This window comes from Dermacentor andersoni, chromosome 6 (assembly GCF_023375885.2).
Source record: "Dermacentor andersoni chromosome 6, qqDerAnde1_hic_scaffold, whole genome shotgun sequence".
Lineage (NCBI taxonomy): Eukaryota > Metazoa > Arthropoda > Arachnida > Ixodida > Ixodidae > Dermacentor > Dermacentor andersoni.
The window spans coordinates 107181443-107312323 of record NC_092819.1 but is presented as its reverse complement, the minus strand read 5'-3'; the positions used below and the strand labels follow the sequence as shown (position 1 = coordinate 107312323).

General features: G+C 47.3%; 2 protein-coding genes across 2 annotated transcripts; both read left to right on the top strand.

Moving 5' to 3' along the window:
* The first annotated feature begins 56374 nt into the window (after positions 1 to 56374).
* Positions 56375 to 87489, top strand: LOC129380080 (glutathione S-transferase Mu 2-like). The gene is made up of 4 exons (XM_050171053.3): positions 56375 to 56738; positions 79042 to 79255; positions 82607 to 82798; positions 87177 to 87489. The coding sequence occupies exons 1-4, from the start codon at positions 56641 to 56643 to the stop codon at positions 87363 to 87365; spliced, it is 693 nt and encodes a 230-aa protein (XP_050027010.1). The 5' UTR covers positions 56375 to 56640; the 3' UTR covers positions 87366 to 87489.
* A 4041-nt stretch (positions 87490 to 91530) lies between these two features.
* On the top strand, positions 91531 to 114758 carry LOC126522324 (glutathione S-transferase B-like). The gene is made up of 4 exons (XM_050171051.3): positions 91531 to 91737; positions 105239 to 105452; positions 109469 to 109660; positions 114417 to 114758. The coding sequence occupies exons 1-4, from the start codon at positions 91640 to 91642 to the stop codon at positions 114606 to 114608; spliced, it is 696 nt and encodes a 231-aa protein (XP_050027008.1). The 5' UTR covers positions 91531 to 91639; the 3' UTR covers positions 114609 to 114758.
* Positions 114759 to 130881: the final 16123 nt, after the last annotated feature.

Genomic DNA, 130881 nt, shown 5'->3' with positions numbered 1-130881 from the left:
AAACAAAATCGGAAATGCGAGCTTTTTTTCGGTATTTCGGTGGAAGTCTTGCACTCGGTAACACTTCTTTGGTTACATCTTACGCATGTACATCAATATGCGAATGTGCGTGGGAACTGCCGTCGCCGTCGCCCAATTGGTAGGGCAAAGCACGCGTAATGCGAAGGTTGTGGATTCGGCTCCCACCCTCAGCAAGTAGTTTATTTCCTCCATTTCCCTTCATCTTATAATTTTTACATTTCAGTCAAGAACTACACGTAATTTCTTCCAATCATTGATTTTCTTCATTATCTGTTGGCTTAATATAGTTGGTCCTAGCAATAAATCCATTCCCCTTCTCTTTCGTTGCACGACAACCTGTTATATTGGCTTCTGTTTTGTCTATTAGCCATCCTTGCAATGTAGTCATGTCGAATTTTTTTTTTACGCTATAACTAGTCATGATTTCCTTGAAACAGCACGCAAATACACCATTTGCTGTTTCTTTTCCATAACTTCTGATATTTATTCTACAACTGTTTAATTCACGTTTTTGGAAATCTCGACATACAGAAGCCTGTCATTCCGGGAAAGCTTGACGGAGACCAGGTTCTAAAGGTGTGAAGCGGCTATTCACGCAGTTCTTTTAATGACACTTGTAGGGAGCTTGAGCAAATAATAATCCTAATTATCCGTGATAATTGACTGTGTATTCGTTACATAGAAACATGTCACCTAATTATTCCGACATAAGTATACCGATTAAAAGAAATGTGCGTCTGCGTTTGCCTAATCGGTATTTGATTCCATATTCGATGCTTACTATTCATAGTTGATTCGTAATCGAAAAAGTTCACATTCACCCACGTCTAATATTTATTACGTAACAAATGATGACAGATTAAATTTTCCGTTATAATCACGTAGGAAGGTTACAAATACGGCGCGATTCAAGACAACAGAAGTTACTTAGTTGTCCTTGCATCAAAATGCACTCACAGTCCACATTATGCTTATATTGTTTGTGGTTCTCTGCGTACGGGGTAAATCAGCGAACGGACAAATGAGCGAACTAAATTCTGCGGAGCGCTTTTGGTCGCGCATTGCGAACACGGCGATGACAATATCCCGAGCTTTAATACAGATCACATACTGGATTATCGCACTTTATCTACTTCAAGTCCGCCATGAAGTACTTATTAGTACTAAATACATGAAAAACGAAAGCGATTGGATCAGACGCGCGTGTACAAGCTAAACCGTTCCGATATATACGCCTTTCTTATGCAGCTGAAATGTATTAGTCACCTGCTGTCTTTTAAATCTCAACATACAATTCATTCCATTTGGTTTTCCTAAGCTAGCTTTCTGACGCGCTTGAGCGCGTCCACCAATCAAATGCGTTCAGTGACACCACTAAATCCGAAGCGTTTAAACGCATTCAGACAGGATTTGTAAATAATAATGAAACATCGATTTTGTGAACACAGTGTGAATGCTATGACGACCACCCTGTTATAAAGCCGTCACAACGTGAACGCTACCAATTTGGAGGCACAGGTTGCAATATATAGGCAACCGTTTGTATAGGCAACGGTATGTATAGGCAACGAGACATAGGCAACCGTCGCCTATGCGTCGTTGAGCGAGTTTCGGTCACTTACATGTTTCTCTTAAATAACTAATTACGTTCTAGAAGGCTCTTTTTGAAGCAACTTTTTTTTCTTGTAAGTCGGTAAAATATTGCCAATTGTTCATTCAATTCACTGAAACTGTCACTGATTACTAAACAGCAAATTTTGTCATAAACAGGCGACAATGTCACTAAATCTAACGACGCAATCACTGTAATGGCAACACTGATTAAATAGAAGAAATTTATTAAAGGGCCCCTAACTATGTCCTACATCTAATCTCGGTTATAGACTGGAAGTTATGTGTCCTCTAGGGAGCGTTCTGTCGCAAATTTTCTTCAAATAATGTCATTAATAGTCGCGATATAAATATTTCAGTGCCGCGAAACCATGATTTCGGAAGGCGAACTCCACTGCAAAGCGATACACTCTGTCCACTTGGCCCGTCTAGCCACCACAAGCGAAATTCCTTCCCTGCATTCTCCCATACAGGACCTCGACGAACCGCATAGTGCATACGTCACGCGCCCCGCCTTCATTTTCTTTCTCCTCGCTTTTCTTTTTTTTCTTTTTTGGCGCTGCGCACTTCCGTTGATGGGTCGTGCACGATCTGTTGAGAACTACAACAGATCGCGCGCGATTCGCGCAGCCCACGATTTCGCGCGCTCTGCACAAGGACTGACTACCGGTATAATTCAGCGCTACATAAATGCTGAGGCAGACACAAGCGGATCACAGAGCATGATCACGCCCGCTGGAACACGGTATGAAATGGCGTAGTTTCGGTACCTGCGCACGCGACTGCACGACCGTGGGAACAAGCAGATGAAGCGTAAGTATATCTCTGTAGCTTTGGTGCGAAGTAAAACAAAAACCATGCAGACATTCCGTTTGTGTGTTTTAGTAATTCTCTAAACTTCAATTCGTCAATTCAAGCAACAGATCACACGAATACCAGATGTTGCCTTGAATAATTCTAGAAGTCGCGCGTCTCAATGAACGACGTCACACTGCGGGCACGAGTATGTAGGCGCAGGGACACGAGTACGTCACCATCCGGCTTGGAGCGTGGTCGCCGCGAGGGAAAGGGAAAGTGGCGTTCAGATTGAAATTTCAGTCCTTTCCACGGCGCGTAGCGATGTAATACTTTGCAAGCACGATTGCTAGCGCGCATTGTATGCTCCTCGCTTGTAAGCTCAAAGTAGGCAGACCTGGTGAGGGGCCCTTTAAAGGAAATCTGATTTTGTTTTTTAAAGATGGTTAAGTTAGACGGCGCCAACAAACACAGGGTTGGTAAACTTGTTTTGGACTGCCCATTCGCAAGATGCGTCCCGCAGGTGTCTCGCATCGCAAAGTACCCTGCTTGTAGCGAAAGTGCGTCACTACATTGTCCACGTTCGAAGAAATCCAACTTCGCTCGCCTTGGCTCGCCGTGGGCGTCATTGCCCACTCCTCTTTCTTCGTGCCGAGGTGGCTGCCTGACTGGGCAAACCTACTTTTACTTTTGAATAAAGCCAGTCGACTCTGCGTTCTCAACCTGTCAAAATGTGTATTCCTTGCCTGCGCTAAACTGAGCTCCCAACATACTCTTACCGGCTTAGTGCGCCACGCTGGGCGTCATCTGCTACAGCACGTAGTGGCGAGGCTCAAAAGACAATCCTGGCTTCCCAAGCAAGGGATACGTAATAAAGAAAGCGTACTTAGGTGGTCGCAGCTCTGAGACAAAGCCTAGCATCAGAAGTTGTTTTGTTGAATTTGCCACTGTGCAGCCAACAGAGCTCGTTTTCATAAGTGGGTGTGTGTGTCGGGGGGGGGGGGGGGGGGGGTGCAGGCAAATAGCCTATTTTGCGCTTCTTGTCAATAACGGAGGGGTGGGAGGCATGCACCCCAACGCTCCAGTAGATTTGCCAAAGCATGGTGTCACGGGCGGACAGGCTAATGAAAACATTTCACTCGATGACGACGGGCACTCGATATCACAACGCTGGCGTGGCGAAGAGCGCCGGCAGGAAACAGTGAACGCTTCATGTAGCCTCCTGTTTCATCGCGAGAGAGGCTTTTAAGGCCAAATCAAAGCAAGCAGTCTTGAAAGTACTGGGGACCTCAATTGTTCTATTGAGCTTAGAACGACAGAAAGCTCAGCTAGTTGGTAAGGATTCTTAATGCAAAGAAGCAACAGCGTTCGTATTGTCCACTTCTCTTGTGTCTGTGTCTGCACGTCTTACGCCTTCTTTGCATTATGCGCTATTTACGTTCCCAATATGACAAACCAACTAGCCTGAATCAATTCCTTGAACAAGTCTTGAAAGACAACTGCCAATATCTAGAGGTGGGGAAATTTACCAGCTTAAATCGCCCCTGTGTGCTACACACATACCCGTGATAGTGACGTGAAGAACCAATGTTGCCGAGGCTATGCGTGCAGGTGGCGGAGACGCCAGACCCCCTTTTTTAAGGGCTTCTAGCGGCTTTCTGTAGACTCGAGTGATCTTGGTTCGGACTCCAGGCGTTGTATTTCCGGTTTTGAAATGTGGGGGGAGGGCAAATGGCTTACTAATCATCCCCCCCCCCCCCCGTGTTCTCAAAGTAGAAGGGCAAGTGTCCCCGTTTCTCTCCCCCTCCCCCCGCGGTAGATGCGTCTATAGCAGTAAGGATGGCCTACCCATGACAGCTTCCTCAAGTTTGCGTTCGCTCGCTGGGCGTACCGGAATCCTAAAAATGGCATAATATTTCAGCACGTTGACATCTCGGAAGAGACTATCTTGGCAAGTTTCGAGCTATGAGAGCAAGGCTCGGCACGCAAACATTGATCAAGCGTGGCAGTCGCCAAGCTCGCCAAGAACATGGGGGCGTTTTACAGTGGGAAAATTAGAAGAGTGGTCGCCTACGCCGAGGGGAGGGGCTGCGCGCGCCGGGTAAGGGGAAAGTTAAAAGTGGCAACTCCATGGACAGGCAGATAGGAACGCACAACGGGCTGTGTGTTGAACTGACAATGTGATGTAGTCGTAGTAAAACAAGACGTGCGACCACCACAGTATCAATTGCGTTTCATAGCCTGCATTGCACCTGTGTTTATGTATCATTCACCTACGCGAATTCGTCGATAACGCTGATAATTGTTTACACTCGTCAGTTTTAAAGAAACAACATTGATATTGCTACGCTGTTCTGAATGTTTTTGGTATGACTTCCAGCTAACATAGATCTAAATAAAATGTACTTAAACTGGCAACTGAGGCGCCTGGTAGTAGGATAGGCGCAACCCGATCCCTAGATCCATACTTGTCTGTGAAGTGCAAACGCAATATTACGAATGTATTGTGAGATGGTCGTTATCGACACGCTCATTCTGTGTGTTATTAAAGTGAAAGCCTTAGGTGTCGATGTTGGCGGGGTCCTAGGCGGTGAGCTTGGCCAAACTGCGCCGTGGGGAAAAATAACCGACGCCGCAAAGAGTAAAATCGTGTCAACAAATGCTCGGATAGAGGTCACATTTCTCAGGAATGTTCCTGTAAACTAAATAAATTAGTGGCTTTGAAAAGATAATTTGATATATTTCTGTCTAGGGGGTAATCGAGCGCAGGCCTTCGGGGTGCCAGACGAGCATGCTTCTCTGAAACCACGGCTACTCCATGGTTCTGGCTTACTAAGGGTGTGCCCAGTGCGTGCCTGATTGCACACGTCACGTGCTCACAGAGACGCGCTCGTGGCACTGCTCGCGCGTTCGTCGTCACCTTTTTCCGCAGCTGGCTCCGACGCCGCTCACCATGCCAGCATTCTTATACTGCCCCTCCGTCTGCGATGGCGCTGTCGGCCCCGGGTCGCAGTAATCCGGTGTCGGCGTCCGGTGCCGGAGTCCCCATGAGCGAAAATTCCCCCATATATGTAGATATATGTGTATGCCGCGCCTTGCTATATGACATGCGGTATATGCATGTTATATTGGCAAACCACTTTGTCACTAAGCTTGCCCATACCTTGTCTTACATTCTTTACAAAGTTATTCCTCGTAATTTTGTGACTCACAGCCCCCGAACAAATGCCATGAAACAAAACACCGACAGCGCATGCCTTTTATGTTAAATCTTCTCAGACTGAACTATTGAAAGTGCGAAGCAATAACTGAAACCAGCAAATTATGCCACTTTTTTGGCGCGGCTGTGCACTACCTCCGGGATCGGTCCACGCAAGAGGCCGCGTTTCTACCAGAGCGCTCGCTTCCGTGCATAGCGTTCGCCGCCAGCGTTTCCCGGTACGCATTAAGTGGAAGCTTTAGCTCGGGTGCTTCTACTTAAATACACGAGAATGGAAAGACCGTTTTTCTCGGCAACTACTGCACGAAATTGGGTGGGGCTTGTCGCATATAAAACAAAAGGTTAAAGTGTAGTCAGTGTTTGTAGCGAACTTTTTATTTAACCGTCAATATTTTTGAATAAGGATTGTTCAAAATCACAAATTTTTTGAAAACGAAACTATGAAGTTAAAAACTCTAACTCAGGATGATATCACATTTCTGTAATTTGTTTTTAATAGTACATCTTAAGCAAACAAAATTAATGCAATATATATGGCTCTCAGACCACTAAGATGTGAGTGTGGCTTCTGAAATATCCTTGCAAACAGTGTAACAAATGCCTGTAACATATAATTTTATTCACCGAATATGTTCGCTTTGAATGCTCTGACGGATACATTCTACGGAACTGCGATATTTGTTCTTAGTGAAGAGCTACGAATTTTTAAACTTCTTGCTCCGATTTTTTCTCTAACTTACAAATTTTTTAAACTCCCACAACAAACTTTGGTCACGAAATGAAAATTTCACTTCCAGAAATCACTAGAATTTCAAATTTCCTCTAAAACGCAATAAATTTCACTAAAATCGGCCGAGCGGTTATCTCAGAAAAGCGCTTCCGAACTTTACATGCCTCAAAATAGGCGGTACCGGCGTTTGGCTCGAGTTAAGGCTTCTTCTTAAGGTTACATAAGCTGCAGTTGCCGGAAAGCGTGAGAAGCAGTTAGGGATCTTTGAAAGCTATCACGTTCCACCTTTAAAGGCGAAGCTTAAGCGTCTTCCAAATTTTTTCCTGTATGTCCCGCTCGAGCGAATGTATGCGCTGCGCTGTGGTTTCCACACAGCTGCTCAGCGGAAACGTAAATGGGCGTGCGAACAGCAAGTAAGGATCATACCAGGGATAGAGTTTCATGCAATAATTATTAGGACAACTCTGGTGGTAGTGTCTACGGGAGCTGCAATCGGCGCTGTTGAAACAGCAAGGGAATTGGAGGGAGGCAAAATTCACGCAGAAACTCCTCTGGGAGTTAGGCTAAGCATGCGCAAGCATTGTACCACTTGCTCATTTCCACGCAGCCCATTGTCATCAATGTTATGAAACTTGATCCGGCAAATGTAGAGCTTAACAGCCATTATCAGTTGTTATCAACCTTAGCGCACACGATCCGAAGCTTATCAGTCGGTATCAAACTTAAGGCAATCGATTCGATCCTTCCCAGCCGTTACCTGTCCTTGTCAACTTTAATGGAAATGATCCGACCCTTATCAGCTCTTATCGTGCCTTACCAAACTTATCTGGCTTGATCCGATCGTTATCAACCATTATCAGTGCCTATTAACATTGTAAGAATTGAACCAACCATTATAAGCTCTTATCGCACCTTATCCATACGCGTCAATCCACTATCAACCGCGATAACACCCATATAACCCCTCATCATTTATTTTATCCTTATGAAGTCATTGACTCCTTATCTGTCCGCGTTGCGTGACGTGAAGGACGTGAGGCCTCATGAATCGGTCGCATTCTAGTCAATGAACAAGTGCCCCAAGGTAAGGCGCATTCTAGGACCACCAAATCGCAGCAGGGATGCGGCGTGTCTGGCATTATATTTTCGCAAAACCCAAATTTTCCTGATGTTTGCAATGCACCAACTCTGCTCTACATGTGGTTTTATACGTAGCTTTTATTCCACCATCAGCAAATAATGCAACAAAGGCCTGATAGAAACAATATTTCATACATTCTTTATAGTGCTTCGTCTTACGTGACGGACAGGTTTCCTCGTTGGGCAGGCATAGCAATGCTTACGCATTTAAACGTTAGAGCAGAGAATTACGTCAAGCAGCCAGCCTTGGCAAGCGAACGCTCCGTTAAACCGGTCTTTTTGCTCCGTGGCGGCCCAACACGTGACCTCTTGCGTCGAGATGACGGACCCAGAAGCCACATTTGCTGAGAAGTTTGGTTCCCAGCAGCTGTGCCAGCAGCTTTTACAGCGATGCTCTTTCTGGCCAGGATCTGGCGGATCGCGTCCGCGCGGAGACCAACAATTTTCATACGTTCGCCGATCCCGAAGATAGTGCAATACCGGGCCGACCCGCGGCGGAGGTGAAGCAGGCATTAGGCACTCCCGGTACGCGCGCCGATCCAGAAGATAGTGAAATGTTGTGCCTACCCGCGGCGGAGGTGCAGTTCGCCATTATGGGGCTCACATACACAGCTTCGCTGGTAATCCTTCTTCACAGAGTGGAGGGGCAGTGAGTTTTATTCCGTGCAGGCTTCCTTGCCTGCCCTGCCGTGGCTCTGCCTGCAGAGCGGGAACACTAAAACGAACCGTGCACTTTCGCGTGCGATAACGCATTGCGCCGATAGGTTTTGCTTCAATCTCGTTGCGCGAAGTTCCCTCCTGACATTTGCAGCGAAAGCTGTATATGACTAACCTTCCGTTGTTTTGTCGGCGTCCAGCAACAGAAACGGACATAGCGATTTCTAAGAAACTCATACGGGTACAGTGCGGCGGCGCAGATATCAAAATACGGAACAGATTAGAACGCTCGTCGTGAACAATAGCGTGACATCAAGGTTATCGCATTGTATAAGCAGGAGAGGTATCGGCGCTAAAGACAGTTGCGTTATCGATGGGGCCGACACGTATAGTTCGTACACCCGAAGAACAACATGCGTACGAGGAGCGCTGGAGGGAACAGCAACGAGAATGTAAACGGCGCCCGCACGAAACGACCACCGACGAAGAACGTTCCCTCGATGCTGAACGAAAACGACAATCACGAGGCCGGGACCCTCCGAACGAGCAACGACGCCAGACTCGCAAGCAATAAAAATGACAACCATTCCACTCCATGAAAATGAAAGGACAGCGAAAGCACTTTGCTTTTGGTTTGAGAGCTTTGACTGACGTCAGCTTTCACTGCCGTTACATCTTCACAGAGTAGAATGGTTGTCATTTTTTTCGTTCCTGCAGGAAATAATGGGAAGTACATGGATTTGACAAAACTTCATCCTACGGGCTCCAAACGGCCTCGTGACTTTGTAAATTCATCACTTTCAATAATGGACGGTGTAGTAAACAATTAAATAAACTTTATTAGCATAGGCCTACGGCAGGATTCGAACACAGGACCTCAGCAGAGAAGCAGGATATTTAAACCGTTACACTACGGATGCACGGATCGACAAGCTACGTAAGGCGCCCTTACCAACTTATCGCGGGCGAACCAGTGTCTTGAGAAGCTTGGCGCGTTTCGATTTGCCAACCTTGACAAGCCGGACGGTTGCAAATAGTAGCGATTGTGCGTGTTCGCAGCGTCCTCTGCACTTCAAACAGCATAGATTGCTCTGAAGTTTACGAGAGTAAACGCATATAAAGCGTATTAAACAAAGCCACAAGAACGTCTGAATCCACAAGCACGAAGATCCGACAAATCCATGCATTACACCCACGGTGGCTGAGCAAATGCAGCCCCAGTGTTTCTTCCAGTAATTATTGCAGGAAACTGTACGATGCCAGCAGCGGCAAAAGTCAAAACGCTGAGCCTTGGCTCCGGAAGAGCCGATTCATTTGCATAATGAATCCTTACCAACTAGCTCGGCTTTCTGTCGTTCTAACCGGTTGAGAAGTCGGCGAAACACGAAACGGCGCCGCCAAGCCACCAGCCGGAGCATGACGCTGCGTCCACTTGACCTGGTCGCTTTTGGAGCTCGACGCAATGCGCGTCTCTTGACGGCCTTCTAACCGTCCGCGTTCATGCGCCGCGGATTGCACGGCACATAGCACGAAGGCGCGAATGCACCTCAAGTGCCCGTGTAAGCTCACTCGAAATAAAAAAAGTTAACGCCACTCCGGCTTGGAAGCACCGGGCAGCGCCGCAGCCAATCTTTAAAGCTGCCGAGTACTTCCTTGTCAAAAAATATATAGCTACGCATCGGTAGCTCACCGAAAACAAACGACTACGGTGCCTCGAGCGAGTGACCGCTAGAGGCACTTTGGGGCATTTGCGGGTTTCATTCACGCTTGGAAAAACAGTTTCATGTAGCACGTCTTTAGCAACAGAAAGCTGTAACGGGAGTTTTATTGCAATAGCAAATATTTGGACACTTCAGGCGCATTCCTGCGGTCGCCGTCGCCGTGAAGTTCCGTATGAGTGAAAGCTTGTAAGGGTCAGCCTGCGAACGCGGTTCAATCTAAGAGGGCGCTGTTCAATCTCGCGTGCGCGAACGAGCAACGAGGCCAGGATGTGTGCCCTGTCCTATGGCGCGCGAGGCAATGGAGGTGAAGAGACGGAGGATATCGTTCTTCCCCGGTAGCTGCTAGGGTGTCTCGATATCCTCCTCGCCTGCCGTTCCGTACAGAGTGTATACATTGCGGCGTCTACTACGGCATCGGCCACGCGAATCACCGACAACGTAGTAGACCCCCATTGGCCGACGACGTAAGGACGCGTTGCCGGCGCTCGTCTGTCTTGAAAGCAATCTGTGACGTGGCCAAAGTGCGCGCCCACGCGGCCCTAATCTTCGAAACGATCTGCGACGTTTGCAGAGTGCGCGTAGTGCCGGTAGCTTCGTGTGCGTTTTGCTTTCGGAGTTTCGTTCACGTTGAAGGAGAGATGCACAGAGGTCAATTGGTCCGCGGCTGCTGCCGTGATTGCTAACTCCACCGTTTTCGCAGACATTTTCCGCGCTCATCGGGCGAGATGTGTTCATGTTTACCTGTGCGCGGGTTACACCGTGCTTGTTAATTTAGTTAAAACACGTGGACGGCCTAATTGGTTTCAATCCAAGATAGAATGGGTAAACGCGACTCAACAAGGACGTAGAAAGAAGCAGAAACGCAAAGACAGCGCTCTCTCTGTCTATGTGTTTCGTTCTACGTCCTTATTGAGTCCCGCTTACCCATACTATCATTGTTAATTTAGTTAGTAAGCGAATGTTTACAAGTTTATACGGCCGATAAATCTACTATCCTTACTTCGCACAGCTATCTACCAATTTTCTTTCGCAATGAATGCTTCGCCTTTCAGGCGGAACTGCGAATTTTTTCATGTCGCTCCGAAATTTTCTCTTTGACACTTTTCATCTAAGTATTTTTGAGAAGGTGATTGATTTTTTAATACTAATTAAATGCGCATATACTCATAAAATATTTGTAAATTGCCTATATATATATATATATATATATATATATATATATATATATATATATATATATATATATATATATATATATATCGCCTCGCTACCGATCACCTTGCTGCCTATGTCCCGCGACCTGCTTCCCCCACTTCTCACATATTAATTTCTTTCCACTTCGACACTCGCAATAAATATGCATTACACACACGGGCATTGATATACGGCTAGTGACATTCATCGATGGACCCTATAATTAGTAGAAACCACTCTCGGAATGAAGACATTGTCGTCAATCCTGCATCTACTCCAGCAGCGCAGCGCCATGACCCGCTTTTACCACGGTTATTTACGCGTCTTTACTCTCCACACCAAGGACTCCAGGGAAGCTGGTCAGGGCTACAGCAGTCGCAACCGGGTCAGTGGAGAAACTACGGCACAATGGTAGCTTGACTTCAGGGTGCGCGGTCAACCTTACCTGCCATAACGGGTGCGGAGGAGAGATCGTGCCGAATGCCGACGCGTTCGGCTGGTGGCTCATCTCTGACTCGGTGCGAACGTTGCTGCTGATGTCATTGACTAGTCCTGGGCAAAGGGCGAAAATTGATAACGGTGCACAACGCCAGGGATGGACAGGATAGCCCTCTATGATGGCGCGTACCCACTGCGGCCGAGATTTGGATGGAATTAGGAAGATTCCGTTAATACAAAAATTGGTAAAAGTGTCAGGTGGAAATGGATAAAAAATCTTTTAAGAATTTAAGAGAATCGCCTTGAAGTAACTGAGAATTTCTCTACGGCTGAGCAAACATCCCTGCGGTAGTTTCCAAGAGAGGAGGCTCCTAGAGAAAAGATATTTAAAATGAAAAACTTTAAAACCAAGTTGCCTGAACGTTAGATGTAAAATGTTCTTGCTTAAAGAATGAAAAAAAAATTATATCCCCACCCCTTCCAATCAGTAAAGATGGTCGAACAGCGAAGCTGTGTTAGTTACACCGAGTGTTAAACCGCGCAAGTCAAACTTCGCAAGAAGTCTCTATTGTAAATCTTTTATTTCGACATTCTTTCATCTTATTGTCGTTTTGGCGTGCCTTGTCGCTCTTGCGGGCTTCGCGTGCGGAGCATGCTTTAGGGGTCCTTTTTCTTTCTGTTCTCCCAGTGTCTCTTTCTTTTGTTTTTGCTCGGCAGGTGGATATCTGCGTTTTCACATGCTCTTTTTCGCGTGCAAGCTGCTCCACCCTTTTATTGCGCGTCAGTAATGAGGGCAAGGTATTGCGTGAAATAAAAACCATCTGATTGTTTTTTTTTTTTATTTTCGGCGTACTGTTCTATTTGCTTCGAACATTACTCGGTGGCGTGGTTAGTAGCATCCGCAAGGCATTGCCCCTTGCGATTCTTCAAAATTTTTTTGCTCGGGTAGGTGCCTCGCGAGCGCCACGGTGACCACGCGACACACGGAGGCGGCCGAAGAAGCCGCGATAGCCCTAGCACTCGTCGCGGTGCCGAACGCTGCGATCGTGATCAGCGACTCGCAGGCGGCAATCCGCGGCTTCGCGCGTGGTCGTGTCTCGCGGGAAGCGGCCCGCATACTCCAAATTTCTGATAACGGCGACTCGTCATCGCCCTCGCAACCCCCAAATTCTACGGTCTTCCTCCTCTGGACCCCGCCACACACCGATGTTCCGCTCGCGGGAAACGAGGCGGCCCACGCCACGGCTCGAGGTCTCACACGCCGAGCCGCCGCTGATTATGTGGCCGCCTCCGCCCCCGAGAGCGGGGCATCGGATCTGCCGGATCGGGACACTACAACAGAAACACAGCAACAAGAAACACACTGGGCGTGGGGCGATCGCCTAACCACGTTCAGAGACCTCACCCAACACTACAGACTTGAAAAACGCACATTCCCGCCACCGCACGATAAATTGAACAGGAACGAGGCCGTAACTTTACGCTTGCTCCAGACACACACCTACCCTAGCCCCGCTATCTTACACCACTGCTATCCGAGTTTGTACCCAACAGACGCGTGTAAAACATGCGGACACAGAGCAACGCTGCGACACATGCTCTGGGAGTGTGCCGGCAATAACGGCAATCAAAGCAGCTCCGTTGGCGACGCGTCCAGAATCGCGGCTGTTGCCAGAATAGGACAAGGCTCGAGCTCCGTTCTTCCCGACGCCGCCCCGGATGCGGGAGCCGCCGGGGACCTTCTCCGTAGGCGTCGCCGCCGCTGGGAGGCGGCTATCAGAAGTTCAGAGCTGGCAGACCAGCTCTGGGCAGTTCGGCAAGCCGAAGATGCTGCTCGAGTCCAAGAACTTCGAGCCGTCACCTGAGGCCACCACATCAAGAACTGCCGGACTATTCTTTACTAAAGTTTCTTCTTCTTCTTCTTCTTCTTCAAACTGAAAGCTGTCCGTCACACAAGGCAATAAATGGCTCATACCCACGTAAATGCGGCCATCAGAAGTTCAGAGCTGGCAGACCAGCTCTGGGCAGTCCGGCAAGCCGAAGATGCTGCTCGAGTCCAAGAACTTCGAGCCGTCACCTGAGGCCACCACATCAAGAACTGCCGGACTATTCTTTACTAAAGTTTCTTCTTCTTCTTCTTCAAACTGAAAGCTGTCCGTCACATAAGGTAATAAATGGCTCATACCCACGTAAACGCGGCCTCCCCATTATGACGACAAAGTGAAATTCTACGCCCGGATGACGAGCGGCAACGTAGCCAGCTGTGGTAGAAGACGACGACGACGACCAACGCGGGAGCAGTGGCACGAGCGCGTTCGCGCAGTAACGCCGGAGGGCGCCAACGAGCGACTGAAGCTGTGCTGTGGAAGAAGACGACGATGCTCGAGCCATTGCTCATGATGATAATTGTAGCGAATTTCGACAACGACGGCTCAGCGTCCGCATAAACAGCTTCGCTGTTACACGGCAGCAGAATAAGAAAAAAAATTGGAGGACGCTTAAGCTTCGCCTTCAAGAGTGGAACGCGACAGCGTTATCGCACTCCGTTCGCACCGCCTACTCAAACCCGCTACGCCAGCCAAACGTCGCGATCGGCACAGATAGCCGGGCCCCGACGGGCCATGAAGGCGGACGCGATCATGGGGCGAGTGGCGCGCCACGTGTCGGGGCAGCGCCGTACATTGCGAGGAGGGGGTCTTCTGTGTTTGCCGCAAGATGGCTCTGCGTGTGCGCAGAGCGCAGAAGAAATGTAGCGGAAACGTACTTCGCTACTCGTGAAACTGCGACTTCTGCAAGTTACATGGTCATAATTACCGATATACACCGCAGTATAACTTTCTACGGCACGTTTCTAAGGCAACGCCGCATTCACTAGAGGCGATTTCGTCCCGTTTTGAAGGAACGAACTCGTGGCTGAGTGTAAAGTGCAGACCCCAGCCCTTTACACTCAGCCACGAGTTCGTTCCTTCAAAACGGGACGAAATCGCCTCTAGTGAGTGGTAGCGTCTCCGTCTCACACTCCGGAGACCCTGGTTCGATTCTCACCTGCCCATCTTGCAAGATGTTTTTATTTATGAAGTTCCTTCTGGGATTTATCGCTCACGGCCAACGCCGCTGACGCCGACACCGATGTCGACGAAACCGGCTTTTCTGCGACACGAGCTCCTTAAAGCTGTCGCGTTAATAATGATCTATGGTCTCATGTTCTCCATAGATTGAGCACAAAGCGCAGGGTGCCAGACCAGCCCTGTGACGGCAAGTTTAATACTAGTGTTCGACAGCGTAATACAGCAAAAATTACTTCAGTTTTTCTGGTTTGAAAGAAAGTTTCATGCCAAAAAAATAGGAGCTGTCGATATTCAGAAACATTTGCTTCGCTGGCTTCATAAAGTCTTGAGCAATTGCATATCTTCTGCATCTGGCAGTAGTTAGATAGGGCTGCTCTCGCGAGTCTGTCAGCCATATCGTTTATAGGTAATCCCTTATGGCCTCGCATCCAAAGTAACCTAATCAAATGTATGTAGGCAGGAACAATAAAATGAGGTATACGTAAATGGTTAATACCACTATTTGTTGTGAGTGATGTACATAAAGACAAAGAATCCGTTATTATGACTACCGTCGATATTGATGAATTTAGTTTGCGTAAGGCTAACGCTACAGCTAAAGGTTCATCCAGAAATACGGATAAGTAGTCCAGAAACCTGATGGAGAAGGATCAGACTAGATCAGGAGCGAAAATGCCAATTCTAGATTTTTCTGAATTTTCAATGACACACTGTGAGGCGTATGTTGCAATGACCCTATAGCTAAACTGAATAAATGGTCTTGTCGTAGTCCAGTTATTATACTGTGAGAGAGAAGTCTTGCATTGCTTCGGTAGATGTCATCATAGACGATTTGTAGACCCTTCCGCACATCACAAACAGGTGGAACCTCCCAAATACGTACATTTAAAGGATTGATCAATTTTTGGACAAAGGCTACCTGTGCTATATGAAACCGGGGCCAGTGTACTCAGAGAAATAATGCAGGCTGAAAAATGAATATGTTTTCCAATCTTCTTGTAGGGGTTTTCTGCATATTTAAGAATGTATGCACAGTCAGCAGCAAATTGGCAGAGCTTCCCGCTGAAGCAGAACAAGAAGGCGTAATTTGTAAGCTGCCGCGCCAGAAAATAGTGCACATCCGAATTAAAAGAGGAGCCGCACATACATTTTATTTATGATAAGTAGTGGGTCTGTCCGCATCCCCGACCGACAGTTAATTGCATAGCTGACGTAGCATGCTAACTGCCCTGAGTCCTTTTTTAACTATATGGTCAATACATCCAAGCCAACTGAGGGAACCGTCATAGACTACACTTAAGTATTTCACCGACTCTGCTTGAGGTATAGCGATATGGTAACGGGATTATTAAGAGGAAAAACCAATATCGAGCACTTTCCAACGTTAAGTTAAACATGAATGTTGTTTAACACGGTTTCTATGGCGCCGAGGTAGTTCTGTAGTCGACAATATAAAGAATGAATATCGTTGTCCGATGCAAAGAAAGCAGTATCGTATGCGTATACATTTGTTAGTACATCTTAATACCGAGAAATGGAACTCATCAGAACTTTAAATAACAATGGCGAAGTGACAGCTCCTTGAGGAACAGTTCGTGATTGACTATGTATGCACGAAGAAAACCCTCTTAGAGAGCTGTAGCACTGTATCCCATTTAAAAATTCACATATCCAGTTTACCCGTTCTTTTGGAAACTCCACATTTGGTAATATATCCAATAAAATTACGTATTCTAAACTATCGCAGGCTTTGGGGATGTCTAGTGTCACAAGAGTACCATTCTACCTTTGGCGCCGTGCTAAGTTTATTCTACTTTCTAGTCCACATGAGCATGCCAGATTGAACATGATGGTCGGAATCCGATTCAGCCTGGATTAAGCAAGTCTTTGTTCCCCTCAAACTTAAGCATACTGACATATACGATTATTTTAATTAACAATATCTCAGGTCAGCGCGATTGGCCTATTTTTGTCTATCGTATATCCTTCCCCGTGGCGTTTAAGAAATGGAGTTAGTTTAGTAGTTTTCCATGGAGCCGGAATCAACAAAAATCTAATTGAGTGATTTATAATAGCTAAAAGGTCATCACGACCTTCTTTAAATAAAGTTATGATCATGGCAAAGGTTGCCTCATCTGCGCCGGGAGCTGAATCTGGCAGTCACTTCATGATTTCAGCCCCCAATTCTAACAGGATAAATTCTACAAAATTATCTGATCCACTTCGTAAGCTAGAAGAATTTGGTAAAACTGAAGAAAATCTAATTTCTAATCTCTTGGCAATTTCTTCGAGTGATTGGTTCGTTTCATTATTACTTAAGGCTGCCGAGTCAATATTAACAGTATGAGGCAGAGATGTTGTTGTTGATGCCTGTCACGTGTGTGTCTACTACACACAAGCGGGAATTGGCCAAGAAATTGGTGGATGTTTCCTACTGTTTCCCTTATAATTCTAACAGACTCCAAGGAAGCATGCCGAAACTACATTGACGGCAGAATCGGTCTAAAAGCGCTCCAAATCTTCCTCCGCGCTGGCCAACAGAATAAACGCATTAGACACACCATCTTTTGGGTACCGGGGCACACTGAGATTGAGGGCAACCAAAGGGTAGATAGGATCGCTCGCGAGCATACAAACCGAGCGGACCTAAACAGAGATCCTGAGGACTTCATGACAGTGATCCCAACGTACTCCGACATACTAAATTACCATAGAGGGACGAGGATCAGATATCCCCCGCCTCACAATACACTCACTCAAGAACAGGCAGTTTACTGGCGAAAGCTGCAGACAGGAACTTTCCCAAATTTACATAAACTATACAAAATGTTCCCAGGTCAATACAGGGACACATGCCCATGGTGTGGCGCAATACCCACACTTTATCACATCACATGGGAGTGCAATACGAATAAGGCATTCCACAAAATAGAAAATCCGAGTGCGGAGCAGTGGGAGAGCGTGCTCTCCAGCGGCGACCCTAGCCTCCAACGGAGGCTGGTGGATCATGCCCGACGAGCAGCCACGCTCAGTGGTGCCCTGGAATAGGGGCGCCGACCATGCAGGCCGGAGATCGGCATCAACCAATAGAAGATGAAGACATCCGGCCCGACCGCTGAATTACTCTTTCTAGGGCAATAAAGTTTACTTCCTCCTCCTCCTCCTCCTACTGAGGGCGGACGACTGACTTTTTCTTCCTCATGTGGCCATCACATTAATATGAGCCGGTGCGTTCGAATAATTCACAGCCACAGAAAATAAGAAATATTGTCCATCCTAATAATTAAACCTGCACTTAACAACGAAGAAACTGAGCAGTTCAATAAAACCTGCACTGAAAAAACAATGCTAGCCGAGTTGATTTATTAAAAATTTATTTCAGCATGCGAGTGCAAAAATCTGGCCACAGCGAAATTGACGCTATGAAAATTCAGCTACGGATTTCTGAGTCTATACTCTCCCGTTAGTCGGCATGGCTTCAGTGACTAACATTTGTTTCTTTTACTTTCACTCTAACGATAACGAGACAACTAATAATTGTCTGCTTCCTTTGCACTTCGTCTCCTTCGACAAAATGTCCCTCAACTTTCCGTCGAGAGAACTGTGTTCAATCTTACTGACGTCAGATCCATGCTCTGAGGCAGCAACAAGAACATCTTGTTGTTTCTTCCACGTTTAAATTCAAGTGCAGTTGTATGTCAGCTATGGGGCATTGCAACTACGGAGGATTGGCCAAGACTCAGGAGCATGGTGTAATGGCACAATGCATGCCTCCAATGCATACAACAGGCGCCCCCCCCCCCCCTCCACCCTCCCTCCTCGTTCTTCTGAAGTGGTTGCCCTTGTGCTGGGCTTCAAACATTCACTGAAGACCTTCAAAGTGCCCAAGCAGCTGCCGACCGTTTTTCATCGGCGTGGGGTCAAAGAGCACCACGAGGAATCCATTGACAGCCTTCAGAATTCCACAGAACTGCTGACCCCTTGCCGTGGAGCCCGGCGGTATGCAGCTTGAACTTTCTCACAACGAAAGAGGAAGGTGACGTTCATGACGTCATCGCCCGCCTCGCCTTGTTCCTGGCAAAGGTGTTTAAGGCAGAACCATCCCATAGTTAGACTCGCCTCCAGCCGCCCCCTCGGTCTGGTTCGCTCTTCCGCACCGCTACTTGTATGCCATTACCTGCTATATGTACATGTTGTATAAAGCTTTTCGTCTCCCATTCGTCTTCTCAAAGAGCCCGTCTCTCACCCTCGACCCCGAGTCACAAGAATGGCTTGGGGCCTCGATCTTGAGGCGGTTTTTCCTCTTCCTGTCCCCTTGCGAAGTCAGATTCTGCGGTTACTGTATGGCCGGAAGTTTGCTTTTGTTTCGTGCGTGTGTGTATTAGATTCTGTGCGAGGGCCCGATAGCCTTCTGTTTGGCCTGTATCACTGAGGCCCCGAAAAGCACTGCGAAAATGAGTATGTGGTGCCGACCTTTCTTAAAACTAGTGACCGCAAGCACTGCTGACTGCCACTTGGCCGCTTAAAAGGCCCTTCAGGTGTTTTTTGAACCATATTAGGGTATTATCACTTTCACATGGCATTGGCAGTCCTGTCACCGGTAGGGGGGTTCAATTTCCTTAGAAATTTATCATTAATTGTAAATAAGCAATAAACGAGAATAAACGTCACGATCAGTCAATGACGTCAGATCCTACACTACTATAATGTAAACACGACGAACGCGTGCTAAACACACAGTACAGGCGGCGCTAACGCCAAAAAAGAGAAGCTGATGACTTCTCCTGGCGACACGCGAGCCTTTACAGATTTCCCGAACTAGACAGCGGAGATTTCAGCAATTTCAGTTTCAGACGTCACAAACACAACGTGGCCATTAAAAAGGCATGAGTCGAGAACAGAACCAATCTTTAAAATTCATTTTCAGGATAATTGAATGTCTTACAGCCACAGACACAGACATTAAGAGTTCAAAAGAGAAAGTATATTCAAAATTTTGTAATAATCAGTGGACATTTAAAAATCGTCGGAGTTGCCCTTTAAAGCATTGGTCCCGTGCCATTGTTTAATTCCGCTGGAACCAGCTGTATTGTTCCAAAAATTTCAAGTCGGAACTAGCGTGGCTGTTACCTTTATGACGGCTGGTACGATATCGATGAGGCATGTTGCAGTAGGACAAGAGTAACACTCTAAAAGGGGAAGTACAGGCGCTTCTTAACTCAGTCAGAAATCTGATTTGGTGGCCCAATTCATGTTGCGTCCTTTTATCGATGCGTCACTACGTATAAATGAAGACTTATAATGCGTATATATCAACGTAGATGGTTCCGCATCTCCACAATTTATGAACCGTCAATCTGTGGATGTTTCGTAAAATGCTTCCTACATTTCTTCTAAAAAGCGGAAAGGGCACGATTAAGCAATTTACTTGGGACACTTGTCTCAGTGACATACGCCACAAAGCAATTCTGGAGTGGGCTTGGATAGTTCCCACAGACAGGGCTGGGCAAACATACTTTGCAACTGTATCATGAGACGATACAAGATACTCGGGCAGCAAGTATTCGAAATTCAGATACAAGATACTATAACAGTATAATAGTTTCATTCCGAAACAACTTATTGTCGCTGCTTTATCTGCTTAGCATGAAATCTCTTTATACGCAGCGTTGTCAGCCGTTCTTGCTTCTCGCTTTTGTAATTGGTGGGAGTCGCTGCTCTGCTTGACGACCAGCTAGCGGATCGTGATCTAAGTACAAGAACGTCTATAAGAAGCATCTACACGATGGCGCAAGCACCGCGTAAGCGTATTACCTTTTACGCATTACCTGAACACTGGATAGGTGCAAAGCAGCAACAACGCTGGGAGCGACATCTTTTTTGACACATCGTGTACACACAGTGCACATAAAGTGGCAGTGACATTTTATATTCTACTTATATGTTGGCGTAAAGCGCTCGTTTGCGAAATACTCATCAACGTGCAATACGTGTACGATTTTTGTTCTACGACAAAACTTGTGCAGCCCAAAAACATTCAATTCGTATTGCAGTGGCACAAAGCAGCCGCCAAGGAAACCTCGATAACAACACTATAGCGGCATCAGAATGTGCGCGAAAAGCGCAGCAAGCATTGGCGTATGCCGCAAGTGCCGTGGCACTGACGGAATTAACAAAAAAAAAAGATCAAGATTAAAAAGGGGGGCTGCGCGAGGAAGTTCGCGCACTTGTTTTTGTCGGGACAGCGCCACCACGTGATTCTGCTCATTCAATAGGGCGGGCAGACTTAATCGTTTGCCCTTGCTTGAGGGCTCTGACGGAACGATAAGAGAACGTCGCTGTATTAGCTTTATTCAAATGGCTTAGTGGCCGCACTATAAGCTCGGGAACCTTAGTGGGGTCCCAAGTTTTCGGCCGAGGCACAGGATCCCCGTGTAAGGTTGTGTTAGGATGATGTAGTCATCTTCAAGCAGTGGCGGTACGCTGAGGCTCCAGACGGTATAGTAAACCGCACGCCATTCCACAACTGCGGTATGAAGACAAACGCATTAGGGGAGCCCGTCCTCGAAATGCCGCCATGCCCAGTGGACGCGCAGGGCCTAAGAGGGTCCTTTATAGGCGGGTGGTGTCGGGGCGCCGTTCCACAGACATGCGTGGTGCCATCGGTGCGCGTTGTCGTTGATGTCGCAATCATGGGAACGCTAGTGCTCGGCAGAAGTACAGGATCCACTTGTAAGGTGGTTCTAGTCAGGACGATGTAGTCATCTTCAAGCAGCGCTGTTCCGGTGAGGCTGCAGACGGTAGTAAACAGCACGTCGATCCACAACGGCGGTATTAAAGGAGACGGATTAGGTGAGCCCGTCCTCGTAACACCACCATGTCCAGAATAAATCTTGAGTAAATTTTAGAATAAATCGAAAGCAAGCTGTATGAAAAGGTTTAAATTATGCAACAGGTGAAGAGATAGAAGCGGAATAAGCGAGCAAGAAATAATTCATATTGAAATTATCTGTACATACATACATACATGCATACATGCATACATACATACATACATACATACATACATACATACATACATACATACATACATACATACATACATACATACGTACACACACACACACACACATACATACATACATACATACATACATACATACATACATACATACATACATACATACATACATACATACATACATAGCAAGCTAGTCCCGGAAAATATGAGAAGTGCCCTAAGAATGCTGACACATTAAAATTAATATTCACGCTGACGGTATGAAGGAAACTGATTAAATTCGGCTTTTTAAGTCCATGATCTTTAAGGCCCGGCTTATCACGTATAGTGCCTGAAAAAGTTATTATTGAAAGGAATTTCAGTATGCAGAAAACTAAACAAATGTAACATTGCGGCCAGTGGCGCGGCAATGTTGTGTGCATCTACGGGCTTCTTTCACGAGCGCAAAAACACTTTTATGTAGCCTGATTGAGCAACAGAAAACTGTAGCGGGAGTTTTTCACGTCATGCTCCAATTTTCTCGTTGGCACTTTTAATCTAAATACAATATTTAAAAAATTGATCAATTAATTAAGACTAATTATCTAATTCAACAAGAGGCTTTTCGCGAAGGCACTCGCCCTAAAGAAGGATAACAACTGGCAGTTCTTGTGGACAGATTATTGCCCCATTAAAGCTCCTAAGACCAGTGACAGCGAAGTATTCTGCATTTCATTTGAGGCTGACCTGCGCATCTTCACCGAACCGTCTTTGATTCATCTTTTCCGTGCGCCTGCGCACCATAATCTGTCATGTCTTTCATGTCCCCGTAAAGATATGGGTATCAACTTTCGAGTAATAATCATTCACTGATCCATTTTAACGCTCGAAGCCTGAGGAGGAATCATGCTGACATTAGTAACTTTTTCATCAATCTTGATCACTCTTTCTCGATTATTTGTATTTCTGAGACCTGGCTTTCTAAAAGCGATTTTAATTTATACAGTTTTCCCTCTTATAATTGTGAATACTGTCATCGTTCGTCTGATAGTCATGGAGGTGCTGCCATTTTAGTTGCTCCGGATGTCACTTACTCCCTTCATTAAATGTTAGTTCCTGTGAAGCTATTTGGATCAAGGCAGATCAACCTTTATTTGCATGTAATCGTAAAAATCTAATTCTTCGTTCCATCTATCGTTCCCCATCATCTTCTGTCACTGATTTGCTACTTTCTCTTGACGTCATACGTAACAAATTATCGTTCGAAAACAAGAACGTTTTAATCGTTGGCGACATCAACATTAACTAACTGGATACAAATACCAACCCCTATTTAGCCTACTCAGACTGCTTTTTTTTGGATATGTCGACGAGTCGCTTATTAACTACCATACCCGATGCAGCCATAATGGAACGCAACTCTTGTTGATCATGCGTTATCTAACATAATACCGTCCCCTGTGTCGGGAGTAGTGCGTACTGATAGAGCCGATAATTTTCCCATTTTCGTTACATTTGACAGTCTAGTGCCAATCACCAACATTTCTTTCAGTACATAAGTATTTATCAAGATACCTTTATTAATACCATTACCAATAGTAATTCGACTCAGGTCAATCTGTTGGAAGATCCGGCAGTAGCAGTTGATAAATTCTCTACGTTGGTTTTACATGCCGTTTCAATAAGCAACCCCACTGTTAGGGGTAAGAATGAATGTAAGTATGCCTGCAACCCGTGAATCACGTCCTCATGGCTGACCAGCTTAAGGAAAAAAAGATAACCTATACAGAAAAACAAAACAGTAACCTTTTAGCTATAATTTGGCCCTGCGTTATAAAAGATATTGTTATATTCTTAACGCGCTATTAAACAGGCTAAAAGGCGTTATTAAGATAATGACTTTAATAAACACAGTAATAATAAAGAAATCAATAGAAGCTTCTGAACGAATTCATTAATAAATCTTCTGCGCCTGAACAATGCTCTAAAATTAACCTGAATGGTACAACATACCAAGAGCCCATTCATGTTGCCAATGCCTTTAGCGATGATTTTGCTCTGTCACAAATAAATAACAACACAGTCACTCAGCCAACCTTGTGTAGATCACCTCACACATTTTTTCTTTGCCCTGTTACTGCTCGAGAGGTGTCTTTAACAATCTCTAGCCTGAGAAACACAAGCCCGGGTTTAGATAAAATTTGCGTACGCCATTTAAAGTTAGTTGATAATATTATTTCTGAACCAATATGGATCATAACTAATCGCATTTTTGAATCCGACACTTTTCGTCTATCTGTAAAGAAGGCTAAGCTTATTCGTGTATTTAAGAAGGGTGCAAAAGACTGAATTTCTAACTACAGACCAATATCTATTCTTTCCTCATTGTGTAAAATTATTGAGCATTTATTAATTAAACGTCTAAATAACTACCTTGAAAAATTTAATATAATTATTCCCGGTCCGGTTTCCGTTCCAGAAGTTCTACCTGCTTAGCATTGCTCTCTTTAACCGATTTTATTAAGCAATCTATAGATTGGGGTGAATTCGTTGGCTCTGTATTTTTAGATTTCACCAAAGCTTTAGACACGATTAATCACAGCATTTTGTTCACCAAACTTGAATCATCCGGTATTACTGGTCCCGCCTTACCTCTATTAAAAGATTTTTGTCGGATAGGCAGTACCTGGTTTCTGTAGCTGGTGCCCTTTCTCAAAATAAAATAATTAACCATGGTGTACCCCAAGGGTTTAGTCTCGGTCCATTACTATTTATTATTTACATGAATGACCTACCCGACCTTTTACATTCATCTCACTGCATTTTATGCGTCGACGACACCACCTTATTATTATCAGACACGTCGTTAATCTCATTAACATCAAACTTAAATGCTGCGCTAACTGAGGTTATAGAATGGTGTCGCTGTAATTACCTAATTATTAATCCCGAGAAAACTAAATATATAATATTCAATAGTGGTCAGAGGGTCCTAACTTTTCCACTAGCGTTAACACTTGGTGCTCATCAAATTCCAGCCGGTGACGGTTCTATTCCTCGGTGTTCTCCAGGACGCTAACCTCAAATTCGATTCCCACATCAACAATATTAAGAAAAAAAGGGCATTTGGCTTTGGCGCTCTAAAAAAAAGCACGCGCCTTCTTTTCACACAAGGCTATTTTATCACTTTATTTTATTTATAGTCATATTAATTATGGAATCGTTGCTTGGGGTAACATGTTGAATTGACACCTGTCATGAGTTCAGCATCTATAAACTCAAGCCATTGGTATCATTACTAGCAGTCCTCGACCGTCAAATGCATCTATTTTGCTACGTCAAAACCTCATTTTACAGACCGTGAACTTGCTTCAATATAACTTTACAATCTTATTTCTCAAGAGCGTTACGTTTTGGGCGAGTTGGTTGTACACGGTTTGTATTATAAAGACCTACATCATTCGTTGCCACACGATGAACTACTTTCCTGTGTTGAGGAGTGTATAGACCGTTTAGGTTTAATAGCCTTCCACAATGCCTCGGGTATTAGCTCTGGCGCATTTTTTAGAATTATTGACTGCGTATTTAACGTCCACGTTTGTAACCTTTGACAATGATATAAATCTGCAAAAACAAGGCATTTGTATCGGCTCCTGTATAGCTCCTTTACTAAGTGACTTATTTTTAGCCCAGCGTGACAAGCCCACCCGCATTATTCACCACGGTGTTGTAAACGTGTTTCGTTTCGTGGATGATCTTTTAGCTATTTTAGACATAACTTTTAAGAACACTGACGCACAAATTGGAAATATTTTAACATGCTTCGAAAGGCGTCTAGAGCCTGTGAGTATAACTCATGAAATGCCTGAGCGCAATAGCATCAAGTTTCTCGACACAAGGTTTGTCTCAACCAAATCACCCGTGTTGGATGTATGAGCCCAGAACGAAAAAGCCTCTGCTTCCAGTTTCATCTGCGCACTCAAAATTGGTTAAAAGAAATATAGCGCAATTATGTTTGTCGAAAGCGCTTGAAAAGTCATGTCATCACCTTATGAAGCAAAGTTTTCACTCGCAGGTATTGCGCTTGAAAGAGGCAGGTTTCCTGAAACAGGTTGTTGTAGCAGTCGCTGAAAGCATGTACTGCAAAAAGAAAAATGAGGCAAGGTTGAAAACAGAACGCGCCGCAGCAATAGCAAAGAAGACAGAAGCCATAAGAAAATAAAAAATGGTTGTCATTCCATACTTCCATAAAATTTCATATCACCTAAAGAAGATAGGCTCTCGCTCTGACGTCAAACTCGTGTTCTCGGCTCCCCAAAAACTTGAAATACATTGCAGTAAACGCTGCCTAATTACGAATGAGAAAACAAAATGCATGATAAAGCATCAAAACAAGTTCGTTGCATGCAAAGAAGGCTTAGTATATCGGGTTCCCTTGTCGTGCGGCAAGTGTTATATCGATCAAACCAGCCGATGCGTAAATGAGAGGCTAGCAGAGCATCGCCGCAAGGTAAACCAAGGCATCGAAGGCCGCATGGCTAAACACTGCAAGTCATGCAATAGTTGCTATCCTATCTTTAACATATGCACGATAATATTTTCCAACATAAATCGCTTAACCAGGGAGATAGTTGAGACCAGAGAAATTCTTCGGCATGATCAGAGTTGTGTTAGTTCCCCGTCTCTAGCATTAAGTGATAAGGAAGTGAGGTTTCTGGGCGCTCAAAAGGTATGACAACGTTTGGTTTCGCCGGCACATCTGGCTATGCAGTTTTGCACGTGGTTTTGTTTATTTTCTTGCCGTCCTGTTTCTTTTCTGATTGTGGCAGCGCATATATATATATGTCGCTGTCGCAATAAAAGCCAGTTGAAGTTCGCGCATGTTGTGTGTCCCTTCTTCGTTCGACGTCCTGTCTTTGTGCGCGCAAAAGTCTAATAAGAACCATTATTTGTGAAGTTACTTAACAACCAATTGCTTTACGAATTCATTGACTTAAATGATTTACATAACAACAATAGAACTAGGTTGGCCTTTAACAGAAATTTTTTACTGCCTCGTGTTCGTACCAATTATGGTGAACTAACATCATCTTTTGCTGGCATATCTTTATGGAATTGCTTACCATCAAACATAAGATCACTCACTTCGTTCTATGCCTTCGAAAAATCCCTTAAAGATTTCCTTTTGACCCATTGATGCAATTATGGTTTTAAATGATTTATTTATATATTCTTATCACTGTTTTCCCTATGTTTTGCTATTCACATGCTTGCCATTGCGTTTAGTAGTTTTGTTTACAAATGCTTCTTTTTATGTAGTCTCTTGCTTTTTGTGTCTGCTGAAATTTTTTACATGTATAGTTTTAGCCCATTGATATTTCTACTTTATGCTCATTTGGGTCTGCCGATGACATTCTTGTCTATTCGTTATGTTCCTTCTTTACATAACTTAAATATACTGTTGTACACCAAAATTTGTTTGTGTTTGTTGGTAGTAAAACTGTACATTGTAGTCCTAATCACGTTTCTGTTGTTGCACTTTACCTCTTTGTTTTTCTGAGTGTACATATTGTAAATTTTATTTCTGTCCTGCCACCTATGTCATTTTTTTTCTTATAATTACCCACCGAGGGTCCCGGTTACAGTTTTCGACTTTGGTACCCTCGTCCGTAAAACAAAAATGGAACCGTTTCCTTTTTTGTAATGAATAAACTTGATTTAGTTTGATTTGAATTAGGCGGAATGAAAAATATTGTTTGGGTATGTCCAAGCGACGGCAAACAACATTACCTTGGTTATGTCCAGCTACGCGATATTCGCACATTTTTTAACTCCAGCTAATATTACCTGGGACACCCTGTATATACCCTTCGTCCAAACTGATACTAAAGCATCATGCTTGCAAATAATGAGCACTGTGGTTTGTTTTCGCATTGGGTTCTCGGTCGCTCCTAGTGGTCGAAATTGTGCAAAGCAGACCGCAAGTGTACGCACTGTAAAGGCGGAGGACGAATGTGATTTGCAAGTTTAACAAAGCTTGTTGTTGGATTGGTTGCTTCATAGGAAAAAAATACCGCGCAAGAAACAAGCACGGCGGGTATGAGAGGAGAGAGACACTAATAAGCAAACATTTTCAACCAAGACTGTTTTAGTCTGAGTAATCACATTACCACACATGCGCAATGAGTCAGCACACATTCACTGTACAGAAAAAAAAGGGCGAAATATGGGCAAAGTGATTGCGCCACCGCGCAAGGCGTCATGTTGCGATGACGCATTCATTTTGCGCAAAACTCCTAGTGTTTGTTTTTGTCTGTCTGTCTGTCTGTCTGTCTGTCTGTCTGTCTGTCTGTCTGTCTGTCTGTCTGTCTGTCTGTCTGTCTGTCGGTCGGTCGGTCGGTCGGTCGGTCGGTCGGTCGGTCGGTCGGTCGGTCGGTCGGTCGGTCGGTCTGTCTGTCTGTCTGTCTGTCTGTCTGTCTGTCTGTCTGTCTGTCTGTCTGTCGGTCGGTCGGTCGGTCGGTCGGTCGGTCGGTCGGTCGGTCGGTCGGTCGGTCGGTCGGTCGGTCGGTCGGTCGGTCGGTCGGTCGGTCGGTCGGTCGGTCGGTCGGTCGGTCGGTCGGTCGGTCGGTCGGTCGGTCGGTCGGTCGGTCGGTCGGTCGGTCGGTCGGTCGGTCGGTCGGTCGGTCGGTCGGTCGGTCGGTCGGTCGGTCGGTCGGTCGGTCGGTCGGTCGGTCGGTCGGTCGGTCGGTCGGTCGGTCGGTCGGTCGGTCGGTCGGTCGGTCGGTCGGTCGGTCGGTCGGTCGGTCGGTCGGTCGGTCGGTCGGTCGGTCGGTCGGTCGGTCGGTCGGTCGGTCGGTCGGTCGGTCGGTCGGTCGGTCGGTCGGTCGGTCGGTCGGTCGGTCGGTCGGTCGGTCGGTCGGTCGGTCGGTCGGTCGGTCGGTCGGTCGGTCGGTCGGTCGGTCGGTCGGTCGGTCGGTCGGTCGGTCGGTCGGTCGGTCGGTCGGTCGGTCGGTCGGTCGGTCGGTCGGTCGGTCGGTCGGTCGGTCGGTCGGTCGGTCGGTCGGTCGGTCGGTCGGTCGGTCGGTCGGTCGGTCGGTCGGTCGGTCGGTCGGTCGGTCGGTCGGTCGGTCGGTCGGTCGGTCGGTCGGTCGGTCGGTCGGTCGGTCGGTCGGTCGGTCGGTCGGTCGGTCGGTCGGTCGGTCGGTCGGTCGGTCGGTCGGTCGGTCGGTCGGTCGGTCGGTCGGTCGGTCGGTCGGTCGGTCGGTCGGTCGGTCGGTCGGTCGGTCGGTCGGTCGGTCGGTCGGTCGGTCGGTCGGTCGGTCGGTCGGTCGGTCGGTCGGTCGGTCGGTCGGTCGGTCGGTCGGTCGGTCGGTCGGTCGGTCGGTCGGTCGGTCGGTCGGTCGTCATCATTCACTTTTCATAGTGAATGTGTGCGGTTTCATTGGTAACGTACTTAAATTACATGGACCACGCTGGCTGAAACAAAATTAGTTGAAAGTTTGTACTTTTTCATATCTTCTTTGCCCTTTTGTCCTTGACTGTTCTTGCTGTCTTTCTTTCTTTTTGCGCCGCATGTTTTTTTCTAGGCAATTCGAATGTCTGGACTTTGGCATTTGTGCTGCTTTCATCCGTTCGCTGCAGCCTATATCAAGTATCCACATGGTGGGATACCTGGGCACCTGTATCTCAACAACAAAGCGCGCTTACGCATTGGAGGATGTTTTCTGTCTCACTCGTGTTTTTATAGACACGGCTTTTGTGATTACGCGGCGTGTGAAAGTTGAGTACGTCACCGTTTGCAGACGTTGCGGCTAGATAACCGCACAACAATAGTATCGAACCAGCTAATGCGTGGAGCCCCCCTAGCACGACGGGTCTGTTCTAGAGAGGAATGTCGAGAACCATAAGATAAATTTCCGAAGAAGCTACGGAGAACGAGGGCGCAAGCGATCACACACCATATATTGCGCTGAAACACCGACAGTTTTCGGCGTCCGTCGACTTTTCCCTTCTTTTTTTAACATTTTGCTCATATTGTCACGTGGTAGTGACGTTCAAGAACACAGTAGCAATACTGTGAAGAACAAACCTAACTTTTATTGGGCGAACCTGTGCCCACAAAAACAGGCTACACTTATAGCACAACGATAGCGGCGAACACTGTCGGCGATCGTCGAAAATCTGATCAGCGGGTCAAGAGCGTCGGCTTTTATAGAGCAGTCGTCGAATGTTCCAGACTAATCGTTCGGACCCGCGTGCCTTCCACAAAGTTCTACAACATTCGAGTCACGCGATGAAATCAGATAACACAAGGTTCGGCGACAACAGACAGCCGGGTAGAAGCATCGATAACTTTCCAGAAACGTCGGATACATGCAGGCGCGTCCCTCGCTGTGCGATTACAGTTGTTAAGCGGCGAAACGTGGTCGGCCGATAAAGATAAGCACACGTGTCAATATATTTCTTGCGCGTAGTATTAAAAAAAAACTTAGGTGTTACGCGTGTCGGATTGCCGCTGTATTGTTCTGAGCCATATGGAGCACGTCATGTTAGCTTTTTCAATCTTCAAATCTAGGTAATGAAGAAAGATTGCTTAACTAACTTTTAAGATATTAACTCTAGCGAAAGATCTTCAATTCAAAAGTTGTTGCACTTCTTCAGAAATATGGGATTATTTTAACTATGCTAAGATGACTGTCCTGCTTAATTGTTTGTCAGCCTTCCTTTAAAGTGCACGAAATAAAAGAATATACTACGTGACTGCAGACTAACGCGCCGGGCGTTTAGTACCCTCAGGTGTAAATTGCACGAATTTGTTAGCAAGCACTGCTCCGCGAACTGAGATCCATTGAACAGGCCAACATGGGCCATCGGTCGCGAAATCCGCCTCTTGCACATTCGTCTGCATCAATACGTCAAACTTTCACTCACATCAGGGACAGGAGGTGACATAGCCCACGCCGGGGAAACTAAAGGCGGCGACCTCGGGGGGTAAGGTTGCAAGCCGTCACCATGATAAAAAGCCCCCGTTGCTTCCACCGCAGGACGCTATGAAGCTTACAAGCCGTGACAGGGACGAAGATGTAAGCGCAGACCTTATGAGCGTAGACCTTATTGTTTTTGTTCACGGGTAGCAAGTGACAGCTTTGGTCGACAGTGGAGCTGACATCACCATAATAAGTCAAGACCTCGCAATCCGCCTCAAGAAAGTAAAGACGACGTGGACAGGGCCCTATATAAGTACTGCAGGAGGCCAGTTACTGATGCCTGCCGGAAAATCTACGCCGAGAGTCAACATAGGAGGTGCATCTTTCGTAATTCTCATCATGTGCTGTAAATACTTGATTATCTGAATGGGCTTTCTGAGGGAGTATGGTACGGTCATCAGCATCCCAGACCATTAGGTAAACTTTTATCATAGCCGTGATCCAGCTGATTACTTAAAACCACCCCGCAACTCATTACGCCTCAGTGATGACGACATTTTCAATCAAGGTAACATATTGGGACCACTTCTGTTTATCATTCATATAAATGACATTGGGAATATTGATGATTCGATTACCTATATTATTTACGCAGATGATACTAGTTTATTCTTCTCAGGAACTAAGGAGGATGAACTCTTGAATTTTGCAAATGAGATACTTGACAAAATATATAACTGGTCAGTAAAAAATTCTCTGCAGTTAAACTGCTCCAAGACAAAAGCGGTCCTCTTTAGAGCGAAGTCCACGCCTTGTAATCTCACCCAGTGCCTCACACTCAATGACACAAAAATAGAACTTTCCGCTACATCAAAAACATTGGGTGTTATCTTTCATGAATTGATGCTATGGGACCACCACACCGTTTACCTACGAAATAAACTTAGTATTGCGTTAGGTACGTTGCGCAGATGCCAGAGGCAACTACCAATACCACAGAAACTTATAGTTTATAACGCACTACTTGCTTCTCACATGCGCTATTGTAGCCTTGTCTGGTCCAATAGTACTAAGAAATCATTAGGTAATTTAGTTTCACTCCAAAAGAATGCCTTACGTGCCATTTCAGACTTGCCTTACAACGCACATACGGGTGATATATTCCGGAAGTTTAAAATCAACTTATGTGTTCTTTTAAACGGGACATTATTAAGGGTACTAACCATATCATAAACATCGCGAACTTGCAGCGGAATCCTTCTTTTTGCCTAAATCGATACTATGAACACTGAAAAGTCCCGCACCCTCGGACTAACTATGGCCTTCAAGCACTCTCCTACTGTCTTCCCTCAACACTTAACAAATATAATCTAAGTGATGTAAACATACGTCATATATCTAAGAGCACATTACTGCAAAAATTTCTGCGAATGTAAAAGTTTTTGTTTTGTCGCTTGAAAAGTATTTCTATGCCATTTCAAAGTGTTTATTTCTGGTTTTCTTGCATATATGTATGCGCATATGCATGTGTATATATATATAAATATATATATAAGTGTGTATATATATATGTGTCGGTGAATACGTGTATATTAACCTTGCCACAAATATGTACAACGAATATCTTGCCATGTTGCTGCCTGTTGTTCACCGGGAGGTGGGACTAGTCAAACTGCCGTTATGCAGCTTTTATCCTGCCATCCCTACCACTTTGTATACGTCAGTGTACTTATGTCGTAAACAAACTTCTTTTTAGTGTCATCCCGCCTTGCTCTTGCACCCTTGTTTCTGTAGCATGCGACGCGCCGTTCGACGGTGAAGGAGTTGCAGACCAAGTTGCAGACCCTGCTTTTATTTACTCTAAGTATTGCAGTCGCACGAGGTACTGTCAATGTCGTAATGGGCGCACATATTTGTTGCTGACAAAGTTCAGCGTGGAGAGTCGGCACCTACCAATAGGCATGGCTGTGGCCTTTTTCGACGCTGTTGCAGATGTTCAGGGCTGCTTTTCAATGCTTCAAGAAGCATCTGCACAAGATCTGGGCCCTATTTTTGACGTCAGCACTACCTTGCTGCAAGAAGAACTGCAAGAACCCTCCGCATTACTGGCCGAGTTCCAGTACTGCTTTGCGTCGACATCTGGAATCGGTCGCACGCCCTTAAATAAGCTCCGTATAATAAGTGAAGACACGGCCAGACCAATTCACGAGAAGCCTTATCGTTTGGCTCGAAAAGAACGTGAAGAGACGCAGGAATAAGCAACAAATATGCTCGAAGACGACGTAATTAAACCGTCAAAGAAACCCTGGGCATCATCTGTAGTTTTGCTCAAAAAGAAGGGCGGTAGCCTGCATTTTTGTGTGGACTATCGCAAGATAACTCAGGTTACAAAGCAAGATTTCTGTCCACTCCCACGTATGTGGGCGGGCCGGGGCCAGACAATGAACAACTTTATTGGAGGAATGAACGGGACATTATATATATTGAAGGCCCCTCGCCTTCGCTCAGGGGGTCCGTGAGCCGTGACCAGCACGACAAAGGACCAGTGGCGCAAAGAACAAGAACCGCTTTAATTTACGATATAATGAAACACTCAAACAATTACCGCAGCCTCGCGGCCAACAGCAGAAAAGAACAAGGCAAAGAAGCAAGCAGCAGAACAGCGAGGCAACAAAATATACAAGCCAAAGAGAGCGACAAAAGAACGGCGGTTACAAATGATCAACCAACACAATATTTCGGTCAATAACAGAATGCATAAAGCGCAGAAAGCAAGCAAGCGCCGAACCAGGTGCGCAGACACATTCCCCAAAAGCGAACAAGAGCACTCTTTCCGCGGATCCAATGCAAAAACGCTTTTCCCCCCGCTCTGCAGCACGCTCGGAAAGAAACCTAGACGGGCCGCGCCCCACCAGCGCCTCCCCAGGCCCGCGCCCTGAAAAAAAGCCCCGAGTGCTATCTCCGCTGCCTTCTCATTTGGCAGCCGGCTTCCCGGCAGTCCCCGCGCGAGTTCTTACGATAACGCGATCGGTGCGCATGCTTGCGCATGCATGCATACATACAGATATATATATATATATATATATATATATATATATATATATATATATATGTATACACACAACGCAGTGCCGCAGTGGGTCATGCGCAGTTGATACATATAAGCGTGACGTTGCACTTATTCAGTCTTGCTCCATCTTCCCTTTTACAGGGGAACTAAGACATGGTTACCGTGTCTTGTTGAGGGTGCCGACAGGGCTCGCGTCGAAGTCTTGTGCTTCTCCGTAGTTCTTGAGGGGGCTCTGTCGAAGATACGTCTTCGGGCACGAGGCTCGCTTCCGGTTGTGGGTCTACCAGGCGGAGGTGCTTCCCGTGTGCGCCGAAGTTCCCGGTCGTCTTCAGTCTTGACGATCGTCGAGTGGTGTTCATCAGCTGGTCCAAGAAATACGGCGGGAGACCAGGTCCGCTGGTTTGTATCGTACACTGTGACCTGCTGACCTGGCATCACAGGCGGCAAGTTCCTGCTGCCACGATTGTAGTAGGTCCTCTGTCGTTGGCATATTTCTTGAAGGCGGCCCTGGACCACGTCAGGTGGTCCAGGGCCAAGAAGAAGGAGTCGAACTCAACAACGTGGGCGAACTCGTTGCCTTCAAAGGCGAACAAGTCCATGCGAACAGCTTCCCATGGTAGTGAGGGTAGATCATGACTCAGGAGTGGCATTTTAGTGTTTCGAGGCTGATGCTTTTGGCACACTTTACAGGCTTTACAGAACTGCTCGAAATATTGGGCCAGAAGATCACGTTCCTTGCTCTTGCCATCATCGTATCCACTCCCACGTGCCCCGCCTGAAGAAGACTCATCGTTTCCCATATCTTTGATTGCGGTATAATTTCCGTGTTGCTTCGAAACACGAGGCCGTCCTGTGCATGTATCTCGTCCCGGTACGCCCAGTACGTCCTAAGTGGCCCCGGAACTTCTTGCTTGTGAAGCGGTGACGTTGTATTCGCGTACTCCCGCAGCTTTACGAAGGTGTCGTCATTATTGGTTGATGCTAGTGAATCTTGCAGGGAGCGTTGAGAGGCTGAAACACATTCAAGAACATTGACTTGAGACTGCTCGTTTTCTTCCATGAATCTTTTACTAAGAAACATTGATAAGGCATCAGCGAGGAACAGCTCTTTGCCAGGCTTGTACGTCACATTGATAGGATAACGTTGTAGAGTTAGGCGCATGTGTTGCAGACGTAGCGGGCACTGGTATAGCGGGTTACTGAATATCGCCACTAAGGGGTAGTGGTCAGTTTCAACTGTTACTGCATGCTGTCCAAATATGTAGCCATGAAATTTGGTGCATCCATGAATAGCTAAAGTTTCTTTTTCGATTTGAGCGTATATTGTCTGCCTCTGTGAGTGTCCGTGAGGAAAAGACAACGGGCTGCGCATCCTGTATAAGCACAGCACCTACCCCGACAGCTGGCTTGGACCAACTGATAGAGTTACGAGTTTGCGTGGGTCAAAGTAGCAGAACACGTGTGCTTGAATCAGAGCCTCAAGCAATCTAAGAAAGCTTTCTTGCTGTTTTGCGTCCAAACCCATGCAATGTCTTTTCGCAACAAAATTCGTAGTGCTGCTGCTACTAAAGACATGTTTGGGATAAAGCGCTGTACAAAATTCATAGTGCCCAAATCACGTGAAGTTGCTTTCAGCTTTTTTGGTGTCGGCATTTCCAGAATGTCTTGGACACGTTGGGCGCCACACGCAGGCATTCGGCGCTGAGCACGTGTCCCAAGTAACGCACCTCTCGCTGCAAAAAGAAGCATTTCTTCAAGCTTATCGAAGATTCTGTTCACGAAAAAGAAGTTGTAGATTGTGGTCGTGCTCTTGCTTAGTCTTGCCCCAGAGAAGAATGTCATCCATTACTACTTCGACATTTGGCAGACCTTCTGGGACGTGGTGCATCGCTGCCTGAAATATCTCCGGAGCAGAGGCACTGCCAGAAGACATGTGCAAGAAGCGGTAGCGTCCGTACGGTGTACTCATTGTGCAAAGTGTGGAACTTGAGTCGTCTAGCTTTATCTGTCTAAACCCCGATGCTGCGTCTAAGGTTGAAAAAAAGTTGGTGCCCACAAGCTTTGGCACAACGTCTTCTAGAGTAGTGTTGCATCTGGGTCGCAAGTCCCAAGGGTAGCGTTGACCTGGCGGCCTGGGGCACAACTGGAAGCATCCGAAGGTCCTGGCAAAGGATGAGTCGACTGCTAAAAGAACAACGTGTTTATTATAGCATCGCAAAAGAGCGGCCGGTCAGGTCGACCGAAGTGGAGAGACGGGAGAGCACGATACTCAACGGAAGAAATCGGAGCCTCTCTCGGCGTCCGTGGGCTGCTGCTTTTATACTCTCGGAGTCGAGGGCAAGAAGGAACGGCTCGCGATGAGGCGCACGTGACGGCGCCGCGCGGACACGTTGAGACTAGAAGGTGACGCATCCGCCGGGCCGGCGCCGGTCAGACCTCCTCGCTTCAAGGGCCCCTGAAACGGTTCGGACAAATTTTGTAGACGCGTAGAGTACAGCTTAAGTAGGACATTCGCACCACAATTTAAGTGAAGCGTTACGTATTAATGGAGCTACAAGCAATTAGAAGTTACCCTCCTCCCTAGCCATGGTTTTCCTCCTCAACTCGTTGGCAGAGCGAGCGGGGCTAAGCTCCGCCTTCACTGGTTCGGCGTCACGATGCGACGTCACATCGCCCACTTCCGGTTGTTTTGGAGCCCGCCCCCGCCCGCGCGGGACCTCTCCGCTAGCCGCTTGGCCGTCGACCCCAAACGGAGCTATCGAAGCAGCGTGCGTTGCGAGCATTCTATCGTAGCGGCGAACGTGTCTGGTATTCCGGTAACCACAGGCAAATGACTGGAGGCATAAACTCAAGCTGATGAAGGAACTTTAGCGTAGACGTACGTGAGCGGCCTGATCGGTCTGCACGGTCCAGACACTTGATGGCGCAGCGCTTAACCAGCCAAACAAAGCGCTAATATTGCTCTAACCAAGTGTAAACCATTTTAAACATTTATAAAAACAACGTGTTGATGACTACACTCCTGCGAAAAATACGCACCAGCAGCAAGGAAGAATACACTTCGTTGCTTCTGCTGTGTATGGTTGAGCTCTATGCCACCAGGCGGCTGCACCGTGCAGACCATTCACATTTGCCCTTCTGCTCATCTCATTGCTCATCCCGTTACGGTACAGTCAAGCGGCCAGACCCTGTGCCCTTGCGCTTGCGTTTGCCCTAATACCGGACTCGCGAAACGCTATTGCATTAGTTATCTTCCGGTGTAAAGTGACGGCCAGAAACGCGCAAATCCTGGCGCCGATCGGATAGCGGCAGTCCGATGCGCAGCAGCCAGTTCGCTCGTACGCTGCCTTGCAGAGGGACACGATGTCACAGCTTGACATATTGCCAGTCACTACTTGTGCAATCCACAACGCAACAAAGTCGAATCATAGTGCTCGCGAAAAGACTGAGACCGACTCTGACCGCGGAGCTCTCGCCAAAATGGGGTACGTTGTATACAAGCAGACGACCATTGCTCTTTGCCGGAAGTGCTTAAGTGCGCTTAAAAATTGTTCTTGTGCATTCTCTTCATGTTACTTCCTTTTTATGAAAACAAATTAACTAACATTCCAACTATTAAGAAGATCATTTGTTTACAATAAGGTTGGAAAAATTATCGATCACGCGCCCTGGTCAGCCAATCGGATAGCTCGCCCCACTGACGTCATATGGGTGATTTCGGTCATATGGGTAGGGACGGCTTAAAATTCCGCCGAGCAGTGCGCTGCGATCGGCAGCGATGTGCATTTTTAAAACCTTATAATAAATTACACGCTTTACGCGGAGCACTTAGATGTGTCAATTAATGATAAGAAGGACCTACCCTAACGACTCAGTACGTTTGTAGAAAATCGTCAAAAGCGTTTCAGGGTCCCTTTCACAGTTGGGGAGCTCCTCTCCCCAGCGTCCGCGCTTTGACAAGCGTGGGCACCAACATGTACACACGCACACACGAAGACACGTGGCATTGAAACATGCCTGGACGCGCTTAGGAGGAAGCGTTGCGGCAGCGCTGAACGGGCCAAAATGTCCGCCGCTTTGAACGAAGCCCCGGCGTCCCTTGCATCCACGCCGGCTATACCGCGCTTCGTAGGCGAAACGTAACAGACCGCCCCGCAGGGAGAAGGAGATCCCGATGGTCAGGGGACTGCATCCGCTGTCCGGAGGGATGTCGCTCGATGATGCTCGTAACCGAAGTCGGTCGTCCCTCGGCGTTTCTTGAGCGCAGCGCACAGAGAAGGCCTCGTTCTCACGTTCAGGTTCACACAGGACACTGCAAACTGACTTCGGGAGAGTTGCTATTTTTGTTCTCGTTCCCAGCAAGCGTTAGAACTACGCCGAAACTCAACCGCTCAGTCAGCAAGCACGACACAACCCTCACTAAGCCATGCCAGGCTCTTTCCCCTTTTATACTACTGCCTAGTTCCTTACAGTAGTCTAGCAGCACTCAGAACGCGTCCACATATTGGAAGATTGCACTAGAAAGCACGTCATGACTTTGAAACACTAAACAAAAGCAATATGTTAAAAATCCTGCCTGAGGAAGAAAAACATCAGTAACAAACAACTTTGAGGCTGATTCCTACGTTAGGGGCCTCGACTTAAGCCATCGGCATTACCGTTGAGACTCCCCTTTTTGTAACGCACCTCAGAGGAATATTGTTGCAAAGCGAGGCTCCAGCGCAGGAGGCGGCCATTTTTGGAAGAGATGGTCTGCAGCCATTGGAGAGGGCAGTGATCCGTCTCAATGATAAACCTCGAGCCGGTTAGGTAGCATGACAATTTCTGAACGGCCCACACGAGACACGCACACTCTTTCTCGGTGGCGCTGTACGCCTGCTCACGACTGGTCAGCGTACGACTAGCATACAGGACGGGGTGTTCCACTTCTCCATTTACCCGTTGGCACAGTACAACGCCCATGCCTCGCTCACTAGCATCGCATTGAACAACAAACCCTTTTGTGTAGTCTGGCGATCGTAGTACAGGCTGGCTTGTTAGGGCGCTCTTTAGGGCGCTAAAAGCTCTTTCCTTTGTCTCGTCCCAGACGACTGTTTGGGGCTCCGTTTTTCGTAGAGCATCCGTCAGGGGAGCCGCGATATCAGAGTACCTGGGGATGTACCTCTGATAGTAGCCGGTGACACCTAAGAACGACCGAATATCGGTCTTTGTGCGCGGTTGCGGGAAGTCTCGCACAGCGGCCACCTTTATTTCAGAGGGGCGGCGACGACCCCGTCCAATCACGTGACCGAGGTAGACAACCTCGGCCTGTGCTAACTGGCACTTGGGAGCCTTGACTGTCAAGCCCGCTTCGCGCAGACGGGTTAGCACTGCCCGCAAGTGTGCCATATGCTCAGACCAGGATGCGGAGAATATCGCTACGTCGTCTAAATACGGTAAAGCGAATTCTTGCTCTCCCCGCAACACTTTATCCATGAGGCTTGAAAAGCAGTATGGCGCGTTCTTCAAACCAAAACTCAACACTTTAGGACGGAATGTTCCCATTGGTGAAATGAACGCCGCATACCTACTAGCCTCTTCTGTAAGTGGAACCTGCCAATAACCCCTGACAAGATCTAGCGTGGAAATAAACTGAGCGCTACTAACTTTCTCAAGGCGCTCCTCGATGTTAGGGATCGGGAACAAGGGAGGGCTTCTCAGCGTGGTGTTGCTGAAAGATTACTGACCGGCGAGCTGCCGTGCTCGTCGGTGTTTATTGTGGTGCGGGTGACCACTGTTGCCTGCCGAGCTATAGCAGGCCGCCGAGCTTGGCGGGTGAACCAAGATTATGTCCGAGGGGGCGTCACCTACTTGCTACAACCCCTCACCCCCAGTTTGTTTGTTAAATAAAAAAAAACGTCCAAGCTCAAACAAATGTCCAAGTTCAACAAACGTCCAAGTTCACACTATGAGGCTCTGCCTCCACCCTAGCTGGGTCGACGGTGCCTGCTACCCAGGCGAGTAACGGTCTGGTGGCCTCCGCCGTCGAGTACTCCCCCTAGGCACCGGTGTTGACGGGTCGGGTGTGGCAACGCCGGGTGCTGCCTGGGCCAGCCTTGCTCCATCCGGGGGGTCCGTAGTGGTCGGCCTCGTGAGTGGTGCCGAGCTCGACACCGGTCCAACGGGTGCCGCACCACTGGCTACGGTTGCCGCCTCCGAGGTAGGTGGTACTCCGCTAGAAGCGACTGGTGCTGCCGCTAGTCCTCCTGCGGGCTGGAACTCAGTGGCAGTCGAGGGTGCTGGCCAGGTCCCGAGGCGAGGTCTGACATGGTCGGCGTGTCTATGCCACATGGTCCCATCTGGCATGCGGACGAGCAGCGATGAGGCGCTGGCAGGAGACACCACCTGTCCGGCAGACCAGGGTGAGCCAGTACGGAAGTTCCTGGCGAAAACTGGAGCTCCCGACTCTGGCAAAGGCCCGGGACGGCATCCTTGATCAGCAGCCAGCTTGTGCTTCAGCTGCTTCAAAAGCACTGTGGATCGGAGGTCCGGATGCAAGACGTGCAAGGGTGTCTTGACCATCCGACCCAGCAGGAGCTCACAGGAGGCACGGCCAGTGACATCGTGAGGTGTGGTCCGGTACTGGAATAGTATCCGAGCAATCTGCGTCCGGAAATCCCCAGTCTGGCTCTTCTTGAGCTTGTCTTTGATGGTTTGCACCACCCGCTCGGCTGCACCATTTGAAGCAGGGTGGTACGGTGGAACCATCATCCGGCGGATTCCGTTTTTCGTCAGCCAGGCCAGGTACTCTGCGCTGGCGAAAGCAGGACCATTGTCGGACACGATGACATCTGGCAACCCCTGGGCGGCGAAGACCTGTCGTAGCGCTGCAATGGTCGCGCCTGCTGATGGGGTGGTGACGGGTATAACCTCTACCCACTTTGTAAAGGCGTCCACCACCACCAGGAAGTAATGGCCCTTGAAGGGTGCCCCAAAATCCACATGTAAGCGGGACCAGGGTCTCTGTGGGAACGGCCAAGGGGTGATTTCCACACGACGCGAGGCTCGCTGATTCTCCTGGCAGATTTGGCAGCTCTGCACCAAATGCACGATGTCTTGGTCCAGGCCAGGCCACCAAACATGGGACCGGGCCACCATCTTAGTCTTTTCTATTCCTGGATGACCCGCGTGCAGCAACTGCAGAACCCTGGACCGGAGACTTTGTGGGATCACCACCCTCGAACCCCACAGTAGGCAGCCCTGCTGCAAGCTCAGCTCAGCGGCCTTGTGGCTATAGGCCTGCTGCACCAATTTCTCTCCACGGGACACCGCCTTGACCACCTGAGACAGGACTGGGTCCCGGCTGGTCGCTTGAGATACCGCAGATCTGGAGAGCACCTCCGGGTACGCGTGTTCCAGCATGAACACTTCAGCAGGTTCTGGAACAGCATCAGGCACCTCTGGCAGGGGCAGGCGGCTCAGGGCATCAGCAGGTCCCAGGTCCTTTCCCGGACGGTAAACCAGCTGGTAGCTGTAAGCTGCCAGCCTCAAGGCCCAGCGTACCACTCGAGGCGATGCCTGCACAGGAACTGCCTTGTCAGGCCCCAGCAGCCCCAACAGCGGCTTGTGGTCTGTGACCGCCTCGAACTTCCGGCCCCAAAGGTACTGGTGGAAGCGTTCGACACCGAACATGAGGGCCAAACCTTCCTTGTCCAGCTGGCTGTAACGTTGTTCTGCAGCATGAAGCCGTCGGGAAGCAAACGACACAGGGTGTTCCTGGCCATCTTTGTCCCGGTGTGCCAGGACGGCTCCCACACCGTACGGCGACGCATCTACGGTAAGGACTACAGGCTTAGCAGGATCGAAATGCACCAGCACTGGAGCCTTGGTGATTAGCTCCTTGCTGCGCTGGAAGGCCTGGTCCTGCTCCTTCTTCCAGACCCATTGCTGACCATCTCGAAGCAGAAGATGGAGCGGCTGTAGATGCTGCGACAGGTTCGGCAGAAAACTCCTGTAGAAGTTGATGAGGCCCAGGTAGCTCTGAAGCTCCTTCTTGTTCTGGGGCTTAGGTGCCTTGAGCACCGCATCAACTTTGCGGGGAGCCGGGGCTAGGCCTGCCTGGGAAATGATATGTCCCAAGTACTCAACGCTGGGGGCTAGGAAAACACACTTTTCCAGCTTGAGCTTGAGGCCGGCGTCCTGTAGTCGTGCCAAGACGTTGTGCAGGTTCTGCAGGTGGTCCCCGTCGTCGCTGCCAGTAACCAGGATGCCGTCCAAGTACACCGCCACGTGCCTCATGCCCCTGAAAAGGTTGTCCATCTCCCTCTGGAATATGACTGGGGCTGAGGCCACGCCAAACGGTAAGCGCGTGTACTGAAAGAGTCCCAATGTTGTCGATATAGTGACATACTTCCGGGAGGCATCCTGGAGCACCAGCTGCTGGTAAGCATCTCTGAGGTCGAGCTTGGTAAACTTCTGTCCACCGGACAATGCTGACCAGAGATCTTCAATCCGGGGCAGCGGGTACTTCTTGACGGTAGCGACGGGGTTGATGGTAACTTTGAAATCCCCGCAGATTCTGACACTGCCATCTCGCTTGAGGACTGGCACGATGGGAGCGGCCCATTCAGATGTCTTTACGGGCACCAGGATGCCCTCTCGCTGCAACCGTTGCAGCTCCTGGGTAACCCCGTCCTTCAGGGCGAACGGCAGTGGGCGAGGCTTGAAAAAGCGTGGCCGGGCTCCCTCAGGTACATAGATGCCAGCCGTCGTGCCGGCAAATGTGCCCACCCCTGGCTGGAACAGGGACTTGAACTGGGCCAGGAGGCTGGGGACGTCTTGCACCACATGCAGGCTGGCTTTCTGGTACTGTGGCAGACGAACGCCCAATGCATGAATCCAGTTTCGGCCCAGCAGCGTCGGCGACGACCCCTTCGTTAAGTAAAGGGGAAGGGTTGCCTACTGTCGCCAAAGCGAACGCTGACCTGTGCCTGACCCTGGACCTGGGAGAGTTGCCCGGAGTAGCTGCGCAGCATCACGCCCGAAGCCTCGACGGACACGCCGGGGAAAGTCCGCTTGAAGAGCTTCCCGGCCATTACAGACACGCTGGCCCCCGTGTCCAGCTCCATGGAAATGGGGTGCCCGCAGATTTCGACGGTCAGCATGTATGGCGGCACAGACGACGGTACAAAGCCTTGTGTGCCACATGTCGAAAATCGGCGGGTCCTCGGCCACGACGTGGAGCCTGGCCGCGGAAGAGCTTGAGCTTGCTGCCGCATGCCTCCGCCGCGTACCCTTGCGACGGCTACCCTGGCCGCGGGCTTGTGTTGTACCTGGGCTTGAATCAGGCTGCTGCTTGTTGTTCGTCCTCCCACTTTGGCATACACGTGCCAGGTGCCCAGTTTTCCCGCACGTAAAGCATTGTGCTTGAGAGAACTGGCACTGTGAAGGGGAGTGGGCACCACCACAGCGACCGCAGGTACTGCCCTTTGTCGCGAATTTGTTGACCGCCGCTTCCGCCGACGGTGAGCCAGTCGCACGGGAAATCTCGCCGGCGTCCTTGGCGGCAGCTTCCATTGCCAGCGCTGCCTTCACGGCGTCGTCCAGCGGCGGGTCGGGAAGCTCCAGGAGTCGCGTCTGCATGGCGGGGTTGTTGATTCCGCAGACGAAACGGTCCCGGAGCAGCGAGTCCAGTTGGTCCCCGAAGGCGCAGGCACTCGCTAACCCTCGTAGCGCAGCAACGAATTGCCCGAGGGTCTCTCCTTCCCGGCGGCTCCGGTTGTTGAAGCGGAAACGCTCCATTAGTGTGGACGGTGCTGGGTTAAAATGCGAGCGCAGTATGGCAAGCAGCTCACCCAGCGTCTTAACGTGCGGCGTGGCTGGCTTCAGAAGGTCGAGCAAGAGGCTGAAGACGCGGGTCCCGCAGCTGGCCAGGAAAATGTCCCGCTGTTTGGCCTCGGGTGTGTCGTTTGCCCGGAAGAACACGTGGACTTGCTCCTCGTAAATTTGCCAGGCGGACCCATCTCCCTCGAATGGCTCGAGCCTTCCGTACAGCGGCATGGCGACAGCAACGGGGGGCGGTGTTTCGCCGCTCGCGGCGGCGTGCGACGCTCCGTAGGTACTCGATGCCAGCTTCGTCGCTAGAGTCACGAGGATCCCATCCTCGTCGCCAGTGTCACGATCCACCCCGGGTCGTGAACAAGGGAGGGCTTCTCAGCGTGGTGGTGCTGAAAGATTACTGACCGGCGAGCTGCCGTGCTCGTCGGTGTTTATTGTGGTGCGGGTGACCACTGTTGCCTGCCGAGCTATAGCAGGCCGCCGAGCTTGGCGGGTGAACCAAGATTATGTCCGAGGGGGCGTCACCTACTTGCTACATTTGATCCTTAGTGATGGAATTAAGCCTGCGGTAGTCGACGCAAGGACGAGGTTCCTTGCCCGGTACCTCAACTAAAATCAATCACTTTCCCGCCTCAATAGCACCGAGCTGTAGCATTTTCTTTACCTCAGCCTCCATAATATCGCGCTGGCGGGGTGACACCCGGTACGCCTTGGATCGTACTGGCTCTGGGGAGGTAATTCTATTTCATGAGTAAGGACAGAAGTCCTACCAGGCCTCTCAGAGAACTGACCTTGAAACTCTTGTAAGAGCTGGTGTAGTTCGGTTTTCTGCTCAGGCGACAGCGGTGCTTTACTGATTAAGTTACTAATGACTTGATCGGTGTCTTTCCTGTTCGTCACTGAGCCTAGTCCCGGAAGCTCGACCGGAAGCTCTTCGGGAACGTTTACCATCATGCACACCACTGCTTTCCGTTGTCTATAGTGTTTGAGCAGATTACAGTGGTAAACTTGCTCTGCTTTCCGCTTTCCTGGCAGACTCACTGCGTAGTTGAAGTCCGACAGTTTTTGGGCAATCCGTGCTGGGCCCTCCCACTGCACGTCGAGTTTGTTTTTTAGCGATGTGCGCAATATCATTACCTCATCGCCCACCTCAAAACGACGGGCCCTGGCTGTCCGATCATAATAAACCTTGGCCCTCTGCTGGGCCTTTGCCATTGCTTCACCTCACAACTACTGTGCCCTTCTTAAGCGTTCGAGGAGCCTAAGCACGTACTCCACCACGACTGGGTCGTCGCCCCTGCCTTTCCACGAGTCTCGAAGCATGCGAAGCGGAAACCGCACCGAGCGACCGTACACCAGCTCAGCTGGCGAAAACCCTGTACTGTAGCCGCATGCGGCGCGGTCCTTAATGCAAACATCACCCCCGGCAGACACAGCTCCCAGTCAGTTTGTTGTTCAAAACACAATGCTCTCAACACGCGCTTCATGACGGAGTGGAGCTTCTCAACGAAATTCGACTGTGGATGGTGCACTGAGCTGTGTAACAGCTTTACCCCACACCTTTCGAGAAAGGCTGTCGTCAAAGCGCTAGTAAACACTGTGCCCTGATCTGACTGGATTTCCGCAGGAAAACCAACTCGCGCAAAAATGGACAGTAGTGCATTGACTATCTCAACTAAGCTGAGTTCTTTAAGCGGCACTGCTTCAGGGAACTTTGTCGCTGGGCAGATCACAGTCAAAATGTGTCTGTACCCCGTGGCTGTTACCGGCAGAGGTCCCACTGTATCAATAACGAGCCGTCTAAAAGGCTCCGTAATGATAGGTACCAACATTAACGGCGCCCTCGATTTGTCCCCTGGTTTGCCCACCCGCTGACATGTGTCCCATGTCCTCACAAAGTGTTCTGCGTCACGAAAACCCCCTGGCCAATAGTACTCTTGCAAGAGACGATCCTTAGTCTTCTTAACTCCTAGGTGTCCGGACCACGAACCTCCATGCGACAAGCGCAACAGATCCTGACGGTAGCACTGAGGCACGATCAGCTGATTGAACTCCACTCCCCTGCGGTCGAGATACTTACGGTACAGGACCCCACCTCTTTCCACAAAACGAGCATTTTTCTTGGCGATACGTTCCTTGACATTGCAGCGCATGTTTTCTAGGCTGCCATCCTTTTTTTGCTCGGCTATCAAAGCCGACCGGCTGACTTTTAGCAACCTATTAAGTCCATCTGACGTAGGCGCGATGAGCAAATCTGCAGATAGCTCTTCTAACTTTCCCGTGTCGGGCATTTCCTCTCCAGTATCTGGTGCCTTCAACGCTACAGGCTCAATTTTATTCAGTTTGGACGTGCGCTGAATATCAGCTTGCTGCGCCTCTGACCCTTTCTCATTGTTCGACAACGTCGGCCCCGCAACTACCGCCTTTGCAGCGAGCTCCCGAACTTTCGATCTGGTTAAGGCCTGAACGCTAGCCTCACCAAACCAAAGCCCCTTCTCGCGCAGGAGGTGATCGGACCTGTTTGAAAATAGGTACGGGTACTAGGGGGGCAGCATAGATGACACTGCGGCCTCCGTCTCAAGCACTCCGAAAGGTCCTTCAATAAGCACTTTTGCTACGGGCAGACACACGCTATGATCTTCCACGGCTTGCTTGATCCATGCGCACTCGCCCGTGAACATATCGGGTTCTACGTAAGAGGGGTGAACTACATCCATTGTAGCTGCGGAATCGGGAAGCGCTCGGCACTCCTTCCCGTTCACGAGGAGGTCTCGCATGTAAGGCTCGAGAAGCATCATGTTCTCGTCAGTGCTGCATAATGACAAAAACACGACCTTTGTTTTTGTTTCCGGACACTGCGCCGAAAAGTGACCCGCCTTCTGGCACGTATAACAAACGCGCGCTTGCCTCGTCTCGAACCGCTTTCTGCGTTCGGCTTCGGCTGCCGCCGTCTCCTTACGTTCGGTCGGACTGCTTTCACTCGCATCCGCACTACGTGTGTCCCCCCTTGCTCTCATGGGTGTGAACTTCGGCCTCTCAAACTTGGAGCCAAATTCACCCTTTTGACCGTCCTTAGCTCCGCGAGCCCGACGCGTCACAAACTCCTCGGCTAGCTCGGCGGCTTTACCCACCGTACTAACGTCTATCCAAGACCCAGTACCGCACGTTCTCAGGTAACCGACTATAAAACTGTTCCAGCCCGAAACGCTTCAGAACTTTCTCGTGGTCACCAAACGCTTTCTCTTCTTTGAGCCACTCCTGCATGTTTGACATAAGCCTGGAGGCAAACTCTGTATATGACTCACTTCTGCCTTTCTCATTTTCCCGAAACTTCCGACGGAACGCCTCCGCTGACCGCCTGGACTTTTTTAGCAGACTCGATTTCACTTTGTCGAAATCCTCTGCCTCCTCTCTCTTCAAGCGAGCGACTACGTCGGCCGCCTCGCCGGGTAACAAAGTGAGCAAGCGCTGTGGCCACGTTTCCCGAGAGAACCCCTGTTTCTCGCACGTTCGCTCAAAGTTAACCAGGAACAAACCAATGTCCTCTACAAGCTTAAACGGCCGCATCAGGTCAGTCATATTGAACAATACTCGTTCTCCTGCACCGTGTGCCTGACTTCCATTACGAGCGCGTTCCATCTCTACCTCGAGACGCTTCATTTCCAAAGCGTGTTGACGGTCGCGCTCTTCTTTTTCTTTCTCTTTTTGTTCTTTTCGTTCGCGCTCATCTTTCCCTTTCTGTTCTTTAAGTTCGCGCTCCTGTCTTTTTGCCCGCTCCTCAATGGTCTCAAGGCATTCCGACAGCTCGTCATCCTCAGCTTCTAACTCAAGAATGTCTGAGACATCCAGACCCAACTCTCTTGCAAGCTCCAGCAATATCGGTTTGCGCAACGACTTCCAATCCATGGCTGCTCTGAATGCTGCTTTCTCTACTGCCTACTATTGTCTTGCCGCAAACTAACTCGGCATCAACGACAACCACAATTACCAGCCCTGTTTCTGACACTAACAAAAGCCTGGCAAAACTCAGAAGAAGAAAGTCCCGCACTCACCAAACCACGCAGCCAAGAATTCAGCGCAGTCGTTCCGCTGCAGGCAACCCGTCATCACACAGGGCTCGTTGCACTGCTCCCGGATGCTCGTTGTGCTGCTCAGCATACAGTCAACCGCATATCTTCGCTGCTGGCCTGCGTTGTCGCGATCTCACCGCTGGCAAACAGTTGTTGCATCTGGGTCGCAAGCCCCAAGGGTAGCGTTGGCCTGGCGGCCTGGGACACAACTGGAAGCATCCGAAGGTCCTGGCAAAGGATGAGTCGACTGCTAACAGAACAACTTGTTTATTATAGCATCGCAAAAGAGCGGCCGGTCAGGTCGACCGAAGTGGAGAGACGGGAGAGCTCGATACTCAACGGAAGAAATCGGAGCCTCTCTCGGTGTCCGTGGGCTGCTTTTATACTCTCGGAGTCGAGGGCAAGATGGAACGGCTCGCGATGAGGCGCACGTGACGGCGCCGCGCGGACACGTTGAGACTAGAACGTGACGCATCCGCCGGGCCGGCGCCGGTCAGGCCTCCTCGCTTCACAGTTGGGGAGCTCCTCTCCCCGGCTGCCGCGCTTTGACAAGCGTGGGCACCAACATGTACACACAGACACACGCACACACGAAGACACGTGGCATTAAACCATGCCTGGACGCGCTTGGGAGGAAGCGTTGCGGCAGCGCTGAACGGGCCAAAATGTCCGCCGCTTTGAACAAAGCCCCGGCGTCCGTTGCATCCGCGCCGGCTATACCGCGCGTCGTAGGCGAAACGTAACAGTAGGCATAGTATAGTTTTCTCGTAACAACGCCTTGTTCAGCGCAATGGGGTCTAGGCAGATCCGCACTTTATCTTTGTTAATTTCTGTGACCATGTAACTCGGCCATTCTGTCGGGTCGTTTACCTTTGCTATCACGCCTTGTTCTACCATGAGCAGAAGCTCTTCTTTGACTTTGTCTTGAAGGGCCACTGGAACTTTCCTGGCTGGCACGACGACTCCTACGGCCCCTGGCTTTAGCTTCATTGTATGCTCGCCGCCTTTCAATTGTCCCAGTCCACTGAAAACTTCTGGGAAAGGTTGTGCTGCCGGGTATAACTCTTCGACGTGAACGCTTTGTACGCGACAAAGAAACCCGAGGCGTTCCGACAATGACCCGCTTAAAGTCACGGGCGCATTTTGTTCGACCACGAAAAGGAACTCTTCGTGCACTCTGCTGTTTGCCGACAGTCGCAGCCGAATTTTTCCTCTCGCAGTAGTCTTATGACGAAAAAAAACGGTCAATGTGGCGTGGCAGGTTTGCTCGGGCTTTTTCGGCAGCAGTTTAGCATCCTTGCTTGAAATGACGCAGGAGTTAGCACCTGTGTCTAGCTTGCACGTGAACTTGCCGCCTTCAATATCAGCAGTTGCACTCCAGTGATCTGCCTCTTCGACTTCACTGACAGTCAGGGCTTATAAAAATAAATCGTCTTCTGCTTGTACCGCTTGTACCTCGCGCAGCACGTTTTTAACGCTTCTGGTTTGTCGTCGCAACGACGATCTACATGCTAGGGCAAAGTGATTACGCCCACCACAGTTTTTGCATGTTTTCCTTCAGCCGGGCATATATCGCCACGGTGAGTGGCAATATATGCGATAACCGCGTAGCCACAATGACTACGCGGTTTCCTTTCTGTGGTGACTGCTTGAATTACTATGGCACATGCTGCTTCTGCGCCTTCACTGATTTTTTACATTGCTCTTTTCCCAGTTCCTGGGCCCGGCAAATTTCAATGGTCTTACTGTAAGATCGGTTCTCGGAAATAAGCCTTTCCTGCAAGCTTTTGTTCGGCAGTCCCAGAATGATTCGGCTACGGAGCAAACGGTCTTCTAGGTCCCCGAACTCGCAGTTCTTTGCGAAAAGCCTGAGGTCTGTTAGCCAGTCATTGAAACGCTCCCCTTGCTTTTGGTCTCTTGATCCAAAACGAAATTCATTAAACGTCAAATTTGTCGCTGGTTTGTAGAATTCTTCAAATATCTGAAGTAAAACGTCGACGTTGTTTCTATCCGCTTCATTTTCGAATTTGAAGGCGCTGTAAGCTTTCCTGCCCTCCTCTCCAACTGCTACAAGTAACATTGCTGCTCGGACTTCCTTGGGCTGCTTACTTAACTGGGTAGCCGTGGAGAACAATGTGAACTCACATTTCCAAGTTTTCCATCCAAGCCATGCGTCAGCTGACGATCCAGTGGTTTCGGCGGGGGAAGCAGCGCTGACGGGGCCGACATAGCGATAGTAAACCGCTGCCACCATGTGGGTGAGTCGGGGTCAGGCAATAAACAACTTTATTAGAAGAATGAACGGGATATATATACAAAGTGGTGCCGCAGTGGGTCATACGCAGTTCATACATATAAATGTGGCGTTGCACTTATTGAGTCTTGCTACACTAGATACATAGATGACTCCGTCGACCGACTTCGACACTCTCATTACTTTTCCGCAATAGACTTGAAAAGTGGATATTACCAAATCGAGGTGAACCCGAGAGATCGTGAGAAAACCGATTTTGTCACGCCAGATGGACTGCACGAAATTAAAGTTTTCCTTTCGGTTTCTGCTCTGTGCCCGCAACTTTCCAAAGGCTCATGGATACTGTGCTATAGCAACTGAATTGGAAAATCTGCTTGGTCTATCTCGACGACGTCATTATCTTTCCTGCAGCATTTGACGAGTACCTGCAACGACTGAAACTCGTTTTGAAAGCCATCCGGTCAACCGGCATCACGCAGAAGCCAAAGAAATGCAACTTTTGCATTGTGGAACTGCACTTTCTTGGCCACGTCGTCAGTCCTGTTGGTGTTCGTCCCGATCCTGAAAAAATTGCCGCCGTCGCACAGTTCCCTCTACCGCCCAACAAGAAAGCTGTCAGGTGCTTTCTGGGCCTCTGCGCGTATTATCGTCGGTTTATCGCAGATATTGCACGCATTCGTCGCCATTAACTCACTTCATGAGAGACGACTTGCGCGGCTTTTGTGTGGGGCGATGTACAATAAACCGTTTTTAATGAGCCATGGTAACGGCCACAAACACCTCCAGTACTTGCCCACTTTGACGAAGCAGCCCCTACGACGCTTCACACTGATGCCACCAGTGCTGGTCTGGAAGCAGCGCTCCTGCAGTTGCAGGACGACGCTGAACGTGTGATTGCCTATGCAAGCAGAAAGCTCTTGTGCACAGAAGTCAATTACTCATTAACTGAGAAGGAATGCCCTGCCGTGGTACGGCCGGTTATGAAATTTAGGCTATATTTGTGCGGGCGCCCTTTCAAAGTTACCAGTGATCATCACTCACTATGCTGGCTGACAAACCTGACAGATCCTTCCGGGCGACTAACATGCTGGAGCCTCAGGCTGCAAGAGTTCTACATGACGGCCATCTTCAAGTCGAGGAAAAGCCATACCGATGCTGATTGCCTGTCGGGGTCGCCGATAGAGTCCACTGCCTCATCTTACGAAGACGAAACGCCATTCCTCGGTGTTCTTGATACGGCCGCCGTTGCACACCAACCTGATGACCCCGAGTTGCTTGCCCTTATTAATTTTTTAGACGGAAGAACTCCCGAGGATCCTAGATTCTTTTGAAGAGGACTTTCATCGTTTTGTTTATGCAACGATGTTCTCTTCAAAAGGTACTTTCCACCCATCGGATGCAACTATTTACTGGCTGTTCCTACACCCCTTCGAGCTGAAGCACTCCAAGCATATCACAACGAGGTAACTTCTGGCCACATAAGCTAAACGCAGACACTCAACAGAGTACGACAGAGTTACTGCTGGCCAAGACTCACCATGGCCGTGAAACACCACTTGCCCCGATTGCCAGAGGCGCAAGTCGCTCCCAACAAAGCTAGCGGGCTTGCTATAGCCCGTTCAGATCCCACCCACACCATTTGACCAGATCGGAATGGACCTCTTGGGCCCACTTCCTGCGTCTAGTGCAGGAAAACGCTTGGTTATTGTCACGACTGATTATCTGACTCGCTACGCCGAAACAAAGGCTCTCCCGCGAGGCACAGCAGCAGAAGTGGCGCGATTTTTCATAGAGACTGTTGTGTTGAGACATGGTGCACCAAGTATTGTGATCACACACAACTCGGAAGCGCATTCACGGCAGCGCTTTTCGTTTAATGTCCTTATGCTCAGTGGAATGACTCACCGCAAGACAGCAGCCTACCCTCTACAAACCAAGGGACTAACAGAGCGCCTAAACAAAACTCTTGAAGGCATGCTTTCGATATGTGGATGTCGAACACAAAAATTGGGACGAGATCTTGCTCGATATAACTTGCGCGTACAACACTGCTAAACAAGAAACAACACGAATACCTCCGTTCAGCCTTGTTCATGAACGAGAAGTACGGACGGTATTGGAGCAATGCTCCCATGTGAATGCGAAGGCACTGATATGGATGCAGATGTGTTTACACAACGCACCGAAGGAGCTAGACAGCTCGCACGCGTACCGATCTGTCAACAGCAGGACGACGCAGGCCGCTAGAATGCTTGCCATAGACTAATAGCCTACGAAACCGGCGACAGAGTGTGGGTTTGGACAGCCATCCGCTCTTAAGGCGATACTTCAGACCGTATCGGGTACTACGACGCTTAAACGACATCTCCCACTAGGTAGTCCCAGATAACCCGTATTGCACGAGGCGCCGCCAACCCCGGCCTGAAGTTGTGCACGTAGTACGCATGAAACCGTATGTCAGCGAGTGACTGTACAAGGAACTTCACACTAGTGACCTCCTCTAGCATCGGGGCGATGCTTCTATTTAGAGGGAGGCAAATGCCACATCTCTTCTATGTCGACGACAAAGGCAACGATGGGAGCTTTAGTGGGATTCGTCTCGTGCATTGACCTAGCGGAGATTAGAAGACGAAGTAATCTCTAGGCTTTACTTCTAAAACAAGCTGTTTTTGTTATGCCTGTCCTCGTTTGCTATCTACGTTGCACTGTAAATATAAAGGTGCGCATGTACACGCAACGATGCAGCTCTGCAGAAGCATTGTCCCAGATAATAAGTTTTGGTAAGCAGAAACAGTGTGTACTCGGATCCATGGTTGCTATCCATTCCAGAATTGAGAACCAAATCCCCAGGCATCTCTCGTAAATGTGACCTACCAGGAATAGCTGTGAAACAACTGGCACTGTACCATATCTGCTATACCTACAGAAAAGATCAAAATAAACAAACAAGAAAAATCCACGCCCACTCAGATGGGTCAACCTGAGGGACCCTCAGGCGCCTCTGTTGAGCAATAATTGCCACAAGCCTGCACAAAAATTATCAACCTCTAGTTAAGGAACTACAAAACATATAAACAAAGGCCCTAGACCCTCATGAAATTTTATTTTACTGAATTCCTAGTCACTTTGGCATGCCAAGAAACACAGTCGCTGGAAGTTAGCACACGGGGCGCCAACTCAAAATGATACATATCCAATACCAGACGATGAGCAAAACGAAAACAAGGTTAAAGCAGGAGCTCCTGCTTTCACCTTCTTCTCGTTTTGCTCATCGTCTTGAATTTCGATCTCCCTCATTCCCCGCGTTTTCCGTGGATATCGCATACCAAGCGACACATGCAATGATTTGCGCCAAATGTCATTCAGAATGTCAAGAAGTAGCTGGTGTGAAAATGGCAGGGCATAAACTCCTTTGTATATTAGATAGATGCGAGAATACAACACAGCATTCCAGTAGCACTGAGCCATTCTCTGGAAACAGTAATACACAGCTTACGCCTAGGCACCGCGTATACAAATGTTTTTTTTTTTTTACATAGAATAAAATCAGCCGGAAGCTCTGCGTGCTCTAGCTCGGAATCAGAAGATACCGGGCACACCTTGTTGCACTGCAGTATTCATGCTCCACAAGAAGAGAAATAATAAGTGACAAATAGCGCTCTGGACGAAAGGTCGCTCTCACTAACAAAATATTGCGGCCATATCCAACACGTGAACTTCCCTAAAAAAAGTTTTATTCAGTGTCAAGAATTGTGGAGAATTATTTGAGCGATATAACATGATCTGCATGAATTATGCTTTACCGAGTTATCACTGTGCTGAACCTTAAGATTTCGGCGAAGTATCCCTTGATCTTGACATTGTAGCAACCTGTGGCATGACCTTGTATATCCTTGAAATACAAGTAGTACAAGTAGCTGTTTTGTAATCTAAATTCGTAATACCTGGTGTGCAAATTCAGAGTGTTATGGCATGCAATGGGCTAATTAGACCTTTATATGAGTTACGGGAGAGCGCGTCCCAATTTCTATTTTCATTTTATTTTATAATTCTATTTCATTTGTTGGCTTGTTTGAGCCGGTTTATACTTGCAATGCACGTTTTCTCTAAAAGAGAAAGAGTACCGGTTACCAAACAGAATGACACCTTTTCGTATGGACGCATTTATTAATAGAAGTACCCGCCTATCCCCACATATTAACTGAGCGACACTGTTTTCCGAGGACAAAAATGCATTCCAAATCGTGTGCAAAATTTGAAGTATGAAATTCTATGGAAGCTTTCGAAATTTCGAGACAATTTCACACACCCGAAATCAATTTGCGGAAAAGTAGGTTGACCAGAAAAATTACCAATACGTTCCTCCAAAATTTCTTTCTTCACAAAACAGTGACCAAATCAAGCGCAAGTTTACATATATAAGGCTTCTGCTAACACAACGCGTCCAGTTGTGCCCAGGTCGATCAATTTCAATGAACGAATGGACGAATTCCCTCATGGAACGAACCTGAATTAGCACATTCGATACCGGCAGGCGTTAGGTTTTTTTTTTTTTCTTTAACTCGGCTAAGCTTAGTGATTTGGCAGCACATGGTGCCATGCGTCACGGCTTGCATCATCGCGGGAATCTTGATTATGATGCTGATGATTTTATTTTCATTCCTTTCGGAACGACGCCGTGACAAGTAGTCACCTTATCTGCTTGAGATAATCAGGTTTCACGATTAGAGCTGACGGAGCGCCACTTGGTGGTGGTGCGCTGAAATGTCCCTAATTTCTGTGCGTGCCACTGAGACACGCTCGTGACGGCCAATTAGGGCGTTACACGCAATCATCTCATCTACTTCCCACATAAACTCTTTAACATGCGGACCAGTCCATCCCTGACAGCATGTGTATGATGCGTGCCGTGACTGCAACCTGGGAGGCGGAAGGTCAATAAGACTGCGCCCAATCGATTCGCGAGCCGGTTAGACGGACTCCTCGGACGGGATTCGAACGCGATAGAATAGGTGGCTCCAGTCTGTAGCACTGTTATGCAATGAATTTATTGCTCTTGCTCTAAGCACAGCAAATGTCGGCTGAAACGCACATGTCCGACGTAAAACAACGTTATTTTTTTTCTTTTTATTTCACAAAAAGACCTCGGTGAACGATCCTGCCAACGTTGAACGGCTGTTACTGGCGGAGACGCCTAATACACGAAAGAATAACTTAAGCTTTGAATGCCGGCAGTTCCTTCAGCTTCGGGCGAAATGCCTTCTTGTCAGGCTCGCTAGCACGGAAGGGCTTCTACGATAAGCGCGGAGGTCACTTCGCTAGCTGCAGCTGCGGCTGCTTTTGCTCACGCCAGCAAATTTTGACAGTAAGGTTCCGCATGCATCGAGTGAGATGTGTTCGTGTTTGCCTGTGCGCGCGCGACAATTTGTTTGTTAATTTTGTTAGTATAAGCGAATCCTTACCGCAGTTTATGGATCTGATAAAACGATTGACCTAGCTTACTTAGTACATTTGTGCAATAATTTGCGGTCGCAATCGATGCTTAGCCTTTCGTACGGAACTGCGGCTTTTTGGGGAAGGAAACTAGCCACCACTCCTGTATCCATTTGTGACAGTTCGGCACCCCACAGGGGTTAGTTTAGTGAGAAAACAGATCATTATGATCTGCGTAAGTTATGAAGGCAATACGGTATATAATACGACAGTACGGTCACCCATCGCATGACCATCGCCGTCATCGGTGCGTATTTTTGTTCCTTTAACCTAAATGGAATGCCCGATTTGATACAAGACACTTCGGTCATCAAACCTTTCTTTCTTTAATTTTCCATTTTTTTCTGTGCCAGTGTCGCGTTAATTTCGTACACCTTATTTTATGGCGTCAATGCAGCCAAGTATTAAACGTCAGTAACACCAGCAACTCAATAGCGAGAACTAATAAGCGTACAACAGAAAAACATTTAGGTATGCCTGACAGAAACGGTGATAACAATTAGAACGGTAAAAAACATTATGTGGCTTGAAAGGGTTACCATTTAAGAAACCAAAACAGGTGCATCTATGAAATGCTGAGCACGATGTCTACCCAGGAAGCGTTGTACGACCTTGTACTGGCCTTTTGCGCACGCGTGTCGACACGACCTTCTGCTTGTTAAATATTTATTTTATATCTGCGCAAAATCGAAACTATTACCGACCGCAGATTCTTGCTCATGTTTGTCTGGTGCGCGTATTGATGCATCATTTACTTATTTGTTATTTATTCTCTCAACTTTACTATATCCACAGTCCGCAGGACCTGTGTTCATTGAATGATGTGTGGCATACAGGTGGGCCGCTGCTGGAGCCAGTGCTCTTTTTTCTGTGTTTTATTTTGTCTATCTTCTTTGGCAGCAATTCACACCGACACCCACGAGGAAATCTATTAATCCTGCAAACTGGCCAGCGCAAGGAAAAAGACACACTCGGTGCAAGTGGGCCAGCACTTATCGCCCGCGTGTACCTTCCGACATGCCTGCTGCTAAACCTCGAAGAACGCGTACTCGGCATCCGTCACTACGCACGACGGTCGCGCAAAACCGCGTACGTACAAACGGCACTCGGGGTATCAACTCCCCACAGCGCTTCCCATTCAAAGCGTCGTTCGAGGCTCGGTCGCTCGGTCGAAACCAATCAGGAAGTGCCGCGTTCCCTGTCGGCGACAGCCCGGAGTGCCCGGAGGCGCGGTATTGCGCAATCCGGCGCCCGCCCGTTGGAGTGGGACTCGCTTGGAGCCGCTTCCGTCGACACTACGTGGTGCTCATAGGTGCCAGAGCGGGCGCTTTCAAAGTTGTGGAAACAAGCGCGTAGTCGTCGTCCGGCTGCTGACGGAACTGTGCGTGTTCGTGTGTCAAGCTGTCAAGAGACACATGGCTCCCCTCGTGCTCGGCTACTGGGACATTCGAGGCATCGGCGAGCCCATCCGCTACATGCTGGCCCACGCCGGAGTCCCCTACGAGGACAAGAGGTAGGCGTGGCTCCGCCATCCTGGATTCGCCGCGGCAGCGCATGCCGGTTTCCCGCCTCGTCCGGTTACGGCTTGCGCCACACATTGTGACGGCGACGCGAGGCAGGGGCGAGGAGTACGAGCATTCCTACTTGGCGCCGTGCCAGAACAGGGCGACGTGCTTCCGTTGTGCAGAACTCTTCGCGCGAATGTTTCCGTCGGCATGGCGATTGTAGGTGGCATTACAAAGAGAATTGCAAGCCACACTTTTTTTTTTCTGCGAATTATTTCGGAGTTCTTCTCTCCGCCCTGTTGGCAGCATCGGTGTGGATGGCCCGTGGTTCCGCGATTTCATTGGTAATTAACCATGTACCAACTATCCCAAAAAGCGGCCGCATGTCGATGGCGGCCGAATGCATAACAACGTTTGTGCCTTGGGTGCTCGCTCGCTCACCCCAGGTGGTCAAGTATAATCTGTAGCCCATATGCTATACGGCTTGCCTTATGACTCCGTGCGCTCTTTCGCTACGTTAAACTACAGAAACCCAACTCTTTTAAATACAAGAAGAAATCGAGTTGGAAGCAAGAAGCAATAACATAAATTATCATAACGAGGCACATGCATTTTAACGGGTTACGTGAATTGGCGGGTGTGGTGTACAGCGTTTCGGCTGCAGTCACTTCTACGTAAGGCTGACACGCCGTCGTGTTAGCCAGAGATTAATGGCAGATAGAAGGTCGTTAACCAGATGATCGCCATCTAATCGTTCTTTGCACTGTCGAGACTAAATGCACGCCATATTTGAGTGCGCTGTTTTGTGCAGGCTCAGGAACGAAGAAATGCGTCTAATGTTCTAATTCCTAGCGGAAGCGCATGCTTGAGCTTAACCTTCGAATAACTTGCACAAAGTAAAAATAAAATGCCTTAACAGTTATCTCTCGCGTAGGCCCGCACGTGTGCCTGATTGACAGGTGGCGCTACCATCCCTGAGCGTGCGCCGATAAGTTTTGTGCGCACTTTCTTTTCCCCCCGCACTTCGGGCGTTTTCGTCTGGTTATCTTGTGTCCGGGTCTGCACACCGTACCTTCTGTCAGGATCAATCTCTACAAACAAGGTCAATTTTATGTGGTTCTCTGTCGATGCCGTTTAATCGGCTACATGTTGTGTAATAACGGCACTTTTATTAAATTCTACATTATGCATGCACTCGCGGTGCGATATAAGAGCCTTTTTGTGGGTCATGATGCGCCGTGCATTCAAGTATCGACACTGGAGTGTTCAAAATAAATGTGACTGCGTTAAAACCACTTTCTATAACAGCGCTGTCATAGCAGGCAACAGCGTTAGGCATTTCTGTCTTGCTGTTGGCGGCTGTAGGATCTGTTTTAGTGCCGTTTCCACTAGGCAGCGAGATTGCGCTTTTTTAGTGGATTTCTTGGCTTCCAGGTTCCTTGTGCTTAAAGCATCCTACTTAGTAAATAACTTTTAGAGATTGTCATTCTTTCAGTTTGTGCAGAATTTGACGATCCACTTTTAGGGATATGGATCATGACCGAAGGTTAGGACAAGTAGTGAAAAAGCCTAACAACTGAATACTGATAAGCGCAATTCCACGACGGGACAGAGATAGACACATAAGAACAGCACAGGCAAGAACTCGCGACAAAATTTTATTCTCAAGACTTCGCCTACTTAAACCCGCCGTGGTTGCTCAGTGGTTATGGTTTTTGGGTAACTGAGCACGAGGTCACGGGATCGAATGCCGTCCACGGCGGCCGCGTTTCGATGGGGGCAAAATGCGAAAACACCCGTGTACTTAGATTTCAGTGCACGTTAAAGAACGCCAGGTGGTCGAAATTTTCGGAGTCCTCCACTACAGCGTGGCTCATAATGAGAAAGAGGTTTTGGCAAGTAAAACTCCATAATTTAATTCGCCTACTTAAGTACACAGCAGACCAGTATCGCCCAAGCACGCTGCCCATCAAGCCAACCAATGCATCATACCAAGCAGCGTATAGATTACAACATCATTACCAAAACCTACTTTTCTTTGCGACACAAAACAGCCGACATATAGCTAATACAGGCACTTTCGTTCTTTCTGATATATGCCTCCATAATTTTTTCTGGCCAGAGTATTGCCACTGCTGCCTATAACTCGAATACCGGTAAGAATTGGCTCGCAGGGACAGGACCTACAGTGCATAGGCAAATGAAATGAAGCCTTGTTAGCTACAGAGCGCTCATGTTGCCGCACCCGATCGTTGACGAATCGACGGATTTGGCTGGTTTGTTTGATGCTTTGGGCCAGAGAAATGGAGGCATATCATATTAGAAAGAAAAAGTGCCTGCATTAGCGATACGCCGGTAGTTTTGCATAGCAAAGAAAACAAGTTTTTGGAAATGATGCTGTACTCTATACGTTTGTTGGTATGATGGATTGGTTGGCTTGATGGGTAGTGCGCTTGCGCGATCCTCGTGTGCCGTGTACTTAAGTAGGCAGACGAGGATTTGTCCCATCTTGATATTGCGCTTATCAGTATTCAGTTGTTAAGCATGAACCAACTAGCCCAGCAACAAATTTTGTGAATGAGAAACCTACCGTAACACTGTCTTATTTATTTACTTTTTTTACTTGCTGGTCTACATCGCCCAATGTTGGGCATTAGAATAGGGAGGAAGAATAATATACATGCGTATATATACAGATGCTTGATGGTGCAAAAGAATTAATCTAATACATATTACAACACAGCATTAAAACATGCAGTAACTAATAGAACTTTGCGGCTATGCTTATAATCAAATCCAAAAGGACACAATGTAATACATAATACAACGCAATATTGTAAAATAGTGGTTAAGACAACGTTACACCTGTGGTTAAGCTCTTTAGTGTGCGCGGTTTGTTCGTGCTCGTCTCTATTTCTATCTCCCCCTTCCGCTCTTTCTCTTTTGGTCCCCCTTACTCCTTCCCCCCGTGCAGGGTAGCCAACCGGAACTGTCTCTGGTTAGCCTCCCTGCCTTTCTATGCATCCCTTTCTCTCTCTCTTGGAGGTTAATATTAAAAGTCTTGGACGGGAAAAGGTGAACCTCTTATTCTATCTAAAGAAAAAGAAACTTGTGTACTAAACATAAAAATGTGGCGACTAAAAACTTTCATATGCAGATGACGTTGCTGCGACAATTTGATGCGCCAGTATATTCCAGTCGTGTACAGTCTTGGGAAAGAATGAATGCTTATATAAATTGATACAGCATCTGTAGTCGTGTACTTAGGGTTTCGGCGAGCTATGCGACCATACTCTCCGTAAACTGCAATATTCTAGCTTCAGTTTTCGTTGTTTTTTTTATTTTCTGCCTTTCAAATATAAGAACCAGAACAGAAGCGAAAATATCCCACCATGGGGGGATCACGCGGTGGATGATCTGTTCTGGGTAATATGTAACATGGGTTTTTCATGTACTATCAGCGTGAAATGAAACGTGAACAGCGGAGCGCGTGGCCCACGCATACGCGAAAGTCCTGTGCGCGCCGTCCAATCATCACCATTGACAGGCGAGCACATCCGGCTTCGCCGCGCGACGATCGTTTGGAAGTCAAACGGCCAAAAGTGCTCGGCACGCCAGCGCCGGCTACCAGCAATACCGCGCTGCGCAAGTTCACCGATTCAAAGAGTGAATGTGGCGCACAAGCGTCAAGCCACAGGAGCGAATCTATCTGTATTGATGGCGGGGCAAACTGGGCAACGCGCACCGCTGTTCAAGCCGATAGCACATAGGGTTTCGGCGAGCTATGCGACCATACTCTCCGTAAACTGCAATATTCTAGCTTCAGTTTTCGTTGTTTTTTTTATTTTCTGCCTTTCAAATATAAGAACCAGAACAGAAGCGAAAATATCCCACCATGGGGGGATCACGCGGTGCTGCCAAAGTGGATGTGCGCGCCTGTCAATGGTGATGACTGGACGGCGCGCACTATAGCTTCACTTATGCTTAGGCCACGCGCTCCGCTGTTCACGTTTCATTTGACGGTTATAGTACATGTCCCTGCACAAGACAGTCTTGCCTGTGTAAATGGTGGAGAAATGTTCAAGTAGTAAGTATTTCCATCGATTTTCGAGGAATGGCCATCCCAAATGAACACGTATTTATGATGAGCTCTGAGTGAAATAATAGTCGGCGACAACGAATCGGGCTGCGCGTTTTTTTGTTCGTTCCAACTGATCAATGGATCTTTGTTTCTGGTCCCAGGCCAAGCAACCGTACTGCAAGATCGGACGAACGTTTCTTAAAGTGTTTCCTTTACTTATGGGGGGGCTCTCCAGAAATTACGTTTTACAACATTTAATGTACGACTATCCTTTGTTTCCACGCTCTATATACCGTCATTCCAAGAAAGATGATTCATCAAAACCACGCCTAAGTACTTACAACTGCTTACCTCAATCAATTCTTCAGTGTGTGGAAAGTAATTTGTGACAAGCGGTACCGTCTTCTTAATGAAGCGAACGATATTGCACTTGGCCGAGTTTATTTTCATGCTACACCTGTCGCAACACGTCGTCAGTGTCAGAAGGTCACTTCGTAAGATACTTGAGTCGGCAGGGGTATGCCGTAGCACATCACGCCGTATGTGCAACAATTGTCAGCATACAGGCGTATGGGGCATGTGACTGGAAGGATGCTTCCCAATGTCGTTTATGAAATTCAGAAATAACAGCGGGCCCAAGACGGACCCCTGTACAACGCCCGACGAAACATTAGTCTCTGTTGAGGTCGGACCCTCAAGAACATGCTGCTTTCTACCAGTCAGATACGCCTGGATACATTTCATCAATGATGCTGGAATTTTCATGGCTGACAGTTTTAGCAGTAGAAAGTTATGCGCACCAGAATGATCAGAATGATCAGGACCAAATGCCGAACTAACTTGAACGTTTCTGAGTAGCGAAGCAACTCCATGTTCGATTATGTTTTCGATTTGTTCTAAGTTTGTAGAAGTTGGCAAGTCTTCCGAAATAGCAGCAGTGCCGGAAAATATTCATTGGAAGCAGTGATTAAAGTGCTCAGCATTGCTGGTTACGTCTTCACCATAATTTACGTCATCTATAATATCAGGGACAGCTACTGTACTGTTCGTTTTACTTTAGACATCCAGAGATTTTTCGGATTAGATTTTAGTTTGTCACCTAATATGCTCAGATATGTAGCCTCCGCTTTTCTAATTTCTTTGTTTATTAGCTCGTTTAAATCTTTCACCTTACCATACGTGTCGGAATCCGGGCATGCGCAATATTTGCGATGTAATCGATGCCTTTTGTTAATAATTCATCGAAGGTTGCGGTTCATCGATGGCTTATAACTGTCGTGGGGAAGCTACGATCCGTGAGGGGACGTGGATTTGAACCAATGACAAAAGTTTAGCTTTAGATCAACGTCAGGCAGAATTTACGTCAATCTTGGAGGTGTGTCGTCGTAATTCTGGTAGAAAGCGGTCGAGTTCCAGAGATTGGAATAACTAATCTGCTCTATCATAAAAAAAAAACTTTTCGTGGTGGTGGGCTTTTTCGGCGCATAGCAGTACACGTTACTGTTCCATCTAGTTACGACTTCTTAGTCGCTTGTGCCAGGAATTCCTGTTAATCTGCCCACAAGATCTCCATCGTTAGACAGAAACAGATCTAGTAGGCTTTCGTTACCTGACTCTAAGCTTGTTGGTACTGGAACGAAGAATTGGCTTTTGTCAGCTCGCAAAGCGCTGTGGAGGTAAGAGCTGAATTATTTTTCGGTTGAAAGCTTTCTCATTTATATGGGGAATGTAAAAGTCCCCACCAAGAATAATATACGTTGTGTTTAACGAAAGCAGTACGTCATTCAATTGAAAGAAACGATCCGGTGGCTTGAAGTCTGGAGGCCTGTAAGAAGATCCAATTGCTACAGAGTGACCGTTTGCAAGCATCACTTTACACTGGGCCGTTTCAGGAAGGGCAACTTTTCACGTTAATGGGAGTTCTGCTGAGATTGCTGTGGATCAAAACAAAAACACCACCACCGTGAACTATTGCGGTCTTTTCTGTACACATCGTGGTCTGACGGAAATATTTCGCCGTTGTAAACTGAAGTCTCTATCCATGATTCTGTAGCAATCCCTACATGAGGTTTCGCAAATTACAAAAAGGGTTCAAACTGTTGTTTTCTTTATAAGTATTTTAGGCTTCGACCATTTGCAACAATGAGATTAAGGTTGTGTGCAGTCTTCCGGGATGTGGCGAACTGTGATGGCTATCCGTCTCTTCTACGTCATCAGTACCAGCATTATACCTGCAGGCTTTTTTGCCTATTTCAGCTTATTGAAGATAAGTTTGAAATCACCGCCACGTGATTTAGCGATCTGAAACACCTTCTAGCGCTCAAGACGAGCCGTCGTTATTCTTATTTCTCTTACAAACTATTGCACTCTTTGGGGGCATATATTTTCCCGGAAAGTAAGCCATCTGACGTGCCTTTCTTTTAACACAGCGCTTCCTGTACGTAAGTGTCACGAACGGCGCGCTGATATCAATGCGATATATAGCGTCGTGAATGGAAAGTAGAGGGCGCACAGCGTTCAGGAAAGGCACCCCAAGTAGATGACTATTGTTTGGCAAGATGAGCCCCAAAGTATGTAAAATATTTTCCAAATGTTTCCGTAGTTTCCGTCTAGTGAATATACGTGCAAGGTCCCTAGAGCTTTTTCAGCCGTTGCACCGGCGCGTTCAGTAATCGCGAAACAATATATATATATATATATATTTTTAAGTTGGACTCTTGTTGCTCTAACTCCAGCACGACCATTCGATGGCGAGTTTGATTACTCATGACTATTACTTTTCACATTCACAAACAATTGCATGTGGTTATCTTCTACGCTAGAACAAATTAACGCGTAAGAACATATTGTTTCATAAGTAATGTTCCCAAACAAAATTGTGAAATATGTAATTACTCGGGCTATTGCAGAGATCACAAAAAATATTTGCAAACTGACTTTCATGTTATTTAAGTGTGAAGGCTCCTTTCCTAGCTTCGCCTACTCTCTGCCATTACAAAAAGCGCATTGTCACGATCCTAGGACGGCTCCGAACAATGCTGGGAACACGTTTGAAGCCGCGGCGTCGATCATGCGGAGGTAGAAAGCGTCGCCTCGTTTAGCCGCAGTTGTGCAACTACTAAGATCAAGTACACTTCCGCCGTAACTCGGGAAGTGTCGTGTACACTGGTTGATTCGTCGACTGCGGACCATTCTCTTGGCCGTGCTTTGTGATGTTCTTTACGAATCCATGTGCAAACAACGCTGATACAGCCTTCAAGGAAGGGCACTCGACCTCTGCACAAACACGTAAACGGCGCCCTTCGAGACAAGCAGTTGCCTTATCTTAGGTGTGCGTGGTATGTGTTGGGGAGTGTGCTCCTATTCGGTGAGGGGCGTTTACGGTCCAGCGATAGTGCCGCCCGACGTAGCAGTGCGGGACAAGACCGGCATCACTACGCGGAAAACGAATTATCACAGGCATCAGCTGACAGCCTCTTTAAAAGGCATCTTCGGCGTTTTTTTAAACGATATTAAGATATTGTCATTTTCAAATGGTATTGACTGTCCTGTCACCTGTAAGGTGGTTCAATGTGCTTAGAACTCGACCAATAATTTTAAATCACCAATAGACGAAACACCGAAACGGGTAGCTGCTTCGTGTGACGTCACTATCAGAGAATGACGTCAGGTCCTACACATGCAGAACAACACACAACAGTCCAGACAGCAGAACGCGTGCAGAACATGCACTACACCTGGCGCTAACACGAAAAAAGCGAAGCTGGTGATGCCTCCTGCCGACACAGGGAGCTTTTACAGAGTTTTATAAGTAGACAGCGGTGATGTAAGCGACGATTTCAGCGAGAGTGGGGTGTAAACTCTGACGTCGCAAACACAGGGTGGCCAGTAGAAAGTAGAGTCCAGGACGCAAACAATTTTTAAAATTCTTTTCGGGAAATCTAAATAGCTTGCAGCCCATATAGTTTGGCACAAATCAGAATGCAAGAGAGAACATATATGCAAAATTTCATTCACATCAGTGGACATCGAAAAATCACCGGTGTGGCCCTTTAAGGGCAAGATAACTCGTTCATAATTTGCGCCCTTAACATAGCCATCGTCATACTGCTTATCTGGCGCACGAGTATTCTCCAAGTGCCAGTTTCATCACGCCATGCTTGTATATAATGTAGATCTCCTCGATGTGACAGTTCGGCTTGGAGAGTTAGGTAATAACATTTTAAATAAGAATATTGTAACAGGAAGACCCCGGCAAGCATACAGCTTGCAAACATTACAACAGCCATTTCGAAAATTTTTAATTTCTAGTAATCCCTTATGACCACTAGCATTCGATTCTGTTCAAAAACACGAGACCTTAAAGGCACTTTTGCAAGCACAAAAAAAGCTTACAATTGCCTTCGTCTCGCATTCCCAATGAATGTGGTGTGCTCGATGTGAGGTAACATAACCAAGCGGTGCTGCAAGAAATCCTCAGACGGAGCAGTTGCTGCCCTCGATATCCAGGCTAGACCCGCTTGCATCTACAATCCCCTATCACGAAATCCTTTCAATATCACTACTAGCACTCCACTGATGTGGCACGACTGGGCGCGTTTTTTTAGCGTGCTTATAAAGCCGGTGATCTGTAGCGGACAGAAATTGCGAGGCGCTTCTCGCGGTACTTGGTCGCGTCCTTGCAACCGCACGTGCAGTCGTGGCGACGGGCATGTGCGCGGATCGAAGTGCCGGCGCATATTCGTATATCGTTCCATGGTCAAAGCTGCGCTCATCGCGTGAAGAAACGCAATAGGCCCTACAGGCGAGCGAGATCACATGCTAACCAGAAAGGATACTGCCCGCATAGTCGGGTTACGGCTGTCCGTGCAGATCCGGTGCCGCAGCGTCTTCGCACGTCCCCTGGAGAAGCTGTTCACTCTGGTTTTGACTGGCAACCAAACGCCAAGGGTGCCAAGTACACATTAGCTGCATTAGCAAATTACGCTTTAATAGCAAATTTGAGCTTACCGTGAAGCTCGGTAAGCCGGATAAACGTGATGACAAAATTCAGGTGCCGACTTCATTAGGCCTTTGCCCTAGCTTACTGCAACTTCGTGTGCGTTGGCAGTACCTACTCAAGTGCAGTTCATTGTTTATTGCTACAGAACTACTCTGCGTTGTGGGATAACCCGACTAGCATGTTTTTATAACGTTTTCTGTGTCAAAACGGATCAAATATGCGAAAATCCATGGAAGTCCATGACGTCGCACGGACGCGCAGAATGAAGGGTTTCGGAGCTAAATTAACTAAAGGGGAAGTTCTACCTTCGGTTCATGCCACCTAGCACAATGACAGCGCGCAGCGCTGTCATCCCGCTGGCAAAACATCATCTCGCTGGCAAAAGAGACTACTACAGGCGTCATATCAGATTGATGCGGACATGTCAGGCGAGGATTTACCTTTCTTGAATAAGCCTGCCAATCATGGGACCCAAGTTCTACAGGTGGTCCGTGTCGGAAATTTCAGATGTGTAAAAATCGTCTTTAAAGGGCTTAAAAGGCCCCTCACCAGGCCCCCATAGCAAATTTTGGTTACACACTTAAAGTTGTTACGTGTCCTCTAGGGAGCGTTCTGCCGCAAAAATTTTTCATGTCAGCTCATTAATAGCCAAGATAGAAATATTTCAGTGCCGCGAACCCATGATTTCAAGAGGCGAGCTCCACTGCATTGCGAGACTCTCTCCACTCGCACCGTCTAGCCTCCGCAAGCGAAATTCCTTCCCTGCATTCTCCTATACAGGACCTCGAGGATCGCGTGACGCACACGTCACGGGCCCCGCCTTCATTTTTGTCTCCTCTTTTTTTTTTCGGTGCTGTACATGACTTGTGATTCTCTGGTTTCGTCTGGTGCACGATTTTGCGCGCTGGGCACAAGGTCACATGACTAGCGGTATAATTCAGTGCTACACGAATACTGAATCAGAACAAGCGGATCGCAGAGCATGATCACGTGCTGGAACACGGTAGAAAATCGCAGTTTCGGTACCTGCTCACGTGACCGCACGTTTGTGAGAAGGAGATGAAGCGGAAGTAAATCTCTTGCTTCGGTGCGAAGTGAAACAAAAAAATACGCTGGCATTCCCTTAGTGCTATTTATTATTTCTCTATACTTCAATTCGTCAATTCAAGCAACAGTTCGCAAGATAACAGATGTCTTCAATTATTATCTAAGTCGCGTGTCACGACGAGCCACACCCCAGTGCGGACACCAGTACGTAGGCGCAAGTACACGAGTACGTCGTCCTGCGGCTTGGAGCGCGGTGGCCGCGAGGAGAAAAGAAAACGGCGTTCGGATTGAAATTTTAGACCTTTCCGCGGCGCGTAGTGATGTAATACGTTGTAGAAACGATAGTTATCGCGCATTGTGTGACCGTCCCTTGTCCAGACCAGGTCTGTCCAGAAATGGCCAGACCTAGTGAGGGGCCTGTTATAGGGCCCCTCACCAGGTCTGGCCATTTAGAGCTGACAAGCGCAGAGCATACAATACGTGTCAGCCATTGTGTCTGCAAAGTATTACATCACTACGCGCCGCAGAAAGATCTGACATTTCAAACCGAATGCCATTCTCCCTTCTCCTCGCGGCCACCGCACTCCAAGCCGGAGGACGACGCACACGTGCTAGTGCGTCTACGTACGCGTATTCGCGCTGTTACGTCACTCGTGGTGAAATGCGACTTCCAGAATTGTTGAATCCAACATGTGTTATTTGTGTATCATGTTGCTAGAATAGATGAATTAAACCATATAGAAATAATGAAACACACAAACCGAATGTCTGCGTGTTTTTGTTTTACTTCGCACCGCAACAAGTGAGATGTACTTCCGTTTCGTCTGCTTGTTCCCACGTCGTGTAGTCGCGCGCGCAGACACCGAAACTCATTTTCTACCGTGTTCCAGCGTGGGATCATGCTCTGTGATCCGCTTCTGGCTGCCTCAGTTTTCATATCATCAGCCTGGTTACGCCCACTGCAGGGCAAAGGCCTCTCCCATACTTCTCCAACAACCCCAGTCATGTACTAATTGTGGCGATGTCGTCCCTGCAAACTTCTTATTCTCATCCGCCCACCTAACTTTCTGCCGCCCCCAGCTACGCTTCCGTTCCCTTGGAATCCAGTCCGTAACTCTTAATGACCATCGGTTATCTTCCCTCCTCATTACATGTCCTGCCCATGCCCATTTCTTTTTCTTGATTTCAACTAAGATGTCATTAACTCGCGTTTGTTCCCTCACCCAATCTGCTCTTTTCTTATCCCTGAACGTTACACCTATCATTCTTCTTTCCATAGCTCGTTGCGTCGTCCTCAATTTGAGTAGAACCCTTTTCGTAAGCCTCCAGGTTTCTGCGCCGTAGGTGAGTACTGGCAAGATATAGCTATTATACACTTTTCTCTTGAGGGATAATGGCAACCTGCTGTTTATGATCTGAGAATGCCTGCCAAACGCACCCCAGCCCATTCTTATTCTTCTGATTATTTCCGTCTCATGATCCGGATCCGCCGTCACTACCTGCCCTAAGTAGATGTATTCCTTTACCACTTCCAGTCCTCGCTACCTATTGTAAATTGCTGTTCTCTTCCGAGACTGTTAAACATTACTTTAGTTTTCTGCAGATTAATTTTTTGACCCACGACAAAAACGGCAGCAGCAGCAACGGCAACATCGACACGGCCGGCCGACGGAGGCGACGCCCGCCTTCTCCATGGCAGTCGTAGATACAAAGGAAACGATCCGAGTCACGGCATCAGCGAGGGTGCCGTCGGCCGAAGCAGCGGAAGAGATGGCCATAGCCCTCGCGGTACTCCACGGAGGTGCGGAGGATAACCTGATTATCAGCGACTCCAAATCAGCGATTCGGAATTACATCAAAGGTTCGGTGTCCGCGGATGTGGCGCGCATGCTCAACGCCCGGGCCGGGGACTTCGGATCCGGCACCATTACAAACAAGTCCCACAAGTGGTTCCCCGCGCACGTCGGAAAGCTTGGCAGTAACAGCAACAACATCCACGACAATGACACCAACATTGCTAACGGCTGAAGACGCAACGTCACTCCACCCAACCACAACGAGCGCGCCCACCTCGTCGCGAGGCAGCTTACCCGCCGCGACGCGGTCACCCAGAAGGCAGCCGCTGCCGTTGTTGTGGGGGACCCTAGCGGAGGAGTGACGGCGATGGCGGCTGCCACCCCGTCTGACGCGGCCGCTGTCGTTACCAATACAACACAAATCGCGGCAGACGGAGCTGGGGATCACGCGGACGCCGACTGCGATGTCAAGGAGTTTCCGGCAACGTACAGAGAGGTGCTTGGTCACTAGAGAAAACAACGAAGAAAATATGCACAACCCCACGGGCGTCTAGACAGGTCCCAGGCGGTCGACCTGAGACGGTTGCAGACGAGCACTTTCACAAACCCCTACCACCTGCACCGCCTGTGGCCCGCGCTGCACCCGTCGCCCGGCTGCCCGTGGTGCGAGCACGAACGGGTCGATATGGCCCATGTGCTTTGGGAATGCCAACGCCACGTGGAACAAGGACAAAGAGGAAGGGGGAATACAACAGCAGAACCCTCTGAAGCGGGGCGCCTCGCTAAGAGATGGCAAGCAGCCCTCCTCAGCGAGGCATCCGAAGACCAGGAGTGGGCCGTCCAGCGGGCCAGGGCCGTTGCCGAGGATCTCGAAAGATCTTCCGCGGGAGATGGACCCCTGGCAGCCTAGCCCCGGGCACCAACATCAACAACCGTTGGACAAATAAAGTTTATTCCTATCCTATCCTATGCCACTCTTCTGCTTTGCCTCTCCAGGTCAGTGAGCATTCATTGCAATTGGTCCCCTGAGTTACTAAGCAAGGCAATATCATCAGCGAATCGCAAGTTACTAAGGTATTCTCCGTTAACTTTTATCCCCAATTCTTCCCAATCAAGGTCTCTGAATACCTCCTGTAAACACGCTGTGAATAGCATTGGAGAGATCGTATCTCCCGGCCTGACGCCTATCTTTATTGGGATTTTGTTGCTTTCTTTATGGAGGACTACGGTGGCTGTGGAGCTGCTATATATATCTTTCAGTATTTTTACATACGGCTCGTCTACACCCTGGTTCCGTAATGCCTCCATGACTGCTGAGGTTTCGACAGAATCAAACGCTGTCTCGTAATCAATGAAAGCTATATATAAAAGTTGCTGATATTCCGCACATTTCTCTATAACCTGATTGATAGTGTGAATATGGTCTATTGTTGAGTAGCCTTGACGGAATCCTGCCTGGTCCTTTGCTTGACAGAAGTCTAAGGTGTTCCTGATTCTATTTGCGATTACCTTAGTAAATAGTTTGCAGGCAACTGACAGTAAGCTGATCGGTCTATAATTTTTCAAGTCTTTGGCGTCCCCTTTCTTATGGATTAGGATTATGTTAGCGTTCTTCTAAGCTTCCGGTACGCTCGAGGTCATCAGGCATTGCGTATACAGGGTGGCCAGTTTCTCTAGAACTATCTGTCCACCACCCTTCAACAAATCTGCTGTTACCTGATCCTCCCCAGCTGCCTTCCCCCTTTGCCTAGCTTCCAAGGCTTTCTTTACTTCTTCCGGTGTTACCTGTGGGATTTCGAATTCCTCTAGACTATTCTCTCTTCCATTATCGTCGTGGGTGCCACTGGTACTGTATAAATCTCTATAGAACTCCTCAGCCGCTTGAACTATCTCATCCATATTAGTAATGATATTGTCGGCTTTATCTTAACGCATACATCTAATTCTTGCCAATTCCTAGTTTCTTCTTCACTGCTTTTAGGCTTCCTCCGTTCCTGAGGGCATGCTTAATTCTATCCATATTATACTTCCTTATTTCAGCTGTCTTTCGCTTGTTGATTAACTTCGAAAGTTCTGCCAGTTCTATTCTAGCTGTAGGGTTAGAGGCTTTCATACATTGGCGTTTCTTGATCAGATCTTTCGTCTCCTGCGATAGGTTACTGGTATCCTGTCTAGCGGAGTTACCACCGACTTCTATTGCACACTCCTTAATGATGCCCACCAGATTGTCGTTCATTGCTTCAACACTAAGGTCCCCTTCCTGAAATAAAGCCGAATACCTGTTCTGTAGCTTGATGTGGAATTCCTCTATTGTCCCTCTTAGCGCTAACTCATCGATCGGCTTCTTATGTACCAGTTTCTTCCGTTCCCTACTCAGGTCTATGCTAATTCGAGTTCTTACCATCCTGTGGTCACTGCAGCGCTCCTTGCCGAGCACGTCCACATCTTGTATGATGCCAGGGTTAGCGCAGAGTATGAAGTCTATGTCATTTCTAGTCTCGCCGTTTGGGCTTCTCCACGTCCACTTTCGGCTATCCCGCTTGCGGAAGAAGGTATTCATTATCCGCATATTATTGTGTTCCGCAAACTCTCCTAATAACTCTCCCCGGCTATTCCTAGTGCCTATGCCATATTCCCCCCCTGCCTTGTCTCCACCCTACTTCTTGCCTACCTTGGCATTGAAGTCGCCCATCAGTATACTGTATTTTGTTTTGACTTTACCCATCGCCGATTGCACGTCTTCATAGAAGCTTTCGACTTCCTGGTCATCATGACTGGATGTAGGGGCGTAGATCTGTACAACCTTCATTTCGTACCTCTTATTAAGTTTCACAAGACCTGCCACCCTCTCGTTAATGCTATAGAATTCCTGTATGTTACCAGCTATATTCTTATTAATCAGGAATCCGACTCCTAGTTCTCGTCTCTCCGCTAAGCCCCGGTAGCACAGGACGTGCCCGCTTTTTAGCACTATATATGCTTCTTTTGGCCTCCTAACTTCACTGAGCCCTATTATATCCGATTTACTGCCCTCTAATTCCTCCAATAGCACTGCTAGACTCGCCTCACTAGATAACGTGAGTTTTCATATAGCACAGACTTATACCGCTAGTCAGGTGTTCTTGTGCACAGCGCGCGAAATCGTGCTGATTTATGCCACCAAGGTGAAGATGGCCGAGGTTGACATTTGGAATGTTACAACCAGTCACGGAAGGATGGCGTCGTTCCTGAGCGGTGGAAGTCCAGCCACTTGATACCATGAAGCCTGGAAAGTCGCCACTTGACTTTGCACCCGACCGACCCATCGCGCTGTCCAGCTTGTTTGAAACGTCATGTAAAAATGGTTCTTACACGCCAAGAGTGGTATTTTAAGCGCCACAACGTATATCCCGAGGCCATGGCTGGGTCCAGAAGAGGTCCCTCCTCTGTTGACAACCTCATCGACCTCGTGAGGTCTGTGCAACAAGAAAAAACACCACAAACGTACGTCGGTGGCACTTTTCCTCGATGTGAAAGGCACCTATGATAATGTAACGCATGAAGCCATGCTTGATGCCCTAGAAAATGATGGAATTCGGGGACGCATGTTTCGGTGGATTAGGAGCTATCTATTCAAGAGATCCTTCTTTCTCCAAAGTGCCGATGGCCTAACCACTGACTATTACACTTGCCGTGGTGTCCCACAGGGCTGGGTTCTTAGCCCCTCTTTGTTCAACCCTGCAATCCTTCGACTTACCCACGTTCTACCACGTACAGTCAACCTTTCCTTATATGCTGACGACGTATGCATATGGGCCTCAGCAGTCGCACGTCCCCAGGTGTGTACATGGCTCCGAAAAGCGGTGACCCTATGTTATCCCTGCGTGCTCCAGGCCTCAGTATTTCGACTGAGAAGAGCGCCTTAGTCGTTTTACCCACAAGCCCATGAACTGGTATCCCATTTCTACTGACCACCAAGCAATTTCATACGCAAAATCTCTCCCACTCCTAGGCATTATCGACAGATACCTTTCATGGAGCCCCCAAATCTCATACTTGAGAGAGGCTTACCTCGATCGCCCATATGCTAAGGTTTCTTGCCGCTAAAACGTAGGGCACCTTCATGGCATCTATGCTTCAACTATACAGGACGTTCTTCCTGGGATACTTTATTTCGTCATTCATCATTAGTACAGAAGGAGGTCCCGGAGTTACAAGAACTGTCAGGGGGACCTCCTATTAGTAATTTAACATTGCATGAATTAATATATTTTGGCAACATAGCAGCGACAGACATCAGAAAACGCGAAGTTAATGAAAAAATAAACAAATACAAAAGGTTGCTTACAATAATTGAAGTTCAAAACAAGCAAATGAAAACGATACAGCGTATGAATAGATAAATATGTAGTATTTGACACGTTATGGAACATAGGAATGACACATGTCAAAGAACACGGGGTTAATGTAACAGATAATTAGAAATAAATATATGCTTACAATACGCAAAGTACAAATGTTATATAGACTATGCGACAAAAAATTTGAAATGCCTAAGAAAGGAGAAAAAAGAAGACAAAGGAAGATATAGAATAACTAATAAATAAAGGCTGGCGATACAATAGGTAAGTACAGAACCATTGAAAACTGGGAAATAGATTTGTACACAATATATACTTATAGTAATGAATCAGTAGCCAGTAGTGTCGTTAGTAAATATTTCTTCGTCTCTCTCCTGAATGTTAATGTTGTGCGGCAGGCTTTAATATGGGGTGGTAGATTGTTCCAGTATTTAATGGCCGTAAAAAGGGAAGTAAACATTCCATAATTAGTGTTTATTCGAGGAAGTAAAAAATTGTTGCTAGAGGAAAATCTCGTATTGTTAGTGTTGGTAAGAGCAGAGTTATTAAATGCATCTAAAATTATTTCATGATTTAGTGTGCGGTATATTTGTAAAACCAATTTGAGCTGGAGCATGTAACGTAATGGTAGTATTTTTAAGGAACTGAAAATTGGTACAGCATGCGACATGTAACTAGAGAAATTAATGATCCTCAAGGCTTGATTTCGTAAATGTTGTAGATGTATTATGTGCGAGCAATATGTGTTTCCCCAAACTGAGATGCAGTATTGTAAGTGACAGTGAATAAATGCGTGATAAATTGAAGTTCTGACGTTTTGTGGAAAATACGAGCGCGTTAGGATTAGTACTCTTATTCCAAAGGCAATTTTCTTTGAGACCATGTCAGCATGCAAGTTAAATTTAAGTTGGGGGTCAAGTTTGACGCCAAGGAAGACAACTTCATGTGCAGGTGAGAGAACATGAGTTTGTAAGACGAGCGGTGGCGCGGGAGCGATGACGCGTTTATGTGTATGAAAAAGCATAAACTGAGTTTTCGAAGGGTTGATCTGAAGTTTGTTACTTGTGCACCACGCAGATAAGTTGCTTAGGTCAGAATTTAGTTGTTTTATTACAGTATTTATGCATTTGCTATAAGTAAATATAGTCGTGTCGTCAGCATATAGAATAGATGAAGTACTGGTTAAACAGTGAGGAAGATCATTAATGTACACTAGGAAAAGTAAAGGGCCTAAAAGTGAGCCTTGTGGGACACCCTTAGTGACTGATTTAGTACGTGAGAGTGAACCTCCGAAATTTACAACTTGAGTTCTGTTAGTCAAATAACTGCGGATGAGCGTAAGAGCTGGGCCACGAATGCCCAGAGCTTCTAACTTGTAAGAAAGGATGTTATGACAGATGGTGTCAAATGCTTTACTGAAGTCAATGAAAACTGAACCAACAATATGGGAGTTGTCAAGGGCATGTTTTATTTTGTCAGTGAATGATGTTATAGCTGTTTCAGTCGAATAACCTTTACGAAACCCGTGTTGTTCAGGCGAGAGAAGATTAAATTTGTGAAAGGAGTTTGTTAAGCGGGTTACAAGTAGTTTCTCAATGACTTTGCTAAAAAAGATAGCATGCAGATAGGACGGTAGTTTGAAATTAATTCTTTGTTACCTTTTTTTAATATAGGAGTTATTTTACAGTGTTTTAATTCATCGGGGAAAACGCCTGTTATGAACATGCAGTTAACCATGTGCGCGAGTACATCGGCGATATGAGATGATACTAATTTGATTTTAGAAGGTTGTAAATTATCAAGGCCAGGAGCTGTAGTTCGTAAACTAGCGATTGAATCGGATAATTCTTTGGGTGATGTAGGGAACAAGTAAAATGAATAAGCGGTTTGCCTGAGTACTGGCTGTGGTATACTGTCTAGTGAATGATCATGTGTAGTACAGAAAAAAGTATTGAATTCATTTGCGATATCAGTGGCTTCCGTTACTACCCTTGTTCCTGTGTTAAGTTGGTTCAGTGCGTGGTTTGGTGAAGACAGATGAAGAAAGGACCTGATGGTATCCCAGGTTTTGCGGGTGTTATTTGTGTGTTTAACAATCATTTTCTCAAAGTAGGAACGCTTGGCTTCTTTCAAGAGTCTGGTAAGTGTGTTAGAATAAGTTATGTACCGCGACTTTAAAGTTACATTAAAAGGTTGGCGTTTTAATTTTTTATGGAGGTTATCACGTTTTTAATACTTTTTAAGAGGGATCCTGTTATCCATGGGTTTCTAGGGGCGGAGAACCAGTGAGTATTTTGTGTTAGGCAAGTACATTGCGAGTACACGCTTTTAACTTTGTTGTTAAATTGTTCGAATGCCAGGATTGGGTCTGTTATAGAAAGAATCGGGTTCCAGTCGATTTCAGCAATTTGACTAATGATCTTAGTGGTGTGAAAGTTTGCCGTTTTTATGTTTCGTTGGTACGGTGTGTTGATAGACTTTAATAGAACGAATATGGGATAGTGGTCTGTTAAGGGAACAGTGACTACGCCAGCACATTGCTCTAGGTGTAAGTTTGATAATACATGATCTATTAAAGAGTGAGATCCGGACGGAGGACATCTTGTGGGTACGGTTATTAATGAATCTAGGCGACATCCCTCATATCAATTGGTATAATTAGAGCAAAGACTATCATTGGGGCTAGTAATATCTATGTTTATGTCACCTAGGATGACGACATTTTTGTTTTCGTTTGCAATGATGTTCAAGATAGCATCTAGTTGAGAACAAAAGTTTGCAGAGCAAGATGATGGGGAACGGTATACTGATCCAATTATTGTGTTTCTACTGTTAGCTGAAAGAAAAGTTTCATCGAATTCCAAAAATACAGATTCAACGTTAGGGCAAGAGAAAGATAGATCATGGCGACGGTGATATGGATGGTTATCTTGGACAAGAATCGCTGAACCACCATACCGAACCTCCTTACGGACACATACTTCCATTGTGTATCCGGGTATACCAAATAGCTTGCTATCAGCGTTTGTCAACCATACTTCTGAGAGGCAAATGATAGTGAAAGGGTTATTTAGATTAGAAAAGAAATCTATCATGTTATCATAGTTCTTTGAGAGGCTACGTATGTTGAAGTGTATCAGGGATTTATGGATGAGCCTGCTGTTATTTAGTGTACGTTTTAGTTCTTCTGAAGAAAAATACATTGTTTAGAATATTTATTTGATTAGATGCAAAAACGGAAGGCTTGGACAGCTACGAGGCGATTAGCGAAAGGTCGCGTGTGCTAGAAATAACGTACACGCGGCCTCCTTCTGTCTTTCGTGCTTTGATGCGGCAGTTGTCCGTCCATAGAAATTTCCAGTTGTGCTGCTTTTTTAGTTCGAGGGCTTGAGCAAACAGACGTTTGTTGTCTTGTGTTAAGTGGTCGTTAATAAAGACTTTCGCCTCTGCAGATGGAGGGAAGCCGAGAGTAGTAGTGTTTAGTCGTGCTTTTCGGGCCTTATTTATGAAATCAGTCTTCTTAGTGCGGGAACAGAAGCTTGCAATTATATGTCTATCCTTCTTCGCAGGGACGCGGTGAACAATGTCTATGTCAGATGGTGCCACAGGGCAGCCAATCTTGTAGCCGATTTTTTGGAGAACAGCGACACAACTCTCGCCCTGTGTGGACGGCACGCCCCGGATCTTGACATTGTTTGTACGAGAATACTGCTCGAGGTCCGCTACCCTTCTAGCCAGCTTTTCGTTTTCCTTTGCGAGTGTTTTGTTCTCTGCATTCACAGCGTCACATTTTCCCCTCGATTCTTCGTACAGGTGGTTCATCATGCGCAAACTTTCACGCATTTCTGCGATTTCTTTCCGAAGGGCGTCAACATCGCGAGCAAGTTCTGCATTACTGGGCATTGCTAAAAAACCGCGGGAGTAAGCTTGGCAGCAGCAGGCGTGACAAAAGTTAAGAACAAAATTGTAAATGCCGTATAAAAGAGAAGACTAACCTGCGTAACCAAAAAAGTACTGCTTAGTGGTGTGTCCTTGTTGCCACGGCTGCTGCTGCCAAGTGAAGCGCAGGACCAAACGGATCCCTTTTTTGTAGTGCTGGCGGCGCCACGGAGCGGTCCACTTCAGTGGCAGCGTTGCGAGATGTCACCAGGTGGCCACGGTGATATCGACTGGCGGGGATGGTGGGCGTGAAGTCCACGTGCCAAGATAGCCGTATGCTTGTCAGCACAACGGCGGTGGAAATCAACGCTTGCCGATTACTGTGCTCCGATCTGCGTAACCAAAAAAGTACTGCTTAGTGGTGTGTCCTTGTTGCCACGGCTGCTGCTGCCAAGTGAAGCGCAGGACCAAACGGATCCCGATATAGCATACCAGTGGTGTCCAATGCTAACAAAACTAACATCCATGTCTTACAAAGCATTCAAGGCCAAGCCCCTCGAACATGTATGCGGCTATCTCGATGTGCTTCAACCGTAGCGACAATTGCCACCGCGAGAGACCACCCAATAACGACTTCTATAGCTGTCGACGCTCTCCTGGCGCATGTTTGCCATATATTGAGAGTTGCTGACCACCATCTCGCTCGCTTTCCTGAGAAGAGACCCACGGCAGCGTTGTCCAGATCAGTTGCGGCTAACCAGCACTCTGTCATTGAAATACTCGCCCGTAACAAGAACGCCATCCCCTGTGGTGCTTGGTAAAGCCTTTTGTGTACCTTGCTGTTTCAGGAATTGCGAACAAGGCTAGCGCAACAACCGCGGCTCTCAAGGAGATCGCATCGGAATTTTTCCATAGTTCGTAAGCTAACTGAATCCATGTTTACACGGACGGTTCGGTGTTTCTGATCTTGAGTGTTTACGCAGTTTACAGGCATTCCGATTGCTGCTTTCAGTCGAATCGAACTATGCAATCTCGCCAATTCATTTTTCTTTAGTATAACGTTGCAAGTCGGCGCTGTGTCTGTCCTGTATTTATTTTCGTATTGCGCAATTTCGCGCTGTAGCTTCAAGTAGGATATGGCACTGTCATTAGAGCGCCTCCTTGATTTGCTACAAACCTGGCGTACTTCTTATTGTGAACATTTACGAGCACAGCAGCGTTTTACTTCTCTGCCCGCAACGCTTTCTTCCTGTGCAATACCGCACTTTTCATAAGAGCAGTGTCGTGCTCCCAAACGTAGCTCAAAGTTACAAAGGAAACACGAGTGACTCTTCGTGAAGAAATTAACTTTGGTTTAAATTGGAGTGTATAAAATAATAAAGTCAACAGAAAGATAGCTTGCCGCCGGTGGCAGCCGAACTGGCAACCTTCGCATTACACGTGGGTTGCACTACCAGTTGTGCTACGGCTATGAATTCGTCCACTATCTTGGATATTTGTTTTACTAGATCTAGCCCCGTCAGTATTAAGCCAGCGCCACTCAGAGCCAAGGTGCACTCAGAGCCAGAACGCATGCGTTCACTTCCGTCACAATTATTTCAAAAGGATAGAACGTTCGGCGAGTGGGTGCGGTAACATATTCTTGGTTTGTCGCGCGAAGTAACACACACGCAGACTAGAAGATAGGACGAGCGCTCGTCCTGTCTTCTGGTCTCTCTCTATATATATATATCTCTCTCTCTGTGTGTGTGCGTGTGTGTGTGTGTGTGTGTGTGTGTCATTATTTTTTGGAAGCATAATCATTTTTTTGCAAGTGGACCTTTGTGACCCTACGTATAGACGGGTTTGCATTGACAATGAAGATGCTGCTCGCAATTTTCAACACAAAACTCAACACTGCGCTGACCAGGACATCGTGTTAGATTGCATATGCTTAGATTGCACTTGTTTATCGCTGCTTCAAATGTTTTGCGACTAGTACAAGGGGCTCTGAAGAAGAAAAAAAGCGCGTTGCACTTAATAACTACGGATGTTGTGAGATTGATCTAGTTTCGGGACGCGGCGAACATGTGTGCAAGAACACGTCGATAGTTGTAGGAGCCAAGGAGAGATTCATGTAAAGAAAATAAGGGAAACCATCCTAAGCATTTTCCCACCGTAATACAGGTATGGATTCGGCGATGGCCCGGAACCCAGCATGGACGAGTGGCTGGCGGTGAAGTACAAGCTGGACCTGGACTTCCCTAACCTGCCTTACATCATTGATGGCGACGTGCGGATGACTCATAGCCAGGCCATCCTGCGCTACCTGGGACGCAAGCACGGCCTAGCACCGAAGGACGAGGAAACAGTGCGCAGGGTGGAAATGCTCGAGCACCAGGTGATGTGTGGCAGGGCATAAACCACCGAGAAACGCTTTCTTGGTCAAACAGTATTTAAATAAATATTCTACGCCTCATATATCGCACATTGAGATTCCGAATGTCGATCGAGCTTGTGTAAACAGGAACTGTGTACTCAAGCACAGGCTACGACAGTGGTGGCTCAATTGTGCGATCCAAACACCTCAGCGCCGGTGGGACAGGATAGTCGGTTATACCACTAGTCATGTGTCCTTGTGCACAGCGCGAAAAATCGTGCGCTGCGCGAACGAGCTCGGGCGCGTAGCCGTCAGCTGGAATGCGTAGCGCCGGAAAGAAAAGCGATGAGAAAAAAAATGAAGGCGAGGCCAGTGACGTATGTGTCACGCGACCCTCGGGGTCCGGCAAGGGAGAATGCAGGGAAGGAATTTCGCTTGCGAAGGCTAGACGGGGCGAGGGGAGAGGGAGTCTCGCTATGCAGTGGGGCCCGCCTGCTGAAATGATGGGTTCGCGGCTCTGAAATATTTCTATCTCGGGTATTATTGAGCCGACTTGAAAAATTTTAGCGGCAGAACGCTCCCTACACGACACGTAACAACTTCCAGCGTATAACCAAAATTTGCTATGGGGCCTGGTGAGGGGCCCTTTAAAGACTCCGCTGAAAAATATACTCCCATAGTATTTTATTTTTGCTTAGAATATTCTCACGCATTTGACATCCAATTGGCCACGTGCGGATTGCTTTCCCCAACGTTCACTCAATCATCCGCATTGTCTAAAACAAAAGGGGAAGTGGGTAATGACGAATGCATAGCTTGCGAGTGCGAAATTATGCACAGTGCATGGTGCAGTAATTCCCAGACGAATAGAACTGGGCTAGAGCGCATACAGCGAGCACACATTTGTGACGCAGGGTACATTGCCCTTAATAAAGAGTACAAAATCGGTACATGCTGTCAGCTCTAAGCAATCTGGAGGTGACCAACTGAGCTACAGAACGACCACACAAATAACGATGGAACAAACTGTAAACTTTACATTAAGAAACATGAAGCTGGAAATGTGCGTAGGAAAGTAAACGGACGTATATAAAATTATGTTCCTACTTAAGCGTCCTCGGCGTAACGGAGTGAACGAGCACAGCGAAGAATGAAAGAGCGAACGCGGAGCCCAGCGGGTGATGAAAGGCGGCGATAATGAAGAGAGCGCAAGGAGGAAAGCGGAGGAGGGTGCAGCAAAATCATGAGACGGGAAGCGGAAGAGAAGGCTACGGCGACAGAGTGAGAAGAAAAGCATACTGCGGTGACGATGGCCACGTGACGGCGCCACAGTAGCGTGCGTCGTCTGTTCATCGATAACGCCAACGATACCATCATCATCATCATCATCATCATCAGCCTGGTTACGCCCACTGCAGGGCAAAGGCCTCTCCCATACTTCTCCAACTGCCCCGGTCATGTAGTAATTGTGGCCATGCTGACCCTCCAAACTTCCTAATCTCATCTGCCCACCTAACTTTCTGTCGCCCCCTGCTACGCTTCCCTTCCCTCGGAATCCATTCCGTAACCCTTAATGACCATCGGTTATCTTCCCTCCTCATTACATGTCCTGCCCATGCCCATTTCTTTTTCTTGATTTCAACTAAGATGTCATTAACGCGCGTTTGTTCCCTCACCCAATCTGCTCTTTTCCTATCCCTTAATGTTACACCTATCATTCTTCTTTCCATAGCTCGTTGCGTCGTCCTCAATTTAAGTAGAACCCTTTTCGTAAGCCTCCAGGTTTCTGCCCCGTACGTGAGTACTGGTAAGACACAGCTGTTATAAACTTTTCTCTTGAGGGATAATGGCAACCTGCTGTTCATGATCTCAGAATGTCTGCCAAACGCACCCCAGCCCATTCTTATTCTTCTGATTATTTCACTCTCATGATCCGGATCAGCAGTCACTACCTGTCCTAAGTAGATGTATTCCCTTACCACTTCCAGTGCCTCGCTACCTATCGTAAACTGCTGTTCCCTTCCGAGACTGTTAAACATTACTTTAGTTTTCTGCAGATTAATTTTTAGTCCCACCCTTCTGCTCTGCCTCTCCAGGTCAGTGAGCATGCATTGCAGTTGGTCCCCTGAGTTACTAAGCAAGGCAATATCATCAGCGAAGCGCAAGTTACTAAGGTATTCTCCATTTACTCTTATCCCCAATTCTTCCCAATCCAGGTCTCTGAATACCTCCTGTAAACATGCTGTGAATAGCATTGGAGAGATCGTATCTCCCTGCCTGACGCCTTTCTTTATAGGGATTTTGTTGCGATACCATGCATGGAAACAAAGCGCTGCTTGAGCGGAGGCCTATCTGCGGCGGCTGCTGTGAACCGTGCCCACGCGTCAGCCACACGCGTCAGCCACACGCTGCCTCACGCGAACTCGCAATTAGCCAGTCTCGCCACACTTCACTCCGTTTACGATGTGCCGCACAAGAAGGATGGTCCACGCCAGCCAATATATCGCGAAATACACATTTCTCATTAGGAAGTATCGTAATCCTTTAGTAGGGACGAAGTGAGAAACATCTTTAACAACTACAGGAGATAATAGATTTGGGCATGTTGGCGATTCATTGTAATGGATCTAACGTAGCTCCCACGCGTCACCTGGTCCTGTCATGACTTGTACCTGGTCTATACTGCGCTGTGTAACATGCATCTTCAACTGCTCATATACCATAACCCATATAGGTCCAGGATTTCCCTGATGTGATACACCAGTGCCTCCTGATATCGGTTTTATGCATTGCATGACCCGCCCTACTCTATTTCTCATGTCAAATCATTCAAAGTGATCTTCAGTTTAAGAGCAAGAACTGCAATTGGACAGATTGTGTAGCCTGGTAGCTGCTCTGCAGCAGATACTAGGTTCGCCAACATCGTAACAATGTGCGCTAAGGTAAGGGATTCCCGACAGAAAGCAGTAGCCATTTAAGTGGTGGGATCAGATCAAGAAAGGTGTCACCATTAGATAGAACTGTTTTAAACTCCACGATCTGCACAGCAAGGACGGAAAGGTATGACAGAAACAACCATTCATCTCCGTCGTGCTTTTCCGTCCTTCTCTACTCTCGCGCTATGCATATGGATTACCAGCTAGCCTGCCGTCTCACACCTTAAACGCCACAGAGGTAGCTCGAGACCACCGGAAGGCCTTCGTCCTTCAGTGGACCAAAAGATTAAAATGATGCATTAATGTGCTGGGTTCGCGTCCAGCTTTCGTGAATAGTTCATTTTAGATTTATTTCAGCACTTTTACAAGTGCAAAAAGAAAACGTTATTCAGATTTTTTTTTTTTCTCCTCCACATTGTTTTCGTGCGGATCGCAGGCCTCCGACATCGTGTGGGCTGCAGCACGCCTCTGCTACAGTCCCGACTACACTGAGGAGAAGCGGGTCCAGTTCCTGGTCGACATCGCGGACAAGCTGCGCCAGGTCGACACCTACCTGGCCAAGCACGGGCCATTCGGCGCAGGGAAGAGTGTCACATACGTGGATTTTCTCCTCTACGAGGCTCTCCAGGTGCGGGGCTGCAAGATCAGTCCCGATGTTTGAATGAACGTTACACCGAAAGGAAACACATCTGACAATTTTGTTTTATTGAGATGCTTCCCAGTGAATCAGATCAGTGATGGGGAAGAGTATACGGTGGTCAACCAAAAAAGAACAATCCTCTTAACCATACGTTGGGAAAGGGATAATGGGAGAAAAAAGGCGGGGAACTTCCTCAAGCGCGAACACCGACGGTGCTCAAATAAGGATGGCGCGACATGAGCGTAGTACGGCGACGCGAGCGTGCTTGTTAGTGTCCAGTCTGATTTCTTCGCGCTGCACGTGAAGATGCAATTAAAGCGACTCGCCCAACTAGCTATACGGTTCTTCCATATGAGCTTAAGAATCACTTTAACCCATTGATCGACTTCTCTGGGAACGCCCGTGTAAAGTAGAGCCTAAGGATCACCTACTTCGAAAGTGGTCGTTCATCTATGCGAACCTGCACTATGGCAAGCAACCTGCACTGCGTGTTTTATCTAGAAACGAAAGCGATGGTCGCAGTCAACGTAGTGCTCTCATTTCTCTTGCGGCCTTTTTTTTTTTTTATCTTGAGCGTTCAATTTTTCACACGTTCTCAGAGTAGTGGATGCCTCTTCCAGCAGTGTTAGAAAGTTAAATTGATACAATTTATGTCATGATAACGAGTTTGCTGCCGTAATGTCCACGAAGTGAGCGCAGTACGACGTAACTATGTAGGACCATTCACGAATGAACTTCAGCAACAGGCCGCTTAGTAAAGGATCCACTTGAATAATGCTGCTTTCCTTGAGCAAGAAATGGTTTGATTGGCTAACAGCACAAAAGCGAAGGCTAACAGCACAAATCGGTGCCGCCAACGAAATTTGCGTGACTTTAGTCGCATTTTATCTATCTCCACGATTATGCTGATTTATTGGCATTCCCTTTGAAACGGGGCTTTGACAAATAGCCACCTAGTCTGCTTGAGGTAATGATGTATGCTATTCATCCTTTCCATTCTAGCATTTTTGTATATATCTCAATCTTTTTCTCTTCCTCAAAACCTTTGGCTACCTTGTACCGCTAATGTTCGCATTTAACGGTTCCGATCGGATCAATCTCTTGCATGTTTTCTTTCCACCAATGCTGCAGACATCTCTTGCTTATCTCGACTACCAAAGTATTAAAAAAACGCAGCAAACGTCTCTCGGTGAAACGTTTCAGTTTGTAGATTATGTATGTTTGGCGCTTTACCTTAACAAGACAAGTGGTCGTCATACGTTAATGATTGCACATAGTTTCAACAATGCTGAACAGAAACAAAGCTAAGCCATTCTGTCAGCACTCATTTACACCTCTCTCTGCGGACCTGGCAGGCCCACTGAAGAGCGCTCATTCGGATTGTATAGAATGGGTGTCCTATCTGTCGCAAGGACCGCAAGTTAACAATATCGTAGGCAGCTTCAGCACATAACGGGCCGGCGGTTGTAAGCGTTGTGACGATTTCTCCATGTATCGGACGTCTACACGCACAATGTTCAACCTTCAATTATTCAGCGCTGTGATCTCTGCACGACGGTGTTCTCCAACCAATTTGGCCGTACACGATACCTATAAGGAAGCCGCATTTACAGCATTCAAGCATGAAGTTCTGGAATACAAGTCTTTTCACAATATTTTGTGTAGTTTCTTACTACGAAAAAAATCTGTTGAAAGTGATAGCGAGGTATAGCATGGCGCTCGAGCCCCAAGCACGGTGTTCTAATACACGGACGCGACATGGCACGACAGAAGCGAAGCAACTACTGCTACGAAGCAGGAAGGTCTCCCTGCAACGCACCAGGCGTGTCGCAATGCTGGCTCGGTAAGGAAAGCTGTGCTAGTTACCAGCGTCACACTTGCATGGTTCGCGAGATGGATGGATGGATGGATGGAATAACTTTAATGAAAGGTCCTGCGAGCTACGGGGCGCAAGGTCCCATAGAGCGGGCTACTCCCATGTTGGGACCGGGAGTTGTAACTCCCTGGCCGCATCGTGGGCTCGCTGGACGGCCCAGAGCTGCTCCGCCAGGTCCGTGCAGCGTAATGCTTCTTGTAGCCTGGCGGAGTCTTGATCCTTGTTTGCGTGGGTCCGACCACACGACCAGAGAGATTAGCCTATCGGAAAACCGTCGGCGTTCGACGCCTAGTAAAATGATGATATATAGTTACATTGACGTTTACTATCGTTTCCGATAGCACCATTCACCGCACCACGACGTAGTATATACACCGGCCCTCAGCAGCAAAGCTATGTGCGCGCGTAAACCTCGTGCCTGCAGCGGAAGCCAGAGGGCTGCCCTGTGTTCCCTGCCCAGACAAGTGAGCGGTGCGGGGTGTTGTTGCAGCCAAGTTCACTGCGCCTCTGTGAAGATCTTCTATCCTTCCACGCGCTGGCTGCGCGTGCGCCGTCGATTCCTGGACAGCACGATGACACGAATGTGCCACGAGTGTCTGTATAATCGATTTCGCTATAGAAGCTGACAAGTCACCCTTAAATCACCATGGATAGCTGAAACAGTCTAATTTCTTCTCCATCCAGCGATCCCCACTACCGCTTTCTTCTGCTGGATGTCCTCATTGTATGCCTGCGTATTTCCTCATTTCATCACACCATCTAATTCCCTCCGTGTCGTCCTGAACTGCATTTCCCTTATTTAGCAACCATAGTGGAACTCCAGCAGACCACCACCCATCTGCCCTTATACGGCCTGCTCAATTCCGTTTCTTCCTCTTTGCCAGGAGAATGTCGGCTTGCTGCTTAATCTGAATCAGTTCGGACAAATTTAGTAGACGCGTAGAGTACAGCTACAGTAAATCATTGGCACCACAATCTGTGTGAAGCGTCTAGTACAATATTAAGAGAGCTACGGACGATTACAAGTTAACGTCCTCTACAGCCATGCATTTTTTCAACTTGTTCGCCGTGTGATCGGGGCTAAGCTTCGCCTTCACTAGTTCTGCGTTGTGATGCCACGTCGTGTCGTGTACTTCCGGTTATTTTGGAGCCAGCTCGCGAAGCCTCGCCCACCTCTCCGCCAGCCGCCTGGCAGTCGATCCCATGCGAGAGCTATCGAATTAGCGTGCGTTGCGAGCATTCCGTAGCATCGCCGAGCGCTTCCGCTATTCCGGTAACCACAGGTGACCTGGGTGTGTTGACGGATGGGTGGAGGGGTAAACTCTCCAAGCTACTACTACTGTAAGAAAGGAGCGTTAGCGTAGACGTGAGCAGCTTCATCGGTCTACGTGGTCTAGCCACCTGGCGACGCATTGCTTAACGTGCCAAACAAAGAGCTATTATTGCTCTAATCAAGTGTCAATCATTCTAAACGTTTAGAGAAAAGTGTTCACGATTGTGCTCCTGCCAAAAATTTACACCAGCAAGAAAGTAAAAATACACTTCGCTACTGTTATATTAGGTCTATGTGTTGTTGAGCTTTGTGTGCCACCTGGTGGCTGCATCGTGCCGACCGTTCACATTCGCGCTTCCGCTCATCTCTTGAAACGTGACGGCCGCAAACGCGCAAATCCTGGCGCCGATTGGATACCGACAGTCCGATGCGCTGCAGCCACTCCGCTCATCTGCTGCCTTGGAGAGGGACACAGTGTCGCTGCTTGACATATTGCCAGTCGCTACGTGGGCAGCCCATAACGTAACAAGGACCAACCATGGTGCTCCTGAAAAGAAACATCGAGACAAACACTGAATTACCACCGAGGTCTCATCAACAAAATGAGCACGTTGTCACACCAGCAGACTACACTTGCCGGAAGTCATGAGCGTAGTGACAAATTGTCCTTGTGTATTCCCTTTCTGTTATTTTGCCTTTTATCGAAACGAACTAACATCCCAACTAACTGGATCATTTCTTCGCCAAAAAGTTTGAAAAATTATTGATGAGACGCCCTGGGCTGCCAATGGAATAAGTCGCTCTAGTTTCGTTCTCGCGTGAAGTCACGTTACCTGGTCAGGGGTGTCTTAAAGCTCAGCCGAGTGGCGTGCTGTGATCGGTAATTATGTATATTTTGATCACATTATATTAAATTGCACGTTTTACGTGGAGCACGTCAATTATTGATCAGAAGGACCTACCCTAACGACTCAGTACGTTTGTACAAGATCTCCAAAATCGTTTCAGGCTCCCTTTAATCTACACCGTTGTCTCCCCGTCGAAGTTACGCCCAGCATTTCTTCCATGACGGGGCTCTTGACATTTTCTGAGCTTCATCGTTATCCTTTGTTTCCGCTCCGTAGATTAGTACAGGCTGAATGTAATGATCGTACACAATTGTTTTTTTTTTAGTTTGCGGTAGTGTCAAGCAGGCATTGTCACTGTTTTTCGTGCAGTTCATCAAGACCTTGGGCCCAAGCACCTTCCGCAAAGGCTTCCCTGCCCTTGAGGAATACTGTCAGCGCGTGGCTGCCCTGCCGGGACTGAAGGAGTACCTTTCGTCTGACCGCTTCAAGGCCTGGCCCATCTTGGCCCCTCACGGCAAGATTCTCGCGGGGCAGAAGCCTCCCGCCGACGTCTGCTGAGCGATTCGGTCGAGCGATCAGATGTCCTTTCTCTTTCTTTCTTTCTTCCTGTGGATTGCCTTGCTTCAACAATGATATTCTACCTCTTGCGTTTACTGTTTAAAATAAAGCATTTTTGCTTTTATCAAGCCGTCATCGCAAATTACTTAACCGGCTGCGACGTAGCTCACTTTGTGCCTCCACTTTCTTCCGGGCGGTGGCGCCAACCGTATCGGCTTCGACCGCTCCTTTCTCACTCACGGTCACTTTGGCTTAGACATTTGAATCTTGAAGAGCTGTTTGTCCACGAGGAAGCTCACCGAGGGATAGCGGGATTTTAGCGCTCACTCGCCGCATAGGTGATCACCGCCCTTACGAAGCGTCGTGCGTATGGCTTCGATAATGGCGTCGTAAAGGAAGTGGGCAGTAACTATCACGGCCGAAGTTACGTCACACAGCCAAGCGGCTGTTTACCAGCGCCTGTTATAAGCTGCAGGAATATAGAACGGATGGAGGGGAGGGAGGTATAGAAGGTACGGCTCGAGTCTTCGGCCATTGTCTGATCGTATACAAAGCTCTTTCGAAAGTTGTTGCTATTAGTGCAGGACATCTGCGACCTGTATTCATCACGAAACCTTGAAATATTGGCGCCGAGGACTTAAGGAGCCGCCATCTCGCGGAAGCTCCGCGCTTGCGTAGTCTGAGTGATAACGCGGCGCACTCCGCTTAGGTTTCGCTGTCGGCACTCGATAAAAATACCACAGGAGCCCTCCTGGACATTTCTGTAAGTACTCTCGGAACGAAGGAAACGTTTTACTGCAAAAAATAATCTTGGGCAAGCAGGAAGCACAGAATGGTTTCCTGACGCTCTTTACCGAATACGTACAGTGAACGCCCACTGCGCGCGGTCGCCGCCATGGAGTCCCCTCAACTTGTTTCTTGCGTGAAAGGCAGGCAATCGCTCAGAAAAAGGCTATTTGAAATATGTTCTTATAGTGGGCTATCTGTATAACCAAATGAAGCATGCCAGAATGAAGCCTCAATGCAGCGATTGCACGGGTTCGCAGCGACCGACTGCACGTCTCCATGCACGTCTGCGCAAATGTTTCGTGAGCTTTAGGCCGCAACGTATGATCATTCGATAATACACAAGCAACCAATTGTTGCGTGGACGCTATCAGAGCTGTTCAAAAATAATTTCCTTTTAACTAGGGACTTCGACCCCTACGGCTACTTGTGATGCGCCGTAGGTACGATTCAATCCTTTTTTTTTTCTCCTGAATTCATGGACGTTTCAATATCAATATTTCTCAAGTTGCATCACACTGTGTTTATCTGTCTTCTCAGTCAGCAATTTCTCACTGCTTCTATTTCCTGATCCAGTACATTCATTGTTTGGTGCTAACACAAACATGATCATACGTCATGACTTTTTTTCTGTCTTTCTTACCGTTCCCGTTCCATTCCAGTGAACTTGCTATTATCTAGCATCAACAAGTTCATAGCTCAAAGCTTCATGACAATAGCCGGACAGCGCGCTCGGGTTAACGTCTCAGTTCGCGCTTTCTGCTACTCACCGAATATCGCAGTGTCGGCGCTGTGACAGACATCTTCCTCGCTCAATGCCTTGCTGCACACCCGAGCTGTAGCCGATGGCTGCTTGCTGGTTCTAAGTTTCCTGCGGGTACGTGTGAAGGCTGACACCGCGCGCTCCGTTGCGTACGACCGGCACTGCGGCACCGAGCAGCAGCTACACCATGTTGGACGCCTTCAAAGGCACCCACTACCTATTATAGGGCTTTCAGGTGATGTCATGCAGACACCAGAAGCAGCGAAACCTCCCCACTTATAAGGACACTAAAGGCAAATACTAACTGGATGTGGACTGTTTAAATAACATTCTAGAAACCTCGCGACGCTTGTTTTGTGACAAGAAAATACTTCGTTTAGGAGAAAATTGCATCTAAAGCGTCCGAGTACCTTTTTCAAAATTAAAATCTCCCGCCACCCAACGGGGGAGCGGTGACGTTCCATACGCCATCACCGCCCTTTGCTGCCGTCGGTGATTAAACGGCGCCCGACAGACAGCGGCATCGAGCCAAGACAAAGTGTTGGATTCGCCGCTTCAGCCGCTTTTCGGTAAGTGGGCCGACCTTTCGGGCATCCCACAAAATCACATGAAATTTGAATTCTCTGCTACTTGTATTTTGTGCGAGTTTCCCGAGAAAGCAAAACCTGCGCAGCACCACGCGATAGCGAAACTACTGAAAAGAGTCGAGCGAAAACGAAACCTTTCGGCCGCCCGCGTCGTTGCCAAGGGAAATTTAAATTAGTTAGTTTTCTTTTTCTAAAATAAAATGGAACTGCGGAAGCAGCGTTTTATTTCGTATTAAAATACAAGGATGATTTTTGCAACGAGTGGTTGAGTACCAGTGACAGAGTTTAACTCAGGAGTGCTTTCATCATCAGGCAAGTACTTGAATGTTCCGGGGAAGTCTCTAATCATGTCCGGCATTTACCTCAATTTCTCGGTTATTAAGGCTCTATTCGGGATAATACTCACGCCTTCATAGATTCTCAACCACTTTTCCATCACTTTAGCTTGACTTAATATTTGCCTTAAGTGTCCCTTTAAGCTTTGAATGCCGGAAGTTTCTACAGTTTCGTTGAAAATGCCTTCTTGTCACGCTCGCTAGCACGGAATGGCTTCCACGATAAGCACGAATGTCACTTAGCTCGCTGCTACTGCTGCTGTTCCTCATGCCAGCAAAGGTGTGAAAACGACTGTCCGAGTTCATCTATTGAGATCTGTTCTCGTTTTCCCGTGCGCGCGTGACAATTTGCTTGTTAATTCAGCCACTTTGCGAATCCTTACAGCAGTTTATGCAACTGATAAAACGAGTAACCTTACTTGGTATGACTGTGCTGTAATTTGCCATCGCAATCCGTGCTTCGTGTTTCGGGAGGAGACGAGCCGCTACTCTTCTGTCCATTTGTCACGGCCTTTAGGCACCCGACAGAGGCTAGTTGAGCAAAGAAACGGTAATTATGGCCAGCTTAAGTTATGGAGGCAATTCAACATATAATACGACAGCACCGGCACCCATCGCACGACCACCGGCGACATCGCTGGGTATTTTTCTTCCTTTGACCTAAATGCAATGCCTGATTACATACAAGGTACCTCTATCATCAAACCATTCTTCCTGGAATTTTCCTTTTTTTTTCTGTGCCGGTCTTGCGTTCATTTTGTACACGTTATTGTATGGCGTCAATCCAGCAAAATATTAAAGGTGACTAACATCAGCAACTCAATAGTTAGAACTGATAATTCTAAAAAAAAAAAAAAAACACACTTAGGTATGCGAGACAGAAACGGTGATAACTACAACGGTAAAAAACAGCAGGTGGCTTGAACGGGTTACCGTTTAAGAAACAGAAACAGGTGACTCTATGCAAAGCTGAGAAGGGTGTATACCCAAGAAGCGCTGTACGACCTTGTACATACTTCCCTCTTGCCTACACGGGTCGACACGGCCTTCTGCTTATTAAATGTTTGTTGTTCTATATCTGGGCGACATCGGAACAATTAGCGACGGCATATTGTTACTAATGTATGTCTGGTATGCGTATTGATGCATCACTTACTTATTTGTTATTCATTCTCTCAACTTTACTATATCCACAGTCCGCAGGACCTGTGTTCATTGAATGAGATGTGGCTTACAGGCGGGCCGTTGCTGGAGCTAGTGCTCTGTGTCTTCTGCGTTTTATTTTGCTTATCTTCTTTGGTGGCAGTTCACACCGACACCCACGAGGAGATCGATGAATCCTGCAAACTGTCCAATGCAAGCAAAAAGACACACTCGGCGCAAGTAGGCCAGCGCTTATCACCCGCGTGTACCTTCCGACATGCCTGCTGCTAACACCTCGAAGAACGCGCACTCGGCGTCCGTCACTGCGCACGACGGTTGCGCAAAAGCGCGTACAAACGGCACTGGGGGCATCGTCTGCCCCACAAAGCTTCCCATTCAAAGCGCCGTTCGAGGCTCGGCCGCTCTGTCAAAACCAGTTATGCCGCGCTCCCTGTCGGCGACAGCCCGGAGACCCACCGCTGCGCAATCAGGGCGACCGCGCGTTGACGTGAGACCGCCTGGGGCCGCTTCGGTCGCCAATCGCGTGGTGCCAATAGGTGGCAGAGCGGGCGCATTCAAAGTCGTGGGAAGAAGCGCGGAGACGTCGACTAGCTGCTGGCGGGACTGGGCGTGTTCGTGTGTCAAGCTGTCAAGAGAGACATGGCAACCTTCGTGCTCGGCTACTGGGACATTCGAGGCCTCGGCCAGCCCATCCGCTATTTGCTGGCCCACGCCGGAGTCCCCTACGAGGACAAGAGGTATGCTGCTCCGACATCCTGGATTTGCCGCGGCAGCGCATGCCGGTTTCCCGCATCCTCCGGTTATTGCGTGCGCCATACATTGTGACGCTCTACACGAGCCCGTGCCAGAGCGGGACGACGTGCTTCCGTTGAGCAGAACTCTTCGCTCGAAAGTTTCCGTCGGCATGGCGATTGTAGGAGGCATTATATAGACAATTGCAAGCCACACCTTTGTTCTGTAAATTATTTCGGAGTTCTCTCCGCCATTCTGGCAGCATGTCATTGAGCGTCGAGGGCCCGTGCTACCATTATTTCATTGTTAATTAACAAGCCCTAGCTACCGGAAACCTGTCCAGCATCCTCCACTGACATACCTAAGCGTAGTACCTTAGTAAAGTTTATTTACGGACCTTCGTTGTGGCGTGTCGGAAGGCGCTGTTCAGCAGCGTCGTAAAGAATCCAGGTGCGCATACTTCTCTCGCACCTTCTCTGGCATAACTTCGGTCGGAAAGCGAGGGTAACATTTTCCAATTTTAATATACTCTATTTCAGCTCGTGTTTTCTGGTACATTTGCCACGCCCTCTGTAGCTGAAAAGCCTTTGGGTGCCTGTTACCCTCTGAACACCGACATCAGCGTAGCTCAATTAGAGGTGACGACTGAGCGGGATATTCCTTGAGCAGGCTCGCAATTTTTCGCATTGCCAGTTCTATACGTCGCAGGTTCGATACCCGGGCTATACGGCGTCAGCATCCTCGTTGGGGGCCGAATAAGAAAATGCTAATGTGCCCAGTTGTAGGCTCAATTGGTAAAGTTTATACGAAACCCGAGTATAAATGAGCGCTGCAACCTTTAGACCAGAATTCATCCGGATCCTTCCGCTGCTTACTCCCGCCTAGTCCAACTGCTACTTTGAGGCGATACACCCCATAACTAAAATCACAGCTCACTAAACTTTGCTCTCCATGAGTCAGTGACATCTGCTCCGAAGCGTTTAATAAGCTTTTATTGGAAGAAAAGTTAAAAGGGTGCCCTTCTAACGCCAAGGGGGAAGCGCATCGTTCCAGAGTTCGCCCTGTCGTAGAGCATGGCGCAATAGTGGGTATACTTTCCAAGATATTAAAACTTCAAATTTGGAGCGCATTCAGCAGCTCACCGCAGGCTTAATTTTATCAGATTATTCGTCTCATCGCCGAGTATTTTTGAGCCACGGCAGCTGCACCCGCTGGATATTCCCGCACAGCTGCTCGATTTAGTTTTACTTGATATACGTTTAAAAAACGGTTTATATCGGGAACTGTAATTTCCGTAAATCGGCACACACGTGGTACTACTACAACTGATCACTCCACTTTTTTGCTCGATGTATCGCCGACTGGGAATTTTTCCCCGTTGCTTCCCCAGTGTACTACTGTTGCTTTTAAATATTGCCTAATACCACCATAATTCTCTGCTGCTCGGGCAGCACTTACTGCCTGAAGTATGTCAAAATATAATAAAAGAAACCCATACATATGACATGGGTCCTGGATTTATCTTCCGGGAAAGCGCAGAAAGGTCAGTCAGTAACATTCGTAGCTTCAATGCCAGCTTTCCCCGAACTCTACTCCCGAGCTGCACGTTGGGCATCTTACTGGTTGGAAAAAAACAGATTGGACAGCCATATTGTTTTTGTTATTTAGGTTTCTTGAAAATGCGCATTGCAATGCGTTGCTCACAAGCATAAGCTACAGCTAATATGGAGAGCTTACGTAAGCTTCCGCAATATTTCAGTTATTATACGAGAATGATTGCCGGCCAATCAACGCAGCTGAGCCTCACTCGTTATGCAGCTTCGCAAAATTATTTGCTAGCGAAAAATAAAAACCTTTATCTGGCATACTTCCTGTGAAAATTTTTACCCTCGGAAGGCTGCAGTGTGGCGTTTTTCAAGAATGCCAGCAAACTTGAAGAAAAATGGAGAGGCAGACATAGACAAAGCGACATGTGAAGGCGACAGGAAGGAAGCGGAAGCCAGCTTACCGACTCCTTGACTTTTCCGTGTCAGCGTCTGCACGCCGTATACTTTCTGTCAGGATCAATCGTTACAAACTAGCTCAATTTTCTGTGGTTCTGTATCGATTCGGTTGTAATCGGTTACATGTTGTGTAATAACGGCACTTTTATTAAACTCTACCTTATGCCCGCACTCGCCGGGCGATATAGGGGCCTTTTTGTGGGTCATAATGCGTCGTGCATTCAATTATCCATACTGGCGGGTTCAACATAAATGTGACTGCGTTAAAACTTTCTATGAACTGCGCTCCCATAGCAGGCAAACACGTTGGTGTCATTTGTCTTGCTGTTGGCAGCTGTATGTTCTGTTTTAGTGCCGCTTCCACTATGCAGCGAGATAGCGCTTCTCCAATGGATTTCTTCGCTTCCAGGTTGCTTGCGCTTAAAGCATCATACTGAGGAAATCACTTTTAAATATTGTCATTCTTTCATTATCTGCAGGCTTTGACGAGGCACTTTTGGGATATGGATCATGACCGAAGGTTAGGACAAGTAGTAAAGAAAGCCTGCCGCAATACCAAGTGTTGTGACTTTTATTTGCTCACATACCTACAGCGCCCAATGTCGGGCATTGAGTAGGGAGGAATGTTACTTTACATATGTACATATACAGATGCTTGATAATACAAAAGAATTCATCTGATACATGATACAACACCATATTAAACACAGTAACTACTACAACATTGTGCCTGTGGTTAAGAAATCGGAAAGGAATACCATGTAATACAGAATACAACACAATACTAATAAATAGTGATTAAGGCAACGTTACACTTCGGGTTAATATTAAAAACCCTGGACAGAAAAAGGTCACTCTTACACTAAGGAAAAACAAGTTTTGTACTAAACATTCAAATGCCGCGAAAACATCCGCTCAGCACTTGAGCGGAGCGGAAGCGCGAATGCGCATGCGCCCTCCGCTTAGCCGCGAGCGGGCTAGCGGAGTGACAAACACGGTCCGCTTACAAAGTCGCCTAAGCGGAGCGTGCTGTGCAGCGCGTTGGCTCGCGTTGACGTCAGATATATATGATGGGATGCAAAAGCAAGCTCGCTGGCTATCACGTGTTGTTCCCCAGGAGGGCGCCTTATTTTCCACTGGATAGAATGAACCGGTGGCACACTACAACCGCACGTCTAGATACCTCATGGACAAATAAGTTATATTTATTTGTTTTACTTTGTAAAAGTGATCAATGGGTGTTCTTTTTTTTTCTTTCATTACCCTGAATATGGCCAGAGTGCGCTGCAACTAAGAAAAGTCCGCTTCGCTACGCTAGACGTGTAACTAAAACGTGAAAATCGCGCGCCGCTCCGCTGTCTGTTTATTAGACAGTTTTAGCAGAGCGTTTGCTTGCGCTCCGCTCCGCACACGTTTCACGCGCACCGGTGGCTGCCCAGAATGCATTGATTTCGCTTATCTAACAAGAGCGTCTTCCAGAGATGCCACTGACGTGCTCTCAGCTTGGCGGTAAAACGATTACGAAAGCAACTACACGCTCCCTGACGCACCCCTAAATCAGGTTCCTAGCGGAACGTGGTCAGCGTCCCACGTTCCGCTGCCGCTATGTGTGCTGTTCGCACGCGCGTCAGTGTTCCCAGTAGCGTTTTGCTGAGCGGCTGCGTGCCAATTGTTGTGATAGGCCGGTCTGGGCGGAGCGGACCGTAAACGCTCTGCTAAAACTCTCTATTGGCGCAACTCCGAGCGGAGCGGACCGTAAAGACGCTCAACTAAAACACTCTATTGTCGTTCGGCAGTTTATTCCGGTCGCGTAGTCTTCAGAAAGAATCAATGCTTATATAGATTGATACGGCATTAGTAGTCTTGTGCTTTTAGCCGATGATTTGTTCTGGATGATATGCAACTGGAGTTCCTCATGTACAGATGTACAGGTCCCTGCACAAACCAATCTTAACTGTGTAAATGGTGAAGAAAAGTTTTAGTCAATACTTACGTGTTTTTGAGGAGTGGCCATACCAAATTAACACGTATTCATGATGAGCTCCGAGTGAAATCATAGTTGGCGGTAACGAACAGCGCTGCGCGTTTTGGATTCGTTCCAGTTGATTAATTAATGTTTGTTTCTGGGTCCCGGGCAGAGCAACCGTACTCGAAATGGGACGAATGTTTGTTAAAGTGCTTCCTTTACCTTATAGGGTGGCTCTCCAGAAATTGCGTTATACAAAACTTAACACACGAATTCCCTCCCTTGCCACACTCTCTATATGGTCATTCCGAAACATTATTTTTAAAAACCACGCCTATAAGTACTTATAACTGCTTACCTCAATCAATTATTCAGTGTCAAGTTATTTGCGACAAGCAGGGCACCCTCTTGTTAATCAAGCGAACGACAACGCATTTGGCAGAGCTTAATTTCATGCTCCACCTGTCGCACCACGTGGTCAGTGTCAGGTAACATTGTAAGATACTTGAGTCGGCAGGGGACGTAATGGGGTGGTATATGCAAATATCATTTGCATACAGGCGTTTGGGACTGGTAGGATGCTTCCCTATGTCGTTTATTAATATCAGAAATGACGGGGGTGTCGTCACCATAATTTACGTCATGTATAGTAGCAAGGACAGCTACTTCACTGTTCCTTTTACTTTTGACATCCAAAGATATTTCTGATTATATTTTCGTTTGTCACCTAACGTGCTCAGAAATGTAGCCTCTGCTTGTCTCATTTCTTTGTTTATTGATGTGCGTAAATCTTGCCTCTTCACATACACGTCGGAATCCGGGCATGCGCAACGTTTGCGATATAATGGGTGCGTTTTGTTAATATTTGATCGAACGTGGCGGTTCATCCATCGCTTATCAATGTCGTGGGGAAGATGCGATGCGTGAGGGGACGTGGATTTGAACCAATGACAATGGTTTAACTTTAAACAAACGTCAGACAGAATTTACGTCAATCTTTGAGGTGCGCGGTCGAAATTCTGGTAGAAATTTAGCGGTCAAGTTCCAGAGATAGGCACAAGTAATCTGCTTTATTATCAAACACCCTCCGTGGCGGTCGGCTTTTTCGGCGCATAGCAGTATACGTTAATTATCCATTAACGACTTCATGGTCGCTTGTTCCAGGAATTGCGGTAACGCTGCACACAAGATCTCAATCGTTACAGAGAAGCGGATCTAGTACGCTTTCCTTAGCTGATTCTAACCTTGTAGGCACGGGAACGAGGAATCCGGTTTTATCAGCTCGCAAAATTTAGTGGAGATAAGAAACTAATTTTTTGGTTGAAAATTTCAACATTTAGTATGGGGGAAGCTAGTTGCCATCAAGAATAAATGTCGTGTTTAACGAAAGCAGTGCGTCATTCAATTCAAAGAAACGCTCCGGTGACCTGCAGTTTGGAGGCCTGCAAGATGATCCAATTGCTACAAAGTGGCCGTTTGCTAGCATCACTTTACACCGGGCCGTTTCAGGAAAGGTTGCTTTTCACGTTGATTTGAGTGCTGCTCACACTGCTATGGATCAAAACAAAAACACCACCACCGTAGCTATTGCGGTCTTTTATGTACACATTGTAGTCTGACGGAAATATTTCGCCGTTGTAGACTGAGGTATCTAATCATGATTCTGTACGAATCCCTACATGAGGCTTTGACAATACCAAAAGGGATTCAAACTAATGTTCCTTTTTAAATATTTTTTACACTTCGACAGTTCGCAACAATGAGATTAAGCTTATGTGCTGTCTTCTGAGATATCGGGAACTGTGATGGCTATCCGTCTCTTCTATGTCATTAATACCAGCATTATACTTGTAGTTTTTTTTTTTTGCCTATTAAGATTATTGAAGATAACTTTGAAGTCACCGCCACGTGATTCAGCGATATGAAACAACTTCTTTCGCTCAAGGCGAACCTTTATTTTTATTTCTCTTACAAAAACTTGCACCCCTTTTGGGGCATATATTGTCCCAGAAAATAACCCATCTGACGTGCCTTTCTTTTAACACTGTTCCCTGTAGGCAAGTGCCACGAACGGCACGCTCATATCAGTGTGATATATAGCGTCGTCAAAAGAAAGTAGAGGTTGCGCAGCATCCAGGAAAGTCACGCACTCTAGGCGACTATTGTTTGGCAAGATGAACCCCAAAGAATGTAAAATATTTTCGACATCTTTCGAAATTAACGAATGTTTCCGTCTATCGAATATACCTGCAAGGTCCTTCTACCTTCAGCCGTTGCAACGACGCGAGCTTTCTTTTTATTTAACTCGTATTGTCGCTCTGTCTCCAGCACGACCATTTGATGGTGAGTTTAATTACTTATAACTATTACGTTTCACATTCACAAACAATTGCATTTCATCGATGCTAGAACAAGTGATAACGTGTAAGAACATGTTATTTTGTTCTTTAAATAATGTTCTGCAACAAAATTGTGACATGTAATTATTCGGGCTATTGCAGAGATCACAAACAAAAAACATTTGTAAGCTTTATCTCATCTTATTTAAGGGTGACGGCTCTTTTCCTAGCTTCGCCTGCTCTCTGCCTTTACAAAAAGCGCATTGCCACGATCCTAGGATGGCGTCTGAACAACGCTGGGAACACGTTTGAAGGCACGCCCCCTCGCGTCGTCGATCACGCCCAGGTAAAAAGCGTCGCCTTTTTTTGCCGCAGTTGTGCAACCACTAAGATCAAGTGCATTGCCGCCGCAACTCGGGTAGTGTCGTGTACACTGGTTGACTCGCCGACTGCGGACCGTTCTCTTCGTCGCGCTTTGTGACGTTCTTTAGGGATCCAAGTGCAGACAACGCTGATATAGCCTTCATGGAAGGGCACTCCACCTCTGCGCAAACAAGTAAACGGCGCCCTTCGAGCCCAGCAGTTGCTTTATCTAAGGTGTGCGTGGTAGGAGTCGGAGAGTGTGCTTCAAATTGGGAAGGGGCGTTGCACGTACAGCGACACGGCTTGCGGACGTACGAGTACAAGAGATAAGACCGGCCTCACTACACGGCAAAAAAATTTAACGCATGCATCAGCTGACAGATAACTGGCTCATAATTTGTGCCCCTAACATAGCAATCGTCATACTGCTTATCGGGCGCATAAGTCTTCTCCTATCGCGTTTTTGATCACGCGATGCTTGGGCAGAATATAGATTTTCTCAATGCGACATTTCGGCTTGGACAGTTAGGTAATAACATGTTAAATAAGAATATTGTAACAGTAGGAGCCCGGCAAGCATACAGCTTGCAAACATTACAACCGCCATTTCGGAGATTGTTGTTTATTCTAGTAATCCCTTCTGACCACTAGCATGCGATTCTGTTCAAATACACGAGACGTTACAGGCACCTTTGCCGGCGCAGAAAAGCTTACAATGGCCTTCGTCTTGCATTCCTAATAATTGTGGTTTGCTGGATGTGACGTAACATAACCAAGCGGTACTCCAAGAAATGCTCGGGCGGAGAAGTTCCTGCCCTCGATTACCGGGCTAGACTCGCTTGTATCAACAGTCACCCACTGCGAAATCTGTTCAAAATCACTATTAGCACTCTAGTGATACGGCATGACTGGGCGTGTTTTTTACGCGTGCTTACAAATTCGGTGGTTGGTAGCGGACAGAAATTGCGAGGCGCTTCTCGCAGCACTTGGTCGCGTCCTTGCAGCCGCACGTGCAGTCATGGCAGTGCGCCTGTACGTGTATCGAAGTGCCGGCGTATATTCGTATATCGTTTCATGGTCGAGGCTGCGCGGCTCGCGAGAAGAAACGCAATACGCCCTACAGGCGAGCGAGATCACATGCTAACCAGAAAGGATACTGCCCGCGTAGTCGGGTTACTGCTCTCCGTGCAGATCCGATGCCGCAGCGTCTTCGCGCGTCCCCTGCAGAAGCTGTTGGCTCTGGCTTTGTCTGGCAACCAGACGCCAAGCGCATCTACGACGCTTCAGCCGCATCAGCAAATTACGCTTCAATTTCAAATCTCAGTTTACCGTGAAGCTCGGTAAGCCGAATAAACGTGATGATGAAATTCAGGTGCCGACTACATTATAGGTTTTTGCCCTAGCTTACTGCAACTTCGTGTACGTTGGCAGTACCTACTCAAGCGTAGTTCATTGTTTATTGCTAAAAGACTACACTGCGTCGCAGGATAACCAGGCTTAACCTAGCAAGCTTTTATTACGTTTTCTGTGCCAAAACGGGTCAAATGTGTGAAAATACATAGAAGTACATGACGTCCCAGGGACGTGCAGACTATGTGGTTTCGGAGCTCAGTTTACTAAAGAGGAAGTTCTACCTGCAGCTTCAAAGAATAAATATGTTTCAAGTTAACAAATTCGTTTTCAGACCATTTGAGCATCGCAAACTGGTTCACTGCTGGCCACTGCTATCTCTCTAAACACGAGTAATTTTGGCCTGACATTTAAAGTGGCCCAGTTGATCCGCAAGTGAACACTGTCCAGAACAAGAAGGCTTATTTCGTATAGTTGCAATATTTTAGACGTTAGTGGTAACAAATTAAAACATACCACCTGCTTCAATTCGCAAGTGCCAATTAAAATTTAGAGACGGCAAATTGCAGAGTTTTGTTTCCAGCTACTTACTCATTACAGCTCTGGCAGACATTAAGCAAAACTAATATAATCGCTGCTCGGCGAATTACTGAACGTTGAATTATTTGTAGTTACTGTGTCTGATTACTTTGACTCTTTAACTAACGCGACCGTTGCAGAATTGAAACCTGTGAGTGATCAAATCTGGAAGACTCGGTAGGAAAACTGAATTTAACTTCCGGTACTCGGTATTCGTGCATGCTTGTCGCCCGAGACAAGGATATTTGTCATGCGGAATACAGATTGTGCACTTAAAATCGCCTGTAGATGGGGAGGGACCCATTTCGGGCGCCTTGTCTGTTGCGGTTCCGTGTGATGTTGAACCAGAAAGATGTTGGCAATATTATAGTGCCTAGAATCACTCAAATGTTATGTTTCGATGAGGCTTCACATATATTGTGACTACCGAGTAGGATGCCACCGTCCAGTTGGTTAACATGAGCTTTATTTCAACAATAACATGGAGTGCGGAGAAGAGAGAACCAAACACAGGGCACCCAAGCCCAATGATACGTTACGCTCTGAACCAAATCCCCTGTTAGCGAAGAAAGTTTTGGACGAAAACAAAATTACTGCTTCCGGATTTCTAGCACGCCTAAATGTGCGCTAGCTATGCATTTTTTTTCTTTTTTAGTGTTTTTCAGATATGATATTCAAGTCCATCGCCTCCTTTTCGGTACCCAGGCTACCCATTTTGTCGCATTTAAGAAACAAAATTAATTCGTGTTAAGTCGGAAGCAGCCACATCACGTTTTCCAAACGCTTTACCCATATCTGTATTCTGTCCGATGATTAACCAGACTCGGCTATACATCAGCGAAATATGTGAAGCCTTGCGGTGTTCAAGGTCGGCGCAGATTCCTTGCGCGCGTTTTGAACGTTTACGTTGTTTACTGCTCTCAGTCGAATCGAACTATGCAAACTCGCAAGTTCGATTTTCTTTTTTTCTTAGTTCGACGTCGCAAGTCGGCGCCCTGTCTCTCCTGTATTTCTTTTCGTATTGCGCAATTTCGCGCTGTAGTTTCAAGTAGGATAAGGCACTGTCATTAGAACGCCTCTTTATTTTGCTACAAACGTGGTGTACTTCTTATTGTGCACATTCACGAGCACAGCAGCGTTTTACTTCTCTGCCCGCAACGCTTTCTTCCTGCGCACTCATCATCATCATCATCATCAACAGCCTGGTTACGCCCACTTCAGGGCAAAGGCCTCTCCCATACTTCTTCAACAACCCCGGTCATGTACTAATTGTGGCCATGTCGTCCCTGCAAACTTCTTAATCTCATCCGCCCACCTAACTTTCTGCCGCCCCCAGCTACGCTTCCGTTCCCTTGGAATCCAGTCCGTAACTCTTAATGACCATCGGTTATCTTCCCTCCTCATTACATGTCCTGCCCATGCCCATTTCTTTTTCTTGATTTCAACTAAGATGTCATTAACTCGCGTTTGTTCCCTCACCCAATCTGCTCTTATCCCTGAACGTTACACCTATCATTCTTCTTTCCATAGCTCGTTGCGTCGTCCTCAATTTGAGTAGAACCCTTTTCGTAAGCCTCCAGGTTTCTGCCCCGTAGGTGAGTACTGGCAAGATATAGCTATTATACACTTTTCTCTTGAGGGATAATGGCAACCTGCTGTTCATGATCTGAGAATGCCTGCCAAACGCACCCCAGCCCATTCTTATTCTTCTGATTATTTCCGTCTCATGATCCGGATCCGCCGTCACTACCTGCCCTAAGTAGATGTATTCCCTTACCACTTCCAGTGCCTCGCTACCTATTGTAACTTGCTTTTCGCTTCCGAGACTGTTAAACATTAGTTTTCTGCAGATTAATTTTTAGACCAACTCTTCTGCTTTGCCTCTCCAGGTCAGTGAGCATGCATTGCAATTGGTCCCCTGAGTTACTAAGCAAGGCAATATCATCAGCGAATCGCAAGTTACTAAGGTATTCTCCATCAACTTTTATCCCAAATTCTTCCCAATCCAGGTCTCTGAATACCTCCTGTAGACACGCTGTGAATAGCATTGGAGAGATCGTATCTCCCTGCCTGACACCTTTCTTTATTGGTATTTTGTTGTTTTCTTTATGGAGGAGTACGGTGGCTGTGGAGCCGCTATAGATATCTTTCAGTATTTTTACATACGTCTCGTCTACACCCTGATTCCGTAATGCCCCCATAACTGCTGAGGTTTCGACAGAATCAAACGATTTCTCGTAATCAATGAAAGCTATATATAAGGGTTGGTTATATTCCGCACATTTCTCTATCACCAGATTGATAGTGTGAATATGGTCTATTGTTGAGTACCCTTTACGGAATCCTGCCTGGTCCTTTGCTTGACAGAAGTCTAAGGTGTTCCAGATTCTATTTGCGATTACCTTAGTAAATAGTTTGTAAGCAACTGACAGTAAGCTAATCGGTCTATAATTTTTCAAGTCATTGGCGTCCCCTTTCTTATGGATTAGGATTATGTTAGCGTTCTTCTCCTTACGAGACATGCAAGGTGAAGAAAACATGCATACATTGCATGTTTTTTTCTCCTTGAGAAAACATGCAATACCGCATGTTTTCTCAGAGCAGTATTGTCCACCCAAACCTAGCTCAAAACTACAAAGCAAACATATGACTTCTCGTAAAGAAATTAACTTTGGTTTAAATTGGAGTGTAGAAAACAATCACGAAAAAGGAAATAAAAGTGAACAGAAAGATGGCTTGTCGCCGGTGGGAGCCGAACTCGCAACCTTTGCATTACACGTGCGTTGCACTAGCAGTTGTGCGACGGCGACGGCTATGAATTCGTCCACTATCTTGGGTATTTGTTTTACTAGATCTAACCCCAGGAGTGTTAAGCCAGCACCACTCAGTCAAGGTGCGCTCCGAGTGTTGAACAGAGTCGTGCAGCTTCGAAGCTTTAGTAAATTGCAAAGGTCTTTCTAAGAAGTTTTGGTTCTGAGGGCCCGCCTCTACCAACGTGACAAGTTCGTTTCTTGAAACCGTTACACATTGGGCATTTCCACAGAATTTATTCCTTGATGGCGTTTTTCGTTCATCAATTATAACATATGCCTCAAATCTAGCCAAGAAACCGAGATGCTCAGAAACAGCTAAAAGTTGTCGCGGTCAGATTTGCGTAGTCGAACTGTTTAATTTATTAGTGTGGCCAAAGAGCCTACAAGCCTGTTAATTTAACTCGGAATGAGAGGGGGAAAGACGACACTGTCCTTTACTGGTCAACTATCAGGTCTGTTTCACGCTTAATTTTTTTTACTAACTTTTTCTTCATATTGATAAGTAATTACAAGCCATCGAACTGGAACCCCGGTGCTACCATTAGCAGCGCTAGCTGCTGCCCCAACGATCTTTTGCAACTACTTGTTCCTTTGTCTCCTTTTGTGACTTGCTCTTGTGAGTAGCTGGTTACGGTAACCTTTGGCGGTTTTGGTAACCTTTGGTCGGACACAGCTGCTGCCCTTAACGGCAATGTCAAGGTTTGCTTTATTTTGCTCTGCGAAATATTCAATGCGAAGCCTTCTGGTCCCCGTTTTACCTGAATCTAGGCGCCAGCGAGTAGATTCAGTCCCAAAGTCCAGCAGCTGTCGCCGCTGGTTAAGCCCGCTCCACCAGCAGTAGCTAGTCTCGCAAGCTTGATCTGGATAGTGCTGCTCCCACTGGTCTAGTGTAGGTTAGGGATTGGTGCTAGGTTGAGAGTGTTGGGGAATCCCCAGGGCTGCATGGTGTAAGAAAGCGTATTCATTGCACAGTAGGTATATATACGGGCATAAATCCCCACTCTTCGCCCATTCTCCGTAATGGTTATTTGCCACTGCGACAGAAGCGATATAAAATGCTGAAATGTACTCTGCACACGTGTGTCGTACTTCCACATGCGCATACCTCTCGTCAATTTCTTTCGTTCACAAACACTGCACATCGCCGCCTTTCTCGTGACATCGCTGTGCCGACGTGAATTTGCGTGATGTGCTGTTTGCATTTCAGCATAACTTCTGGACGGTGTAGCACGTAAATATCGAGTGAGATTAAAGTTGGGACCTGTGCGATGCATTAGGCATAAAGATTGAGTGAGGTTGCCTTGTTGCATGTGACGGCAATCTACACAGTTCCATGTTTAGCATTTTGTTGTGTGGCATTTAATTAAGACTGAATAACGCTTCGCTTTCTAGCTTTATAGTTTCGAATATGTCTTGAATCTTTCTTTGTTTTTAACGTAACTTCAAATAATGCATGCATATAGAAGAGCTATGAATTGAGCTAGTTGGTGTCTACGTATTTTCCTTGCGCTAAGTACTGTAACACGCATCGAGGACGAAGCGGACACGAGGTGCGCTCCCCTGTCACCTCGTGTCCGTTCGTCAGTTCGTCTTTATTTCGTCCCGGTTACTTCTTACGGCAGTTGGCGCAAGAAAAATTAATGCAGGTATAGTTAGCGTACCCTTGAAGTTTACTTATGTATTGTTTCACTACTTGAACCGAACGCATGCATTCGCCTTCGTTATTATTCCCTTCGAAGCGGATGTTTGTGTCCCTATGTATAAACGGGTTTACATTGACAATGAATGTGCTCCTCACAATATCGAACATAGAACGTGACATTACGTTCACGAGGACATCGCGTTAGATTGCATATGCTTCCACTGCACTAGAATATGGCTGCTTTAAATGTTTTTCGAGTAGTACAGGGGGCTTTGAAGAAAAGAACCATGTCGGGCTTAACCGTAACTGCGGATGTTGTGATATTGATCTAGTTTAGGGACGCGGGGAAAAGATGTGTGCAAGAACACGTCGATAGTTGTAGGAGCCCAACAGACTTGCATGTAAAGAAAATCGGGGAAACCATCCTAAGCATTTTCGCACCGTAATGCAGGTATGGCTTCGGCGACGGCCCGGAACCCAGCCGGGACGAGTGGCTGGCGGTGAAGTACAAGCTGGACCTGGACTTCCCCAACCTGCCGTACATCATCGATGGCGACGTGCGGATGACTCAAAGCCAGGCCATCCTGCGCTACCTGGGACGCAAGCACGGCCTAGCATCGAAGGACGAGGAAACAGTGCGCAGGGTTGAAATGCTCGAGCACCAGGTGATGTGTGGCAGGGCATAAACCACCGAGAAACGCTTTCTTGGTCAAACAGTATTCAAAGAGAAATATTCTTCGCCTTATACCTCGCACATTGAGATTCAGGATGTCGATCGAGCTTGTGTTAACAGGAACGGTGTACTCAAGGGCGGGCTACGACAGCGGTAGCTCAATTGTGCGATCCAAACACCTTAGCGCCGGTGGGACAGGATAGTCGGTTGTGGTGTACAGTTCCTGCAACAAAAGTCGGCAGCTCAGCGTGCCAGCGAGAACAGTCGAACTTGAACGCGCAGTCCCTGTGCGTATATTCCTACTGGTGTCTTGTCTTGAAGCGGAGAGCGGCTCTCACGGAGGCATGGGCGTTCGCTACCATGGTGTTTTTGGGAGGGTCATTCGTGTGGCCGTCATTGCATCCACGAGGCGCCGTTTGCGTCAAGGCGATGCCATGCGCATTCTGTTAATGCTGAGTGTTCACCAGCGATTGATCCCAGGCGCAGACGGGGAATATTCAATGGAGAGCCACTTTTTTTTTAAAGTGAAAACGCCACCGATGCACATTTGGCGGTTCTGAATCCGCGCTGTCCCCTGGGGCGGGCGGTGACCTTCGGGAACGATTGTTCCGAGCATGTTTTGTGAAAGACGACTGCTATGTTTATGACAAATGCGCAATTACTGGAAAATAAGAACATTTAAGTGGTAAGACATCGGCTGTTCAGTAATTAAGAAAGGTTACGAGGGAATATCAGACGTTTCGAGCATAAAGGTATAGAGGCCTGCGAATGTTCTATATTTCGAATACAAATAGTACTTTCACTTCGGTTCCTGCTCGAGTGGAATCTATTGTTCAAAATTAGCGACTATCCGTTTCTCCTTAAATAACGTAAGTATCGTTTATTGAACTTTCGGAGAAGAAAACACCAATACCAATACAACTGGGGACTATTCCGGATTCATTTGCGGAAAGACAACAGCAGTTCTTGCGCAGACACCAGTCGCTCAGAGGCCGCGCAAGGCAGACGCTTTATTTCCTGATTCAATAATGCCTCGTTTTTAGGTGGCCTACTTATTATTCTCGATTCGGTCCAAGTTATTATATAACAAGTCTCGGCCTGCTCGCAACAAATTAAAACAATGTGCGGTGTTGTGGTATCGTGTGTTTCTTCAACAAACGCAGCACTGTTCGCGGGTCTGATGTTGTGCTGTACTCGTGGGTCATCGCGGGCATTGCATTTATAGATCATGAAAGGAATACACAAGCTACTCAGTCAGCAGTACGCCCACTTGTGAACAACGTTACACACATTTATGATGTATGCCTTTTTGAAACCACTGCGCGGGACCTTAATATTTCACTTAGTTTAAATATAATCAAATATTGTGTGTTCCGTTCCAAACATGAAGGTCCTTTCTTTTCAATGTTGCTTTTCAGTATTTAATATATTTTGAGCAGTTCTAAACAATAGCTTAGCAATTTGTCATAGCCTATGGGTAGTTTTAGTACTCAGCCCGCAGTAGCATAAGAGCCGCCTCTTGCAAATGCACGGTTGCGACGGAGCCTTGCAGTGTATATTGCGTTAGGTATAACTAAACAGAACATAGATGTCGCATATGTAACGGACAAAAAGTAAGCAAATATTATTCAATGAGTGCTTTGGTCTGCGTTAATGCGTACATGTTTCTGGCTAAGAATATTATTTTGTCTGAGACTCCCCTGGAAAATACATTCCCACTGTATTTTTTCCATCAGAACATCTTGACAAATATTATGAATATCAATTAGCCACGTACGGATTGTTTTCTGCAACGTTCACTCAATCCGACATTAATGAATCCTCCTCCAACAGGCAGCCGCCTCCGGGAAAGCAGGCTGCTTTACGGACGCAGCCAAATATCCTGGTAGACGAGCCTATGTAGCAGCAGTGGTCAACAAAGATCGCACGATCATCAACGCGTGCGCGGTCCGTACTGATACTCCTGAGGTGGCCGAGCAGGCGGCCATCAGCCTTGCACTCCTAGAAGACGACAAAAGCTTGATATACTGCGACTCCAACAGGGCAATTCTGTCCTTCGGAACAGGGAGCATATCCCCGACCGTCGGCAGGATACTTGCTGCTCATCACCTCACCCCACACTACATCAATTGTTTCCCGGCACACATAGGACCAGTGTAGGGGCCGCTGTGTGACCTCAATGAGACGGCACATGAGGCCGCACGAGACCTAACTCACCGTGCGAGCCCGGACTCCCTCTCGGCAGGATGGGAGAGCGAGCGCGACCCGCTCGTCATTTACAACGATCTCGCCCCGCATTATAAATTACTCAAGAGAACCACGCCGCTACCGCACGAAGCACTCAATAAAGCACAAGAAGCCACGTACAGGCGGCTTCAGACGGGCACCTACCCATGCCCGGCCTTCCTGCACAAAATCTTTTCCGGACGCGCACCCTCACAATGCCTGTCGCTACTCTCAGGATATAGCTAGCCTTGCTCACATGCTTTGGGTCGCCCCCTGGCGCCGTAGGCCAGGACCACCAAGGAAGAATGGGACCGAGCTCTATGCTGCTCGGACCTTGAATCGCACCTCCGGGCTGTCTATCGGACCCGCGATGCGGCGGAGGGGCATGGCCTCTGTCCCGACGTGGGAGCGGCCCGCTGCGCACTAATCGCGCGCACCGACGGACCTCCATCCATCCATCCATCCATCCATTCAATTGTCCGCATTGTCCATAAAAAAGGGCGAGGCGAAGTGGATGCGATATATAGACAGCGTAGTTTGCAAATGCGCGAAATTGTGTAGGGTGTAGTTGACATTCGAGGCGACCAACTGAGCTATAGAGCGACAACACAGATAACGATGGAACAACTAAGCTTTAACTGCGGCGACGATGGCCACGTGATGGCGCCACATTAGCGTGCATCGTCTGTTCACCGATGACGCCACCGATACCATACATGGAAACAAAGCCCTGCTTGAGCGGAGGTCTGTCTGGCGGCTGCTGTGAACCGCGCCCACGCGTCACCCACACGCTGCCTCTCGCGAACTCGCGATTAGCCAGACAGTCACGTCACACTTCGCTTCGTTTACGACGTGCCGCACGAGACGGATTGTCTGCGCCAGCCAATATATCACGAAAGAAATATTCTTATAGAGCTGCGCTCAAATTTCACATTAGGGAGTCCCGTAATCGTCGGTGAATATATTAATATGGATGGATTGAGAACATAGGCATCTTTAACAACTACAGAAGGGAATAGGTTTGGACATGTCGGTTATTCATCGTAAGGAATGCAACATAGCGCCCACGCGTCACCTTGTCCTGTCTCAACTTGGCCCTCGTCCATACTGCGCTGTTACATGAATCTTTAACAACTACTCATGTACCATAACCCATATTGCTCAAGGACTGCCCTGATATGGTACACCAGTGCCTCCTGATATCGCTTCTATGCATTGCGTGACCCGCCCAAGTCTATTTCTCAATGTCAAATCATTCAATATAATCTTGAGATTAAGAGCAAGAACTGCAGTTGGACAGATTGTGTAACTCGTAGAGCAGATACCAGTTTCGCCAACATCGTAACAGTGTGCCCTAAGGGATACACGGCAGAAAGCAGTAGGCATTTAGGTGGTTGAATCCGGTCAAGAAATGTGTAACAAATAGATAGAACTGTTTTAAATACTCCAATGTGCACAACAAGGACGGAAAGGTACGACAGAGAAGCACTCCTCTCTGTCCTGCCCTTCCGTCCTACTCTGCTCTCGCGCTGTGCACGTGGATTACCAGCTAGCCCGTGGTTTCGGACCTTAAACACCAGCGAGATAACTGGAGACCTACAGAAGGCCTTCGGCCTCTAAGGGAAGAGGAGGCTAAAATGATGCATTAATGGGTTGGCTTTCCCTCCAGCTTTCTTCAATAGTTCATTTTAGATTTATTTCAGCACTTTACCAATGCAAAGGAAACGGTTATCCTGATTAAATTTTTATTTTTCACCCGCGTTGTCCTCCTCCGGATTGCAGGCCTCCGATATCTTGTGGGCTGCAGTGCGCGTCTGCTACAGTCCCGACTATACTGAGGAGAAGCGAGTCCAATTCCTGGTCGACATCGCGGACAAGCTGCGCCAGGTCGACACCTACCTGGCCAAGCACGGGCCATTCGGCGCAGGGAAGAGCGTCACATACGTCGACTTTCTCCTCTACGAGGCTCTCCAGGTACGTGGCTGCAAGATCAGCACCGATGTTTGAGTGACGATTTACACGGAAAGGAAACACATCTCATAATTCTGTTTTATCGAGGCGTTTCCTAGTGAATCGGATATAAATGACGGGGAAAGGAATACGGAAATCACCTGGAAAAGAACCATCCGCCTTGTTACCGTACGTTGGGAAAGGGGTAAAGGGAGATAATGGGGGGAGAAAGGCTAAGAAATTGACCCTCACCTAAAGCGCGAACACCAACGCGACGCAATGAACTGCAGGACGTGAGCGCTGTACGGCGACACGAGCCTCCTTGCTTAGAGTGCAGTCTGCTTTCTCCGCGGTGCAGGTGAAGATGCGATTGTAGCGACTCGCCCAACTAGCAATACGGTTCCTCGTAAGAAATAAAGCACATGCATGGGAGAAAGCATGGCAGTGTCAGTAGTTCCAATAGAGCATATGAGCTTAAGAAGCACATTAGCGCATTGATCGCCTTGTGGGGTGACGTCCGTGTAGGCTAGAACTACAAGATCGCCTGCTCTGAAAGTGGCCGTTCATCTATGCGAACCTGCACTATGACAAGCGACTTCCACTGTGTGTTTTATATAGCAATGAAAGCGATGGTCGCAGTAAACGTATCACCCTCATTTCTTTTGTGGCCGTTTTTATATTTTTTTACTTGTGCGTTCAATTTTTCCCACTCCCCACAGTAGTCGGTGCCTCTTCCATCAGGGTTACGAGGTTAAAGTGGTACAATCGATTTCATGATAGTCTGTTTCCTTCCGTAGTGTCCACGAACTAACTGATCACAGTACGACGTAGCTATGTAGGACTATTCACGAATGAACTTCAACAACAGGCCGCTTAGTAACGGATCCACTTGAATAATCTGCTTTCCTTGAGCAAGAAATGGTTGCATCGGCTAACAGCACAAAAGCGAAAGCAGAACTGATTCAGATTGTGATAAGCGGAAGCGAACGCGATAATGGGGGAACAATTGGTGCCGCCGACGAAAATTGCGTGACCTTAGTTGTGTTTTATCTATCTCCATGATGATGCTAATTTTTTTGGCATGCCCATCCTAGCGAATCCTCTAAAACCCTCCAGCTTGTTCCCACAGTATCGTTGGTGAAGGTGAGATCATGGGTCGTGTCGCTGCTGGCCCTGTTTCCTATTCTAGGAGGCGTACCTGGTCCAGTAATTAGTGTGTATTTGTGGCCGTCTATGGCTTCTAGGAGCTTAGTGCCCTTCCTGTTTGCTTTTGAGTCGCCCCGCGTGTTGTGCTTTGCGTTGAAATCCCCGGTTATAAATAGGCGATCGCAGTGTTTCAGCATTCCCTTAGGTTCTGGAACAATGACGCGAAGTCAGCCTTTTTCTCGCGGAGGGAACTGTATACGTTGCATACGACTTGTTTTGGTCTCCTCTTCTTGACAGACCATATCGTGATGAGATGTGGGATTTCCTCACCGGGGAGCACTGCCAGGGTTGTTGCCAAATCTTTGCTGACAAGCGCGGCCTCCCTGCGGTTGCTGGGGTCATACTTTATTTTATACTCCATAATTGGCTTCGGTTGCTCTCTCGCCTCTTGCATTCAGATAATGTCCGGGGGTACTAGCACCGCCTGTACGTATAGCAAGAAGGATGAGTACTTGATTTTAATGTACCTACAGTTCCAGGACCAGATCGTGATGCTTTCGCTTTCCATTTGAGTTTTACGGGCCATGATGGGATTTATACGGTATTGTGCTGTGTCGGCAGTTAGCATGCTACCGTCCTCTGCCTGAGAGCGTATTTTATTACTTTTCTGTTTACTCTTGGGTTTCTTGGTTAGGGACTCGTTAACGTATTTGTTTAATTCTTGGACTTCCACAAAAAGCTTGAAATTGTTGCTGTATTTGTTGTATTATTTGTTGTTGTCATTGTTGCAGTGCTTGTTGCGATTGGTCCTGGGTTACTAGATTGCTCTCAGACGGTGAGTGCGCCTGAGGCTGCTTTGGCGGTGTTTGGGAGGAGGGGCAGTTGTGTTTGTAGTGGTGGATGCCCAGTGAGCGTGCTTACCTGTGGTAATTGAGATTGTGGCGATCGCTCACGGGTCGCAGCCTGTGCCGATTCAAGCATGGTCACTCCTTCCGTTAAAGTTTCCATTTTGTGCTCGTAGTTGGATGGGCGCTGTTTTTGCTGCCTATTTTATTCAATGACCCTCTGGTATTCCGGATTTTGTACGAATCAGGAAGATCTCCCTGCACGTACCAGGGGTGTAACAACGCTAGTTCGAGAAGGAACGCCGTGCTACTAGCGTCACACTTCGATGCGTCGCGATAAGCCTATCGGAAAACCGTCGGCGTTCGACGTCTACTAATACGCTTATATGTAATTACATTGAATTTACTATCATTTCTGATAACGCCACTGTGTGCACCATGACGTAATATGTACACGGCTCCTCAGCAGGAAAGCTGTGTACGCGCGTAAGCCTCGTGCCAGCAGCGGAAGCCAGAGTGCTGCCCTGTTTCCTGCCCAGCCAAGTGAGCGGTGCGGGGTGTTTCCCATTGGCTTGACCATTTTTGCAGCCAAGCTCACTGCGCCTCTGTGAAGATCTTCGATCCTTCCACGTGCTGGCTGCGCGTGCGCCGTCGATTCCCGTACAGCGCGACGAAAAGAAGGTGCCACGAGTGTCTGTATAATAAATTTCGCTGTAGAAGCTGACAGTTCGGCCTTAAATCACCATGGATAGCTGAAGCAGTCTAATTTCTCCTCCATCCAGCGATCCCCACTACCGTTTTCTTGCGCTGAATGTCCTGATTCCCTTGCGAATTTCTTTATTTCATCACGCCATCTAGTTCCCTTTTGTCCCAGAAATCGTTTCCTTTCTTTTGGCACCCATTGCGGAACTCCGGCAGGCAACTGCCATTCTGCCCTTACACGGCCTGCTCTCCTCAGTCTTCCTCTTTGCCAGAAGAATATCTGCTTGCTCCTTAAGAGGTCCCTGAAACTGTTCGGACAGATTAAGTAGACGCGTTGGGTGCAGCTACAGTAAATCGCTCGCACCGCAATCTATGTGAAGCTACATAAATCATTCGCACCACAGTCTATGTGAAGCGTCTAGTACAGTATAAAGAGAGCTACGGACGATTTCAAGTTACCGTCCTCCATAGCCATGCATTTTCTCGACTCACTCGCCGTGTGAGCGGGCCTAAGCTCCGCCTCCACTGGTTCTCCATCATAATGGGATGTCTTGTCGTCTATTTCCGGTTGTCCTGGAGCCATTGCGCGAAGCCTCTCCAACCTCTCCGCCAGCCGCCTGGTAGTTGATCCCAAGCAAGAGTTATTGAAGCAGCGTGCGTTGCGAGCATTTTGTCGCAGTGCCGAGCGTATCCGTTATTTCGGTAACCACAGGTGACCTCGGCGTTTTGACGGATGGGTGGAAGTGTAAACTAATGTTGAGGAAGGCCCTTTAGCATAGGCGTACATGGACGGCCTCATCGCTCTGCACCGCCCGCGGCGCAGAGCTTAACCTCTCAAACAAAGAGCTAATATTGTTTTAACCAAGTGTCCATCATTGTAAACGTCTACAAAAAAGGTGCTCATGATTACGCTGCTTCCAAAAATTTACACAATCAGCAAAGTAGAATACACTACGTTACTCCTGCATTAGTTCTGTGTTGAGCTGTGTGCCATCAGGTGGCTGCATCGTGCAGACCGTTCGCGCTTGCGCTCATGCCTTGAAACGTGATCGCTGCAAATGCGCAAATCCTGCCGCCGATCGGATGCGGACAGTCCGATGCGCTGCAGCCACTCAGCTCGTCTGCAGCGTTGCAGAGGGACACAGTGTCGCAGCTTGACATATTGCCTGTCGCTACATGTGCAGCCCACAAACTAACAAGGGCCAACCATTGTGCTCGCTTAAAGAAAGGTTGAGACACACTGCCTGACCCCGGAGCTCTCAAGGATGACGTTGTAACAGACTACGCTTGCTGTGCCGGAAGTCTTGAGTGTAGCGATAAGTTGTCCTTGTGCGTTCCCTGTCTATTACTTTCGTCTTTATAGAAACAAACTAACATTCCAACTAATTCGACCAACATTGGGTCTCCATAAAGTTGGAAAAAGTATCGATGAGACGCCCTGGGCAGGCAATCGGGTAGCTCGCTCTAGTGGCGTCATCTGGTGAAGTCGCGTCGCCTGGTCAGGGGCGGCTGAAATCTCAGCCGAGTGGCGTGCTGAAATCGTTAACAATGTAGTCACGTGCAATATGACCTGCAACACCGGTGACCATGGTCGAAGGGGCTCCAAGACATTACAGCTGCACAGACACAGGGTATGTTCCAGGCTTAAACACAGCTTCAAGTATTGGTACTTATTAAACCGCTATTTCGCATGTCAGAACCACTACGCAGCCCTGGAGCCCCTTCGACCACGAACCAGGCTGTTGGAAGTCATATTGCACAGAAATGTGCATTTTTAAAACCTTATAATAAATTGCACGCCTTACGCGGAGCACTTCGATGCGTCAGTGATCAGACGGACCTACCCTAACGACTCGGTGCGTTTGTAGAAAATCGTTGCAGGCTCCCGTTAAACTACACCGTGGTCTCCCTCTCTAAGTTACGTCTGCCTCTTCTTCCATGACGGTGCTGCTGTCATATATTGAGCTTCATTGCTATCCTTCAAGTTTCTGCCCCGTAGATTAGTACAGGCAGAATATAATGATCATGTACAATTGTTTTTAGTGTGCGGCTGTGTCAGGCAGGCATTGTCACTGCTTTTCTTGCAGGTGGTCAAGACCATGGGCCCAAGCACCTTCCGCAAGGGCTTCCCTGCCCTCGAGGAGTACTGTCAGCGCGTCGCTGCTCTGCCGGGACTCAAGGAGTACCTGGCGTCTGACCGCTTCAAGTCCTGGCCCTTCTGGAGTCCCTACGCCAAGGCTCTTGCGGCGCAGAACAAGCCTCCCGCCGACGACTGCTGAGCGATTCAGTCGAGCGATCGGATGTCATTTCTTTCTTTCTCTCTTTCCTTTTTTTTTTTTTCTGGCTGCGGGCTGCCTTCTTTGAATTGTGATGCTCTGCCTTTTGCGTTTGCTGTTTAAAATAAAGCATTCGTGCTTTTCTCAACCTGGCATCGCGAATTACTGAACAGGCTGTGATGTAATTGACTTTGTGCCTCCACTTTCTTGCTGACGGTCGCCCCAACCGTAACGACTTTGTCCGATCATGGCTTACTCGGGGTTACTCTGGCTCAAACGTTTGAATCGAGAAGAGCTGTTTCTCCACGAGCAACCCGTGAAATCTCTGCATTGAGGCTTCATTCTGGTATGCTCCATTTGGTTATACGGACAGCCCACTATAAGAACATTTTTCAGGTAGTTCTCTCTCAGTGACTGCCTACCTTTCACGCAAGAAACCGGTTCGGGGACTTCATCAAAGCAACGCGCGCAGTGAGCGTTCGCTGTACGTATTCGTTAAAAAGATAGCGTCTGTGAACCATTCTTTGCTTTGTTTGCCCAAGATTATTATTGGGACAGTAAAATACTTCCGTCTTTTTCAGTGTACTTCAAGGTCGGTCGCGGCGAAACCCGTGCAATCGGTGCATAGAGGCTGTCATGAAGCCTTGATCTGTTAACTTGACGCCAGAGGGGGGCAAGTTCACTGGAATAGAAAACGAACAGAAGGACATTTAAAAAAAGGCGTGGCATATGCTCGTGTTTGTGTTAGCGCCAAACAATTAATGTACTGGACTAAAAAAATAAGCAGCAGGAAATTGCTCGCTGAGGAGACAGATCAACATACAGTGCATGGCAACTTGAGAAATGATACTCAAACGTCCAAGAATTTACAGGGAAAAGGGGCATTGAATCGTCGCTACAGCGCATCACAAGTCGTCGCCGTAGGTGTCCGAAGTTTGAACAGCTCTAATAGCGTCCACGAAACAATGGCTGCTTGTGTACCGTCAAATACGTTGCGGCCCGAAGCTCCCGACACGGTGCCAAAGCGCGCCTGCAGCGAAAGTGAATGATTCTGCGCGGACATGCATGGAGACGTGCAGTCGGTCGCTGCCAACCTGTGCAATCGCTGCATTGAGGCTTCATTCTGGTATGCTCCAATTTGTTATACAGACAGCCTATTATTAGAACATATTTCAAATATTTATTTCAGATGTAGCTTTGCTTAGTACGCTAGCTGCCTTTATTGTTCAATATTGTCGAACCATTTATACTTTTCTAAGAGAGCAATTCTCTGCCAACACGCACAATCGCCAATAATTGTAGCAGTTTAGCAGCCTGTCGAGGTGGCCAAACCGAAATGCGCCAAGTGTCTCAACGCGCTGCCTTGCCCGCGAGAAATTCATAAAAGCGATCTTTGAAGCTTGTCGGTGAATGCGTTCATGGCGTAATGGTTTATGCGGCTTCTGTGCTTGGGGTACTGTGTTCTAGTACTGCCGTCGGAAATACAATGTTTATTTATTTTTACTTATCTATTTATATATTACACAGTGCCTTGCTCAAAATGATTAGTTTGCAAATTCACGAAGACGGTTGAAGAGAGAAGGACAAAGTTTAGGCAAATCCATGTACCGCTCATCATTCCCATGCTGGCTGAAGCACCCCGTTTTCAGCTTCCGTAGACATTAGCGCCATAATTCCCTTTTACATTGCTGCCTTCGGAAGTGAAAAAATGACGTGGAAAGCTACGAGGCGCACAGAGCTCGTCGGATGCGTAGATCATGGCACGGGACAAAGTGTATGAATGGAATGTCACTGCGGAGGGCTGCACTGCAATGTTAGTTTCGTACTGTCAACTTGAGCACATCGAAGGTGGGAAAGCTTCAGGATGGGGAATATCAAAAGGGAACATCTTGAGTGCGGGTTAAGAAACCTAAAGACAACGGAGCCTTCTGTTTATTTTTATGTTCATGGTTTAGTCCGCGCTCAATATCTTTAATTATTATTCACTATACCAATTCTATATAGCTATGGGAAATTTTGAATGATTGCTTACTTCGCTAATACAAGCGCTGAATTGCATCGCCTTCACTACGATTGACTAAATAGTGACACCTTCTATAGCCTTATCATTAGTCATCAGATTACCAGCATACTTCATGCTAGACAGCTTGTCGGTAAGCGTACAACACACTTGCTGTCAGGGTTTGAAGTCTCTCTTCGGAGGAGCGGGACGCACACGTAGGGCGGCAATCAGTATAGCGAGCGCACATTGACAAACGCTCGTGTGTGTGTGTGTGTGTGTGTGTGTGTGTGTGCGTATGTGTGTGTGTGTGTGTGTGTGTGTGTGCGTGCGTAAGTGCGTGCGTGCGTGCGCGCGCGTGTGTGTGTGCGTGTGTGTGTGTGTGTGTGTGTGTGTGTGTGTGTGTGTGTGTGTGTGTGTGTGTGTGTGTGTGTGTGTGTGTGTGTGTGTGTGTGTGTGTGTGTGTGTGTGTGTGTGTGTGTGTGTGTGTGTGTGTGTGTGTGTGTGTGTGTGTGTGTGTGTGGATACGCACGAGAAACAACAACGCAGCTCCGCAGTGGTCGTCACCTCGGACTGGACATGACGGACGAAGCAGCACCCGGCATGGCGCGGCCCACATCAACGCCTACAACCTCTACGGTCGTGCTGGCTCAACCGCGGCATCCGGGAACGTTCTGCGGCAACAGCCACTTCTACAGGGAAGACTGGATCGCCACGTATAAGTTCCCACAGCAAATGGGATCCAACGATTTTGTTGGCTAACTTGGTCTTCTCCCTACAAGGCACGGCGAACGTGTGGTAAGACAGCTGCGAGGTAGAGCTTAACGACTGGGACACGTGCAAACAGAGGCTGAGGGACTTGTCCGGCTGTCCCAGCGGGCAGAAGAGCACCGCTAAGAAATAACTAGTGACTCGCGCCCAGACGTCCACAGAGTCGTACGTCCCTTATATCGTGGACTAGCGGGCACTGTGCCGTAAGGCCGACAGCGATATGGTTGAGTCCGACGAGGTTGGGCATGTGCTGAAGGCGATCGCTGACGAAGCTTTCAACCTGCTCATGTGCAAAAATTGTGAAACAGTGCAGGACATCAAAAGGAGTGTCAACGCTTTGAGCAGGCCAAGGGCCGTCGCATCGCAATGCAATTTGCACTTTGCTGAACACAGCTGCAACATCCTCTTGTGACGGCAGGCTAGGAGTGCAGCGACCATCATCATCAGATGAGCCAACGCGGATTGTTCGGTGAGAAGGTGAGAATATGAAGCATGGCACACGCAGCCCTTTTTTCTTGCCCCAGTGGGCCGAACAACTTGCCTACAGCACCATTTGTGAAGGCAATAGTTCGAGAAGAACTGGCAAATGTTATAGTTTATCCTGTATGTGCCGTTGCCGCTTCACAGCTGTCCGACGTGCCCAGGCTGGCTCACCGACACTCCTTATACCTTTATCCAGAGTCGACGCTGCAAGAGAGCTTCGCAGTCTCGCTCGTACAATCACGTTAGGTTGCTGGCATACACCACAGAACTCTAAGTGTCGTTTACACAGCCTCGACCCATCACTAAATCTTACATTACCAGCGAGCCTTCCACGACGTGACGCAACACTGCTGTGTCGGCTGTGGGTAGGAGTAGCATTCACCAGCTCCTACAGCTATCGTATTGGAATGGCGGATTCACCAATGTGCGCTAAGTGCAAGTGTGAAGAGACCATCAGTCACCTTCTGTGCCACTGTTCTCGCTTCGATAATCAACGCGAGACTCTCCAGTGTGCCTTAAATAGACTGGATGACAGGCCATTTACGGAAGCGAAGATCTTGGGAGCCTGGCCTCACAGTTCATTGGCCCGGAAAGCAGTTCGAGCGCTTTTTCGCTACCTGAGGGCAACAGCCTTGTGTGCCCGACTATAGACATCCTACACCTAAGTTCTCTCTCTCCCTCTTTCACTGCCCATTCCCCTCCCCACGTGTAGGGTAGCAAACTGGACTCAGTATGGTTAACCTCCCTGCCTTTCCATCTTCCCTTCTCTCTCTCTCCCCCACAGCTGTCTCATGTTCCATGTCCATTGACTGGTGCGTGGTATAGTGCACGCTACCGAAATCCAGCCGAGTGGCGAACTGCAGACGATCGGCCAATCTGATTTGCCTGCCGGCATATCAGTCACGTTGCTCAACCATTGGCACAACCGTACTGTCTCCTCCCCTCTGTGACCGCCATTCAGCAGTTATCACCCCCAAACAGAGCGAGTGTTGTTACCAGCATCCATTGGCACCGCAACAACCAAACCATGACGCTCCTGCTCCTTGGAATGGTCCCTCGTCATCATTGCGACGTCACCAGTCCCATTCGCGACCTGCTCGTCGACCGTTGTCTCTATCGTCACAGGCTCGTCACCCACCGTCCCCGGCGCAGCCCCGACACCCGTCTCCAGAAAACAAAGCGATGCAGCTCCCGGAGGTGACGCTGCATTGACGACTCGACCGCAAAACTCTCTGATCACTTTGCTGGCCAAACAAAGCTTGATGGACGATTTAGTCAATGGCGTCACTTTCCTAGCACTCATTGACACTGGTGTGCACATATCTGTGATGATTGTCCAATTGCGCCGACACCTGAAGAAAGTTCTTACACCCGCTGCATCCGCACCCTCCTCGTTGCCGACGGAGGGACGCCTACCGTGCTTGGAAAGTGCACCGCTCGCATTGGCATCGCGGGGTGCCTAAAGACTGTTTTGTTTGCCGTTTTGAAACAATGCCCTTATGACGTTGTACTCACCTTAGACTTTTTATCATTCCATTCAGCCCTCTTTGATTGCGTGTTTAGTGTCATTCAGTATGAATCCCCCCCGTACAAAAATGAGGGTTGATTAACCATTGATACATTGTTGGGCTATTGTTGAAACAACGGACTTCAACACATTTTCAAGAGCAATTGAGTTCGCTCAACACTTGCACAACAATATTACCGTTGAGTCTTCTCAAGAAACAATTTATTGGGCAACTTGTGTTGATTTTTCTAGTTGTCTCTTTGTTATCTAGCGGTTGAGTCCAGTATACAATAATTAGGACTCGCATATGAAGACATTCCAAAAATTTATTCAGAAGCATTCTAACCTCAATCCTGTCACTTTGCGGCAGGTATGTTCTTCTTTCGCCTCGCTTTCATTAAAGGAAAATAATCTGTGAGCTCTAACCATTAGGCCACCAGCGCGCGCATACTCCTCTCATTCGAAAGCCAGTAAGCTCTGAAATGCTTGGCGCGTGCGCCGCGTGCCACTTCCTCGTGCTGTCGCTACAGCTGGCGCTTTGAAGCGCCTATCTCCCGGACCGCCTCAGTTTCGTAGCCGTTTTTGCTACGTAAAAACTGCACCGTTAGACTAGCTTACTGCACCGTTAGACTAGACTTACTGTAGCAACCCATTTCTTCCTTTTCTCGACGGCACTCATAAAGAGACGCAAATTTTTACTTGCCAGTATAGTGTGCGCGTCTATTTCGTGCTTAGTTATGTGCAGTGTGTGGCAGATTCTTAATCTGCGTAATCTCATTTTCTGTCCGCATTCTCTTCTCACAGCTTACGCATGCAGCAAATGCCCAGGTGCTAAAGTGTTCTACACCAAGAGCAGCTTGGCGTAGTGCAAAAGACACCCGTTGGTATGTGGCTGATTCACTAGCAAGCTCGCATCTCGGTTGCCACTCTCCATCAAGTGGGATTTTTAACTATTTTTTGTGCTGCTCTGTGGTGTACTAGCTGCCGCATGGACGCTGTGAAGGCTTACTTTCGATTTGCTCTGGTTTTTAGTAGTAAAAGATGGGCTACCTTCTGAGAGGACGTATTTCATTTTGCTTGTGAGAATGTTTACCAGCTTAACCAAGTAATACGTGCGTACTGGAAACAGCAGCGCGAACAGAGGCGGACGACGGACGACGAAATAGGTAGGAGCACACATGAGCGCAAGTTAAACTAAAAGCTCATTTTTGAAGACAGAGGTATTAAAGACACTGGTGCATGCCGTGCATGCGTGGCAGAAACAACCACATGCGACAAGAAAAAAATATGAAAAAGCCATGTCATGTAGAATAAACGTGCGTGAAAAACGAGAACTATTGGACAAATTTTTCGAAAAAGCGAAATGTTTGTCCGATAAGTGATAGTACCCAACGAGAAATACTCTTGAGAACGGCAACTCATTCCCACTAAGGGCAACAGATAACTTCGTTATGCATTGGTTTCGTTTGTTATCAATAAATATTGCTTGCTTCTGGAAGTCCTCTGGTGTTGCGGTATAGAGCAGAAAGAACTATTGTTTGAGTGCGATGGAAGCATTATTTATTGATCTCGAAGAAAAATTCATAAGCAAGATTTCTGGGACCCTTAGTGGGAAAGACTTGCTGCAGTATTTCTCGTTAATATCACTTACAGGACAAACCTTTCAGTCCTTTTTTAAGTTTTTGACGCACATATTTATTCAACAGGACATGTCTTTCAGTCCTTTTTTGTTGTGCCGGGCTGTTTCTGCTGCACATCGATGGCTTTTTCTTTGTTAAGTTGGCCAGTGTGTTTAAAATCTGTCTTGACGAATAAACTTGTAGTTGTCAGCGTTCATGTGTGTTCCTATCTTAATTCATCCTTCTCGTCTGTGTTTGGGTGGTTGTCAAATATAAATGTACACCGAATTGGCGAAGTGTCCATATAATTGATACATGAAGGTATTTCCGCTGTTTATTTCAAGAAGAACGCTATAGGGTCTTCTCTGTTTTTAACACTGATGTACATTTTTCTAGTTCAACTTCAAGGAGTCCCCTGAGGAAGCCAATAAGAGTGATGGTAACTTCATTTGTGTGTAAGATTTATGAATTTCATCCATTCAAGGCATGACATGTCACATGCCTGTTTATAGGTATGCAAGCATTCGTGGTGTTTAAACATTACTAAGCTCCACATTTCGGTTCTCATGACGCTGCTTTGTACTGTGCTACATTCTCGAGGCACAGGAACCTATTTTTATGCCGTAAGTGCATCTGTTCTTGTCGTGACCTCAAATGTGCATGTATACACTTTCCCTGTAATTCTTCTCTTAAAGTGGGTGCTGTATCTCCCTCCATCTTTGTTACTGCTTAGTCCCAATTTTATGCAACGTTTATGTATTTTATGCAATAAAATTCTGGTAGCATTTGAATGACATTTTACCTACGCAATTGAGGTCATTGGTGTTTCGTATACGAATTTATTTGCGTTTTTCACTGTCTCACCAATCTGGCTGTGCCGTCATTGGAACCTTTTCTCATCTTTTATGACTATTTCTGGGGTACTTGATACTGCAAGTGCATGTGACCATTTATTTGGTTGTTTGGAATTGTGTTAGCCGTGTGTTACTACCAATTTTCTGTGCTAAATAAATATTTTTTCTCTTATCTTTCAAGGTATTAGCCTCGCCTTATCTCTGAGGTACTGAGGTACCACTTAGTTGCTGGGTATAGTGAAGAAGTCCCCAAAAAGTGCTCTAATTAGCTTTGTGCAAGTCCAGAAAAATTAACTGAAAATGAGCTCACTAAATTGAGGAAAATGCCACCAACAAACTCTTCTGTACCCAAATTAACATAATCAAATGGTGTACTGTTTGTTCTTGACTTGTGCCAGGGAGATAAGCTGCATTCAGTACACAAACGTTTTAGAAGTTTATTTCTGAAGAAAGCAAACCTGGCTCGTCAGAAACATTATTCAGGTGTTCAGCATGCCCGACAACTTTCTAAATTATGTCTCAATTAATAGGTAAGTTGAGTGATGTTATTTTATAAAATAATTGGGTAACATGAAAATATATACATCTCGAAGACAAAAAGCTCAGACAAGTCTACTTTGGTGCTTCATTAAATTTTAATCGCGGTGAAAGACGTGTGCTAAAGCTTGTATATATTTACGTGAAGTCATTTGTTTCAAGTCTGTTATTTTGCCTTCTCAGTCAGATGTAACTCTTCGTGTGATGTGTTGGTGTGCGAAAGATTTTATTGTAAGGTATTCAGATGTATTTTATGTATTCACACGTAAGCAGCTTCAAGTGTTCATGTGTTCAAAGTTGGTTGTTACAAGGGTATGCTTAAGCCCTGCCTTTTGAGTCGCTTTGCCTTCTAGTCATAACCTTAAGTCGCAAGTGAAGACCACAATGATCGTTTTGATTGAATTCATGCGTATAGGTTTTTTCAAATGTATTTAAACTTAAAACGGCTGTAGGTATTAGCCTGTCTGCAGGTTCGATGTAGTTATTCGCCTTATGTACTGTAATAATGTTTCATGTGCACGCATCTTTAGTGTAAATAAAGGTACTTAAAATTGATCAGTCTCTCCTTTGCTTTTGTTTGTGTTAGGGAAAGTTGTGAGTCGGCACCGGGGCATGCAAGTGTGAATAGCAACGCAATTTCAATATATGAATAAAAATCCACTAGCCCAACGAAATGTCAATCATATTTCAATGGCGACTTCTGAAATCTCAATGCCATCTCAACTGTGCCACGACGTTCTTTTCAGAGCTGTGGCAATATTAACTGAACAGGTCAACAGAACTACCACAACGTCAGTTCAATGCAGCATCAATGGTAACCCAAGAACCATTCAACAAAACGAGCACAACGAGCCGTCTAAGCACAATGGACTTTCAATGGTAATTTAACAATTATTCTAACATTGAGACACCCAATGGTGTTTCAATTAAATTTCAGCGGCCAATATTCAAGAGCCCTCAACATTCAGCCCAACAATTCTCTAACAAACTCTAAATAATTCCTCAATAAAAAACTCAACATTGACCAATAATAGTTCAATGCCTTCCCAATAATTTTTTTGTAAGGCACGGCGGCTATATCCAACCAGTCACACAACCACGGGGATGCTCTCCCGAAAACATCCGCCTGTCGCCTCAAGCCACTATTTACGCCACTCTACGGTGGTTCCCATCTGTTCCTGACAGCGGCTGTGTGCTATGTCCCACCGCTGACATACTGCTTGAAAGAAATTTCACTGTTCCTCACACCGTGCTCACTGTTACAGGCAATCAGATTTCACTCCCTCTCTTTAATTTGAACTGCTCGACTCAAGTTCTTCCCATATCCATGTCTTTGGGCTGCATCTCAACTGGGAACCATTGCGAGATGTCGGCTCTTGACGCCGAAATTCCGTCACCCTCTACAGGACCTTCCCATTCACCTACTCTCGCACACGAACTTAGCAAAGATTATTGCACCCGATCTTCTTTCGGCGCAAGCTGCTGACATCCGCCGTCTTTTGGAAATTTACCGCCACATTTTTTACCTTGACGGCCGCCCTTCAGCACAGACATCGGTGGTCACCAATCGTATTTACATCGAAGACGCCAGTCCGATGCGCCGCCGGCCGTACCGTATTTCACATGCTGAATGACAAGTGATACAACTATGAGTCGATAAGATGTTCACTAAAGGCGTTATTGAGCCATTATGCAGTCCGTGGGCGTCCCCTGTTGTCCTCGTGAAGAAGAAGCACGCCAGTTGTCTCTTTTGTGGGGATTACAGACGCCTCGACAAAATCACACTCAAGGATGTCTACCCATTGACGACACCTCGGACTGCTTGCAAGGAGCCAAGCACTTTTTATCAATACAGCTCCTATCAGGCTATTGCCAAATCTCGGTAGATAATGTGAACCGTAAGAATATTGCTTTCCTAACACCTGACGGCATCTGCCAATTCAAGGTTGTGCCGTTCTGCCTTTGTAATGTGCCGACAACCTTCGAAACAATGAGATACTCCGGACTTCACGGCTATAAATGGTCCACATGTATGCGTTATCTACATGATGTCATAGTCTTTTCACTAATTTTCACAAGCCATCTAATGCCTCTGTCGGCTATTGTTGCTGTTTTTCGACGCGCCCGCCTGCCATTGAACTCATCCAAGTGCTGCATTGGACGACGTCAAATTACCGTTCTTGGTCATCTCGTCAATGCCGCTGGAGTTCAACCCGACCCTGAGAAGATTTGCGCTGTCCAAAACTTTCCTGGTCCGTCTTCCGATGCAGACGTAAGAAGCTTTTCTGGGCTATGCTCGTATTTCCATCGTTTTATCAAGCATTTCGCCGGAACCTCTCGCCCACTCACCGACGTACTTAAGAAGGACGTTGCTTTCACATGCGCTCTTGCTCAGCCCAAAGCCTTTTACGCTCTCGTACGCTTGCTCACGGCTCCCCCTTGCTGGCTCATTCTGATCCATCTGCCGACGCTCATCTTCACGGATTCCAGTGGCCATGGAATTGCGGCTGTACTTATTCAATGGCAGCGTAGCGCAGAGCGCGTAATTGCATGCGCCAGCCGCCTCCGGTCACCCGCCAAGAGGATTTTTTCAATTACCAAACGAGAGTACCTGGCCTCAGTTTCGGCAGTCGCCAAATTCCACCGCTACTTGTACGGCCGCACATATTGCGTGGTTACCGATCCCCACGCCTTATGCTGGCTCTCCTCACTTAAAGACCCCACTGGACGATTGGGTAAACGGGCGCTGCGGCTCCAAGAATATGCATTTGCTGTTTTGTACACGTCAGGCCGTTTGCACATAGACGCCGACTGCCTCTACCGCCATCCTGTCGACCGCCCTGAATAGGAGGTGCATGACACCGACTCTTGCGTCCTGGCCATTTCTTATCTGCACGACACCCGCACTCAACAACGGTGTGATGACTGCTTACGTATTTTCACAGATCGTCTCAATTGCGGACATTCAGAGCCCACGCTGCGCATGTGTTCGTGTTCCGCGACGACGTTCTCTACTATCACAGCTTATGCCCTGAAGCACCAGAATTTTCACTCGTTGTACCACGCCATCTCCGGACATCAGTTCCTGAGCAGTTGCATGACGCCGCCAATGCAGGCCACCTCGTCGTTTCGCGTACTTACGACCGCGTAGGGCGCTGCTTCTACTGCCCAGGCCTGAACCGCTCTGTCAACCGCTATGTTGCAGCATGTGCGCTCTGTCAGCGCCGTAAGAAACCTGCTGTGCTGCCCGCTGGACGCCTTCACCTCATCCATACCCCCTCAGAACCATTCTTTCTGGTCGGTCTTGATATTCTCGGCCCTTTTCCGACGTCGAAATCTGGCAATAAGTGGGTCGTTGTCGCGACTTATAACACGACCTGGCAAGCGATCACTCGTGCTTTGCGCACAAGCTGTGGAACTGAGGTGGCAGATTTCCTTTTACATGACGTCATCCTCCACCACGGCGCACACTGGCAGCTCCTCACTGATCGTGACCGCACCTTCTTGTCCAGAGTAGTTGAAGACCTACTTCGCTCCTGTTCTGCCAAGCACGACCTTTGCAGCACCTACCAACTGCAGATAAACGGACTTGTGGAGTGGCTCAATCGCATGTTGAGAGAAATGATTTCTATGTACGTTTCTGACGTCCTCAGTCACGTCACGTCACGTCACGCGACCGCTTGCTTTTCATCCTTTTACCGTCTGCTCGGCCGCCACCCTTCCTTGCTCTTTGACACGCTGCTTCCGTCCTCCACGAACACTCCCATCGTATATGCTCAAGGCTTCTTCGCCCGGGCTCTCACGGCACGCCATATTTGCCGGCTTCTGGCTCACTAAGTCTCAGGCCACGCAGACGCTCCGGTACGACAGCCGACATGGGCACGTTCTATTTCCTCCTGGCCCCGTTGCGCTCCTACGGACACCGTGTCGCCGCGTCGCCTTGTCTGAAAAGCTGCTGCCGTGATACAAAGGGCCCTACACGATAGTGTGTAAGCTTGGCGATGTGAACTGCGAGATCGCTCCGCTGGACTCGCGTGTACTCACGGACGTTGCGCATGTGTCCTGCTGAAGCCTTACTTTGCCGCGAGTTCACCTGCGTTATAGTTACAGGCAGGGGTTTTGTTACGGCGCAACCAAGAGTGGCGCCAGTCGCAAGAAGACAATTTGACGTGTGTAGGTGGGAATCGGTCTCGATAGCCATCTTCCTTGCGCATCATTGTCTATATTGTAAATATCGTAAATACATCGTTATGTGTGACTTCTCCAACGTAGCAAGACAGACAGACAGACAGACAGACAGACAGACAGACAGACAGACAGACAGACAGACAGACAGACAGACAGACAAACAGATAGATAGTCATCTCGTAAGAAACCAGCAAACAATGAAACCCAAAGACAGCATAAGAGAAATTATTTGACATTCTTAATTGAATTAACGAAACTATAATTAAATGGCAATGTAACAATGTTAAAAAGCAACTAGCCACAGTTGGGATACGAACCTACGTGTTTGCATTACGCGTGCGGTGCTGTTTTCCCATCCAATTTCTAGGGTATTTATTCTTGTTTACTAGAACTATTCGTGGGAGTGTATATATATATATATATATATATATATAAGAGACAGATTAGCACACAGGATCCTCCACTGAAACAGGTCAAACCGTACAAGCACGTTGTAAAAATACCAGGATTTTAGTGATGTTTGCGGCCGGGGACCGGCCTTAACTCCGGAGGCCAGTCCCCGGCCAAGACGTCAGTAACATCCTTGGATTTTTCTACATGCTTCTATTTTTCCTATTTATATTTTTCTTAGAGGTATATACTGAACGTTATCGGCTGGTGGACCAGCCTAAACGTTTAGTAAGTACGTCTTCTAAAAGGTTCGTCGCCTGATTCCTGGATATATATATACGCGGGCCTTGCTGACGTATAACATAAAGACAAAAAGGTGCCACAACGAGAACATTTCTTAAAAAATATTTTTTGAAGGGCAGCATCCTAGACAAGGCAGTTTTTGCTGCCGGTTTTGGCTCAACAGAGGCATGCTAAACATGTTACAGTGGAATTGCCATTTCATTTATTACGCTGCTATTGACTTATCTTACCTCTGTAGCCAACACCGACCTGATATCATATCGCATTTCAAGAAGCCTGGTTATCAGCAAAAAAGGCATTTTACCTAGAATATTACCGTATATTTTGTTTAGACCGTCCCTCTTGTAGAGGCGGCTTAGCTGTATTTATCTCTTCAAAAATGTCGCATCGGGCCACAATACCTTACCAGCGCATGACTTCAGAAAGCGAAATTTTAGCTATAGACATTTATATTTCAGGTGGCATCCCACTGATATTAGTTAATGTTTATTTCCCTGGAGGCATTCTGAATACTAGTGTTCTAGATATATTAATTACGTCCTCCGGATAAGAAATCATATTTGCCGGAGACTTTAACTCCCATCATACTTCGTGGGGGTTCAAGACCGATTCCAGTGGTAAAAGATTGTGGGATTGGGCTGCCAGCAGTAACTAATCATGCATTAACGCAAGAACACACACATTTATGAGCAGTAAGTCACTTTCCGTGATGGATAACACTTTTCGCAAATTCTAATTTGTGGATATATAAGGTTTTAGGTGCACGGGCCAGCTATGGCCAAAGAGCGCCAAGCTAGTAGTCCTAATTTTTCTATTTCCAAATGGTCTGCTATAAACTCGGGCACAAGCAATGACCATCATCGTGTACTTTTTAGCCTACGTGCCCATTGATTCAAATTACTATGCATTCAAATACTTTCGTTAAATTCAGAACACTTAAAGGTCCTACACATGGCTTTATCGAATCAGCAATGTGATAATGAAGAAAAGGTCATAAATTTATTTTCTGTTTTAAAATATTCTATTAAAAAGTCTTCAGTAAAAAACTTCAGTAAAAGCGGATCTTCTTACTCTCGGTGGAACACAGAGTGCTCACGCTATTACAGGACAAGAAATGCAACATTGCAAGAAATACTTCATAACCAGCGTCCTCGCAATTGGAGGGACAATAAGTTCGCGGCAGCAACATTTAAAAGAACAGTTGCAAATACGAAAGGCAACCTTAATTACAAGGACTTCGACTTTCTTTCAAAGGCCACCAATAAAAATGTACTCTTTCGATTTCTGAGAAATAAAAAGGTCCTTCCGGCACAGATAAACGTCGACTCTCTGGTTCCAACACCCAGCGAATTGGCCAAATTACTGTAAGATACCGCCAAAGGTCTAGAATGTCAATTTAAGTCGATTTTGCCCAATCACGCTGCGACGCTATCTCATGGTGAAGACATCGAAGAAGTCACGATTACCGAGCTAGAAAATGTACTAAACCAGCTGCCTAATTCAGCGCCTGGCCCCGATGGCATTACTACGGAAATAATAAAAACTTTATTTAAGATATCATCACTTGCATTACTTACCATCATAAAGCATTCTATTAAAAATTTGTGGATTCCCCCTGAATGAAGAATCGCAATAGTTATCCCAATAATAAAAAAGCACAGTCCCGGTTACGAATTAAATAACATTAGGCCAATATCTCTTACACCTAACCTAGTAAAACTCGTCGAAAGAATCTTACACGACCGCATAGATTATTGACTGATAGAGAACATGATTTTGAGCCCATGTCAAATTGGCTTCAGACATGGGTGTTCGATTTGGTGTGCCCATGTCGACCTAGATATTTGACTAGCTCGATGTCAGAAAAGATATGCAGCCTTAGTCACTTTAGATGTCACTAAGGAGTATGACAGCATGGAACATGAAAGCCTAATAAACGCGCTTGAGAATGCTGGTCTGCAAAAATATTTTGTTGCATGGGTTGGTGAATTTTTAAACGGCAGGGAATTTTACTGCTCTCCACGCTGATTGTTTTCATTAACTTGTCAACAGTCAAGGGGTCTACCACAGGGATCAGTCCTATCGCCATTGCTGTTTAATGTTTTACTGAGTACTGTACCTTTGTAACAGGATGTGCATGCGTAGTACGGCGACGACATTGCATTTTTTGCTGCATCGGTAGATTTACATGCTTTGTAACCAAACTCCTATATGAGCCTATGTGAACCGCCTGTAACAGTGGCTCGATGGCATTAACCTCTCTCTTAATATCAACAAAAGTGCCGTTCTAATTTTTCCTCAAAGTGTTCCTGTGATAATTTCAATTCTTTATCGACAAGAAAGTATCCCGCGGGTAAATTCACCTAAATATGTTGGCGTCATATACAACGAAAAGCTTAATTACAGTCCGCATATAGAGTGCATAAACTCATAGGGAGCACGCGCCCTGGAAATGCTGCGTAGACTTACCAGCAATCGATGAGAGTTGAGCCGGCATGCCCTAATCATGATCTATTACATGTGTGTTCGCCCGATAACAGAGTTCGGCTGCGTTTTGTTGCCGCACGTAGCCGCATACAAAATTCGGCCTCTGGTTCTCTTAGAACGAGAGGCATTACGTTAGTGTTTTCGGCTTCCTAAATTTGTCGCTAATGATATCTAATATCAAGGAGCACGGCTGCCTTCTCTTCTCATGCGATTTCATATCCTAACAGTACAAATTTTTCTAAATATCTATGCATCACCAGACAGGAGGTCACAATATGTTTGCGTTATTGAATCGGCCTCATTTTTTTAACTATCAATTTTATCGCTCACGTTGACCTTAAATTCTTTTCGTACAAGAACTATTGGACTCATTAAAGGTTCACTTATGCGTGGTGGTCTTACTAAATTTCTCTGTTCCAGTCGCTAAAATTGAATTTGATGATATTTTTCCAAACTATACTAAACATTTCCCCTATCAAAATCTGCATAGTATTTTGGAACAAAACCTTGCACACCTGGATACAAAGACCGTTATAGCAAATGATGCTTCCGTCTGTGAAGAAAAGGCAGTTGTTCGCACTGTCTCACTACACATAAGTTCGTCTTTTTTTGCATTCGGCTACCTGGCTTCACGCCTATCTTTCAGATGAAATTATTGGCAATTGTCTTAGCTTTGTGCAAATTACCGTCCTCTCTGTCATCAGCCGTAATCTTAACTGATTTCTTTTCTGTCCGTTCTTCACTAACCACATAGCGGCTGATGGCGACTCTCTCTAACAATGGCGCGGTTCTGCCTCAAATACCCTTGCCAGGAACAAGGCGAGGCGGGTGAGGACGTCAACCCCATCGCCTTCCTCTTTCGTCACGGGAGAAGTTCAAGCTGCATACCACCGGTCGGCAGTTCTGTAGAATTCTGAAGGCTGTCAGTGGATCCATGGTGGTGCTCTGAGCCCCCGGCCTTCTCAGTTCCACTCACGGAAGAGGATCGGCAGCTTCATGGAACTTCGAAGGTCATCAGTGGATGTTTGAAGCCGAGCACAAAGGCAACCACTTCATAAAAACGAGGAAAGAGGGGGGAGCGCCCGTTCCCTCGATGACAGGCACCCATTTCGGCACAACACCATCCACCTGAGTATTG

Bases quoted from the DNA above. Each gene is read 5' to 3' on its own strand.
- LOC129380080 (XM_050171053.3), top strand. From the start codon at position 56,641: ATGGCTCCCCTCGTGCTCGGCTACTGGGACATTCGAGGCATCGGCGAG. The intron at 56,739-79,041 runs GTAGGCGTGGCT...ACCGTAATACAG, and splicing joins GTCCCCTACGAGGACAAGAG to GTATGGATTCGGCGATGGCC. The intron at 82,799-87,176 runs GTGCGGGGCTGC...TTTTTCGTGCAG, and splicing joins TCCTCTACGAGGCTCTCCAG to TTCATCAAGACCTTGGGCCC.
- LOC126522324 (XM_050171051.3), top strand. From the start codon at position 91,640: ATGGCAACCTTCGTGCTCGGCTACTGGGACATTCGAGGCCTCGGCCAG. The intron at 91,738-105,238 runs GTATGCTGCTCC...ACCGTAATGCAG, and splicing joins GTCCCCTACGAGGACAAGAG to GTATGGCTTCGGCGACGGCC. The intron at 105,453-109,468 runs GTGATGTGTGGC...TCCGGATTGCAG, and splicing joins TTGAAATGCTCGAGCACCAG to GCCTCCGATATCTTGTGGGC.